Source organism: Sarcophilus harrisii, chromosome 3 (genome assembly GCF_902635505.1).
Source record: "Sarcophilus harrisii chromosome 3, mSarHar1.11, whole genome shotgun sequence".
Taxonomy (NCBI): Eukaryota; Metazoa; Chordata; class Mammalia; order Dasyuromorphia; family Dasyuridae; genus Sarcophilus; species Sarcophilus harrisii.
Genome location: NC_045428.1, coordinates 602,857,289 through 602,988,483, shown reverse-complemented (window position 1 = coordinate 602,988,483; position 131,195 = coordinate 602,857,289). Strand labels below are relative to the sequence as shown.

General features: G+C 34.8%; 1 protein-coding gene and 7 pseudogenes across 1 annotated transcript; 2 read left to right on the top strand and 6 right to left on the bottom strand.

Annotated features, from left to right (window-relative positions):
- Nucleotides 1–11,440: 11,440 nt before the first annotated feature.
- On the bottom strand, nt 11,441–12,281 carry LOC100922049 (annotated as a pseudogene).
- A 10,464-nt stretch (nt 12,282–22,745) lies between these two features.
- LOC100925181 lies at nt 22,746–23,776 on the bottom strand (annotated as a pseudogene).
- Nucleotides 23,777–48,181: 24,405 nt separating this feature from the next.
- On the top strand, nt 48,182–49,089 carry LOC116422708 (annotated as a pseudogene).
- A 16,726-nt stretch (nt 49,090–65,815) lies between these two features.
- LOC116422707 lies at nt 65,816–66,748 on the bottom strand (annotated as a pseudogene).
- Nucleotides 66,749–81,962: 15,214 nt separating this feature from the next.
- LOC116422151 (olfactory receptor 14C36-like) lies at nt 81,963–82,880 on the top strand (the record flags this gene model as incomplete). Its single annotated transcript, XM_031957307.1, has 1 exon — nt 81,963–82,880. A coding segment is annotated over exon 1 (918 nt), but the record flags the coding sequence as incomplete, so codon positions are not given.
- Nucleotides 82,881–97,508: 14,628 nt separating this feature from the next.
- Nucleotides 97,509–98,456, bottom strand: LOC100919251 (annotated as a pseudogene).
- A 12,172-nt stretch (nt 98,457–110,628) lies between these two features.
- LOC116422150 lies at nt 110,629–111,561 on the bottom strand (annotated as a pseudogene).
- A 10,992-nt stretch (nt 111,562–122,553) lies between these two features.
- Nucleotides 122,554–123,500, bottom strand: LOC116422706 (annotated as a pseudogene).
- Nucleotides 123,501–131,195: the final 7,695 nt, after the last annotated feature.

Genomic DNA, 131,195 nt, shown 5'->3' with positions numbered 1-131,195 from the left:
ATCAAATGGATCTTTAAGGAGAACTGTTTGTTTTTAAAATATGCAAATATGACAGATGTAGGAGCAAAAAATTTCCTAAGTCAAGCAAGATTGTTTTGTTTATATCATTAATTTCATTATTTATTAAAATTCATTTTATTTTTAACTTTTGGAATAAAGCAAACATTTTCATAGTTTAGTATAATAAAAAACAAGAATGTACATGAAACTACAAATCAATTAAATATGACTCGCTAGGCCTTTTAAATTTATATTAAAGTTATTATGTAAATTTCTTCCTTTTTAATTTTTTGCTTCCCTCTGTCCAGACCCATATAAAATGGTTACTATTAGATATAATACATTATACATATACAAAAATTATTCTTACATATCTCATACATGCTGCTATTTATTATTAATTTTCTTTGAATTTTTAATGCAGATAACTTCATATGTTCTTGATTTTCAGTTTTTCTTTTCTAACAGTTAAAATGCCATTCTTAAAACAATAGTGCTATCACTGTATACAGAGTTTTCTTGGGTTTTCTCATTTTGCTTATCATTTTAAAAAGATCTTTTTAGCTCATTACTTCATATAATACATAGTGTCTATTACAACTATATGTCACAACTTATTCAGCCATTCCCAATTCATTAGAATCCCTTGTGTTTTCAGTTTTGCGGGTTATGTGTGAATGGCAGGTTTGGTTTGTACTGTATTATATTTATTATTTATTTTTTTCTTGGTTTTATTGGCTTTTTATTTTTTTGTTTTTCATTTTATTTATTCCAAATTTGGCTGTGTTTACTTTTGAAATTTTTTAATGGAATGCAGTTTTTTTTGGGGTGTTTTTCTTTGCTGTAAATATTGTTAGGATGTTTAATATGGTTTGTTTCTTGGCTAGAGAAATAGTTGTGTTTGGTGAGTAAAGTAAAGCTGAAGATTGGGGAAAATGTGAGATGAGTAAAGAGGGAATGTGTGTGAGTTTGTTTGTGTTTTTATTTGTGGTAGTACGTGTTTGCATAAGTGTGTGTTTGATACATTAATGGATGGGCTATGTAATGTTGTTTTGGTTTCAAGAGTATTAGATGTTTTTTTTCTAATGTAATTTGCATACTTTTGGGGCTTTCATTTTTTGTATTTTTTTTCTTGTATGTTTAGAAATTTTGGTATGTAAGGCTATTTTTCATTTTAGAAAGAATGGTGTGTTATTATTGTTTTGCCATGGCTTTTTGGTTTGGTTTTGGAAGTTTTTCATATAGCTACTTTTTTGCTTTTTTGTGTTGTTTAAATATTATTAAAATATATGCAAAGAGTATTTTTAATATTTTACTTTGCAAAATTTTATGTTTCACTTTTTCTTCTTTTCTCATATATTTTAGATACAAGTAATATATATAACTATGTATATTGTTTTATAGCTTTTGTTGTTTATTATGCTGCACAGGAAAATTAGACAAAAAGAAAAGTGAAAAAGTGAAAATAAATAAAAGTAAAATTATTGGGTATTCTTGCTTTTGTTTATAAATGATGGTTTACTAGCTTTTTTTTTTTTTTTTTGGCTTGTGTTTTAAAATACTATTCTGGCTATGGCTTAAATTTTTCAAAGTAGTAAGCGATGAGAGTGGTAATATATGTTGAGAAGGGGTAAATAAAGTTTGATGTAATGAGTGCTTTTGTACTAATTTTTTAATATTTTTGCTTTTTCAAAGATGAAGTTTTCTAAGCTTTTGCTTTTTTTTTAATTTTTGCTTGGTTTTGGCTAGTGTTGTTTCTGTGTTAAGTGTTTTATATGTTAAATTTAATGGTTTTTTCATTTTTCTTGATTTTGCTAAGTAGAGCTTTTTGAGAACAGTGATGTTTTTCTATGATGGTTTTTATTTTTGTGTTTTTGTGTACATTTAAATTTTTCTTTACTTGTTTTTTCTTACTTGTTTTGACTTTTCATTTTTTTTTGCTGAAGGCTTTTCAGATTATGTTTTTTAAATTTATGTGTTAGCTTTTTGTTTCTGCTTTTTATTTTCTATGTTATTTTGCGGTTTGCTGGGGGTTGCTGTTGCTGATGTAATTATTATTATGTTGGAGTGATTTTTAAATGCATTTTTCTTTGCTTGTGTTTCTTTTTTGACTTAATGGGGCATTTGGCTGTTTTTTAGATATTTTAAAGTGTATATATTTTAAATTTACATTTTAAAGTGAAATGGCTTTTTTTTTGGGGCTATTTTTACATGCATGGGCTAAGCATGAATTTTATTAGTTTTGTGTTTTGGCAATGCTTTGCTTTTTGCTTGGTTTTAAATTTTTGCTTTTGCTGGTTTTTACAAGCAGGCTTTTTTACAAATAGCTGTGGATTTTGCCATTTTGGGGTGTTTGGTAGGGGTGCATGTGTGTGTTTGGTTGTTTGTTTTTTGGGGCTTTTTCTTGTTGAAATTTATTTTTGTTTTGGCAAGCAAGTGGGATGTGTTTAAAGGTAGTGTTGTTATTAGGAGTAAAGTGAAGAAGTGTTTTGTTGTTATTTTTGTTTTTATAGATGAGGGAAATAAACCAAAAGTTGTGTGGCTGTTGTAGAGTTGGTAGAGTTATATGTGGTTTGTGTTAGATGTATTGTGTTTTTTACTGTAGTTTGGTGGCCATTTGCTGTATTTTACTGTTCTTGGTTTGCGATTGCATTGGGGCTTAAAAGTGAGCTATGTTGAGATTTAAAATAGGGTGTTTTGCTATGTGTTGTTGGGCTCATTGACAATTTTTCTAGGTTTGCTTTTGATGTTGTTGCTTATGGGATATTTTTTTTTGTATTTGGCCTTTTTCACAAGCAGGATTAATTGTTGTAGATGTTTGCTTGGAAATGGTTCTTGGCTTTTGAGTTGGGGTACCACGGATTGCTTACTGTGGGCTTGTTTTGTTTGTTGTGATTTTGTTTATATCATTTGGTTTCATGTTTGCTAATTTACTTTTCATTGTTTGTATGGTGTTTTGGACAAGTAATAAATTTTCTAATTTTTTATGTTTTTATTTAGAGAAATCAATATAAAGTGCTTTTCTGTTAGTTTATTTTTATACTGGAATGGGATGAGTATTAAAGTATGGCTTTTAGTTTGTTTAAAGTTGTTGAGTGTTTTTATAAATAGTGAAACTAGTAATTTTGGCTAAAATTACTTGATTTATTTCATAATATTTTTGGATAGTTTTATTTACTACATGGAGTGATTATTACTTAGTGTTTGCCTATGACACTGGCCAATTAGTTGTTTCTTTTCTTAAATTTTTTTTTAAATTTTGTGCTAATGTTTACTAGTTGTAAAATTCTTGTCAAATACTTAAAGATTTTTAAATTGGTATTATAGATTGTTTTGTATGAAGTAATTTTTTATTAAATACTTATTAAATAGAATTTTACTTTTTTAGATATTGGCTGTTTTGCTTTTACGTGGAGTAGTTAAGGGTTTATGCTGTTCTGTTGTTGTTTTCAAATTAGACATTTTTCTGGTATTCTGGGTACTTGTACTATCTTGTCAAGTTTATTGTATTGCTTTTATTAGATTAGATTCAGAGAATTTCTAAATGAATAGTGTTTACCTATAGGAGATTGGAAATAAATAGTCACTTGTTTCTAATGATTGTTTAGCAAATTAAAACCCTGTGATTCTCATTGATAATATATTTAAGGCCCTTTAACAATTTTTGGTTGTACTTGTCTATAAAGTTCCTTTTATGGTGCTTCTCCTTCTCTGGTTTTCTATATTGTGATGTAGTTTAATAATTAGGTATATGACTGTAATATGTAATGGATTAGCCTTGTAAATTGGACCAGTTTTTGTGTTGTGTTGTTTACAGAAACTGGTTCAAAAAGCATTTTATACTGAATAATAAAATTTCATATATGGATTAAAGGCACATTCTGGATGATGCTAGATGCTCAAAGATTGTGAGAGTTTCTCAAGGGAAGACTGTCATTTGTTTTTTTTTAGATACCCCATCCTTGGGACATTGCCTGACATATAGAAGGTACTTAATAAATCTTATTGATTGACTATGTTTGTAAACATTATAATTGTATTACAAAACATACATAAAATCTCGCTCTATTCTCAAGCCTACCCTGAAATAATAAAGGACTTCTTTTCTCCATCCTGTGTTCAGAATCCCCAGACCATGCCATATGCCTGATGGAGATCTGGTGGAGATTCTTTTCTTCCTTAAGTCTCAACTCACTGATCAGTACTGCCATGGGATCTTTTCTTGTTTATGTGAATTATGAAGTGTTTCTTTTTATTTTCTTATGGCTTGAGAGCACCAACCTGGTTGTTGCTTTTAGTTCACTTCTGGTTATATTCTACATAGCTAACTGCTTGTTGTATCATCCCTTATTTAATCATAAGTTCTTTGTGGACAATTTGTACTTTTAAAATGTTTGTAAAACCTTATTGTCAATCAATAAGCATTTACTATGCCTGCTATGTATCAAGTATTGTGCTAAGTAATTGCATCTTAAAGAAAAGCAAATGACAATCTTCTCTCTTGAAAAATTTACACAGTGTAATTCATTATGAGTACTTAGTCTTATCTAGAATATCTACTTTTTAATAGAATTATTTATAAATTTATCATTCATTGTAAATGCTGTTTGTTCAGTTTTTCTGGGTCCAGTTGATCACTACCAGAAAGAATAATCTGTCTAGTTTCAAAACTAGAGAACTTTTTATTCTGAGACATTTTAAGTAATGAAAATTTCAGTCACAGACAAGTAGAATTTTATCTTCTTGGTTCCTTCAACAGAAATTAGTCAGGCAAGTGAAGGTTTTGGGATAAGGGGCGATATTTACTTACCACCAGCCTTACGTTTGTCACCAGATAGAGTTAGAGCTATTTCTGCATAGAGAAAGTTAATCTACTACCCCACCAATTCAGTCAATTCATTGAAAAGGAAATAGAAAAAAAAGAAACTCAGTCAAATTGGTGGAAAGTTTTGCTTAATGTCTGACAAAAGGAACATGTACTTTGTTGTTTCCTTGACACAAACAATGAGAGTATTACCTAAAATTGCTCTATTTTTTCTATTCTTATCTCATCTTTGATCTCTCTGTCTTTCTGCAAACTTACCTCTGATCATCACAGAAGCTAGAATCTCATTAGATTAGATTGCACTCTTGTTAGTGCAAACATATGTTTATGTAAAATATTACTTTCAGGGGCTTTATTGCTCTTTCAATGTATAATGTCCTTGAATTAGAGGTACCCTGGGGTAAAATTTGCTGGAAATGATACATAAACATGTTAGAGAAAAATTTTAGCGTCTATAATAAAGGAAGAAATGTCAAATAATGAGTCTTGTGGAATAATGGGCTTGATTTAGTAGGAATGAGGGCAAGGGCAGGTTGAGGAGAACATCTTAAAGTGACTTCTAAGATCCACCTCAACTTTAAATCAGTGATTTGGGATTCTATGGGAGACAACATGGTATATTGGAGAATCACAGACTGAGGTTCAAGTCAGATAGCAGACACTCACCAGTTGTGTTATCCAAGACATTTCCACTTATCCTATCTTCAGTGTTTCACCATCCGTAAATGGGGATAATAAACAGCTACCCTACATTTGCTGTTAAGATCAATTGAGATAAAAAATAAAAATAAAAAACAAAAAAAAAAAAAATTAAAAAATGAATTAAAAAAAGATCAATTGAGAGATAAGGATGTGAGCAATGAGTCAGCTAAACGACCAATTTTATAAAATATCATTACAATATATCTGGTATTGAAAGCATTATAAATTGCAAAGTCCTATCAAAATATTTCTTAATGTTGCTGCTGTGGTTATTCTACCCTGTGATCTGATTTTTAGAAAATGCAAGAATGAAATCCTGAAATCAATTAATTCAGTATCCTAGATCCTGGGATCCCCTCATTCTTACCTGCATCCGTAGACATTACAACACTTTTAGGAGATTCTTTTGCCATCTACAGAAGACTTAAACCCTTAATAAGAAAATGTTGATACAATTAAAACTTTTATGTTTTCAATCTGTTCTTTTAGTAAGTTACCCAATCACTGTACTCAAGATGGTTTGGTGGAAAAACAGTCTGAAAATGGAGAAAATGAAGGGGGGTACTGCCTTTTATTGCTTTCCACTGGAAATATAAAGCCCAAAGATGCATGGGATATAAGGTACTGCTGCTGAAGGAAAGGCCAATTTGTTGATCCAAGAATTAGACATACATCCCCTTTGGGATTTATATTGTACTCTTCAGAGAACTTTTCTTTTAAATAATCATCCTTCTTGTTTTGCTAGAGTTATCGTGAATGTTTCCTGTAGAGTTATGGTGATTCTTCTAAGAGCATTGTGGGGAGTGACTGGGAGAGGTCAAAAGGGATGGCAAATTGCAGGGTACCCTAAAGTTCATTCTAGATTTAACAATAGCATTTAGATATAGATATAAATAATCTCATTCAATACTCCCAATCATTCTTTTGGTTGTAATTTGTTCTGTTGTTTCTGTCCACTTTAGATTTTCGCATTCACTGAGAGCTTTCTTTACAAGGACATTCTGGAGTGGTTTGCTGCTCTCCTTCTGCAGCTCATTTTACAGCTGGAGGAAGAAAAACAGCATTAAGTTACTTGCCTAGAGTCATGGAAGTTAATAAGTGTCTGCAAAATCTCTTTGCTGGTTTTGAAATCATGCAGATGAATCTTCCTGATTCCAAGGCCAGTGCTCTATCCACTGTGCTATTTAGATAGCAAATACTTATATTGATCACTGGTCCACAAAGCACTGTGCCTGCCATATAGAGTTTGAGTTCCACACCAACCTAGCAGTAAAACATGCAAATGGTACTTTTATGAGATAAGTGATGAACTAAAGTTTGAAAGTGACAATTGTGTTATTGGGGACCTGGAATATCCAGTGTGGATTGTTTGATTGAATTAACCTTCTTTTTCTTCTCTATAAACAAATTCATATACACAAATATTATCAAATGACATAGCATCAAATTTAAAGAAGAAATGTTAAATGAGTATTAGGGCAAAATCACTAGTAAAAATTATAATAGTAGAATGGAACCAATTTTACTCTTCCAGACTTTTAAATATCCAAACAAAAATAAAGAAAAATCACATAAGGGTATAAATTGTTGCTATAGTTCTCCCTTAAACTATCTCCAATTTGGTTTCCTGTAAGGAGTTTCCCTTTATCTCAGTCTCCCTAACTATTCCCCTTAGTCGTAAAAACCCCCTTCTGGTCCATTAAGTTATACTGGGAACTGTTTACTTCTGTGGTGTTATAAATTGCTAGCAAGATAAACAAGAAGAGTAGATTCTCCTGTCTTCTCAGAATTTGCTAATATCCCTCAAAATATCTCCAAAGATACCCCTCTACTGACATTTTGGTCTCTGCACTGTATCCTGTCTCTGGCCTTGTGGATTTATGGTCTCCCCAACCTGACAGGTATTTTCCTGCCCTTCTGGTTCTTTACTCTAGAGGTGTTTAAGAAGCTGGTTGTCTCCTGCATTGATTGCTGGATTCCTTTGAGATGACAGTCTCCCAGCCCTGGGACCACATATGGATTCCTTGGTCCAAGTATATCTTTATCCTGTCTGACTGATAATTTGAGATGAGAGAGTCCTGTCTAGTCAATTATACTCTCCAATTAATAAACTATTGAAAACTCTCTAATCTCTCTGCTGCCTCAGTTTCTCCAGCATTACAAAATAAAATTTTGGTAGTTGAATGAAGAATGGATTGGAGAAATTAGCTATTAGAAATCATTTGTAAGATTAGTACTATAGCCTAAAAAATGGGTGATGAGAATCTGAAGTTGTATAGTGGTCATATTAGTGAGAAAAAAAAGGAGAATGATTTGATAACTGGGGACAAGACTTTGTAACTGATTGGATATGGTGGGTGAAAGCAAGTGAGTGCTATGATGATTCTGTGTGTGATAATTCAATAGTGCCATTCTAACAGGGTTGTGAAATTTAGAAGAAATTTGAGATGTGGAGGAAAAAATCATGAGCACTGCCATGTAATAAGCTTACTTGAAATTTTGCATATCTATGGATATCCATTTGAAATGTCCAAAAAAGAAATGTTTCAGTTGGATTTGAGAATGGAAATCTGTAGAAGTATTCATATATACATAAGTGTATCTAACATATATATATAGAATGTACATATAAATATGGATATATGTTTATGTACTTTTGCATTGTTTAAAATACTTTATTTATTAGTATGGGGAACACAAGTTGAAACCCCCAAGAAATTGTAAATTAATTAAAAGTTTGAACCATTTAATTTTTGTATTTGTATCTAAGGAAAAGTAATACAGTTAAAACATAGAAGGAAATTAAATAAAATTGGTTGGATCGCCCTTGGTTGAAAAGAACAAATGAATGGATTCACATTTCAAGAATAAGAAACTATCTCTTAATTGATAAATGATAAAAGATGATTAGGAAGAAAGGTAAAAGGAAATTGTGAAAGAAAACTTGACACCCTACTGTTTCAGCATATGAAGATAGTTTGACTGCTTTAAAGAACTTAACTTATACTGTTTTTCTTGGTTACATCCTGGTCTCTCAATGAGACAATGTTGGTTTGCAGATGTTCTATGTAGTCACAAATGCATCAGACCATTGTAGTGTAGGGGCTTGCCCAAAATAAAATTTTCTAGAGAATGTTGGCTAACTTTCTGTTTTCCTTATCCTGATTTTGCAACCCTCTTTTGTAAGTCAACATGATTATGAAAAATGTAAATCCACCCTGTACTTTCACTACTCCTTTTACAATAGATAAATCACAATTCTAGTTTAAAATCACTTTAACCTTATGTGACCAAATGTTTAAAAGTTTGCTCTGTTTCCAAGGTGTCTTTGATCCCTGAGGGGTCATTAAACTTTTATTGCTGGCAAATTTAACTTTGCAATAATAGGATTATACTTAAAGCTTCTTTTTGTGATAATTTCTTTATCACAGATTTTTATGATGATAGAATAATACCTAGGGAAAACCAAGCTATCAGTAGATAATAATAAGGGAAAAATGCCTGAACTATTAATAACTAGAGAAATGAAAATGAACAGTTAAAATCTATTATAAAATTTAACAGACTGCCAAATATGGAAATGACAAATATTATAGGGCTGGGCAGAAAGTAGGCACATTAATGTGTTATTGGTTTAGTTGTGAAATCAGCGGAACTACATAAGCAACCTTATGAAATGGTGCATATTCTAATTACAGGTCCTATACCTATAAAAAGATCAAAGGAAGAGGAGAAGTACTTATATATAAAATCATTTCTAGCAGATCTTTTTGGGAGATAAAGAACTGGAAACTATGTGATTTCCCAAAAATGGAGAACAAATGATGGTATGTGAGTGTAATATTTTATGACTGAGCTTTAACAACATAGGAGACAGTTTCAAAGAAATTGAAGATGTGTAAAACGATGAAGAGGAAAGTAAAGAAATGTGGAAGAATGATTCCTTTTTCTTTTCTTTTTCTAATTTTATACTTTTCTATAATTGTACTATAGAGATACCTCACAACATCATGGTAGGGAAATACAAATATGTGCCTGTATTCAATATACATAAATTCATTTTCCTGAAAACCAATCCTAAAGGGACTAGAAACCAGAATCAGAGTATCTTAAATTTCATTTAGGTCATTTCGTGTAGAATAATTTCCAAAATAACAATAACACTGCTAATACATTTAATTGAAACCATTAAGAATTCTGATCATCTGCAGAAAAAGCATTTGATAAAATGCAACATCCATTCCTATTAAAACACTTGAGAGAATAGGAATAAATGGACTTTTCCTTAAAATAATCAGTAGCATCTATTTAAAACCAGCAGTAAGCATCATATGTATTAGGACAAACTGCTACCATTCCCACACAAGATCAGGGAGGAAACAAGGTTAATTATCACTGTTACTATTTAATATTGTATTAGAAATGCTAGCTATGGCAATAAGAGCTGAGAAAGAGATTAAAGGAATAAGAATAGGCAATGAGGAACTCAATTATCAATCTTTGCTGATGATATGATGGTATACTTAGAGAACCCTAGAGACTTACTAAAAGTTATTAGAAATAATCCACAATTTTAGCAAAGTTGCTGGTTATAAATAAACCTACATAAGTCATTGAAGTATTCTACATACTAACAAAATCCAACAGTCAGAGTTACAAAGAGAAATTCCATTTAAAGTAACTACTGATAGTATAAAATATTTAGAATCTATCTGCCAAGGGAAAACTGAAACTTTATGAGCAAAACTACAAAACACTTTCCACACAAATTAAGTCTGACCTAACTAACTGAAAAATATTTAAATGCTCTTGGATTATGAGCAAACATAATAAAGATGACAATACTACCTAAACTAATCTATTTATTTAGCACTATACCAATCAGACTTCCCAAAAACTATTTTGATGACCTAGAAAATAACAACAAAGTTCATATGGAAAACAAAGGTCAAGAATTTCATAATTAATGAAAAAAAAATCAAATGAAGGTGGCTTAGCTTTACTAGATCTAAAATTATATTATAAGGCACCCGGTTACTAAAAACTATCTGGCATTGGCTAAGAAATAGATTAGTTGATCAATGGAATAGAAGAGGTTCAAAAGGACAAAACAGCCAATAACTTTAATTATCTAGTGTTTGACAAATGCAAAGACCCAAGTTTTGGGGATAAGAATACTATTTGACAAAATTGCTGGAAAAATTGGAAATTAGTATGGCAGAAAACTAGGCAATGACCCACACTTAACACTGTGTACACCAAGATATGTCAAAATGGGTTCAAGTGATCTGGGGTATACAAAGAATGAGATCATAAATAAATTGAAGAGCAGATAGTTTACCTCAGACCTGTGGAAGAGGAAGGAATTTATGACCAAAGAAGAACTTAGAGATCACTATTGACTATAAAACTGAAAAATTTTGATTATATCAAATGAAAAGTTTTTGTACAAAACAAAGAATTTGATCATCAAAAGACCAGCCACGATTTTAGAAAATACTGGTGATAATGAATTTTCATTCACCTGTCAACAAAAATATTGATTAACTAATGACACAGAATGTGAAACACATTATTGGCTTTTAGCCACTTGATTTATTTTTATTTATTTTTGCAAGTTGGCAAGATTTGAATAATTGCTTTTATTTGTTTCTGGAGAACATAGCAGAGAGAGAAAAATTACATATTAATTTCAGAAAGATAATTTTGTTAAAATAATGTTAAGCAGAAGTTTCATGGAGGTGGATGTTGAAAGCTACCATGCATATTTTTGGAAATAAAAGCATTATAAAAGCAAAAAGATAGAAAGAAAAACATAAAATAAATAATGGTTAATCAGGGATTGATGGATGAACACAGTCAGTGATCTAATCTATTATATAAAGTAGTTGGGCTAGTGCGTAACTGGTAAGATTATTTATGGTTCTTTTTCTGTGACTTTATGTCCCCAGCTATGCTTTTTGAGAGCAAGCAGATTTTCCAAAGATTCCTCTGGAGAGCTCCAACACCCTCCTTATTTCTCGCTAGATGCATGGGGTTAAGCATAGGGAGTGAGGATGGTGTAGAAGACGGGCCATGTTCTTGTCCTCTCTCTGGGGAGCTGCAGAGATGGGGGCCTTAGATATGTGTGTTATTAAATGGACCATAGTAGAAGGTGACCAAGGTCAGGGTGGGAACAAGTCGAAAGCTTTCTTCCTTCCCTGTGTTGTGCGCATGTGGTAGACAGCATACAGAGAACTCCGGCCAGGGAAGCCATAATACCAATGAAAGGGACCAAAAGAAATAAGCTGAAAGCAAGAGTACCATGTACCATATAAGTCCAGGTATTTATACAGGCCAGAGGCACCATGGCAGGGATATCACAGAAAAAATGTATTAATGATTCTGACTTGCAAATAGGGCATACAGAGTATATATGTTGTATGAAAATGGAATTGATGGATGCAGAGACCCAGGACCCAGCAATCATCAGCAAACACATTCTCTTGCTCATGAATAGGATAATGAGGGACGGCAAATGGCTACATAACGGTCATAGGCCATGGATGCCAGGGAGTAACCCTTCAGCACCTGCCATGGTTAGAAGCTGCCACTTTGGAAAACCACAACCTACTAAAGAGATAGAATTGTTCAGACAGGAAAAGTTGATGGCCATCTTGGGAACTTCTGCAAATGTACATGAGGTCCATGAGGAGAGTTGACTGAGTAGGAAATACATGGGCGTGTGCAGATGGCGATCCATCCAGATGAGGAAAAATCATGGCTGAATTACTCCCAAAAAGGCAATCACTAGGGAAGATGACGTGATAACCAAGAGGAAGAGGAAAGAGGCTAGGTTTTTGTTGGTGGAAACAGCAGCCCATTAAAAAAGAAACCAGTGTGTGGTTTGATTCCATTCCTCCATAAAGAACTTTCTAAATTATTTTCCTGAAAGATAAAAGAAATGAATAAGAAGTGAAATGCCCAGATGAGAGAAAATACAGAACAGCCAAAATAATGAAAGTTTAACAGTCTTTTTATTGATTACTGGCTAGACTGAGCCCCCTATCATACCTAGGATCAGTGCCAAGTGGTTTCAGAGACATATATTTATAGAAAACTAAGTAAGGGTGTTCTTTTTTGAGCATTATCTACTTTTGCTTAATAATTCCTTTTCCCCTAGACAGGGAGGTGGAAGGCTACTGCTGTGTTAAGAATCCTTTCCCAGACAGCAAATAAGACAATATTTATTTATGTTTATCAAGTTGTCAAGGTTCTAGGTAGTGGATAAGGTTTTTAGGTAGTGTGTGTCTCTTGGGGTGTAAAATAGTAAATACTTTTATCTGCATGGGCATGAAAAGCTAGCAAATATAGTTCTCGACTGCCAGATAGGAATTTCAAACAAAGAGCAATGTTTCATGGTCTCAGTAGTGACCTTCCACTTCAGAAGCTACTTATGCCACAAAGATTTTCTTTGATTTCTGTTGGAAGTTTTGGTCTTTAACATCTCCCCATACCAAAGAAATTTCATATGTGTGTTTGTGTATCTTGAAATGGGTTTTTCCTGCCTAGATTTTTGATTTCCATTCTTCTAGCGAATCCTCAGGTGACAATTCCTCTCTGAATGTGCTTCAAGACCTGTTCTGTAATTTTAGAGAGCTGAGAGGTGTCCAAGCTGCCCAGGTCACCCAACAGAATGTGTCGGGGAAGTTAGGAGTAAAAAGCTAGGTCTTTCCTGATTCTGTGGTTACATGTTAACCCCAATATCATGGACAAATTTTAGGTTTTTTGGTTCTTATTCAAATATTATTTGCTTGGTGTGAAAGGGGAAATTGGAGAAGTAAGATTATACATAGAGTAATATACACACAAATATATGCATACATAAATACATGCATTTTTGTTCAGTGATTTAGTTGTATCCAAATCCTTGTGACTCTATTAACCATTAACTCTTTTGCTTTTCTCTGTTATTTTCTTCTTCAGTGGATTTAGTCAAACAGACATGTATGCACGTGTGTGTTTGTATATGAAATTAATCTTTTAAAGTATTTATTAAGTGCATTCTATGTGCCAGGCATTGGAATACATTTTAAAAATCCATATTCTCTAGGAGCTTGCATTTGGATGCAGAAGTCAATACATGCAAGCATGTGATGGTGAGGTTTGGCTTTGAAAGTGACTTGAATGGTGAATATATCCATACGGCAATTCATTGACATGAACTTTCCAGATCTGGAGCATGGGTGTGACTTAAGACCAAACACTGGTGGGCTCAGTCGGGCTAGTGATCAAAAATGTTCTGGAATTAGGAGAGCAGGAATCCTGAGGAGGAGCCTCTAGAGCTGGGTCTGAAGCAGGCAGCAGAGGATGAATGTGGTCAGAGACATCCATCTGCTCCCCCAGGACCCACATCCACATAGATGGCTGCCACACATGCACCTACCCACCTCCACTCTTGGTTCTGCATTTCTCTCTCACTCTACCCCTTTTATTATTTTTATCATGAAATAATATTATGTTCTTCTACCTTAATATATAGAACAGATCTGATTTAGATAAATGGATAGGCAATACTAACACTGGCACGAGAAATAACAAATAGCAGATATTATTTTCAATGTATAAGTGGTGAGATAGATTGTATCCAATTACTTATATCCATCATACATTTGTTCATAAGTGCGAACTTCCCAACTCTGAAATCATGGTCTCATTGTACAGTCTTCTTGGAACACACACATACACACACACACTCACACAAGAAAAAGGGGTGAGCTAGATAAGCTGAAAAAACGTATTTGCCTAGTTTATTTTACAAATATTTTCTTAATTATACACATGTATCTATTCTAAAATTTATCTTGAAACTAAAATTAAGATCATAATCCTCTGTGTTATAGATTCTATTCTCTTCCATTGTTTTGAAAATTTGCCCAACATTTGTCTTCCTCCATTCCTTTGGTACTTATCCAATTCACCACAATATTTCAAATGTCATTGTCATTTGCTTAGCAATCACATCTCCCAGTTCTTTACGAAACTGAAGAGATAGGTAACTGGAAAGAACACAGTGGAAATACTGTGTCAAGTACTATAATTGTAATTTTCTAGATATGTGACACTGATTAAAGCACTTGGCTTTTCGAAGATTCCATTTTCTCTCTATGCATTGCAGAAAATAGAAAAGAAAATAAGAAAAACACTTTGTAATATTTAAAGAATGATATCAATAATTTGATGTTGTTATTGTTCATTATATGTTTGAGTCTTGGTAACTCCATAGACCATAGCACACCAAGGCCTTCTATCCTGTACTAGCTCTAAATGTCTTTCTAAGCTTATGTTCATTATTTCCATGATACTATCTATCTCATCTTCTGCTCTCTTTTTTTCCCTTTTGCCTAAAATCTTTCTCAAATCAGTCTTTTCCAATCAGTACCATCTTCTCATTGTAGCCATAGAATTTAAGCTTCAGCTTTCAATATATGACCTTCACTGAATAGTCAGAATTAATTTCATTAATTATTGACTCGTTTGATATCCTTTCTGTGTTGAGATCTCTCAAACGTTTTCTGTAACACCACGATTCAAAAGCATCAGTTCTCTGACTCTCAGCTTTCCCTTTAGTCCAACTCTCATAGCCATTCATTGCTATTGAAAAAAACACAGCTTTGGTCATATGGATCTCTGCTACTGGAAAATAAAACAGGAAGCCACTCCAGCATCTTTGCCAAGAAAACCCCATGGACAATGTTAAAATGATATCATTATTACCTATGATTATACAAGTTAGCTTAACTGAATCCAAAAAGGGTTATCTTACTATACTATCTCCTCCCTAATTCTCATTAATAACTCCAATAGTTGCTTTTCTTATTTTCTTTCCAGTATAACAGTCATCTTCCTTGGCAAAAAAGAAAGCCAAATATAAACTGAGAAGCTCTCACTTCTCTCTTTTGTTAGCTTTTATCATTCCAACCACATTGAGCTGTGGTCTTTCCCTTTTTTTGATCTTCCTCTTTCACCCAGTATAGCTAAAAGAAAACTTGTATTTTTTTTCCTCATCAGCCTCATCTTATTGTTTTCTTTAGATACAAAATAAATTCATTGTCCTAACTTACACTCATCTCACAAAATACTTTGGAGAGTAATTTTCAATATATAGCACTGTGGTACAAAAAAATTAAGAAAATTCTGATTTTAAAGGTTTCTATTTCATTGTCAACTTTTAAAACTGAAAATCAGTCATGTTTACTTTTAGGATAAACAGCCTCTTCATGTTGCACTATTTTTTCACTTTGGTTCCCTTCTGATGCCACCTTCTCAGCCATCTGATCTCTTAAAATCCATCATTCTTAATTGTTTTCAAGGGAGCACCTCTAAATCATTGATGAAAAAGCACATATGGCCATTAGTTGAAATGTCACTCAAGGTTAGCACTTCTATACGAAATGATGAGAAGGTAAAGAATGCATTCCACTGGAGGATTCAGCCCATATTTTTGATTTTCTAGAATGTATGATTCTAAAAGATGTTAAAATGAAAATGATTTTTTGTGAAATTAAAAAGTGTTATAGGTTCTGGAGGGAAGCATTGTGGGATAGTTGAAAGGTTACTGCTGTTGGAGTCAGGAAAAGCTCAGTTCAAATACCCCATCAAATTCTCATTAGTTTTATGACTGGAAAAAACATTTCACTTTGCTACCTCACAGTTGTAAAACTAACTTTTAAATCTTAGATGTAAAATTAGCAAGAATAATTAAAATCAGAAAAATGGACACATTATATTCACTTGTTTCTAAAGTCTTTCCAATTCTAGGACTATGGTCTTATTTTAACAGACTTAGAGAATCCAGCCAAATAAATAATAGGGGTATATTTGAAGTTAGCAAAGTAACTGTTGTTTGACTTAATTGGTCACATAAAGAGGTTATTTAAGTATTGTTTTAAATCTTCTGAGGAGATGGTTCTACAATAGATCCAGTCTGATTCAAAATCGGATACCCTACTACCAAGATTGCCAAATATTCCTGGGTTCTAAACATTATGTAGATATGAGCTCTTTTGCCCTTAGGTTGAGCCAGACTAATTTTGATTAGAATCTTTACTTCCTCAGGCCACTTGGGTTATTGACTTAGCAATATCTTGTGCTTTTTTAACCTGTCAAGTCTATTTGTGCTTGTTTCCATATTAGATTAGATCTAGAGAATTCTAAAATGAACAGTGGCTTCAATTCATAGATTGAAATAAATAGTCACTTGTTTCTAGAATGATTGTTTCAGCAAATTCAAACCCTGTGATTCCCCACTACTCATAATACATTTAAGGCCCCTAATAACTTCATTGTAATTTGTCTATAAAGTCCCTTTTCATGGTGCTCTCCCTCTCTAGCCCCTACATTGTGATGCAGTTCAAATAACTAGGCATATTGACTGCAATATGTAATGGACTGCACTTTGCAACTGGACCCAGTCTGTGCTGTGCTGCCTACAGAAACTGGTTCAAAAAGCATTTACACTGAATAATAAAATTCCACATATATGGATTAAAGGCACATTCTGGATGATGCTAGATGCTCAAAGTCATTAGATTGTGAGAGTTTTTCAAGGGAAGACTGTCATGTGTTTTTTTTTAGATACCCCATCCTTGGGACATTGCCTGACATATAGAAGGTACTTAATAAATCTTATTGATTGACTATGTTTGTAAACATTATAATTGCATTACAAAACATACATAAAATCCTGCCCATTCTCAAGCCCACCTGGAACAATAAGGGACTTCCCTTTTCTCCATCCTGTGTCTGTGAACTCCCAGACCATGCCATATGCCTGGGATGGAGATCTGCAGGTGGAGATCTTTTTTTCCGTCAAGTCTCAACTCACCGATCAACACTGCCATGGGATCTTTCTTGTTTATAAGATGACCATGAAGTGTTCTTCTTCTATTTTCTTATGGCTTTCTGGGAGCACCAGCTCCAGTTAGCTTGTCTGCTCTGGTTACATTCAGCTTGTTGCTTACTGCTTGTTGTATCAGCCCTATTTAATCATAAGATCCTTGTGGACAATTTCCAATTTTTAAAATGTTTGTAAACCTTATTGTCAATCAATAATCATTTACTAAGTGCCTGCCATGTATCAAGCATTGTGCCAAGCACTTGGTATCTGAAGAAAAGCAAATGACAATCTCTCCTTGAAGAATTCATACAGTGTAATCATTGTGAGTACCTAGTCTCATTCAGAACATTCACTTAATATAATTATTTTTTAAATTTATTATTCATTGTAAATGCTGTTTGAGTCAGGTTTTCTAAGTAACACGAACTCAGTCTGGGTCCAGTTGATCACCACCAGAGAAAATAACTGTCCACTTTCTGAAACCAATCACCACCCCTTTTTCTTATCTGAAACATCTTAAGCAATGAAAATTTCACTTCACAGACAAGCAGAATTCTTATCTTCATGCCTTCAACAGAAATTAGTCAGGCAAGTAAAGGTTTCTGGGATAAAAGGGGGAATATTTACTACCACTCACCCTTACATTTGTCACCAGGTAGAGTTAGATCTATTTTCTTGCATAGAGAAAGCAATCTACTACCCCACCAATTCAGTCAATTCATTGAAAGGAAATAGAAAAAAAAAGAAACTCAGTCAAATTGGTGGAAAGTTTTGCTTAATGTCTGACAAAAGGAACGTGTACTTTGTTGTTTCCTGACACAAACAATGAGAAAATATTACCCAAAAATTGCTCTATTTTTCTATTCTTATCTCATCTTTTGATCTCTCTGTAAACTTACTTCTGACCATCACAGAAGCTAGAATCTCATTAGATTAGATTGCACTTGTTAGTGCAAACATATAAGCCATGTAAAATATTACTTTCAGGGGCTTTATGAAGCTCCTTTCAATGTCTAATGTCCTTGAATGTACCCTAGGGTAAAATTTGCTGGAATGATAGACAAACATGTTAGAGAAAAATTTTAGTTTATACGAAGGAAGAAATGTCAAATAATGAGTCTTGTGGAATAATGGACTTGATTTAGTAGAATGAGGGCAAGGGCAGGTTGAGGGGAACATCTAAAGTGACTTCTAAGATCCAGCTCAACTTTAAATCAGTGATTTGGGATTCTATGGGAGACAACATGGTATGTTGGAATAAGAATCATGAAGACTGAGGTTCAAGTCAGGTAGCAGACACTCACCAGTTGTGTTATACAAGACATTTCACTTATCCTATCTTTCAGTGTTTTCATCATCTGTAAAATGGGGATAATAAAACAGCTACCTCACATTTGCTGTTAAGATCAATTGAGATAAGAATGTGAGCAATGAGTCAGTCAAACGACCAATTTTTTAAAATATCATTACAATATATCTGGTATTGAAAGCATTATAAATTGCAAAGTAAAACGAAAATATCTCTTAATGTTGCTGCTGTGGTTATTCTTACCATTTGATCTGATTTTTATGAAAATACAAGAATGAAATCCTGAAATCAATTGATTCAGTATCCTAGATCCTGGGGTCCCCACATTCTTACCTGCATCTGTAGACATTACAACACTTTTAGGAGATTCTTTTGCCATCTACAAAAGACTGAAACACTAAATAAGAAAATGTTGATACAATTAAAACTTTTATGTTTTCAATCTGTTCTTTTAGTAAGTTACCCAATCACTGTACTCAAGATGGTTTGGTGGAAAAACAGTCTGAAAATGGAGAAAATGAAGGGAGGTAATGCCACTTTATTGCTTTCCACTGGAAATATAAAGCCCAAAGATACATGTGATATAAGGTACTGCTGCTGAAGGAAAGGCCAATTTGTTGATCTAAATTAAACACAACATCCCGTTTGGGATTCATTGTAGCTCTTCAGAGAATCCTTTTGCCCAACTATCCCTTCTTGTTTTACAGAGTTATCGAATGTTTTCTGTAGAGTTATGGGTGATTCTTCTAAAAGCATTGTGGGGAGTGACTGGGAGAGGTCAAATGGGATGGCCATTCATGTCAAGGGGGGACTAGAATTGCAGGGCAACCCCCAAAGTTCATTGTATTTAACAATAGCATTTAGATATAGATATAGATATAGATAATCTGATTCAATACTCCCAATCGTTCTTGGTTGTATTTGTTCTGTTTGTTTCAGTCCACTTAGATTTTTTGTGACCCCATTGAGGGTTTTCTTGGCAAGGACACTGGAGTGGTTTGCTATTTCCTTCTCCAGCTCATTTTACAGCTGAGGAAGCAGACAAACAGCATTAAGTTACTTGCCCAGAGTCATGTAATTAATAAGTGTCTGGCAAAACTTTGCCAGTTTTGAAATCATGCAGATGAATCTTCCTGATTCCAAGGCCAGCGCTCTATCCACTGTGCTACTTAGATAGCAAATACTTATATTGATCACTGGTCCACAAAGCACTGTGCCTGCCATATAGAGTTTGAGTTCCACACCAACCTGGCAATAAATATTGCAACAATCAGAGACTTTATGAGACAAGTGATGAATCCAAAGCCCAGTGGCAATTGTGTTATTGGGAGCTGGAATATCCAAAGGATTGCTTGAATGAATTAACCTTTCTTTTTTCTTCATAAACAAATTCATATATACAACACATCAAATGATATAGCATCTAACTTCTTAAAGTAATGTTAAATGAGTATTAGGCAAAAATAGTCAGTAAAATTATAATAGTGGGGGAATGGAACTAATTTTACTCCTTCCAGACTTTTAAATATCCAAACAAAAATAAAGAAAAAGCACATAAGGGCATCAATAAAATTTTGGTAGTTGAATAAAGAATGTATTGGAGAAACTAACTATTAGAAATCATTTGTAAGATTAGTTCTATAGCCTAAAAAATGGGTGATGAGAATCTGAAGTTGTGTAGTAGTCATATTAGTGAGAAAAAAATAAGGAGAATGATTTGATAACTGGGGACAAGACTTTGTAACTGATTGGATATGGTGGGTGAAAGCAAGTGAGGTGCTAAGGGTGACTTTCTGTGTGATGATACCAAGAGTGCCATCTTCAACAGGAATAGGGAAGTTTAGAAGAAATTTGAGAGGGCAGGGAAAAATCATGAGTACTGCCATGGACAAGCTAAATATTGCACATCTAGGGGACATCCATTTGAAATGTCCAAAAAAGAAATTGTTTCATTTGGATTTGAGAATGGAAATCTGGTAGAAGTATTCATATATACATAAGTGTATCTAAGTATACATATAGGAATGCATGCATATAAATATGGACATAGTTTTTATGTACTTTGCATTAAGTTTGCAAAATACTTTATTTATTAGAATGTGAACATGTTGTAACCCCCAGGAAATTGTAAATTAATTAAAAGTTTGAATTATTTAATTTTTGTATTTGTATCTCATGAAAGTAATACAGTGTTAGAAACACAGAAGGAATTAAATAAAAATTGGTTGATTGCCTCAAGGAAAAAGAACAATGAGCTGATTCACATTTTTAAGAAAAAGAGTCATTCCTTAATTGATAAATGATAAAAGACTTGATTAGGAAGAGAAAAGAAAAAAGGGAATTGTGAAAATGAAAATAGGCACCCTGTGTCATTCTGTACTGTTTCCATTAGCATATAGAAGATTTTGACTGCTTTACAAGAAGTTAACTATCCCATTTTTCTTGGCTAAATCCCAGTCTCAATGAGACAACGTGGTCATAAGATGTTCTGCGTGGTCACAGATGTAGCATCAGACCATTGTAGTGTAGGGGGTTGCCCAAAATAAGACTTTCTAGAGAATGTTGGCTAACTTTCTGTTTTCCTTATCCTGGACTTTGCAACCCCCTTTTGTAAGTCAGCATGATTATGAAAAATGTAAATCCACCCTGTACCTTCACTCCTCCTTTACTATAGATAAATCACAATTCTAGTTTAAAATTACTTAACCTTATGTGACCAAATGTTGAAAAGGTTGCTCTCTCTGCTCTAAGGGTCTTGGATCCCTGAGGGGTCATTAACCTTTATTGCTGGCAACTTTTAGCCTTGCAAATAAATAGATTATACTTAAAGCTTTTGTGGGATAATTTCTCTTTATCACAGATTTTTATGATGATAGAATTTTTCTCTAGGGAAAAATCCAAGCTATCAGTAGATAGTAATATGAAAAAATGCTCTGAACCACTAATAAGTAGAGAAATGAAAATTAGAGAATTTAAAATTCCACATAATATTTAATAGACTGGCAAATATGGAAATGACAAATATTATAGGGCTGAGCAGAAAGTAGGCACATTCGTGTTATTGGTTTAGTTGTGAAATTGTATGGAACTATGTTGCCAAAGTTATGAAATGGTGCATATTCTAATTATAGGCCCTATACCTACAAAAAGATCAAAGGAAGAGGAGAAGTACTTATATATAAAATCATTTCCAGCAGATCTTTTTGGGAGACAAAGAACTGGAAACTAAGTGATTTCCCATAAAATGGAGAACAAATGATGGTATATGAGTGTAATACTATATGACTGAGCTTTAACAACATAGGAGACAGTTTCAAAGAAATTGAAGATGTGTAAAACGATGAAGAGGAAAGTAAACAAATGTGGCAGAACAATTTCTTTTTCTCTTATGTTTCTAATTTTATACTTTTCTATAATTGTACTATAGAGATACCTCACAATATCATGGTAGGGAAATACAAATATGTGCCTGTATTCAATATACACATAAATTCATTTTCCTGAAAACCAATCCTAAAGGGACTAGAAAGGAGAATCAGACTATCTTAAATTTCATTTAGGTCATTTAGTGTAGAATAATTTCCAAAATAACAATAACACTGCTAACACATTTAATTGAAACCATTAAGAATTCTGATCATCAAAAAAACCAGTCATGATTTAAAAATACAGGTCATAATGAATTTCATTCACCTGTCAACAAAATATTGATTAACCAATTACACAGAATGAAAAACACATTATTGGATTTGGCCAATTTTCTGATTTATTTTTATTAATTTTTCCAAGTTGCTACAAAGGTTTGAATACTTGATTATTTGTTTCTGGGAGAACATAGCAGAGAGAGAAAAATTACATATTAATTGAGAAAAATAATCTTTAAAATAATGTTAAGCAATTTCACCAGGTGGATGTTGAAAGCTATCTATGCATATGTTTTGAAAATAAAAAGCATTATAAAAAGAAAAAAAAGATAGAAAGAAAAAATATAAAAATAAAATAATGGTTAATCAGGCTTGATGGATGAATACAGTCAGTGCCCTAATCTGTCATATAAAGTAGTTAAGCTATGTAACTGGTAAGATTGTTTATGGTTCTGTTTCTGTGACTTAATGTCCCTAGCTATGCTTTTTGAGATAAGGATTTTCCAAAGACTCTCTGGAGAGCTCCCAATACCTCCTTATTTCTCAAGCTATAGATGATGGGGTTAAGCATAGGGGTGAGGATGGTGTAGGAGACAGCCATGTTCTTGTCCTCTTCTGGGGACCGCAGAGATGGGGGCCTTAGATATGTGTACACAAATGGGCCATAGTAGAAGGTGACCACAGTCAGGTGGGTGGAACAAGTCGTGAAAGCTTTCTTCCTTCCCTGTGTGGAGCGCATGTGGTAGACAGCATAGAGAACCCGGCCATAGGAAGTCATGATACCAATGAAAGGGATCAAAAGAAACAAGCTGGTGCTGAAGAACACCGTGTACTCATAGGTCCAGGTATCTATACAGGCCAGAGGCATCATGGCAGGGATATCACAGAAAAAATGGTTAATGATTCTGGACTTGCAATAGGGCATACTGGAGTGCATACACTGTATGGAAAATGGAATTGATGGATGCAGAGACCCAGGACCCAACAGTCATCAGCAAACACATTCTCTTGTTCATGAGAATAGGATAATGGAGGGGACGGCAAATGGCTACATAACGGTCATAGGCCATGGATGCCAGGAGTAATGCTTCAACACCTGCAGTAGTTAAGAAGCAGATACTTTGAAAAGCACAACCTACTAAAGAGATAGAATTGTTCCCAGACAGGAAGTTGATGGCCATCTTGGGAACTGTACTGCAAATGTACGTGAGGTCCATGAGGGAGAGCTGACTGAGTAGGAAATACATGGGGGTGTGGAGATGGCGATCCATCCAGATGAGGAAAATCATGGTTGAGTTTCCCAAAAAGGCAATTAGGAAGATGACGATAACCAAGAGGAAGAGAAGCAGGCTAGTCTTTGTTGGTGGAAACAGCCCCATTAAAAAGAAACCAGTGGTGGTTTGATTCCATTCCTCCATAAAGAACTTTCTAAATTATTTTCCTGAAAGATAAAAGAAATGAATAAGAAGTGAAGTGCCCAGATGAGAGAAAATACAGGACAGCCAAAATAATGAAAGTTTAAGAGCATTTTATTGATCACTGGCCAGGACTGAGCCCCATCATACCCAGGGATCAGTGCCAAGTGGTTTCAGAGACACATATTTATAGAAAAATCTACAAAGGGGTTCTTTGGAGCATTCACTATAATAATAGAATTCCTTTCCCAGACAGGAGGTAAAGGTTATCAAAGTTAAGAATCCCATTCCCAGACAGGCAATAAGACAATATTTATTTATGTTTATCAAGTTGTCAAGGTCTTAGGTAGTGGATAAGGTTTTTAGGTAGTGTGTCTTGGGGTGTAAAACAGTAAATACCATCTGCATTAGGGCATGAAAAGCTAGCAACATAGTTCTGACTACAGATAGAATTTCAAACAAAGATAATGTTTCTCATGGTCTCAGGAGTGACCTTCCACTTCAGAAGCTACTTTGGGCCAAAAAAGATTTTCTTTGATTTCTATTGGAGTTTTCTATTCTTTAATATCTCCCCACACTAAAAAGAAATTTTATGTGTGTGTATGTGTTTGTATCTGCAATGGGTTTTTTCCTGCCTAGACTTGTGATTTCCATTCTCTAGAGAACTTTAGGTGATGAATTCTCTCTCTGAATGTGCTTCAGGACCTGTTCTGTAATTTAGAGAGCTGAGAGGTGTCCAGCTGCCCAGACTCACCCAACAGAATGTGTCAGAAGCAGGAGTAAAAGCCAGGTCTTCCTGATTCTGTGGTTACATGTTAGCCCCAATATCATGGACACATTTCAGGTTTTTTGGTTCTTCTTCAAATATGATTTGCTTCGTGTGAAAGGGGAAATAAGATTATGCATAGAGTAATAAACACAGAAATATATGCATACATATACATGCATTATTGTTCAGTGATTTAGTTGTATCCAAATCTTTGTGACTCTATTAACCATTAACTCTTTTGCTTTTCTCTGTTATTTTCTTCTTCAGTGGATTAAGTCAAACAGACATGTATGCACGTGTGTGTTTGTATATGAAATTAATCTTTTAAAGTATTTATTAAGTGCATTCTATGTGCCAGGCACTGGAATATGTTTTAAAATTCCCTATTCTCTAGGAGCTTGCATTTGAATGTGGAAGTCAATACATGTAAGCATGTGATGGTGAGGTTTGACTTTGAAAGTGACTTGAATGGTGAATATATCCATAGGGCAATTCATTGACATGAACTTTCCAGATCTGGAGCATGGGTGTGACTTAAGACCAAACACTGGTGGACTTAGTCAGGCTAGTGATCAAAAATGTTCTGGAATTAGGAGAGCAGGAATCCTGAGGAGGAGCTGGAGAGCTGGGTCAGAAGCAGGCAGCAGAGGATGAAGGTGGCCAGTGACATCCATCTGCTCCCCCAGGACCCACATCCACATAGACACACATACATGCACCCACCCACCCAGCCCTGCACACAAAGGCAGGCAAGCCATTATTTGTAAGAATTGAGCTTGTGCTTTCCTTAGTACAAGGAACTCATAGTTGAGAAGAATCCCTCTACCGAGGCAGGTCAGCCTTTCTTTGCAATTTATTCACTTAAAAGCAGTTTAGAGGACTTAGAGGTTAAGTGGTTTGGCAGGAGTCAGTGACTAGTATGTATTATTGTCAGATTTCCATATTCAGGTCTTCCATAAGATCAACTTTATTCAGCACATGACACTGACTCTCAAACATATAAATTCACTTATTATGCATAAGAGCCAGTATGCATATGGAAACATATGTCTATGTTCTATGAAAAAGCTTCTTGAAAATGTAATTTTCATGTTGTAATGGAAGACTCTGGGGCTCAGGGCAGATGAGCCATACTGTCTGCTTCAAGCTCATATGCTTAAAAAAGAGAAAGAAAATATGAAAGATTTGTATCAAAAGCACTTGATTCATGAGTAACTCAGTGAAGAGTAATTCATTTAGAAAGAAAACCTTTTCAAATAAAAGATATGGAGATGAATTGGGTTTGCTAGAGTGTTTTTTAGAGTAATTTTTTAAGACTAATTTTTGTTAGATTTGTTGAAGATTCAATCTACTCATTCTTTCCAGTGATTCTCATTTGGATGAAGGGAAAGAGAATGTCAATGAAAAACAACCTTGGCATTTGAACAAAGGAGATAATCCTGTCTACCTGGTCCCTAGTTCATTTTCCAGCAGTGAAAATGTTCCCAGTGGAAATCCCCCAAAGCCAACACTCTTAGAGTTGGACGAGCTGGGCTGACATCCTGGCTCTCCCCACTCCTTGCTTGGCTCATGGCAGGAAAACTTTTTCATCTTTTCATCATGAAAGATTTTTATTCTTCATTTATGGGGCTTTGGGGAAGCATCATTGAAATAAAGCACCTGAAAATTCTTTAAATAAAATGATAATAATGGGTTATTGTTAGTAGTATAAGGACATCTAGGTGATACAATAGATAGATGACCTGGCCTGAAGTCACTGATGGTCATGATGGAGTGTCAAGGTGAGGCAGAAAGAGCATCAGAACCGAGAGGGGAGAAGCAAGAGAGAGTTCCTGGCAACATATAAAAAGACTATCCTATGGTGGTTGTTGTTCAATCATGAATGACTCTTTAGGATCCCAAGTGGGGTTTCTTTGGCAAAGATACTGGAGTGGTTTGCCATTCCCTTCTGCAGTTTATTTTACAGATGAGAAACTGAGATATTAAGGGTTATGTGAGATGCCCAGGCTCACACAGTGTTTAAGGTTGGATTTTAGCTCAGGTCTTCCTGTCTCCAATCTTGTCCCTCTATCCACCATGACACCTGGTTGCTCCTTAGCCAATCAACATTTATAGATTGTTGTTCCATTACTATTATCAAGACAATTGTTTTGATTAGTCTTAGTGAACTTATTTTTTTTCTTTTGTATTTAGATTCTTTGTTGTAAGGTATAGTGCTTTGGAAGGGAGGGGATGTAAGCCTAGTATAAAGAAAAGATAGCAATACAATCTGTCCCCTTTTTAAAAGACAGTATTAAGCAGTGGAATGGCCAGAATTGGGATCAGTATTCAAGTTTCACCTCTGACTAAATGACAGCAACAAGTAGCAAGTTACAACTTCTCAGTGCTCCCCCCAAAACTCACCAAAGCTCAGTATTATGAAGGATTTGTTGATCCACATTGGTGAAGGGATTTCCCACATTTGTGAAAGAAGAGGTCTGAACAGCAAAATAAATAATCAAAGCTACAAGCATTATTAGTTTAAATCTAATGTCAAAAGATCTGAGTTGATATCCTTTTTCTGCTATTTCTTTTCTATGTATACTTTGGAAATACTCACTCACTCTCAATGAAACTGTGTCCAGAGTTGTGAAATTGATTTTCCCAGGCCCTTTCTTCTCTAAATACTCTAATCCTACTGATTCTAGACTAAGTTTTTCTTGTCTAAATGAGACCTTTACACATATATATATATATGTATATATAATGGTAAAATACATAATTAGCTTGAATATTCAGACTCTGGCAGCTAAGGGTACCATTTGGACTGATCTAACCAATTGAGCTGCTTACAATGAGGATGAGATGTGATCTCAGGATAAATGATTTTTATCATCATAATAATATCCCTCAATCCAGTAGATGAGCTAAATTCGACAAACAATTCAGGAAAGTTTCCTATGTGACAACCAGTTTTTCTCCCCCCACACATACACAAAGCATAATCAGACCAAAAAGCATCCTCAGCAGTTTCCAGGGGAAAAAATATCCCCCTTGCCTTGCTCTTCATTCCTGTTCCCTGTCACCTCATGTAGATCAGTCACTATAAGAAATTAGTCAATTTAACTCTCATGCTTTCCTTATCTTAGAATAACCATAACCATTCCCAGCCCTGGAGGCCTCCAATAGTTGTTCTACTGAGCTCAAAGATCATTTTTCTTTTTCAGTATAATCATGGAAAGGACCTCAAAGACAAGGCAGGTTTCTTATCTGTAGATAAGGGTTTGGAGATCTGATGATATGGAGTGCCCAGGAACAGTACAAGTGACAGGAGCCCTCAGATGATGAACATTTCTCTGAGCTTACTTCATGAGAATCCTAAGATGCTACACACACACACACACACACACACACACACACCTGAGTTCTTCCTCTCATTTCTCTTATATCCAATCCTTCAACTATGTAGTCCTTTGAAAGCAGGTGCAGGCAAGGAAATCTATATACTTAAACTTCTCTCAGTTCTCTAATTTGGGACAAAACCTCAACTTTTCTTGATGATGACTTGAATTCCTGATGCTATACATGAGCTGCTTAAGGTGCCATCCTCCCATATAGTCCCACATGCACATTATACATGACTACCAAGAGTCTCTCTCAAAAATCCTAGACTCCTGGGCTGGGAAGGGGCTTCTAGAGGAAAAGGCTTCCTCCTTGCTTTTAAGTATTTCATGCATCTACTTTCCCTGATGGAGGAAATGCTGTTTTTCCTTCCAGAAGGAAATTTTGCAGATTCCTATGGTTCCATGTTCTCTCACATCCATAGCTAGAATTTCATCCTTTTTTAAATTTAAATCTCATCATATGAAACATAATATAAAACCTGAGCTTTCTGACCATATTTGCCAATTATTAATTATTGTCTTGTACACATCATTTCTCTCTATTTCTATTCCCTCATTGATAAATGAGTAGCAATATTAGATTGCTCACACCAAAAGATTGTGGAGAGAAAAGCCCTCTGTACATGAAAAATTCTAACTACTAAACTAAAGTGTATATGAAAACTTCTAACTAATAAACTACTATTATTATTCTCCCACTTTCCAGCCCACAGTAGGAAAGGATTTTCCCAGTCATTCTTCAAAAGTCCCCTGCTTGCACAAAGAACATAATTCTGATATCCTCTCACCTGTATAAGTGATGGTGCTCATCATATCCTTAGGATGCCATTTCTCAGCCCTGACAATTTCCTCAAAGCTAATGGATGTGATGAAAGATGGAGTGTAATACTATACACAGTCTCTTACAAACTCTTTTGTGCTGGCGTTTCCTCTTTCTGAAGTCACTGTCCCTGCTGTCCAAGTCCTTGGGGAGACCCCTTTGCCCTACAACTAACACTTAATCTGAGCTTTGTCTCTTTGGAGAGTAGCCTGGCTCTAGACACATAAAAATATGTCCTTTCCTCCTGAGATCACTGTTGGCTTGTATATCTACCAATGAAAGGCCACGAGGGACTAGCATGGCATGGCCCCACTGACCAAGAGTTTAATGATAGCATGTCAGAGGAGATTACTATGTGAAAAAGCATCTTCTTCACCCCCCTCATCTTACAGTCACAGCCACTAATTTCTTGGGAGAAGTGACTAGTTGGCTTAACACATTAGGTTTCTGATGGATTCTAAATTACAAGCACAGTGCCTTCCAGGCAGTCCAGTTTCATGTTTTTCTCTGGACTGGGAAGGCTGGAACTTTAAAATTGAAAGTTACTTCCAGGATCATTTAAAAAAGATGCAATGATCCACAGGACTATAGGTAACAACCCCCATATGTGGACCAAGTATGGAATCTGCTGCTCCACAAATCTACCAGGGCTGTTGGGGGTCTTGACATTTGGGGCTTTCTTCTTCACATAATAGTGAAAAATGAAGCCACAAAAGAGTGCCATTGCTATGCTTTTGAACAAGGGGAGTTTTCCTTTTTGTGTGTCTTAAATCCTTTTGGCTGTTAATCTGGGGAAGATTGTGCAGGAAGATTCTTGCTCAGAATCACATGTTTAAGTGCATAAAGCGAGATACAGAACACTATAAAAGATATCAGTGATAGTGCAATAGAACAAAACAAACCAGAGCAAACACATTGTTGTACTGAGAATTCTTGAGAGAGAGAAGATTGTAATGGGGATATTAGAGGCAGTCTTCACTTTTTAATGAATATGACAATCCAAGAAGGAATAATAAACATGGATCATAAAGATAAATGAACAACAGACAGATATGTCAATAATGAATGGTATATAACCAAATTGAAATCCTAGTCAACAATCATAAAAATTTGAAATGTACAAATATTCGTATAAAGAAGATGATACTGGATTGAGAAGGTGCCAGAGTGAAGGGAAGTGAGGTAGTGAAGGTGAGTGGGTGGAGAGAGTTGATAGAGAGAAAGAAAGAGACAGAGAGATACAGAGAGAAAGAGAGGTAGAGACAGACAAAGAAAGACACACAAAGAGACAGAGAGATAGAGAGAGAGACAGAAAGAAACACACAGAAAGTGACAGAGACAGAGAGACATAGCAGAGAAACAGAGGTAGAGATGTAAAGAGAGAAAGACAGACAGACATATTCTTCCCTCCCCCCTAAATGTTAGCTAATTTCTTCTTAAAAGATAGAGAATCTGTTTTCAAGTCTTGGTTCAAAGGTCTAAAGGATCAGGCTGTTATCATCACTTCCAGGTCAGCTAGGTATAAAGCACAGGGGAGCTTTATCATGACAAATCATTCAAGCAAGGATACTTTTCTCAATTAAATAAACTCAAGATTATTTTAATGCTTGTCCTAGGTGAATACCCTTCTCCCATAATAATCTAAGTATATCCTTTTTGGTTAATCATTGAATGTCCTATGATATTCTGTCTTTTGAATGCTTTATTAACTTATGAATGTCTCATTTTGTTCTAATATCAAACTAACAAGACCAATCTGAGTAAAGCCCAAACTGGATCAGTAAAGAAGCCAATACCAAAACCTTTGGTCTCCAGTGTCTATAAACAATCCCACCAGTTTAGTAAATAAGCAAGATTAAGCAGAGGCCACAAGAGGAGGCAAATTTGACCTCAAATATTGCTGACATTTAGGGGAGATACAATGGAATGGATGGAATGAAAGTTTTCAAAATGTTATCTGGGAGATTTTCTACTCTCTGATTTCACAATAAGACTATATTTTCACAATAATACTAAGATCTTTCAATCACTGATATGGCCAATGTCAATAGTTATAACACACAAAAACAAAAGATCTTTGGGGATGGCGTTCCTCAATGGTTTTTTAATAGTGTAAAAGGATTTCAAGGTCAAGGTATGTAACATTTCTTGTTTCAAAGGACCAGACTAAATAAAGGATGGTGATAGAGTTCCATTGTAGAATCAAATAAAGAAATTCAGTCCACAGAATAGAAAAACGTAGTAGAGACCATTTGGTAGAAGATTCCTGAAATATACTACTGCCTCTCTGGAAAGAAAGGAGACTTAAAAAAGGACTTTGGGAAAGAGATTTCAAACCTATCAAGGATGCAATATTGATGAAAATATTGATGATATGATTCAATCATATTGATGATATAACATTGATGAAAAACTTCATTTTTTCAGTAATCTATTTGTGTCCTCTCAGCAAAAAGCACAACTACTAAAATTTTTTGACTTGTCTCAATTAACATTATGTGATCCTTCAAAAATTGGAGGAATAAAAGAAGAAACCTCCTCTAGAAGTCTAGTCCTAAGAAAATATGGCAACATTATGAAAAGTATTTGAGTTAAGATCAAAGGAAAGAGAAATGCAAAGTTTTAATTGTTGTCTTTGTCCTTAGAAATATGTGAACCTTTCTACACTAACAGATTCGGCTATAAAAGGAGTATATACTCAAAAGATGATCCATATGGAATTTGCAATCTGTGCAATTTAAGAAAGCTTTACTTCTAGTTTATTGTCTCTTTAAATTATGACCCAAGAGGAAAATGAACTAACCCCAAATATCCGTTTTTGTATAATGGCTATAACCTCTATCCCCAGAAAATTGCTAGGAAAAGATGAACTCAACAAAAGATTCATATTGGCATCTCATAAGAAAAATAGCCTTTATATGGAATAAGTGTTTCTTCTATCAATGAGGTGAAAGCTTTTAACAGAGCTAAAATAAATATATTGGTGGTTTTGTCCACTTTCAATCTCTCTATTCCTGCTTTGCTTTCAAATGCAACAGTTCTGAAATGGATAGGTTAATATTTATAATATCAAACAGAAATCAAAGTTGACCAAATTAATATTTATTCAGGAATCCAAACTTACAAATCCAAAGTTACATATAGTTATTGCCCCTAAATATCATGATCAACTATGTGATAGTACTGGGCCAAAACAAAAGTAACCCCTGGCATCTAGGCTTGAAGAGCAAAGATATATCCAATAAATTGCCTAAGTTTCAAAGCCAAAAATTATTTTGGATAAATCTTCACATCTTTCAAGGTCATTTGGTAAAAAAAAGGAAGTCAGGGTCAGTAAATATAAAACATAATAACCATTTGCTAGCCTTCATATTGAATTTAAAAATAGATCTACTTCCTTTGGTAAAACCAAGATAAGAAAAGTAGATTTCAAAAAATGATTTAGCTACATAAATTCTACATTGGCATGTTGAGATCTCTCAAGCATTTTCTGTAACACCACGATTCAAAGCATCAGTTCTCCTGACTATCAGCTTTCCCTTTAATTATCTCCACTGGCCATTCTTGCTATTGAAAAAACACAGCTTTGGTCATATGGATCTCTGCTACTGGAAAATAAAACAGGGAAGCCACTCCAGCATCTTTGCCAAAAGAAAACCCCATGGACAATGTTAAATGATATCATTATTACCTATGATTATACAAGTTAAACAACTGAATCAAAGGGTTATCTTACTGCTATCTCCTCTAATTCCTCGTATGCTCAATAGTTGCTTTTTCTTATTTTTCTTTCCAGTATAACAGTCATCTTCCTTGGCAAAAAGCCAAATATATAAACTGAAGAGCTCTCACTTCTCTCTTTTATTAGCTTTTATCATTCAACACATTGAGCTGTGGTCTTTCCTTTTTGATCTTCCTCTTTCACCAGTATAGCTAAAGAAACTTGTATTTTTTCCTCATCAGCCTCATCTTATTGTTTCTTTAGATACAAAATAATTCATTGTCTAACACACTCATCTCACAAAATACTTTTGGAGAGTAATTTTTCAATATATAGCACTGTAGTACAAAAAATTAAGAAAATTCTGATTTTAAAGGTTTCTATTTCATTATCCTTTTAAAACTGAAAATCAGTCATGTTACTTTTAGGATGACAGCCTCTTCATGTTTATATTTTCACTTTGGTTTCCCTTCTGGTGCCTTACCTTCTCAGCCATCTAGTCTCTAAAATCCATCATTCTTAATTGTTTTCAAGGAGCACCTCTAAATCATTGATGAAAAGCACATATGGCCATTAGTTGAAATGTCACTCAAGGTTAGCACTTCTATACGAAATGATGAGAAGGTAAAGAATGCATTCACTGGAGATTCAGCCCATATTTTGATTTTCTGAATGTATGATTCTAAAAGATTTAAAATGAAAATGATTTTTTGTAAGAAATTAAAAAGTGTTATAGGTTCTGGAGGGAAGCATTGTGGGATAGTTGAAAGGTTACTGCTGTTGGAGTCAGGAAAAGCTCAGTTCAATACCCCATCAAATTCTCATTAGTTTTATGACTGGAAAAAACTTGTTCCTTTGCTACCTCACAGTTGTAAAACTAACTTTTTAAATCTTAGATATAAAAATGGCAAGAATAATTAAAATCAGAAAAATGGACACATTATATTCACTTGTTTTTCTAAGTCTTTCCAATTCTGGACTATGGTCTTATTTTAACGAACAGAGAATCCAACAAATAAATAATAGGGGTATATTTGAAGTTAGCAAAGTAACTGTTGTTTGACTTAATTGAATTCACATAAAGAGGTTATTTAAGTGTTTTAAAATCTTCTGAGGAGATGGTTCTACAATAGATCAGTCTGATTCAAAATCGGATGCCCTACTGCAAGATTGCAAATATTCCTGGGTTCTAAACATTATGTAGATATGAGCTCTTTTGCTTGTAGGTTGAGCGAACTAATTTTGATTAGAATCTTTGCTACCTCCAGGCCACTTGGGTTTTTGACTTAGCAATATCTTGTGCTTTTTTAACCTAACAAGTCTATTTGTGCTTGTTTCCATATTAGATTAGATCTAGAGAATTCTAAAATGAACAGTGGCTTCAATTCATAGATTGAAATAAATAGTCACTTGTTTCTAGAATGATTGTTTCAGCAAATTCAAACCCTGTGATTTCCCTACTCCTGTACATTTAAGACCCCTCATGCTTAACATAATTTGTCTATAAAGTCCCTTTTCATGGTGCTCTCCCTCTCTAGCCCTACATTGTGATGCAGTTCAAATAACTAGGCATATTGACTGCAATATGTAATGGACTGCACTTTGCAACTGGACCCAGTCTGTGCTGTGCTGCCTACAGAAACTGGTTTCAAAAAGCATTTACACTGAATAATAAATTCCACATATATGGATTAAAGGCACGATCTGGATGATGCTAGATGTAAAGTCATTAGATTGGCGAAGAGTTTTCAAGGAAGACTGTCATGTGTTTTTAGATACCCCATCCTTGGGACATTTGCCCACATATAGAGGTACTTAATAAATCTTATTGATTGACTATGTTTGTAAACATTATAATTGCATTACAAAACATACATAAAATCCTGCCCATTCTCAAGCCCCTGGAACAATAGGGACTTCCTTTTCTCATCCTGTGTCTGTGAACTCCCAGACCCTTCCATATGCCTGGGATGAAGTCTGCAGGTGGAGATCTTTTTTCCGTCAAGAAGTCTCAACTCACCGATCAACACTGCGGGATCTTTCTTGTTTATAAGATGACCATGAAGTGTTCTTCTTCTATTTTCTTATGGCTGCAGACTTGGCTCAGTTAGCTTATCTGCTCTGGTTACATTCAGCTTGTTTGCTTACTGCTTGTTGTATCAGCCTATTTAATCCTAGATCCTTGTGGACGTTCCAATTTTTAAAATGTTTGTAAACCTTATTGTCAATCAATAATCATTTACTAAGTGCCTGCCATGTATCAAGCATTGTGCCAAGCACTTGGTATCTGAAGAAAAGCAAATGACAATCTCTCCTTGAAGAAATTCATACAGTGTAATGTTGTAGTGCCTAGTCTCATTCAGAACATTCATAATATAATTATTTTTAAATTTATTATTCATTATAAATGCTGTTGGAATTGGGTTTTCTAAGTAACACGAACTCAGTCTGGGTCCAGTTGATCACCACCAGAGAAAATAACTATCCCTTTCTGAAACCAATCACCACCTTTTTCTTATCTGAAACATCTTAAGCAATAGAAATTCCTTCACAGACAGCAAATTCTTATCTTCATACCTTCAACAGAAATTAGTCAGGCAAGTAGGGTTCTGGGATAAAGGGGAATATTTACTACCACTCACCCTTACATTTGTCACCAGGTGAGTTAGATCATTTTCTTGCATAGAAAGCAATCTACTACCCCACCAATTCAGTCAATTCATTGAAAATAGAAAAAAAGAAACTCAGTCAAATTGGTGATTTTGTAATGTCTGACAAAGGAACAGTAGCACTTTGTTGTTTCCTGACACAAACAATGAGAAAATATTACCCAAAATTGCTCTATTTTCTATTGCTTATCATCTTTTGATCTCTCTGTAAACTACTTCTGACCATCACAGAGCTAGAATCTCATTAGATTAGATTACTTGTTAATTGCAACATATAAGCCATGTAAATATTACTTTCAGGGGCTTTATAGGCTCCTTTCAATATCTATTGAATATGCCCTAGGGTAAATTTGCTGGAATGATGAACAAAACATGTTAGAAAAATTTTAGTTTATACGAAGGAAGAAATGTCAAATAATAGGTCTTGTGGAATGGACTTGATTTAGTAGAATGAGGCAAGGAGCAGGTTGAGGGAACATCTAAAGTGACTTCTAAGATCCAGCTCTTTAAATCAGTGATTTGGGATTCTGGGAGACAACATGGTATGTTGGAATAAGAATCATAAGACTGAGGTTCAAGTCAGGTAGCAGACACTCCACCAGTTTATGTACCACAGACATTTCACTTATCCTATCTTTCAGTGTTTTTCATCATCTGTAAAATGGGGATAATAAAACAGCTACCTCACATTTGCTGTTAAGATCAATTGAGATAGGGCGCGAGCAGCCAAGGTCAGTCAAACGACCAATTTTTAAAATATCATTACAATATATCTATTATTGAAAGCATTATAATTGCAAAATAAAACTGAAAATATCTCTTAATGTTGCTGCTGGTTATTCTTCATTTGATCTGATTTTATGAAAATACAGAATGAAATCACAATCAATTAAAGTATCCTAGATCCTAGAGATCTACATTCTTACCTGCATCTGTAATTTACAACACTTTTAGGAATTCTTTTGCCATCTACAAAAGACTGAAACACTAAATAAAATATTGATACAATTAAAAAACTTTTATGTTTTCAATCTGTTCTTTTAGTAAGTTACCCAATACTGTACTCCAAGATGGTTTGGTGGAAAACAGTCTGAAAATGGAAAATGAAGGGAGGTAATGCCCTTTATTGCTCACTGGAAATATAAAGCCCAAAGACCCATATGATATAAGGTACTGCTGCTGAAGGAAGAGGCCAATTTGTTGGTCGATTAAGCACAGCAACATCCGTTTGGGATTCATTGTAGCTCTTCAGAAGTCTTTTGCCCAACTATCCCTTCTTGTTTTACAGGTTATCGAATGTTTCTGTAGAGTTATGGGTGATTCTTCTAAAAGCATTGTGGGGAGTGACTGGGAGGTCAAATGGGATGGCCATTCATGCTCCAAAAGGGGACTAGAATTGCGAGGCAAGCCCAAAGTTCATTGTATTTAATAATAGCATTTAGATATAGATATAGATATAGATAATCTGATTCAATACTCCCAATCATTCTTGGTTGTACTTGTTCTGTTGTTTCTGTCCACTTAGATTTTTTGTGACCCCATTGAGGGTTTTCTTGGCAAGGACACTGGAGTGGTTTGCTATTTCCTTCTCCAGCTCATTTTACAGCTGAGGAAGCAGACAAACAGCATTAAGTTACTTGCCCAGTCATGTTCGAATAATAAGTGTCTGGCAAAACTTTGCCAGTTTTGAAATCATGCAGATGAATCTTCCTGATTCCAAGCCAGTGCTCTATCCACTGTGCTACTTAGATAGCAAATACTTATATTGATCACTGGTCCACAAAGCACTGTGCCTGCCATATAGAGTTTGAGTTCGACACCAACCTGGATAAATATTGCAACAATCAGAGACTTTATGAGACAAGTGATGAATCAAGCCCAGTGGCAATTGTGTTATTGGGAGCTGGAATATCCAAAGGATTGCTTGAATGAATTAACCTTTCTTTTTTCTTCATAAACAAATTCATATATACAACACATCAAATGATATAGCATCTAACTTTTTAAAGTAATGTTAAATGAGTATTAGGCAAAAATAGTCAGTAAAATTATAATAGTGGGGGAATGGAACTATTTTTACTCCTTCCAGACTTTTAAATATCCAAACAAAAATAAAGAAAAAGCACATAAGGGCATCAATAAAATTTTGGTAGTTGAATGAAGAATGGATTGGAGAAACTAACTATTAGAAATCATTTGTAAGATTAGTTCTATAGCCTAAAACATGGGTGATGAGAATCTGAAGTTGTGTAGTAGTCATATTAGTGAGAAAAAAAAAGGAGAATTATTTGATAACTGGGGACAAGACTTTGTAACTGATTGGACATGGTGAGTGAAAGCAAGTGAGGTGCTAAGGGTGACTGTCTGTGTGATGATACCAAGAGTGCCATCTTCAATAGGAATAGGGAAGTTTAGAAGAAATTTGAGAGGGCAGGGAAAAATCATGAGTACTTCCATGGACAAGCTAAATATTGCACATCTAGGGGACATCCACTTGAAATGTCCAAAAAATTGTTTCATTGGTTGAGAATGGAAATCTGGTAGAAGTATTCATATATACATAAGTGTATCTAAGTATACATATAGGAATGCATGCATATAAATATGGACATACATTTTTATGTACTTTGCATTAAGTTTGCAAAATACTTTATTTATTAGAATGTGAACATGTTGTAACCCCCAGGAAATTGTAAATTAATTAAAAGTTTGAATTATTTAATTTTTGTATTTGTATCTCATGAAAGTAATACAGTGTTAGAAACACAGAAGGAATTAAATAAAAATTGGTTGATTGCCCTCGGAAAAAGAACAATGAGCTGATTCACATTTTTAAGAAAAAGAGTCATTCCTTAATTGATAAATGATAAAAGACTTGATTAGGAAGAGAAAAGAAAAAAGGGAATTGTGAAAATGAAAATAGGCACCCTGTGTCCTTCTGTACTGTTTCCATTAGCATATAGAAGATTTTGACTGCTTTACAAAGTTAACTATCCCTTTTTCTTGGCTAAATCCCAGTCTCAATGAGATTAACGGTCTATCAGATGTTCTGCCTGTTCTGAATGTAGCATCAGACCATTGTAGTGAGGGTTAAAATAAGACTTTCAGAATATTTGGCTAACTTTCTGTTTTCCTTATCCTGGACTTTGCAACACCCTTTTGTAAGTCAGCATGATTATGAAAAATGTAAATCCACCCCTGTTACCTTCCTCCTCCTTTACTAGATCGTCACAATTCTAGTTTAAAATTACTTAATCTTATGGTGATCAAATGTTGAAAAGGTTGCTCTCTCTGCTCTAAGGGTCTTGGATCCTGAGGTCATTAACCTTTATTGTTGGCACCAGCCTTGCAAATAAATAGATTATACTTAAAGCTTTGTGGAGATAGTTCTCTTTATCACAGATTTTTATGATGATAGAATTTTTCTCTAGGGAAAAATCCAAGCTATCAGTAGATAGTAATATGAAAAACTGCTCTGAACCACTAATAAGTAGAGAAATGAAAATTAGAGAATTTAAAATTCCACATAATATTTAATAGATTATAAATATGAAATGTTGAAATATTATGGGCTGAGCAGAAGTAGGCACATTCATGGTAATGGTTTAGTTGTGAGGTGTATGGACATGTTGCCAAAGTTATGGAGATGGTGCGCCTTCTAGTATAGGCCCTATACTAAAATCAAAGGAAGAGAGGAGAATGCCCCATATATAAATCATTCTAGCAGATCTTTTTTGGGAGACAAAGAACTGGAAACTAAGTGATTTCCCATAAAATGGAGAACAAATGATGGTATATGGGTGTAATACTATATGACTGAGCTTTACTACATGAGGAGAGTTTCAAAGAAATTGAAGATGTGTAAAACGATGAGGAAAGTAAACAAATGTGGCAGAACAATTTCTTTTTCTCTTATGTTTCTAATTTTATACTTTTCTATAATTGTACTATAGAGATACCTCACAATATCATGGTAGGGAAATACAAATATGTGCCTGTATTCAATATACACATAAATTCATTTTCCTGAAAACCAATCCTAAAGGGACTAGAAAGCAGAATCAGACTATCTTAAATTTCATTTAGGTCATTTAGTGTAGAATAATTTCCAAAATAACAATAACACTGCTAATACATTTAATTGAAACCATTAAGAATTCTGATCATCATAAAAAACAGTCATGATTTAAAAATACAGGTCATAATGAATTTCATTCACCTGTCAACAAGATATTGATTAACCAGTTACACAGAATGAAAAACACATTGTTGGATTTGGCCAATTTTCTGATTTATTTTTATTAATTTTTCCAAGTTGCTACAAAGGTTTGAATACATGCTTATTTGTTTCTGGGAGAACATAGCAGAGAGAGAAAAATTACATATTAATTGAGAAAAATAATCTTTAAAATAATGTTAAGCAACTTCACCAGGTGTATGTTGAAAGCTATCTATGCATATGTTTTGAAAATAAAAAGCATTATAAAAAGAAAAAAAGATAGAAAGAAAAAAGAAAAATGTAAAAATAAAATAACTGTTAATCAGGCTTGATGGATGAATACAGTCAGTGCCCTAATCTGTCATATAAAGTAGTTAAGCTATGTAACTGGTAAGAATGTTTATGGTTCTGTTTCTGTGACTTAATGTCCTTAGCTATGCTTTTTGGATAAGTTCCAGGCTCTCTGGAAGCTCCAGATACTCCTTTCTCAGCTATAGATGATGGGTTAAGCATAGGGGTGAGGATGGTGTAAGGAGACAGCCAAAATTTCTTGCCTCTTCTGGGACGCAGATGATGGGGGCCTTAGATATGTACAAATGGGCCATAGTGAAGGTGACCATTACAGTCAGGTGGAACAGGTCGTGAAAGCTTTCTTCCTCCCTGTGTGGAGCGCATGTGGTGAACCAGCACTTAGAGAACCCGGCCGCCAAGTCATGAGTACCAATGAAAGGATCAGAAACAAGCTGGTGCTGAAGAGCACCGTGTATATAGGCCCAGGTATCCTGCAGGCCAGGCATCATGGCAGGGGATATCACAGAAAAATAGTTGTGATTCTGGACTTGCAATAGGGCATACTGAATTGCCACTGTGGAAAATAGATTGATGGATGTAGAGACCAGGACCCAACAGTCAGCAAACACATTCTCTTGTTCATGAGAATAGGATAATGGAGGACGGCAAATGGCTACATGGTCATAGGCCATACCCAGGCCAGGTAATGGCAACACCTGCAGTAGTTAAGTAGATGCTGACAACCTACTAAGAGATAGAATTGTTCCCAGACAGGAGTTGATGGTATCTTGGAACTGTGCTGCCAAATGCGTGAGGTCCATGAGGAGAGCTGACTGAGTAGGAAATACATGGGGGTGTGGAATGGCGATCCATCCAGATGAGGAAAATCATGGTTGATTGCCCAAAAGGCAATTAGGAAGATGACGATAACCAAGAGGAGAAACAGGCTAGTCTTTGTGGGTGGAAACAGCCCCATTAAAAAGAAACCAGTGGTGGTTTGATTCCATTCCTCCATAAAGAACTTTCTAAATTATTTTCCTGAAAGATAAAAAAGAAATAGATAAAGTGAAGTGCCCAGATGAGAGAAAATACAGAACAGCCAAAATAATGAAAGTTTAACGGTCTTTTATTGATCACTGGCCAGGACTGAGCCCCATCATACACGGGGATCAGTGCCAAGTGGTTTCAGAGACACATATTTATAGAAAAATCTACAAAGGGTTCTTTGGATCATTCACTATAATAATAAATTCCTTTCCCAGACGGAAAGAGTTTAATACGTTCAGAATCCCACATTCCCAGACAGGCAATAAGATAATATTTATGTTTATCAAGTTGTCAGGTTTGGGCTGGGTGATGGATAAGGTTTTAGGCCATGTGTCTTGGGGTGTAAAACAGTAAATAACATCTGCATTAGGGCATGAAAAGCTAGCAACATAGTTCTGACTACAGATAGAATTTCAAACAAAGATAATGTTTCTCATGGTCTCAGCGGTGACCTTCCACTTCAGAAGCCACTTTGGAGCCAAAAATGATTTTCTTTGATTTCTATTGGAGTTTATATTTTTAATATCTCTACACTAAAGAGGCACATGTGTTTTGTATCTGCAATGGGTTTTCCTGCTACTTGTAGTTTCCATTCTAGAGAACTTTGGGTGATGAATTCTCTCTCTAGATATTAGCCCCAGGACCCTGTTCTGTAATTTAGAGAGCTGAGGTGTCCAGCTGCCAAGACTCACCCAACAGAATGTGTCCAGAAGCAGGGTAGAGGCAGTTTCTATCTGTGTGGTTACATATTGGCTTCCAATATCCTTGGACATTTCAGGTTTTGGTTCTTCTTCAGATATAGTTGCTTCGTGTGAAGAGGTGGAAATAGATTATGCATGATAATAAACACAAATATATGCATACATATACATGCATTATTGTTCAGTGATTTAGTTGTATCCAAATCTTTGTGACTCTATTAACCATTAACTCTCGCTTTTCTCTGTTATTTTCTTCTTCAGTGGATTAAGTCAAACAGACATGCATGCACGTGTGTGTTTGTATATGAAATTAATCTTTTAAAGTGTTTATTAAGTGCATTCTATTGAGCACTGGGAATATTTTTTAAAGTCCCTACTCTCTGGACCTTGCATTTGAATGTGGAAGTCAATACATGTAAGCATGTGATGGTGAGTTTGCCTTTAAGTGACAGATGGTGAATATATCCATAAGGTAATTCCTTGGCGTTTCAGATCCTGGGCATAGGTGTGACTTAAGACCAAACACTGTAGTGGACCCAGGTCAGGCTAGAGATCAAAATGTTTACAAATTAGAGCAGGAGATCCTGAGGAGGGCTAGAGCTGGGTCAGAAGCAGGCGAGAGACAGAAGGTGGCCAGTGACATCCATCTGCTCCCCCAGGACCCACATCCACATAGACACACATACATGCACCCATCCACCAGCCTGCACACAAAGGCAGGCAAGCCATTATTTGTAAGAATTGAGCTTGTGTTTTCCTTAGTACAAGGAACTCATAGTTGAGAAGAATCCCTCTACCGAGGCAGGTCAGCCTTTCTTTGCATTTATGCACTTAAAAGCAGTTCAGAGGACTTAGAGGTTAAGTGGTTTGGCAGGAGTCAGTGACTAGTATGTATTATTGCCAGATTTCCATATTCAGGTCTTCCATAAGACAACCTTTTTCAGTACATGACACTGACTCTCAACATATAAATTCACTTATTATGCATAAGAGCCAGTATGCATATGGAAACACATATGGAAGACTCTGAGGCTCAGGGCAGATGAGCCATACTGTCTGCTTCAAGTTCTATGCTTGAAAAAGAGAAATAAAATATAAGAGATTTGTATCAAAAGCACTTAATTCATGAGTAACTCAGTTAAGAGTAATTCATTAGAAAACCTTTGCAAATAAAAGATATGGAGATGAATTGGGTTTGCTAGAGTGTTTTAAGTATTTTAGAATAATTTTTTATTCTTAGATTTGTTAATTCATCTACTCATTTTCCAGTGATTCTCAGCATGGATGAAGGAAGAGATGTCAATGAAAACAACCTTAGCATTTGAACAAAGGAGATAATTTTGTCTACCTGGTCCCTAGTTCATTTTCCAGCAGTGAAAATGTTCCCAGTGGAAATCCCCCAAAGCCAACACTCTTAGAGTTGGACGAGCTGGGCTGACATCCTGGCTCTCCCCACTCCTAGCTTGATTCATGGAAGGAAAACTTTTTCACTTTTTTCAACATGAAAGATTTTTATTCTTCCTTTATGGGGCTTTGGGGAAGCATCAAATAAAGCACCTGAAAATTCTTTAAATAAAATGAAAATAATGGATTATTGTTAGTAGTATAAGGGCATCTAGATGATACAGTGGATAGATGACCTGGCCTGAAGTCAGTGATGGTCATGATGAAGTGCCGAGGTGAGGCAGAAAGAGCATCAGAACTGAGAGGGGAGAAGCAAGAGAGAGTTCCTGGCAACATATAAAACACTATCCAATGGTTGTTGTTGTTATTCAGTCATGAGTGACTCTTCAGGACCCCAAGTGGGGTTTCTTTGGCAAAGATATTTGGAGTGGTTTGCAACCCTTCTGCTGTTTATTTTACAGATGAGGAAACTGAGATATTAAGGGTTAAATAAGATGCCCAGGCAAACAGTGTTTAAGGTTGGATTTTAGCTCAAGTCTTCCTGTCTCCAATCTTGTCCCTCTATCCACATGACACCTGGTTGCTCCTTAGCCAATCAACATTTATAGATTGTTTTTCCATTACTACTATTAAGACAAATGTCTTGATTAGTCTTAGGGAACTTAATTTTTTTTCTTTTGTTTTTAGATTCTTTATTGTAAGGTATAGTGCTTTGGAAAGGAGGGGATGGAAGCCTAGTATAAAGAAAAGATAGTAATACAATCTATCCCCTTTTTAAAAGACAGTATTAAGCAGTGGAATGGCCAGAATTGGGATCAGTATTCAAGTTTCACCTCTGACTAAATGACAGCAACAAGTAGCAAGTTACAACTTCTCAGTGCTCCCCAAAACTCCCAAAGCTCAGTATTATGAAGGATTTGTTGATCCACATTGGTGAAGGGATTTCCCACATTTGTGAAAGAAGAGGTCTGAACAGCAAATAATAATCCGGCTTCAAAACATTATCAGTTTAAATCTAATGTCAAATGATCAGAAGATCTGAGTTGATATCCTTTTTCTGCTATTTCTTATATGCTTTGAAATACTCCTCCTCTCAATGAAACTGTCCAGGTTGTGAATTTGTTTCCCAATTGCCCTAGCCTCTAAATACTCTAATCCTACTGATTCTAGACAAAGTTTTTCTTGTCTAAATGAGACCTTTACATATATATATATATATATATATATATATATAAAATATATGTGTTAAATACATAGGTAGCTTGATATTTCAGACTCTGGCGTTAAATTTGCCATTTGGACTGATCTAACCAATTGAGCTGCTTACAATGAGGATGAGATGTGATCTCAGGATAAATGATTTTTATCATCATAATAATATCCCTCAATCCAGTAGATGAGCTAAATTCGACAAACAATTCAGGAAAGTTTCCTATGTGACTGTCAGTTTTTCTCCCCCAACACACATACACAAAAACTGTAATCGGTTAAAAAGCATCCTCAGCGTTTCAGGGGAAAAAATATCCCCCTTGTACTCTTGTTCCTGTTCCTATCACCTCCTTAGATCAGTCCTTTCTTCAAGATTGGTCAATTTAACTCTCCTGCTTTCCTTATCTTAGAATAACCATAACCATTCCCAGCCCTGGAAGCCTCCAATAGTTGTTCTACTGAGCTCAAAGATCATTTTCTTTTTCAGTATAATCGTGAGCCCTCAAAGACAAACAGTTTCTGCATATCATAGATAAGAGTTTGGAGATCTGATATGGAATGCGAGAACAGTGACAAGGCCCTCAGATGATGAACATTTCTCTGAACTTATGACATCTCAGATGCACACACACACACACACACACACACACACACACACACACACACACACACACACACACCTGAGTTCTTCCTCTCATTTCTCTTATATCCAATGCTTCAACTATGTAGTCCTTTGAAGGCAGGTGCAGGCAAGGAAATATATATACTTAAACTTCACTGGATATAAATTGGGACAAAACCTCCAACTTGATGATGACGTTCTGATGCTGTACATGGAATACTTAGGTGCCATCCTCCCTTATAGTCCCACATGCATTATACATGACTACCAAGAGTCTCTCTCAAAAATCCTAGACTCCTGGGCTGGGAAGGGGCTTCTAGAGGAAAAGGCACCTCCTTGTAAAAAGTATTTCATCTACTTTTTCCAGGATGGAGAAATGTATTTTCCCTTCAGAAGGAAATTTTGCAGATTCCTATGGTTCCATGTTCTAGCCAGAGCCAGAGCCAGAGCCAGAGCCTAGCCAGAATTTCATCCTTTTTAAAATTTAAATCTCATCATATGAAACATAATATAAAACCTGAGCTTTCTGACCATATTTGGCAATTATTAATTATTGTCTGTACACATCATTTCTCTCTATTTCTATTCCCTCATTGATAAATGAGTAGCAATATTAGATTGCTCACACCAAAAGATTGTGGAGAGAAAAGCCCTCTGTACATGAAAAATTCTAACTTCTGAACTAAAGTGTATATGAAAACTTCTAACTAATAAACTACTATTATTATTCTCACTTTCCAGCCCACAGTAGGAAAGTTTTCCAATCATTCTTCAAAGTCCCTGCTTACAAACTTAATTCTGATATCTCACCTGTATAAGTGATGGTGCTCATGCTTATCCTTAGGATGCCATTTCATCTGACAATTCCTCAAAGCTAATGGATGCAGTGAAATTGGACTGTAATACTATAGGTCTCTTAAAACTCTGTTTCAGTGTTTCTCTTTCTGAAGTCACTGTCCCTTCTGTCAGAATCCTTGGGAGACCCTTTACCCTACAACTAACACTTAATCTGAGCTTTGTCTCTTTGGTACCTGACTCTAGACACATAAAATGTCCTTTCCTCCTGAGATCACTGTTGGCTTGTATATCTACCAATGAAAGGCCACGAGGGACTAGCATGGCATGGCCCACTGACCAGAGTTTAATGATGGCATGTCAGGAGATTTTTATGTGAAAAGCATCTTCACCCCTGTCTTACAGTCACAGCCACTAATTTCTTGGGAAGTGACTAGTTGGCTTAACATTAGGTTTCTGATGGATTCTAGGAGTACAAAACTGGTGCCTTCCATTTGATCATTCTCTACTATTCTGCCTTTTGAAGAATGTAAGAAGGGGACTTATTCCAATCTCTTGAGGGATGTTGAGAGGTGGTGAATCATACTATAATACATATCCACTCTCATGAACATTAATTAACATTTCTTGAACTCCAACCCAGAGCACCTGAAAGGACTTTTGGCACCTTCTCCTTTCTACCTAGAGAAAAATTACCTCAGGGCACTGATCTCTGCCTGTCCATATTTGGCTGAAGAGCAGAGATACTGTCCCAAGGAGATGTAAGGAATGTCCAACAAAGGTGAAATTGGCCTTATGGGGCCATTTTATCAAAAATTCTGTCTTAACTATAACTACAAATACAATGGGGAAAATTGAGGGAAAGCCTGCTTCCCAGACACAAAAAAAAGAACAGAAATATTACAACTGGAAAAGAATGGAAACTTTATAATTTTCTGCCAATCCAGCCTGTGCTGAGGGGAATTCTGGAAGTCTTTTTGTGGCAGAGGCATTCAGTAATATCATCTCCGAGCAACTCACGTTGCAGAAGCTAACAGCAAGGAGGCTTGTTTTTTATTAAGGTTAGTTACAGTGGTTTTGAATGGAATGCTTCCCCCCCCCCCTTCCATTTTTCTTTTATTTTTTCCTCCCTTTCTCTTTTCCTGCATCCCTCATTCCTGTCTTCATTCTTTCATTCCTGCCTTTGTTCCTTCCTTCCTTTCTTTCTCCTTTCCTTCCTTCATCTCTACATTCATCCTTCCCTACCCCTTCTTTCTTTTTCTACCACTGTATACATCCCTTCTTTTTAAACATTTCTCTACTTTCAATCCTTTCTGGTAAAGGGATTGAATATACAAATGTATAGTATATTTTGTGCCAGATGGGGAAGGATGAAGAAAAAATGGACAAAATTCAGAACAAAAAGAACAAAGGAAATAGAAATACATTTGTGATTACAAATGAAAGTATTCAACAAAACCCAAAAAACATAGCTCCCATGTCAGAATCTGATTGGTACTCCTCTCAAAGTTATATTTTGAATGATTAGCAGATGCTCTCAGAAAAACCTGGAAAGGCTTCTAAGAATTAATACAAAATGGCATGTACTGTGTAAAGTAACAGCAATATTGTAAGATAATTATCTGTGAATATCATAACTTTTCTCACTATTAGAACAATCCAAGACAACTCTAAAGGACTTATGATGAAAATGCTCTTTTCCCCCAAACAATGAACTGACAGTGTCAGAATGCAGATTGAAGCATATATTTTTTTACCTTTCATTTTTGGGCTATGTTTTCTTTTACAACCTGATTATTATAGAAATATTTTGCATGACTATGCATTTCTTCAGAGAAGTTGTGGACAGAGAGATGGAGTATCAGAACAGTACACTCCCTTGGATACTATTTCATGTGAAACAAGAGTAGAGCTGAATTTAGTTTGGTTTTCTTGCCTGATGCATCTGAATGGCAGAAAATTGAAGTGACCAGCCCATGACCAGCTATGGCAAAAACTAGATAAAATGAGACAATTCACAGGAGCAGAAAGTATGACAGACCAAATCAGTAGATTTGGTCCTTGAACAAAGAAAATATATTGTTGCATGTTTCTCATTTACTTGCAATTCCTTCTTTCAGTCAGTGGAAGACTGTATAGCCCATTGATAGGATGAGAGATAATGATCCCTTTCTTCCCTGCCAGCAAAAGCAACCAGTATTTTTGAAGCTGTCTTTTTAAACTTCTGACATTCTCTTTTAAATTCTTCACAGCTATTAATGAAAGTGAGATGACCATGGAAAAGGAATATAAAGAGAGGCTAAGACAACATTTCAGAGAAGTTAAAAATTAAAGATCACCAATTCCATTCTTGGCTTCTAACCGAAGTCAGATTACCTGTACTGATGTGGTCACTCACAGATAATCATTAAAGACAATAGGAAGAAAATATAGGGTCTTTGGTAGGATTTTTTCCTTCCATAGGTATGAAATTTTTAATAGATGGAATTCCTAGGGGAAGAAATTTCGTTTACCATTGAAGATCTTCATCTCCCACAAAAATCTTAGTAAGTTTCTTTCAAAGGGAACCTGTTCAGGGTCACATAGTCACTACATACCATGGGTCACACTGCCTGTTTAGGTCTTATGTAGTAAGGATAAAAATGAAATAATTTTTTCTAGCCTTTGCAAATATTTTGCCCCTAATAACTGCTGATTAATGGCCTGTTTGCTTTCTTTTTGCCTCTCTAGGTCACTCAGTGGGTGAAAGAATCAGAAGATGTTTAACCTGAACAACTCAATAACTGAATTTCTCCTTATGGAGTTTTCTGACAACAGAGAGCTGCAGATCTTATATTCTTTGCTTTTCTTTCTCATTTACTCAGCAGGACTTATGGGAAATCTCCTCATTGTCATCATCACCACCATTGACAGGAGACTCAATACCCCTATGTACTTTTTCATTAGGAATCTTTCCATTGTGGATATCTGCTTCATATCAGTAACTGTTCCCCCAGCATCCATTAACTCCCTGGTGAACAACAGGGTTATTTCAGTTACTGGATGTGCAATTCAGATATTTCTGCTAGTCTGGATGGCTCTATGTTGAGTACATTGCTTACTGTCATGGCCCTGTGATCGCTATGTTGCTATCTGCCATCCACTTCTTTATCCAGTGATCATGAACCCTCGTGCCTGACATGCAGATGACCTTAACTTGCTTGTTCACTGGGGTTTTGTATGCAGGTCTTCATACTGGTTTAACATTTCAATTGTCTTTCTGTCAATCCAATGTGATCCACGAATTCTTTCTGTAATATCCCCTCTCTACTCAAGATCTCTTGTTCGAGATATTCTTCAATTTGATATCTTTATTTGTCTCTGCTCTAGCTCTTGTTGGCTGCTTTGTCTTCATCGTTGTATCATATATTAGAATATTTTCCACTGTGCTTAGATTTCCAGTGAAAGAAGACCAAAGAAAAGCCTTTCTACTTGCATCCCTCACATCATTGTGGTTTCTTTGTTCCTTATTTCAACTCTCTTACATGCACCTACAACCACCTTCAGATTCTGAGTCTGTTAAAGATATAATTATTTCAGTATTCTATTCTCATAGTTCCTCCCTTTTCTGAACCTATTTTATACAGTCTAAGGAATGAGCAGATAAAAGAGGGTATAAGATTATAATGAAGAAAAAAACTTTTTTAAATAAAACATAAATTATATTTCTTTCCTAATGTTATTGATCTTACTTTATTTGTAAATTAAAAATCCCATAAAAATCTTTTTTTTTTGTTTCTCTCTGTCTCTGTCTTTCTGTGTGTCTTTTTGTGTATCCCTCTGTCTCTGTCTCTATCTCTGTTTCTCTCTCTCTCTCTCTCTGTCTCCATCTCTCTCTCTCTCTCTTTCTCTGCCTGTCTCTTTTTCTCCCTCCCTCCCTTTTCTTCCCTGCCTTCCTCCCTCCCCTCCTTTCTCTCACTCTGGGTGTGTGTAGCATTCTGTTAGTTTATTAGTTGCTATTTATCTGTAGATGGGTAAAGATAAATCCCTGGTCTATATGAAAAAAAAAGTCACTAGAATTGACTAGATATTATAAATTTCAGTATTATTAATGGGACATATTCACAAATTCCAAATAAGATATATTTTTTTAGCTCTTCGGTGGCGTTTGGCAATTCTGCTTATGATATATTCATGAGGAATATATAACACATGAGTCAGACGTTGTTTTTCTCCCATGTCAAATTCACATAGATAGTTCTGTTCCCTCAGACCAGGAAGATTTCATCTCAACATAAGGATACTGGAAGTACACCTGGAGATTAATACTATGTCCTTTTTTTAAGTGACATGAATTTTTGGTATGTGATTGTGATGGAATATAATATACTGTGCTATAAGAAATGATGAGCTCACTAATCTTAGAAAAACATGAAAAAACTTGCATGCACATCTATTTGTGTATAATGGTAGTCATCTCTAGGGGAGGGAGGAGGGAAGAAAAAAGACAAATAAGAAAGAGAATTTACTAGATAATTTTATTAAATATTTAAAGGATAACAAGTTAGACGTAATGGATTTCAATTTCATGTGTGATCATCTTTTTATTATACTATGCTATGGAAATGCTTGTTTTATTCCAAAAATTAAAATTAGAATAAATTTTTAAAATAGTTTCATTTTGAATTTGTTATTATAAATATTTATGGCAAGCTTCATGAAATAGAGATTTACAATTAGATAGAACCTTTATATTTTTCTTCGTATATAAAAATATACTTTTTTTCTTTTTAATTGTCTCTCCATTCAATAGCCATACACCTAGTTTACATTCTCTCCAATACTTATGGAATATTTTAATGCTCTCCTAATTGGTTTTTAGGACTAGGACTTTAAAAATGGACCTGTCATTCTTCACACAGTTGTTGAATTACTTTATGTAAGGTATTTGTGTAATCATGTCACTCTCCTATTCAGAAAGCTTTAATAGCTCCATGTAGCCTCAGGGATCAAATACAAAGTAGACTATGTACACCTTAATGTCTCTCACAATCTAATTGTAATCTTCATTGAAGATGGGAAGTAAAATAGCAAGTGGGGGAATCTCAGAATGGCCAGAAGAGCAATAAAATAATTAAAAGTCTAAAAAGAAATAAAGATGGATGTTAGGATAATAAATGGTTGAATTAGAAAAAAATAGGTGAACAATAGAATATTTTAAACAATATTAGTAGTTTTTTTTTGAAAAAGGCAGTAACTGATTTGGAACACAAGAGGTAAAATATAGAAGAAAAATGTTAAAATAAAAAAAAAAAGAAATGTCAGTATTGATTGAATAAAAAAAATTTTCTTTTAAAAATTACTTAAGAAATATTTCTTAAATTTCTTTAATTTTCTCAGATTATTTCTTAGAGTAATACAAAACTGGTCCAAACTCTTAGAAGATAAATATAACAATTTAACCTTTGTTAATTTATGTATTTAATGTCATACATTTAGATTGTTAAAAATAATTTTGCTGAATTATAATAGTAATTTGGAAGAACAAAAAATCAAGAATATCAAAGGAAATAATGAAAAAATGTAACACAAAAAGTTTTAGCTGTACTAGATCTTAAAGTGTATCATAAGGAACAATTTTTAAAATCATCTGGTATTGGTCAAAAAATAGAAAGGTAAATAATGGAACAAAGTAGACTGGATTTGAAGTAGCAAATAAATATAGGAACATATTTAGCATGTATAAAAATTTAAGTTTTGGGCATAAGAATTCATTATTTGATAAAAAAAATTGTTAAGAATATGAAAAGCAGTAAGGTAGAAATTGAGTATGGACTAAAGCCTTTCATCATCTATTGTTAGGGTTAAAATTGTTTTAAGACCTAGAAATAAAGGGAGAGAGTAAGAAAAAATCTGAACTATGTTACTTACAAGGCTTCGGGACATGCAAATGATTTGTGAATTCATAAGAGAGAGAGAGCAGAATGAGGTGAAATTTTGTACACAGAAAAATATAGCCAAGATTATAAGGAAAGCAAAAAATTGGAGAAATTTTTATTTTAATTTTTCATTAAAGCTTTTTATTTTCAAAACATATGCATAGATAATTTTTAATGTTCACTCTTGCAAAATCTTGTGGTCCAATTTTTTCCTCTCTTTCTCCCACCTCTTTTCCTAGGCAGTAAGTAATTCAATATATGTCAAACATTTCCAATTCTTCTGTACATATTTGGAGGAAAACTTTATAAGTTACTCAGATAAAATATATAGAGATTTTTTTTTTTCAAATCTATAATTATGTAAGTCTTTCCTCAGTTGATAAATGGTCAAAAGATATAAACAGGAAGTTTTTCAGTGAAGACATCAAGATAATTTATGCTCACATGAACATGCTTCAATTCATTATTGATCAGAGATATGCAAAGTAAATGATTTTGACATGCCATTTTACATCTAATAGATTGGCTAAGATGATAAAAGCAGAAAGTTATAAATGTTGGAGTGGATAAGGAATTTTCTTTTCAAATAATAGCTTATTATTTTCATAATACATGCAAAAATAGTTTTCATTGTTTACTCTTGCAAAAACTTGTATTCCAAACTTTTCTGCCTCCCTTTCCCCTGCTCTCTCCCCCAGGCAGTTGGTAATCCAATATATGTAAAACATGATCACTTTTTCTATGATATGGATAAAATTGAAAAATGAATTCATTTTTGGAATTATGAACTGATCCACCAATTTTGGAGATCCATCGGGAATTGTGACCAATGAGTTATTATATTATCTACAGCTTTGGACTATTAATACCACTACCCACTCTATTTCCAAAGATGAGTACTTATAGCATTTCTCTTTGTGTTAGCAAATATTTGGAAAATATTTGGGAATGGTTGAAAAATTGTGGTATTTGATTCTCATGAAATCTTTCTGTGCTGTAAGAAATGATGAATTATTGCTTTTAGAAAAAAACAGATTTACATGAAATATTGGAGAGTAAAATGAGCAGAATTGAGAAAATACAATATAGAATAATAGCATTTCAGTTTTAAGAACAACTTTGAGTGGCTAAATCATCTTAACAATGACAAATAACCCAAATTAACTACACATGTTATGTGAAGGAATGCACACAGAGAAAGATAGAAAAATACAAGTGTATATTGAATAGCTTTACACATATACACATATGTGTCTAATGATAGCCTTTGCTTGCACCAAAAGTTAGAAAAAAGAAATGATCATAACTTTATTATATAATAAAATGGAATAGTAAGTTTAACATAATAAATTTGTAGTTTCATGTCCAATGAATGAAAAATTCTACTCTGTGCATAAAAATTCTTGTTTTATACCATAGATTACAAATAAAGGAGTATTTTCAAAAAGAAAACCATTCATTCCCTTGAGGCATTTAAACTCTAAGTGGAGGGGGAAGTTAAACAACTGCATGGTTTTAAAGGTTTGGAAATTTTAAAGCATTCATAAAAACCATCCCAAAGGTTATTTAGTCCAACAATGCCTTGTGTTTTTAAAGTTCCCAATGGTTTTGGCCCTTTTTATTTCTTTTGAGTTTCAAAATTTCTAATTTGGTATTTTAATTGGAGGTTTTAATTTGTCATTTTTCTAGCTTTTTTAGTTGTATGAATAATTCATTGATGTCCTCTTTTCTCTTTTTTTTATTTTATGTAGCTTTTGAGATACAAATTTCCCAGAACTGTTTCCCCAGCAGATCCCACAAGAAGAAATAGGACAGACAAAACTATTCTAGTGGGAGACCCCACCCTCCCTCCCAGTTGGGCACCCATCTGATTCCTTTTATCCACTTGTGGGGATACAAGCAAACCCTCTCCCCAAGCAGTTAGCCTATCTGGTCCCCACACCACTTTCTGGTCTCTCCACATCACCTGGGGTGATTATCTAAAGATAGCGGTTGCCACACTGGACACCTCCTTTCTTCCAGTGGGTTATACAACCCATTGCCAAAGCCAGTGCATCTTTTGTCAAAAATCAAAAAAGTTAATAGTATAAAGGTTAGATTTAAAAAGTTTCTCTTTGTTACCTGTGGCTCCTTTTCTTTTTTTTGAGGGAAAGGCTTAATGTCTCTGTTTCCCCTCACCTTGCCGTCCTTGAGGATTAAAAAAGTAAAAAATTCATAATTGTGCACAAAAGTGTGCAAAATGTTTAAGTATAGGCAGGACCATTTCTGTTTTTACCGGGCACACCCATAATGGGCAAATGCTTGGTGAGGAATTGGTGACCACTTCAGGGGCTGTCCCTTTGCTGCTGGGTATTGCAAAGGAATCCCGGAAAAGGGTTCACCAAAACATGGATAAAAGACAGAAAACCAAAAGATTTATAATGGGTCACATCCATTTGCCAGATTTCATTGGGTCTCAAACCATGAGGGTTCTTCCCTGAGGTGGTGTAGGAGGTGGAAAGGAAAAGGCCTACAGGCTTTATTCGAGTTGATGCACTGAGGTCCCAAGCATGGAGGTTAAATAGTAATTGACCCCTCTCTATTAATAATAAGATGCTTGGAGAAAGAATGACCCCTCCCACTTTTCAAAAGTCCTGATGTGTTGTATAGGAAAAACGATTTTGGTGGGTGGAGGCAGAGGGGCAGAAAGGAGAGAAGGCTGGCTTTCTTTGTCTGGCTGGCTTTTGATGCAGCTGCACAATTGTTAACACGATCCCTTCACCTCCGATCCTTCTTCACCTCTACTGAGAATAATGATTGAAGATTTTCCCTTAACCTGAAATTCCTGACCCGGCCGGATTTTTAAAAATAAACGCCGGTCATCACAGTTCATCACATAGGAAAAACAGAATTAGGATAAGTTAAAGGATAAATTGTTAATATCAATATATATACAAATATGTGAATATATATTATATAAAAAGGCTTTAGAACATTGGATAGATTATCAAATATTTATGATTTAGCATGCTGAAAAAACCTCATAGGATATAAAGTTAGAGAAGGGTTATGCTATATATCAGTAGAGAGAGAAGGTCACATGTCAACCAATAATTCTGAAAGCTAGATAATTGTATTCAAAGGTTCAAAGGGAAAATGTAAGATCATCTGCAATCACACCATCACAATCATATATCCTATATATTCAGGATAAAATTATTTCTTTTGTCAGTAAGATGAAGAGAGAGAGAGAGAGAGAGAGAGAGAGAGAGAGAGAGAGAGAAAGAGAGAGAGAGAAAGTGTGTGTGTGTGTGTGTGCGCACTTTTGCTTTCTGAGAGTACACAATGAGATCATTGTGTAATGGAAACACTGAAACATGAATCAATAATATAATTCTTAGTCTAAATTGAAGTAAAATTCATGTGACAAATTTAACAAAGAATGGCCAACAGAATTTCCTTGGAGAGGCAAATATGTAGTTGTTTGAATTGATTTCATTGTATATTTAAAAGTAGCAAAACTAATCATTTGTTGTGTCAAATCCCAAAATGCATGAATACTATTTAGGATAATTTCCACACATTTCTAATAGGTCATCAATGGACATAAAATCTGATTTTAAATAAATATTAATTTCTGTGCACCAGTGCCTTTCCTAAAACCTTCTTCAGGGCACATAAGACATCTTTATTTCTGAGACTATAGATGATAGGGTTGAGCATAGGAGTAAGAATGGTATATAAGATGGCTAAGATCTTATCCTGACCTGGCGTATGATATGATCTTGGTCTCATGTATGTAAAAATACCTGGCCCATAGTACAATAACCACAGCCAGATGGGAGGAACAAGTGGAGAAGGCTTTTTTCTGGGCCTCCATAGATTTAATGTGAAGCACAGTAGGGAGAATCTGATAATAAGAGGCAAGAATGATGGAAAAGGGAAGTAGGAGGAAACTACACCACTCACATTGATTCCTCCTTCATAGTGCGATTGTCAATAACAGGAGAGTTTCAACATGGCTGGGACTTCCAAGAAGGTGGTCAATGGCTCTTGTGCCACAAAAAGGGAGGGTTCAGTTACAAAGTTTGTGAATTGTAGAGTTGATGGTTCCCACAAGCCAGCATCCCCGCCAGCCAGAAGGCACTGATCTGATGGTTCGGGATAGGATAATGTAGGGGCGGCAGATAGCCACATAGCGAATCATAGGGACATGGCTGAGAGAAGAAGGATTCAGAACTCAAAAATGAGGGAGAAGAAGATCTGCACTCCAACAACCTGCAAAATGAGATGGACTTCCCTGCCTGATGTGAAGTTGGCTGGCCATCTTGGGAACAATGCTACAGATGTTAATATCTAAAGGAGAAGTTGAGAAGGAAATACATTGGGTGTGGAGCCGGGATCTCAAAGGAACGAAGAATCAGAACTGTGTTTCCTGTAATTGCTACCATAAAAAATGATGAGAATAAGTGTTAAGGAATAGGAATCCATACTGGTTTCGATGCAAGAACCTAAAAGAATGAAATCTTTAGGAAAAGTTTATTCTTTTCTTCCCCAATCAAACATTTCCAATTTATTCTACCTAAAGTCCAAAAAAGTTTTAGAAAAAAGAAGAATAACTACAAAACCAAGACTGAGTCTGTGGCTAAAAATCATTAAATCACAAAGTTTTTCCATTTTTAGGGCCAATAAATTTCCAATTCAAAGAAATAAATCAAAATGAATAACTTAAATTAACTGAGTTTGAGATGACCAACCAATTGAGGTGCTGAAAAAAAAAATGGCTCATCTTCATTCATGATCCTTTCCTAGATGATTTCTTGTCTTGATAGGTCAACAGGAAACTGATGCCAGCCTCTCAAAGCCTGCTATTTCCTCCTAATTGAAGAGCAAGAAACACATTCCAATGCAATGAAGAGATCAGAAATTAATGGATCTTTGGGGGGAGAACGGTTTGTTTGCAAAATAACTGTCCTTTTCATAAAAGCAAGGATTGAAATTTTCTTCAAGTGATATATTTTCTTCCAAATATCTTAAAATTGAGCCTTTTTTTTTTTTTTTTTACAAAATAAAATGTGATTCCTATGGCTAATATGGTCTTTTGAATGAAGTATATGATTTCAACCAATATTTACATAATGCTTATGATGTTCCAGGCATTTAATTAACTGATTTATAGTTATTGTGTCTTTTTACCTTCACAACAATTCTGAGAGCAAGATGAAATTTTATGTTACTTTTACAGATGATGAAACTAGGGGAAAGAGAAGTTAAAAAATTGAATTGCTCCAGATCACACAACTAGTAAGTATCTGAGGCTAAATTTTAACTGAGGTCTTCTTGACTCTAGGCCTAGCACTATTTACTCTATCAATTACCAACGCTATTCAAGGGACCACAATTGTGTAAAAGGAAATCATGTTGGAAATTTCTACACTAGGATTAAGTGCTTTCATAACAGGGTTGCTTCCAACATGTGTTATTGATCTAGTTTTGGCCTCTCTTCCCATATTTACCTTCTTGATTGTCATTTACAATGTACATTTCTGGTCATGTAAATTGTTTCTTCTAATAAATTATAGGATTGGTTATTGTAGGTTTTTTATTATCAGTCACTTTACATTAATTAAATGGTAGTTATTTTTATTTTATTTTGGTGATTCTCTTTGGTATCTACCATATCTCACATCTACCAATTATCTTTTCAATTATTAATGACATTTTGACATAATGTTTTCACAAAATCAATAGTCTTTGATCTTTTTATTCTTTATTCATAAAGCACATTTCCCCAACATATGCCCATTAATCTCCTTTTGCACTGAATTGGATAAGTATTAAAACTTATGTTAGCTTATTTAAGATTGTTGACATCCATCCTTCCAAAGCAGTGTCACCCTTTCAACCAACCATATCAATCTCTTACCCAAACTATTAAATTTTACCTTAATAACATCTTTGCATATGTTCCCTTCTCATTTCGACACGCATCCACAGGAAGACTTATTATCTTATGCTTGGACTATTATAATCACCTTCCAGTTTTCTGTGTCTCAAAGCTATTTCTAAACTTCAAACTCATTTTTTACTCAGTTGCTAAAGTGCTGATGCTAAAGTACAGTAATTAATTTGTCACCAATAAATTATAGTAGCTCCTTATCATTTCGAGACACAATTGTAAACCCAGTCTGCTGAACATTCCAAAAGTTTTTTGTAATCCGCCCCTTACTTTAATTCTCAATTGTGTTGCATGAAGGCCAGAAATGTATTGCTTTTTTTTTCTCAAACATGTAGACGCTTCTTGGTACAAAAGTAGGTTTTAAATAAATGCTTATTGAGTTTAATAACATTTTTATACAGCACTTCCCCACAGTGTGTTAATGTGTTCCAGGGATCTTGACATCTACCACTGTTTTCTCAAACCAGACACCCCATCTGCCAACTTGAGTCATTCATTTCCTAATTGAAACTGTTACAGCTTTGGGGCCTAAGGTTGTCTCTAAGCCCAAATGTTAATTTCCCTGGGCCAAACCCTTTAACTTTAAGGTGCTTCCCCTTGGAATTTCAAAACTTCGTGGTTGTTTCCTTCCACTTCAATCATCTGTTCCCTTTTATAATTTTTATATTCAAATTTTAAAGGGCCAGGTCAACCACCAAATTGTTTTCAGGCCAAAACCTTCTCTTTTCACCTTTATTTCCCATTATCCCTTTAAGGCATTTAGCAAAAGTCCCTCACAAATCCGATTTTAATAAATTTTTCATTTTATTTCCAATTAATTTAAACCCTGGGAAATCAAAAATGTTTCTTTTTAAGTTTTCAAAAGTTTTTCTTTTTCCTTTACAATGAATTTATTGTATCACCCTGTTCTCCTGTGTAGACTCACCCTGTCTTTCAGTTTTTGGCATATCTTTCCCACATTTCTCTGAATGCACACCTTCACTGTTTTATGATGAATTAATATTGTTATGTTCTTCGCCTTACTATATATGACAGGTCTGAGATAGATAGGTAGATGGAAGATAAATACAACCTTTACCCCTAAACTGCTTAAAGTTAAAAAAAAAAATGGAAATTACTGATGTTAAAACCTATCAGGTGGTTAAAAAATCAGGCAGATATAAATTATTATATTCAATATATAAATGATAAAGTATATTGGATATATCCATCATCTATATATCTACAACTGCTAACCTCCCAATTTGGAAATATGGTCTCACTGCAAATTTTCTTAGAATGGCCACCAGGATTCACATTTTCCTTTCTCCCAATTTTCTGTGTGTCCCGCCCCGGTCTCACACCCTCACACTCACACAAAGAAAAATAGGTGAGATATGAGAGAAAAATAGATTCATCTAGGTTTATTTTTATATTTTATAAACTAGGTTGAGACCTCAGGGTTTTATTTGTTAATTAATGGAGTAACATTTCACTCAAAATGATTTATGAGGAGATATTATACATTCTTTATTCACCTTAGAACCAGGGAATAATAAATAATAAAATACCGGAGAAGGAAAACTTGGGTGTCCATGGATGGTATTAACAAATGTCACCATATTCATATGATCCTATCAGTTTTGGGAACCCCGTCAAAAATAACTAAGATAATCCTAGTGTAATTTACCCTTTATAGTGTCATTTTGATTCTTTGTGACACTTTATTTCTTTTTCTAAAAAATCTCATTGAATAATACATATATTTCAATAATTCCTTTATTGAGATCAAAATATTTTACATATACATAAAAATAGAAAATGAGATATGTGTATATGTAATATTACAACCCAAATTGTATTGTATATATGAAATATACATTTATACATGCATACATAAATATATATTTTAAAATGTCTTCTGGAACCGAAGGTAAGGTCATACTTTCATAAGTTATAGATCATATTCCTATTTTATTGTATTGAAAAATTTGGTTTAACATTTTCCTTCCTCCAACTTTTGGTACTTATTCAATTCATCGAATTCTTTCAAATGTCAATGGCAGGTATTCAACAATTAACATCTGCCAGTTCTTTATGCAGCTGATGATATTGGTCATTGGAGAGGCACCCAGTGCATAGTGGAAAATATAACTTCAAAATTCCCCCTTCCATGACATTATTATCCATCTCATCCTGTGTTGACTTCTTTCTGTTTGTCTTCAATTATTTTTCCAAAACAGCATTCTCCTCATTATGTGGTGAAAAAATTTAAACTTCATGGTTCTCTCCTTAAAAGCCCTCTACATTGTCAAGCATTTCAAACCATCAGACAGATCTTAGGGTTGCTCAAAAGTCATTAGGTTGTGTAGTTCCTCAAGGACAGACTATCATTTCCTTTTCTTTCAGATAAATGTTACCCTAATGCCTAACACATAGCAGGCACTTAATAAATGCTTATTGATTGACTATTGTATTTATATATATTGTAATAACATTATAAACCACACAAATGAGTAACTACCCACTCCCCCAGCACACCTATTTAATTATATGCTCTTTGCATTCAGTGAAAAATATAATGACTTTGAGCACCTAAACTCATCCAGAACATTCACTCAATACAAGTATTTTGTAATTTTATCATTCAGTGAATATGATCTTTGAGTTAGGTTTTGTAGGTAATCATAGCTTAGTCTGAGTTGAGCTGAATAATTCAGAGAATAATAACCATCCACTTTCCTAAACCACATATTTTATCACCTTCCCTTACCTGGAACATCTTATAATATTAAAATTTTAGTCAACAGATAAACAAAATTCTTATCTTTATGCCTTCAACAGAGATTAGTTGATCAAATAATGTTTTCTAGTCTAATAGGGAAGATATTCATTAGCAATCAGCCTAACATTTATCACTAGACAGAGTTAGATCTATGCTCTTCTATAGAGAAAACAATTCTCCATCTCTTCCACAAATATATTCATTAAAAGGAAATAGAAAAAAAAAAAAGAATCAAACTGGTCAAAGGGCTTCCTTAATGTCTGACAAAAGAAGCACGTACTTTGCTTATCTCCTGACCAAAAAACAATGAGAAAGTATTACCTAAATATTCCTCCATTTTTCTATTCTTATCTCCTCTTCTGATCTATCTGATCTTTTGCTCACTCATCTCTGACCATTCCAGAAGATAGAATCTAATGAATATAAATATATAATCCATGTAAAATATGACTTTTGGGGGCTCTATGTAGCTCCTCGCAATACCTGCAGAGCTGGAATTAGAGATACTCCAGGCTAAAATTTCCTAAAGTGATGCATAATCATGTTAAGGAAAGCATTTTAGTTTAAAAGAAGAAAAAAATATCAAATAATGAATATTGTGGAATAATGGGCAGAACTTATATTAATGAGAGCAAGGACAGAGGAGGATTTCTAAGATGACTTCTAAGATCCACCCCAAATCTAAATCAATGATTTTAGGATTCTGTGGGAGACAATGGTATATTGGAATAAGAATCATGAAGAATGAGGTTCAAGTCAGGCAACAGGCACTCAACACTATTCATTTATCCTCTCTGTATTTCAGTGTTTTCACCTATAACATGGTGATAATTAAAACAACTACCTCACATTTGCTGTTAAGATCAAGTGAGATAAGAATGTGAGGAGTCAGTTAACAATTAATTTTTAAAAACTCATTACAAGGTATCTGGTATTGAAAGCATTATAAATTTTGAAATAATTAAAATAATTTTTGTTGTCTTTGCTATGGTTATTCTTACCTTATATTCTGATTTTTGTGAAAATGCAGGAATGGAATCCAGAAATCAATGTACTCAGTATCCTAGGAATGGCCTCATTCTTACTTGCATCTGTAGACATTACAACATGTTTAGGAGATTCTTTGTCATCTACAAAAGACACAATCATTCAATCCTAAAAAGCAATAAGAAAATGCTGATACAAATAAAAATTTATCTTTCCAACCTACTTGTTTACTAACTTGCTTGGTCACTGTACTCAAAATGATCAGGTGGAAAACTACCCTGAGAATCGAGAAAGTGAAGAGTGATGCTGTCTCTTTATTACTTTCCACTATAATGTCCAAGGATGCATGGAATATAAGATGCTGCTGCTGAAGTAAATACTTGTAGCCCTTAAGAGAATCCCTTTGCACAGTTATCCCATTTAGGTTTTACAGAATAATTAAATGTTTTCTGTAGAATTATGGGTGATTCACCCAAGAGAATTGTGGGGATTGATTGGAAGGGGTCAAATGGGAGGACCAAAGACCTTCTGTTCATGATAAGTAAGGACTGGCTTGCAGGGAGAGCCTCAAAGTTCATTCCATTTAACAAGACTTCGAGATTTATAAATATAATCTGATTCAGTTCTCACAATCACTCTGAGTTGTTATTATTGCTCTGTTGTTTCAGTCCAGTTAAGATTTTTGTGTCCCATTTAGATTTTCTTGGCAAAGATACTGGAGTGGTTTGCCATTTCCTTTTCGAGCTCATTTTATAGCTGAGGAAGAAGGCAAACAGCATTAAATTATTTTCTCACGGTCATGTAGCTAGTAAGTGTCTGGAAAATTTTGCCAGTTTTAAGTTGTGCAGATAGATCTTCCTTAGTTCAAGGCCTGTGCTCTATCCACTGTGCCATGTAAATAACAAATACTTATATCTATCACTGGTCCACAAAGTCCTATGCCTGCCATATAGATTTTGATTTCACATCAACCCTGGCAGTAAATATTTCAACAATCAGAGACTTTATGGGATACATGATGAATCCAAAGCCCAGTGGTAATTGTGTTATTGGGTGCTGGCACATTGCTTGAATGAATTAACCTTTCTTTTTCTTTATAAGCAAATTTATTCACAATAAGGTAAAATTTGTAATTAGAAATGAAAGTGAGGTCTGGTGCCAGGGAACAAGCTCTATTGTTCATTATTCCTGTAATCACCATTGAATATGGGTCTAAAAAATCTTTTACAAACATATATTTACTGAGAAGATATAATAAGGATAGAAATACAAAGGTTTCCCTTCAAAAGCTTGGAGACCTCCTTGCCCCAAGACAACTTTGGTCCCTGGAGAGAGTGACTAAAACTTTAGACAGTTACTGCATAGTATTTGGTTAATAACAACCTTCATGAGATAGAATATGTCTCGAGACTTACTGAAATTATAGATTTCAACTTAAGTTGTCATGTATTTACTGTTTTCTGTGTGCCAAGTATTACGGTAGGCATAGCACACAACTAAAACTGTGAAATAGTGCCTTCCTCAAGGAAATTTACAAAGTGGGGAGAGAATATACAGCTGTGCCATGTAACAATATACAAATAATATACCAAGTGATATATGGGGGTTTCTAGAGGGAGAGAATGTGAACAAATTGAAACCCTTAGAACATATCTTATGTAGGGTGGAGCACAGAACCGTGGATTGAAGGAAGCAAGGAACCCTATGAGTAAGATTGAAGGAGATCATGCATCCAAAGTCAAAATTATTAACTTCATACATCACACCAATATTTTCTTTGGTTTAAACTTGCTGCTCAGCTATTTTTCAATTGTCTGACTTTTTTCATGCCCATAGGAGATTTCTTGGCAAAGATACTGGAATCCTTCTCATTGTCTTCTGTATCCCATTTTACATATAGGGAAACTGAGGCAAATAGGATAAAGTGACTTGCCCAGAATCATAGAGCTAGCAAGTGTTTGAGGCCTTTTTAAATGAAAAACTATGAGTCTTTCCAGTTCCAAACCCAGTGCTCTAACCATGTTCCATCAATCTGCCCAGTTTAAGGTTAGAGTCAGTATTATGGCTCTTAAACTCCATGTTGTTCACATCTCTTTAGGTATAAGAAGTTTATTTTAAAAGAAAAATAATGAGTAAAATTTACGTTATTCAAAACTCCCACTAAGAATATACTTATGATTTAGGCAAAAGGTTTGAAAAGTGCTTAATAACAATTTGTTGATTGATTTCATCCTCATTTCCATGAATATACATGAGCTTCCTTTTTATCATATCACTCTTTATTTCTAATTCTCAGTTCTTATTCTCTCTTCTCTCCCAACCTGAACAGCCATGATCTTGATCACTTTTGGGGGGAAGTATCTCAGTCTCTAGAACTGTTAGAAGACCTTCATATGAAGTGGAGTAATATAGAATGAAAAGAGAAAAGGGTTGAGTCAGTTATGAAATTTTCAAAATGAAATGGAAGAATTCACATCTTATCCAAGAGGTACCAGGGAACCTTTTGAATTTCTTGAATAAGACTACCATAATCTCAATTTTGTGTACAAAAAATCACTTTGGTAGCTAAATGGTGGATGGATTGGAGAGGATACACTAGCTATCAGGAGACCATTTGTGACATTACTTTTATAGCATTGACAAGAGTAGATAAGAATATGAATTTGGGTGGTGGTCGTATTAATAAGAAAAAAAAGGACAATGATTTGAAAATGGTGGGCAAGACTTTGCAACTGATTCGATATAGGTGGGTGAAAGCAAGTGAGGTATCAAAGATGACTCTAAGTGTAATCATAACAATGATGCTATTTTCAAAGGAATATGGAAGTTTAGGAGAAATTTGGGATGGGAGGAAAAATCACAATACCAATTAAATTTCAGTGTCTGAAATTTAAATACCTTTGAGAAAGCAGTTTAAAATGTCCAAAAAGAAATTGTTTCAGTTAGATTTGAAATGGAAACTTAGTAGATATAAGAACATATACATATATCTATCTAAGCTCTGTACATATAATGCCTGTATGTAATTATATACATATGTTCCTAAGTACTTTGCATTATTTGCACAAATATTATATTTACTAATTTGTGATCTTGTTAAATCCCCAGCAAACTAAATTGATTAAAGTATTTTTATTTGTATCCCAAGAAACTTACATAATATCAGAAATATAGGAATCACTTAATAAAATTTGTTGATTGCTTCTAAAACAAAAGAATAAACAACTGATAAACACTAATAAAAATAAGAGCCATTCCCTAATAGATAAATGGTAAAAGACATAACTAGGAAGAGAAAGGAAAAGAGATTTGTGAAATTGAAATTTGGTACCCCACTTTATTCTGTATAGTTAGCATTAGGTATATATATATATATATATATATATATATATATATAGCTTGACTTTTATAAAAGGTTAACTTTCCCATTTTTCTTGGGTAAATCCCAGTCTCATTGAATCAATGTGGTGATAAGATGTTCTGCTTGTCACAAATGTAGAACTAGGCCATTATGATATAGGAGGTTGCCCAAAAATTATTTTCTAGAGAACATTGACTAAATCAATTTTACTAATTGACCTGGACTTTGGAAACCTTTTCCAAATCAGCATGTTTATTAAAATGTAAGTCCATGCTATACTTCCACTCCTCCTCTACTATAGACAAATCCTAATCTCAGTTTAACATCACAGAATCTTATGTGACCAAGTGTTTAGAAGATGGCTTTCTCTACTCTAAAGGGTCTTTGAACACTGAGGGACCATGACCTTTATTGCTGGTCATTTACATTCAAAGCTTTTGTGTCTTAGTTTCTTTTGTCATAGATTTTTATAATGATGGAATTTTTCTACAGGAAAAATCCAAGCTATCAATAGTTATATGAAAAAAATGCATTGGTGGTTTAAACAATAATTAGAAAAATGAAAATTAGATCAATTAAAAAATTCACATAGCATTTAACAGATTGGCAAATTGGGTAATGGTAAACACGATAGGGTCCATGGGAAAATAGGTTCATTAATGTGCTGTTGGCTTAATTATGGAATTGTATGATTACTTTGGAAAGGAATTTAGAATTATAATGTCAAAGTTATAAAATTGTACATATTCTTTGGTTACAGGGCCCATAACCAGAAAGAGATCAAGAAAAAGGAAAACTATTTGTATATAAAATTTTCTCTGGCAGATTTTTCTGGGAGACAAGTGGAAAATAACTGGGTTCACATAAAATGGAAAGCAAATGAGAGTATGTGAGTGTAATAAAATATGACCATACAGGAAGTATATAGGAGACAGTTTCAAAGAAATTGAAGATACCTGTAAACTGATGAAGAGGAATATAAGCAAAATTTGCAGAATAACCACTAAAATAAAATAACACTGATAATAAAATCAATTGAAATAATTAAGAACTCTGATTAGCAAAAAGAGCAATCAACTTATTTGATAATACTGGTAATAAAGACTTTTAATAGAATATTGATTAACCAGTTATACAGATTGTGACATATATTTTTGGAGATGGCCTATTTTGATATTTATTTCTATTGATTTTTCCAAAGGTGCTGCAAAGGTTTGAATATTTGTTTTTGGTGGAACATGGCAGAGAGAAAGAAAAATTACATGTTAATGGAGAAAGATAAAATTTAATTTAAAATAATGATTATTTAGGATTGATAGATGAGTACAGTTTGTGCCCTAGTCTGTCAAATAAAGTAGTTCAGAAATGTAATTGGTAAGATTGTTTCTGGTTTTATTTTTGTGACTTTATGTCCCTAGTTATTCTTATTGAGATAAGGATGTCCCAAAGACTCTCTGAAGAGCCCCCAACACCTCCTTATTTCTCAAGCTATAGATGATGGGATTAAGCATAGGGGTGAGGTTGGTGTAGAAGATGGCCAAGTTCTTGTCCTCTTTTAGGGAACACAGAGATGGGGGCCTTAGATATGTGTACACAAATGGGCCATAATAGAAGATGACCACAGTCAGGTGGGTGGAACAAGTTGTGAAAGCTTTCTTCTTCCCCTATGTTGAGCGCATGTGGTAGACAGCATAGAGAACTTGGCCATAGGAAGCCATGATACCAATGAAAGGGACCAAAAGAAATAAGCTGGTGCTGAAGAGTACCATGTACTCATAAGTCCAGGTATCTATACAGGCCAGAGGCACCATGGCAGGGATATCACAGAAAAAATGGTTAATGATTCTGGACTTGCAATAGGGCATACGGAGTGCATACACTGTATGGAAAATGGAATTGATGGATGCAGAGACCCAGGACACAGCAATCATCAGCAAACACATTCTCTTCTTCATGAGAATAGGATAATGGAGGGGATGGCAAATGGCTACATAACGGTCATAGGCCATAGATGCCAGGAGTAAGCCTTCAGCACCTGCCATGGTTAGGAAGCTGCCACTTTGGAAACCACAACCTACTAAAGAGATAGAATTGTTCCCAGACAGGAAGTTGATGGCCATCTTGGGAACTATAGTGCAAATGTACATGAGGTCCATGAGGGAGAGCTGACTGAGTAGGAAATACATGGGGATATAGAGATGGCAATCCATTCAGATGAGGAAAATCATAGTTGAGTCATCCAAGAAGGCAATTAGGGAAATGAGGACAACCAAGAGGAAGAGGAGCAGGCTAGTTTTTGTTGAGGGAAATAGCCCCAGTAAGAAGAAACCAATGGTGGTTTGATTCCATTCCTCCATAAAGAACTTTCTTAGTTATTTTCCTGGAAGATAAAGAAATGAACAAAAATTACTTTGGAGCCAACGAATTTTCTTTGACTTCTCTTGAGTCCTCTATTCTTTAGCATCTCATTGCCCTGAAAAGAAGTTATATATAAATGTGTGTGTGTATGTGTATCTGAAATGGGTTTTATGGTTTTTTTTTTTTTGTTTGTTTTTTTTTTGTTTTTGCTGCCTAGACTTGTGATTTCCATTCTCTAAAGAACTCTAGGTGATGAATTCCCTCTCTGAATGTGCTTCAGGACCTGTTCTGTAATTTAGAGAGCTGAGAGGTGTCCAGCCTCACAGACTCAACCAGCAGGATGCGTCAGAAGCAGGAGTGGAAGGCAGGTTCCACTGATTCTGTGGTTACCTTTAGCCCCAATATCATGGACACCTTTCAGCTTTTTGGTTCTTCTTCAAATATGATTTGCTTGGCATGAAAGGGGAAATAGGAGAAGTAAGATTATAAACAGAGAGATACACCCATTAAAATATATGCATGCATACATACATGCATGGTGCATTATTGTTCAATGATTTAGTTATGTCCAAATCTTTGTCATTCTACTAACCATACTGTTTTGCTTTTCTTGGCAAGACTAAGCTTGGTTATTTTCTTCTTCAGTGGATTAAGTCAACTAACATGCATGCACATGTGCATGTATATGAAATTAATCTTTTAAAGTATTTTATTAAAATATTTATTATGTGTACTATTAAAGTATTTATTAAGTGTATATTATATACCCCCATATAGTCCATCCCCATGTATGGACCAGCTGTGGAATCTGCTGCTCCACAAATCTATCAGGGGTGTTGGGGCCTTGACATTTGGGGCTTTCTTCTCCACATAACAGTGAAGCTGAACCCACAAAAGAGTGCCATTGCTCTGCTTTTGAACAAGGGACCTTTCCTTTTGTGTGTCTTGCATCCCTTTAGCTGTTAATCTGGGGAAGACTGTACTCCTGCTCAGAATCACATATTTAAATACATAAAGTGAGATACATTGTATTAAAAAGGTATCAGTGAGAGTGAAATAAAACAATAGACACCAGAGTAAAGAAGTTGATGGACTAATAATTCTTGAGAGAGAAAAGACTGTAAAGGGACAATCAGAATAAAGACAATAGGAGCAGTCTTTGCTTCTCAATGAATATGACAATCTAAGGCCAACTAATAAGCATAGATTATGGAAAGAAAAGGCAACATATATGTCAATGAGTTGTATGTAACCAAATTTGAATTCTAGACAACAATCACCAATATTTGAGATGTATAAATTTTGCTATAAAAAGAATGAGACAATATTGAGAAGGAGTCAGGGGTAAGGAAGATGAGGGAGTGAAGGGGGAGATTGACCAACAGAGAGAACAAGAATGAGAGAGAGAGAGACAGAGAGAGACAGAGTGAGAGAGAGAGAGACAGAGAGACAGAGAGAGAGAGAGAGAGAGAGAGAGAGACACTAGAGGGAGAAGGGGAGAAGAAGAGAAGGAAAGGGAGAAAAGAGGGAGAGAGAAAAGGAGAAGGAGACAGAGAGGAACAGAAACGCAGAGACATAGACAAAGACACAGAGAGACAGACATGTAGACAGAGAGAGACAGAGGCAGAGAGAAAGAAAAAAGAGACAGACAGACAGAGGGAGACAGAGATAGAGAAAGAGTGAAAGATAGATAGATTCCCAAATTCAACATTCCTTTAACTGACAGAATAAATTATCCCTACATCTAAATAAAGGTCAACTTCTAATTAATTTGAACATAATTCAGGTTTCTGAGCTGTGGCTTAAATATGAAATGATATGTGCCTGAGGTGGGTGATTCCCTTTAAGCAGTCTTAGCAAGAAAGTATTTATTTAGATTCTTCCTACTAGATTCGAAGGGATGTTAAACTTGAAGGAAATGAGGAAGATATGTTCTTCCATATGTCCACAAACCTTGATACCCAAGGAAGTGGATATAATGCAAGAATTAGGAGCTGTAGAGATACTTAGAGGCTCCCAAGCATTGCAGAAGTGACGTACTCTTCCTTCCTGTAAAGAGCTGAAACTCTGAACAGATGCAGTTGAATCAGACAACTGAGCATTTAAGGCTAATTACCTATTGGACAATAACTCTATTAGCATGTTTGGAATTCTCTCCTCACAGTTAATGCTAGCTCAATGGGGTTAAGAGAATTGTAGGTAAGGTTTAGGGATGGAGTGAGAGAGGTGAGAGAACTTCACTTGGCCTCTGGAGGAGGAGGAGAAAAGTGTGAAGATAACTCTAGATCCTTGGCAAAACTCCTGGCAGTTTTGTCCATCTGCTTCATTCCTCCCCTAAAGACCTGGATTTTGCTTATCCTGACTCCACCTGTTCTTGAGGCCTCCAGGGAGCTAGCCTGGACTTTCACCTCTCCCTGAAATTTAGGCTAATTTCTTCTTAAAAGATAGAGTCTATTGTCAAGTTTGGTTCAGAAGTCTAAAGGCTCAGGCTGCTTTCATCACTTCCTTTCATACACTTCAGCTGAGTGTAAAGCATGTCTGAGGAGCTTTAGGCATTCTGATGATTATCTACTGGATCATGATAAGTTATTCAGGCCAGGATGTTTTCTAAATTAAATAAACTCAGGGTGGTTTCAATGCTTGTCCTTGGGGAATATCCTTCTCCTATAATACACTAAGTATATCCTTTTTGATAAACTGTTGAATGACCAATGAGTGTCTCATTTTGTTCCCATATCAAACTACCAAGAGTACTCTGAGTAAGGCATGACACAGAAATAAAGAAGTCAATAACAAAGCTTTTGGTCTCCAGTGTTTATAAACAATTCCACCACTTTACAGAATAAGCAAGATTAAACAGAGGCCACAATTAGGGGCTGACATTTGGGAAGGTTCAATGGAATGGATGAGATAAAAGTTCTGAAAGTATGATCTGGGAGATGTTCTACTCTAATTTCACAAGATTCTATATTTTCACAATAATACTAAGATCTTTTAATTACTGATATGGCAAATGTCAATACTTATAACCCACCTAAACAAAAGATCTTTTGGGATGTTCAATTGTTTTTTTAACAGTATAAAGGGATTTCAAGATCAAAATATGTAACATTCCTTGTTTCAAAGGAACACACTAAGTAAAGGATGGTGATAGAGTTGCATTGTAGATTCACATGAAGAAATTCAGTCCTCAGAATTGGGAAGCATAGTAGAGAGCATTTAGCAGAAGATTCCTGAAATTTATCACAGTATATCTGGAAAGAAAGAAGACTTAATGATGAACTTTGAGAAAGAAGTATCAAACCTGTCAAGGATAAATGCCATAATATTGATGAAAAACTTCTCTTATTCAAATATCTGTTCGAGTCCTCTCATAAAAAAGCAGAGCCACTAAAAATTTTTGACTTGTCTTAACTTTTTGTGATCCTTCAAAAGTTTAAGGAACAAAAGAAGAACCTCCTCTGGAAATCTAGTCCTGAGAAAATATGGCAGCATTATGAAAAGTGTTTGTGTGAAGATCAAAGGAAGGAAGAACACAAAGTTTCAGTAGATAGTTGTTGTATTTGTTTTAGCAATATGTGAATCCTTCCACACTAACAGATTCTACTATTAATAGTATTTATTCAAAAGATGATCCATAAGGAACCCCTCTGTGAAGTTTAAGAAGGCTTTATATCTAGTTAACTGTCTCTTTAAATTATGGCCCAAGAGGACTTTAAGGACTTTAAGGATTGAAGGGCCTGGGAATCAGACATTCTGAAAAACAAAGGAACTTGGATTACAGCCAAGAATATACTATCCAGCTAAACTGAGATTATCTTTCAGGGAAGATGAACATTCAATGATACAGGTGAAATTAAAGAAAATACATTTCATTTATTTCTGATGAAAAACCAGAGCTGAACTAAAATTTGATCTCCAAATATCAAACTCAAGAGAAGCACAGAAAGATAAAAAGGAAAGAATTCTTGAGAACTATATTTCTGTTATGAGTATATTTAGAGAGTGTGGGTATAATTTGACTTTATTATGATAATATGAAAAGAAACTAAAGGTGGAAAGGAAATTGACTAAAAAAGGAGGAAAAATGAGTTAAAATGAGGGAAATTACATCTCATGAAGAGACAAAGAAGATCTATTAAAACTGAGAGGAAGAAGGGAGGAGGATGAACATTGTGTGAATTTTACTGTCTTCAGATTTGGCTCAAAGAGAGAATATCAGACATATTTGGTTTTACAGAGAAACTCATCTCACTTTATATGGAAGTGGAAGGAGAGGGAAAGAAAGGGAAGGCTAATAGAAGGGAAAACAGAAGTAGTAGGGGAAAGATGTAAGAAAGCGGGAGAGGCTCTAAAGGAGAGGGCTGTGTGAGGGAGGTGGTGGTCAGAAACAAAATACTGGGGAGGTGGGAAGGGGAAAAGAAAGAGAAAAGCATAATTTTTGGCTAAATAGGATAGCAGGAAATACAGAATTTGTTATTCTTGTTATATATTTGTTATATTTGTTATATAGAATGTGAATGGGATGAGGTCTCCCATAAAACAAAAGCAGATAATAGACTGGATTAAAAGCCAGAATTCTACAATAAGCTGTTTACAACAAACACATTTAAAGTGGAGTGATACATATAGAGTAAAGGTAAAAGGCTGGATCATAGTTTATTATCCTTCAGATGAAGTAAAAAAAAGCAGGGTAGCCATCCTGATCTCAGATCAAGCAAAAGCAAAAATAAATCTAATTGAAAGAGATAAGGAAGGAAACTATATCTTGCTAAAGGGTACCATAGATAATGAAGTAATATCAGTATTAAACATAATGCACCAAATGGTGTAGCATCTAAATTCCTATAGGAGAAGTTAAAAGAGCTATAGAAGAAATAGACAGCAAAACTCTACTAGTGGGGGATCTCAACCTTGCTCTCTCAAAACTAGGTAAATCAAACTATAAAATAAGAAAGAAGTTAAGGAGGTAAAAAGAATTTTAGAAAAGTTAGATATGATAGATCACTGGAGAAAACTGAATAAAGTCAGAAAGGAATATACTTTTTTCTCAGTTGTTCATGGAACATATACAAAAATTGACCAGGTATTAGGCCATAAAAATCTCAAAATCAAATACAGAAAGAAATAGTAAATTTTTTCTCAGGTTATGATGCAATAAAAATCACATGCAGTAAAAGTACCCAGGCAAAATTAGAGGAAATTAGAGCAATAATTAGCAATTATTTTGCACAACTTTATGCCAACACATTTGATAACCTAAGTGAAATGGAGGAATATCTACAAAAATGTAGATTGTCCAGGTTAATGGAAGAAGAAATAAATTATTTAAATAGTCCCATTAAAAAAAAGAGGAGCGGCTAGGTGGCATAGGTGGATAAAGCACAAGCCCTGATGTCAGGAGGACCTGAGTTCAAATCTGTTTTGGATATTTAATACTTCCTAGCTGTGTGACCCAGGACAAGTCACTTAACCCCAATTGCCTCTGAAAAAAAACAAAAACAAAAACAAAACAAAAAAAAAACAAACAAAAAAAAAACAAAAACCTGTTCTTTTGAACAAGCTATTAATCAGCTACCTTAGAAAAAATCTCAAGGGGCAGATGGATTTACAAGTGAAATCTACCAAATATTTAATGAACAATTAACTTCAACTATAAACTATTTGAAAAAATAAGGAAAGAAGAATTCCTATCAAATTACTTTTATGACACAGATAAGGTGCTAGTGAAAACAGAGAAAAACATTATAGAACAATTTCCCTAGTGAATATTGATGCAAAAATCTTAAATAAAATATTAGCAAAGAGATTACAGAAAGGCATCCCCTAGATAATACACTATGACCAAGGTGGATTTGTAACAGGAATACAGGGCTGATTCAATATTAGGAAAACTATTAGCATAATTGACTATATAAATAACCAAATTAAAAAAAATCAAATGATTATTTCAATAGATGCAGAAAAAGCATTTGAAAAAATTCAATACCCATTCTGATTAAAAACACTAGAGAATATAGGAATAAATGGACTTTTTCTTAAAATGATCAGTGACAATTATTTTAAAACTATCAACATGTACATATGGAATGGGGATAAATGAGAAACAAGAAGATCAAGGGTAAAACAAGGTTGCTCACTATCACCATTACTATTCAATATTGTATTAGAAATGTTAGCTTTCACAATAAGAAAAGAAAAAGAGATTAAAGGAATTAGAGTAGATAATGAGGAAACCACTCTTTGCAGATCATATAATAGCATTACCCTAGAGAATCAATTAAAAAGCCACTAGAAACAATTCACAGCTTTAGCAAAGTTTCAGAATACAAAATAAATCCACATAAATCATCAGAATTTTTATATATTACCAACAATATCCAACAGCAAGAGAAACAAAGACAAAATTCATTCAAAATAACTTTCAATGGCATCAAACATTTGGGAATCTATCTGCCAAGGGAAAGTCAGGAACTATATGAAAACAACTACAAAACACTTTCCACACAAATAAAGTAAGATCTAATCATTTGGGAAAATATCAAAGTGCTCAAGGATAGGCTGAGCTAAAATTATAAAAATGACAATATTAACTAAATTAAGCTACTTATTTAGTGCCATACCAATCAAACTTCCAAGAAATTATTTTACAGATCTAGAAAAAAAATAGCAAAGTTCATCTGGAAGAATAAAAGGTCAAGAATTTTAAGAGAATTAATGAAAAGAAAATGTCAATGAAGGTGTCCTAGATGTGCCAGATATAAAACTATATTACAAAGCGGTGATCATTAAAAACTTTTGATATTGGCTAAGAAATAGAATAATTGGTCAGTGGAATAGGATGGGTTCACAGGACAAAATAATCAATAACTATAGCATTTTAGTTTTTGACAAACCCAAAGACCCCAGCTTTTGGGATAAGAATTTACTATTTGATAAAAACTGCTGGGAAAATTGGAAATTAGTATGGCAGACACTAGGCATTGAGCCACACCTAACATTATATGTCAAGATAAGCTTGAAATGGCCTCATCATTTAGAAATAAAGAGCTATAGCATAAGCAAATTAGAAGGACAAAGGATAGTTTACTACTCAGTTCTGTGGAGAATGAAGGAATTTTTTTACCAAAGTAGAACTGGAGAACTTTATTAATCCCCAAATAAATGATTTTGATTATATTATTTTTGAAAGTTTTTGTACAAACAGAACTAATGCAGAACAAGATTATAAGGGAAGCAATAAACTGGGAAAACATTTTTACATCCAAAGGATCTGATAAAGGCCTCACTTCTAAAATATATAGAGAATTGACTCAAATTTATAAGAATTCAAGCCATTCTCCAAACAATAAATGGTCAAAAGATATAAACAGACATTTTTCAGATGAAGAAATTAAAACCATTTCTAGTCATATGAAAAGGTTCTCTAAATCACTATTGATCAAACAAATGCAAATTAAGACAACTCTGAGATACCACTACATACCTCTCAGATTGGCTAAGATGACAGGAAAAGATAATGAGGAATGGTGGAGGGAATGTGGGAAAACTAGGATACTAATACATTTTTGTTGAATTGTGAATGGATCCAGCCATTCTGGAGAGCAATTTGGAAGTATGCCCAAATGGCTATAAAACTGCATATCTTTGATATTATTGCATTTCTACTATGTGTTTCTACTGGTATTACATCCTAAAGAGATCTCAGAGGAAGGCAAGGGACCCACATGTGAAAAAATGTTTGTGCAGCCCTTTTTGTAGTGGCAAGAAAGTGAAAAGTTGAGTGGAGGCCCATAGGTTGGAGAATGGTTGAATAAATTATGATATGAATGTTATGGAATATTTTTGTTCTATAGGAAACAATTTTTCCTATAGCAGGATGATTTTAGAGAATCCTGAAGAGAATTATATAAACTGATGCTAAGTGAAGTGAGAAGAACAAGGAGGAACAAGGAGAACAATGAACATGGCAACAAGAAGATTAGACAATGACTAATTCTGATGGACGGGAAATGATTGAGGCCAGTTCCAGTTATCTGTGATGAAGAGAGTTGTCTACACTCAGAGAACTGTAAGAATTGAGTATGAACCATAACATTTCTCTGTCTCAAAGCTATTTCTAAACTTCAAACTCATTTTTTACTCAGTTGCTAAAGTGCTGATCCTAAAGTACAGGAATTAATTTGTCACCAATATATTATAGTAGCTCCTTGTCATTTCTAGACACAATTGTAAACCAGTCTGTTGAACATTCAAAGTCTTTTGTAACCCGTCCCTCACTTTTCAATCTTCTCTCAATTGTAAGCTGCATGAAGGCCAGAAATGTATTGCTTCTTTTTGACTCTCAAACATGTAGACTGCTTCTTGGTACAAAGTAGGTTTTAAATAAATGCTTATTGAGTTTAATAACATTCTTATACATCACTTCCCCAGTGTGCTATGTGTTCCAGGGATCTTGACATCTACCACTGTTCTTCAAACCGGACACTCCATCTGCCAACTTGAGTCACTTACACTGTCCTCCATATCTGGAGATCACTGCTTCTCAGCTTCTGGTTTACTCAGTTGTCTTCAAGTCCCAAATGAATTCCCATTTTCCTGGAAAAACATCTTTATTCTTCAATTGTAAAGTCTTCCCCTGGTTTATTATTTCTTAAATATTCTGTCTATAAGTTGTTTCTTTTATCTATCTATCTATCTATCTATCATCTATTGATTGATTACTGAGGCATTTGGGACTAAGTGACTTGCCTAGAGTCACACAGTTAGGAAGTGTTAAGTGTCTAAGGCCAGATTTGAACTCAGGTCCTCCTGATTTCAGGGCTGGTGCTCTATTCACTGCACCATCTAGCTGCCCCTATAAGTTGTTTCTATATAGTCATTTGTATATTTATGTCACTCACTAAATTGCAACTTCTTTTATGATCACAACTGTCTTTCACTCTATTTCATATCTCTAGCATTTAGCAAAGTCCCTGGGACAAAGTCAGAGCTTAATAAATGTTTCTTGGTTGATTCATTATTGTATTGATCATGATTCTTAAGTTTTTCAAAGTTATTCTTCTTTACAATGAATTTATTGTATCAATTGTTCTCCTGTGTAGACTCACTCCTATCTTTTTCAGTTTATGCATATCTTCCCACATTTCTCTGAATGGCACCTTCCACTGTTTTATGATGAATTAATATTGTTATGTTCTTCTGCCTTACTATATATGACAGGTCTGAGATAGATAGGTAGATGGACAGATAAATAGAAATCCCACCCTCTAAACTGCTTAGGTTAAAGAAACTGGAAATTACTGATGCTAAAATTGATCAATGGTTAAAAAAATCAGGCAGATATAAATTATTATATTCAATGTATAAATGGTAAAAATAGATTGGATATATCCATCATCTATACATCTACAATTGCTAACCTCCCAATTCTGGAAATGTGGTCTCACTGCATAATTTTCTTAGAATGGCTGCCAGGGTGCAGACATTTTCCTTTCTCCCATATCTCTCTCTGTGTCCCTGTCTGTCTGTCTCACACTCTCACATACAGAAAAATAGGTGAGATATGATGAGAAAATAGATTCATCTAGTTTATTTTATATTTTATAAACTGGGTTAAGACCTCAGGTTTTATTTGTTAATTAATGAGAAATATTTCCCTCTAAATGATTTATGAGGAGATATACATTCTTAAGTCATCTTAGAACCAGGAATGATAATAAATAATAAAATGAGCCAATAGAAGGAACGTGGGTGTCCATGGATGGTATTAACAAAATGCTCACCATATTCATATGATCTATCAGTTTTGGAACCCTGTCAAAAATGAGACTAAGGTAATCCTAGTATAATTTACTCTTTATAGTGTCATTTTGATTCTTTGTGATCCTTTATTTCTTTTTCTAGACTCTCATAGCATAATACATATATCTCAATAATTCTCATTGAGATCCAAAATATTTACATATATACATATATATGTAAATAGAAAATGATATATGTGTATATGCAATATATACAGACCTAACATTGCATGTGTATATATGTAATATATACATTTATACATGCATACATACACATATATTTTTAAATGTCTTCTGGAACTGAAGTTAAGGTCATACTTTCATAGGTTATAGATCATATTCTATTTCATTGTTTTGAAAATTTGTTTAACATTTGCCTTCCTCCAATCCTTTGGTACTTATTCAATTCATTGCAATCTTTCAAATGTCACTGGCAGGTATTCAACAATTAACATCTGCCAGTTCTTCATGCAGCTGATGATGTTGGTCATTGGAGAGGCACCAGTGCATAATGGAAATATAATGCCAAATACTATCTCTTCCATGACACTATCTATCAATCATATCCCCTGTTGACTTCTTTTCCATTTGTCTTCAATATTTTTTCAAAAGAGCATTCTCTCATTATGTGGTCAAAAAATTTAAACTTCATGGTACTCTCCTTAAAAGCCCTCTACATTGTCAAGCAGTTCAAATCATCAGACAGATCTTAGGGGGCTACTCAAAGTTATTAGGTTGTGTGAGTTCCTCAAAGATAGACTATCATTTCCTTTTCTTCAGATAGCCAGTGCTTACCCCAGTGCCTAACACATAGTAGACACTTAATAAATGCTTATTGATTGACTATTGGTATTGAAAATTGGTAAAGAGATTACAGCAACTTATCCCCAGAATAATACACTATGACCAAGAAGAATTTATACCAGGAGTATGGGACTGATTTAATATCCAGAAAAGTTTTACCACAATTGGTTATATCAATAAGCAAACTAACAAAATATACATGCAGAAAAAACTATTTTACAAAGTACAACACCCATTCCTATTAGAAACACTGAATATCTTAAAAATGAATGCCATTTTCCTTTAAATAATAAGTAGCATCTATCTTAAACCATCGGCAAGCATTATATATAATGAATAAACTAGAAGTATATTCCCAATGAGATCAAAGATGAAACAAATTTGCCCACTATCATCATTCCTATTCAATATTATTTTAGAAATATTAGCTTTAGCAATAAGAGAAGAAAAAGAAATTGGAGTACATAATGTGGAAACAGTATTATCACTCTTTGTAGATACAAGGATATCATACTTAAATATTTCTAAAGAATCAACTAAAAAACTACTAAAAACAATTAACAACTTTCAAAATTTGCAAGATACAAAATAAATCCACATAAATCATTATCATTTGTATATGTTATCAACAAAGTCCAGCAGGAAGAGATAGAGTAATTCTGTTTAAAATAACTGTAGACAATATAAAATATTTGGGAGTGTACCTGACAAGCCAAAGCCAGGAAACATATGAAAACAAATATGAAAAACTTTCCAGAAAAATAAAATTAGATCTAAACAACTGGAAGACTGTCAAGTGCTCATGGGTAGGCAGGGTGAGTATAATAAAAAATGATAACTCTTTAAATTTATATGCTTATTGAATGCTACATCAATCAAGCTTTTAGCAAATTGTTTAATAGAGCTAGGAAAATCATAACAAAACTAATCTGAAATGACAAAAAGTGATGAATTCCAATAGAATTCATGGGAAAAAATTCAAACAAAGGTGGCCTAGCTGTACCAGACCTAAAAGTATAATATAAAGTAGTGGCCATCAAAACTATTTGGTACAGGCTGAGAAATAAAGTGGTGGATCAGTGGAATAGGTGTAGTTTACAAGACACAATTGTCAATGACTGTAGTAATCTAGTGTTTGATAAATTCTCTGACTCCAGCTTCTGGGATAAGAATTTACTACTTGGCAAAAATTGCTGGGAAAACTGGGAAATAGTATTGCAGAAACTAGACATTGACCAATATCTAACACTCTTCATCAAGATAAAATATAAATTTGTTCACGTTTTGGACATAGTCATACCACAAGCAAATTTTGAGAACAAGGAATACTTTATGTCTCAGATCTCTATCATTTATACTTTTAAAGAGCTTCCCAGAGCAATAAGAATTGACAGATTTATCCATGGTAATGCATACCACTTGATGGATTATAGACAGAACAGGAAATCAGTTTAGGTTAATAGAAGCTGACAAAAGTCAATATAGAAAATATTAGGGAGTAGATACACACATTGTTCCATATTTGGTGGGGCTACAAATTTAACCAACTCTTTGGAAATCAATTTAGAATTTATAAGAAAGATCACTAGAAAGTCTGCAATATATAATACTGACAGACATTAATGGATATATCCCAAAGGCATCAATTATAAAAGTAAAAGTACTCTGGATATGGAAGATTCATAGCAATATCTGTTTGTCCTAACAGGGACAGCTTTTTGATTAGTTTTATTAATGTTAAACTAGACCTTAAGATCAAATGAGAAATATAAAAGAAGATGAGTGCTTAACAGAGCAGAGAACACAAGAAGAACAAGGTAAAGCACACCATTTTCCTCTTGGTAGAAGGTTGTTGAATTATGGGTTTCAAATGTTTTCTCATCTGCCAGATGTCATCATTTTATAGGTCCATTTCCTTAACTTAATTTCCTATGAAAAGAAATATTTTAAAAAAATATTTTACCCAAAATTTGTCAAGTTTTTTTTTTTTTTTTTTTTTTTTTTTTTTTTGCCTATATGTCAATCAAAGCCATAACCATAGTCACAGTATATCTATATCAATTGTGCTAACAAGATAAATAGTCCTCAGGACATTTGATTCTCTGTTATTCTACCTTTCGAAGAATGGAGGAAGGGGACTTATTCCAATCTCTTGAGGGATATTAAGAGATGATAAATCATACAACTATAATACATATCCCCTCCCATGAACATTAATTAACATTTCTGGGAACTCCAACCCAGTGCACCTGAGAGAACCTTTTTGGCACCTTCTCTTTTCTACCCAGAGAATAATTACCTCAGGGCACTGATCTCTGCCTGTCCGTATTTGGCTGAAGAGCAGAGATACTGTCCCAAGGGAGATGTAAGGAATGTCCAACAAAGGTCAAATTGGCCTTATGGGGCCATTTTGTCAAAAATACTATCTAACTATAACTACAAATACAGTGGGGAAAATTGAGGGAAAACCTGCTTCCCAAACAGGAAAAAGAACAGAAATATCACAACTAGAAAAGAATGGAAATTTTATAATTTTCTGCCAATCCAGCCTGTGCTGAGGGGAATGGAATTCTGGAAATCTTTCTGTGGCAGAGAAATTCGTTAATATCATCTCTGAGCAGCTCACATTGCAGAAGCTAACAGCAAGGAGACTTGTTTTTTATTAAGGTTAGTTACAGTGGTTTTGAATTGAATGCTTCCCCCCTTCCATTTTCTTTTATTTTTTCCTCCCTTTCTCTTTCCCTGCATCCCTCCTTCCTTTCTCCATTCTTTTGTTCCTGCCTTTGTTCCTTCCTTCTTTTCTTCCTCCCTTCCTTTCTTCATCTCTACATTCATCCTCCCCTACCCCTTCTTTCTTTTTCTACTACTGTATATATCATTTCTTTTTGAACATTTCTCTACTTTCTGGTAAAGGGATTGAATATACAAATGTTTAGTATATTTTGTACTAGCTTTTCAATGGATGGGAAAGGGTGAGAAAAGTGGGACAAAATTCAGAACAAAAAGAAAAAAGGACATAGACATGCATTTGTGATTACAAATGTAAGTATTCAACATAACCAAAAAATGTAGCTCCCATGTCAGAATCTGATTGGTACTCCTCTCAAAGTTATATTTTGAATGATTAGCAGATGCTCTCAGAAAAACCTGGAAAGACTTCTATGAGCTGATACAAAATGACATGTACTGTGTAAAGTAACAGAAATATTATAAGATAATCATCTGTGAATGACATAACTTTTCTCACTATTAGAACAAGACAACTCTAAAGGACTTATGATTAAAATGATCTTTTCCCCCAGAGAATGAACTGATAGTGTTCAGAATTTATATATATATTTTACCTTTCATTTTTGGGCTATGTTTTCTTTCACAACATGATTACTATAGAAATATTTTGCATGACTATAGACGTGTAATATATTTTTAATTTCTTGTTTTATCAGTGGAGTAATGGTAGTGCAAAGTGAAGAACAAAGAGAATCTGGAACTTCGAATTTTTAAAAAGAATGTTAAACATTGTATTTACATCTCACTCGAGAAAGATAAAATAATAAATAAGAAAAAAAATTAAAAAGTTATCATAGAAAACTAATGACCAAGAAATATCTGCCTACCAGTTTTTTCAAAGAGCTAGATCTTTGATCTTGAAATATTTCTTCAGAGAAATTGTGGACAGAAGTGAAAGAGAGATGGAGTATCAGAACAGTACACTCCCTTGGATACTATTTCATGTGAAACAAGGGTAGAGCTTAATAAACCAGTTGGTTTTCTTGCCTGATGCATCTGAATGGTAGAAAGTTGAAATGACCAGCCCATGACCAGCTATGGTGAAAATTAGATAAAATGAGAAAATTCACAGGAGCAGAAAGTATGAAAGACCAAATCAGCAGATTTGGTTCTTAAACAAAGAAAATATGTCATTGCATATGTTTCTCATTCATTTGCAATACCTTCTTTCAGTCAGTGGAAGACTGTGTATAAGGACTTGGTAGGACGAGAGATTATGGTCCCTTTCTTCACTGCCAGCAAAAGCAACTAGTATTTTTGAAGCTGTCTTTTTAAACTTCTGACTTTCTATTTTAAATTCTTCACAGCTATTAATGAAAGTGAGATGACCATGGAAAAGCAATATAAAGAGAGGCTAAGACAACATTTCAGATCATTTAAAAATTAAAGATCACCAATTCCATTCTTGACTTCTAACCTAGGTCAGATACTTGTACTGATGTAGTCACTCACAGATAATCATTAAAGACAATAGGAAGAAAATATAGGGTCTTTGGTAGGATTTTTTTCCTTCCATAAGTATGAAATTTTTTAATAGATGAAATTCCTAAGGGAAGAAATTTACTTTACCATCGAAGATCTTCATCTCCCACAAAAATCTTAATAAAGTTTCTTCCAAAGGGATCCTATTCTGGGTCACATAGTCACTACATACCATGGGTCATGCTGCCTATTTAGATCTTATGTGGTAAGGATAAAAAATGAAATAATTTCTTCTAGCCTTTGCACATATTTTGCCCTTAATAATTGCCGATTAATGGCCTGTTTGACTTCTTTTTGCCTCTCTAGGTCACTCACTGGGTGAAAGAATCAGAAAATGTCTAACTTGAACAGCTCAATAACTGAATTTCTCCTTATGGAGTTTTCTGACAACAGAGAGCTGCAGATCTTATATTCTTTGCTTTTCTTTCTCGTTTACTCAGCAGGCCTGATAGGAAATCTCCTCATTGTCATCATCACCACCATTGACAGGAGACTCCACACCCCTATGTACTTTTTCATTAGGAATCTTTCCATTGTGGATATCTGCTTCATATCAGTAACTGTTCCCCCAGCATCCATTAACTTCCTGGTGAACAACAGGGTTATTTCAGTTACTGGATGTGCAATTCAGATATTTCTGCTAGTCTGGATGGCCTATGTTGAGTACACTTTGCTTACTGTCATGGCCCGTGATCGCTATGTTGCTATCTGCCATCCACTTCTTTATCCAGTGATCATGAACCCTCGTGCCTGCATGCAGATGACCTTAACCTGCTTGTTCACTGGGGTTTTGTATGCAGGTCTCCATACTGGTTTAACATTTCAATTGTCTTTCTGCAATTCCAATGTGATCCACCAGTTCTTCTGTGATATTCCCTCTCTACTCAAGATCTCATGTTCAGAGATATTCTTCAATTTGATATCTTTATTTGCCTCTGCTCTAGCGCTTGTTGGCTGCTTTGTCTTCATCATTGTATCATATATTAGAATATTTTCCACTGTGCTTAGATTTCCAGTGAAAGAAGACCAAAGAAAAGCCTTCTCTACTTGCATCCCTCACATCATTGTGGTTTCTTTGTTCCTTATTTCAACCTCTTACGTGCACCTACAACCACCTTCAGATTCTGGGTCTATTAAAGATATAATCATTTCAATATTCTATTCCATAATTCCTCCCTTTCTGAACCCTATTTTATACAGTCTAAGGAATCAGCAGATAAAAGAGGCTTTAAGATTAGTAATGAGGAAAAAAAACTTTTTTTAATTAAAGCATAAATTATATTTCTTTCTTAATGTTATTGATCTTACTTTTTTTGTAAATTAAAAATCCCATAAAATTTTTCTTTCTCTTTGTCTCTGTCTTTGTCTGTCTTTCTGTGTGTCTCTCTGTGTCTCTATCTCTGTTTCTCTCTCTCTCTCTCTTTCTCCCTCTCTCCCTTTTCCTCCCTCCCTTCCTCTCTCTCACTCTGTATGTATATGTGTGTGTGTGTATGCCATTCTGTTAGTTTATTTTGCTATTTATCTGTAGGTGGGTAAAGATGAATCCCTGGTCTATGTGAAAAAACGTCACTAGAATTGATGTATATGTTATAAATTTCAGTATCATTAATGAGAAATATTCACAAATTGCAAATAATGTAAGTTTTTTAGCCCTTTGGTGGCACTTGGCAATTCTGCTTATGATATATAAATAAGGAATATATAACACATGTGGTTCAGAAGTTATTTTTTCCCCCATGTCAAATTCACATGGATAATTTTGTTCCCGCAGACTAGGAAGGTTTCATCTCAACATGAGGACACTAGGAGTATGCCTGGAGATTAATACTGTGTCCTTTTTTTAAGTGACATGAATTTTTGGCATGTGATTGTGATGGAACATAATATACTGTGCTACAAGAAATGATGAACTCAATAATCTTAGAAAAACATGAAAAAATATTCATGCATACCTATTTGTGTATAATGGTAGTCATCTCTAGGGAAGGGAGGAGGGAAAAAAAATAAGAAAGAGAATTTACTAGATAATTTTATTAAATATTTAAAGGATAACAAGTTATACATAATGGATTTCTAGTTTCATGTGTGATCATCTTTTTATTATACTATGCTATGGAAATGCTTGTTTTATTCCAAAAATTAAAATTAGAATAAATTTTAAAATAGTTTCATTTTGAATTTATTATTATAAGTATTTATGGCAAACTTCATGAAATAGAGATTTACAATTAGATAGAACCTTTATATTCTTCTTTGTATATGGAAATATACTTTGTTTCTTTTTAACTGTCTCTCCATTCAATAGCCATACCCCTAGTTTACATTCTCTCTAATACTTGTGGAATATTTTAATGCTCTCCTAATTGGTTTTAAGGACTCAGAAATACCATCTTTAAAAATGGACTTGTCATTCTTCAAACAGTTGTTGAATTACTTTATATAAGGAATTTGTGTGAATCATGTCACTCTCTTATTTGGAAAGCTTTAATAGCTCCATGTAGCCTTAGGGATCAAATACAAATTAGAATATATACACCTTAATGTCTCTCACAATCTAATTGTAATCTTCACTGAAGATGGGAAGTAAAATAGCAAGCAAGTGGGGGAATCTCAGAATGGTCAGAAGAGCAATAAAATAATTAAAAGTCTAAAAAGAAATAAAGATGGATGTAGGATAATAAATGGTTGAATTAGAGAGAAAAAATAGAAGGTAAACAATAGAGTATTTTAGACAATATTAGTAGTTTTTTTGGAAAAGTCAGTAACTGATTTGGAACACAAGAAGCAAAATACAGAAGAAAAATGTTTAAAAATATGATATGTCAGTAGTGATTGAATGAATAAAAAATAATTTTCTTTCAAAAAAAATTGCTTAAGAAATATTTCTTAAATTTCTTTGATTTTTTTCAAATTATTTCTTAGAGTAATACAAACACTGGTCCAGACTCTGAGAAGAAAAATGATAAATACAACAATTTAACCTTTGTTAATTTATATATTCAATGTCACACAATGAGATTGTTAAAAGTAATTTTATTGAATTAGCATAATAATTTGGAAGAGCAAAAAATCAAGAATATCAAAGGAAATAATGAAAAAATGTAAGATAAGTTTTAGCTGTACTAGATCTTAAACTGTATCATAAGGCAATAATTATTAAAATCATCTGATATTGGTTAAAAAATAGAAAGGTAAAATAATGGAACAAAGTAGACAGGATCTGAAGCAGCAAATAAATATAGTAACATTGTATGTAACATATATAAAAATTTAAGTTGTGGGCATAAGAATTCATTATTTGATAAAAATTGTTAAGAATATGAAAAGCAGTAAGGTAGAAATTTAATATTGATTAAAGCCTTTCACCATTTATTGTTAGGGTTAAAATTGTTTTAAGACCTAGAAATAAAGGGAGATAGTAAGAAAAAATCTAAAGAATATGAACTATATTACTTAAGAGACTTCTGGACATGCAAATGATTTGTGAATTCATAAGAGGTAGAGAGCAGAATGCGATGAAATTTTGTACAAAGAAAAATATAGCCAAGATTAGAAGGAAAGCAAAAAATTGGAGAAAATTTTGTTAATTTTTTATTAAAGCTTTTTATTTTCAAAACATATGCATAGATCATTTTTAATGTTCATTCTTGCAAAACCTTGTGGTCCAATTTTTTCCTCCTTTTCCCCCACCTCTTTTCCTAGACAGTAAGTAATTCAATATATGTCAAACATTTCCAATTCTTCTGTACATATTTGGAGGAAAACTATAAGTTACTCAGATAAAGGTCTCATGTCTTAAATATATACAGATTTTTTTTCAAATCTATAATTATGCAAATCTTTCCTCAGTTGATAAATGGTCAAAAGATATAAACAGGAAGTTTTTCAGTGAAGACATCAAAGCAATTTATGCTCATATGAACATGCTTCAATTCATTATTGATTAGAGTCATGCAAAGTAAATTATTTTGACATGCCATTTTACATCTACTAGATTGGCTAAGATGACAAAAGCAGAAAGCTATAAATGTTGGAGTGGATAAGGAATTTTTTTCAAATAATAGCTTATTATTTTCATAATACATGCAAAAATAGTTTTCATTGTTCATTCTTATAAAAACTTGTATTCCAAATTTTTCTGCCTCCCTTTCCCCTGCTCTCTCCCCCAGGCAGCAGGTAATCCAATATAAGTAAAACATGATCACTTTTTCTATGATATGGAAAAAATTGAAAAATGAATTCATTGTTGGAATTGTGAACTGAGACAACAATTTTGGAGATCCATCAGGAACTGTGACCAATGAGTTTTTCCTCAGTTGATAAATGGTCAAAATATATAAACAGGCTTCTAGCTTATATATCCTCTCTTAAAAGTGTGAATATCGTGGAACTCTTAATAAGTACTAAGTACATTTAGAGAACTGTTAAGCACCCTGCTGAACAACCATTGTCTATATCAATTCCACTGACTTAGCACCTTGTAAGAATCATGCTTGATTTGAGATCAGGATAGCTACCCCTGCTTTTTTGACTTCACCTGAAGCATAGTAGGTTCTGCTTCAACCTTTTACTTTTACTCTGTATTAATTGCCCTGCTTCAAGTGTGTTTCCTATAAACAACATATTGTAGGATTCTGTCTTTTAATCCAGTCTGCTAACCGCTTCCTCTTTATGGGGGAGTTTACCCCATTTATGGTTAAAATTACCAATTCTGTATTACTTGCCATTTCGTTAAGCCCTGCTTATGCTTTTCTCATTTCCTTCTCCCTTACCCCTCTCCCCTGTAGCCCTCCCTTTTTAGTATCCCCCCCCCAACCTTAGAGTCCCTTCCCCCATCTTACCCCTTTTCCTCACAATTTCTGTATTCCCTTCCACTTAGCTTACTCCTTCCCTTTTCACTTTTCCCCTCCCACTTTTCAATGAGGTGGGAGAAGTTTCACCATAAATTGAATATGTCTAAAATTTTTCTCTTTAAGCCAATTCTGATGGCATCCCCCTCCATTCTTTCTCTCAGATATACTAGATTTCCTTTGCCTCTTTGTGAGATGTAGTACCTCCACTTTACACTTTTTCTGGTACAATTTCCTTTTCACCTCTAGTTTCTAGAACAAATTATACATGTGTTCTTTATATATCTTTATAGCAGAAATCTTTATAATTCCCAAGATTTCTTTTTATCTTTTTAGGTTTCTCTTGAGTTCTATATTTGTAGATCAAACTTTTTGTTTAGTTCCAGTTTTTTCATCAAAAATAGATGAAATTCACTTAATTTTCTTAAATAGCCATCTTCTTCCCTGGAAAAAGATGCTCATTTTGACTAGGAAAGTTATTTTTGGCTACATACCAAGTTCCTTAACTTTTCAGAATATCAGATTTCAGGCCTTCAATCTTTTAATGTGGATGCTGCTAGATCCTGAGTAATCCTTATTGTGGCTCCTCTATATTTGCCTTGATTTTTTCTAGCAGCTTGCAGTATTTTTTTCCTTCACCTCATAGTTCTGGAATTTGGGCACTATATGTCTTGCTGTTTTGATTTTAGGGTCCCTTTCAGTAGGTGATTGATGAATTCTTTCAATGTCTATTTGACCCTCTATTTCTATACCATCTGGGTGGTTCATTTTGATAATTTCCTGGAAAATAGTGTACAGGCTCTTTTTTCCATCATATTTTTCAGGAAGTCCAATAATTCTCAGATTATCTCTCCTAGATCTATTTTCCAGATCTGTTGTTTTCCCAAGAAGGTATATGACATTTTTCCTATTGTTTCATTTTTTTGGTTTTGTTTGATTCTTGGGGTCTCCTCAAGTCATTCATTTCCATTTGTTCAATTCTGATTTTTAATGAGTTATTTTCTTCACTCACTTTTTATATCTTTTTCTAATTGTCCAATTGAGTTTTTAAGTGAGCTGTTTTGTTCTATGGAATTTTTTTCCATTTCACCAATTTTATTTTTTTAGAGAGCTATTTTCTGTTTCCATTTCACTAATTCTATTTTTCAAGGACTTGATTTCTTTATCCACTCTGTCTTTAAATGAGTGGGATGACTTATCCAGACTCTCTTGCCAAGATTCCCTTTCCTTTTCCCATTTTTCTTCTAGCTATGTTTTGAGAGCCTTTTTAATTTCTTCTATGACAGTCTGGTGTGTTGAAAACCAGATCATATCCCCCGTGTTGCTGCCAACACTGTGGTTGCTCCAGTTTGGCTTCTCTTCCCATATTCACATTTTTGATTGTCATTTACAAGATATATCTCTTCTAATATGAATTTGTTCTTCTAACAAGTTATAAGACTGATTAGTGGTAAATTTTTGATTACCACTTTACTTCAATTAAACAGTAATTATTTTCTTTTTTTGGTGATTCAATGTGGTATCCACCATAACTCACATCTACCAATTCTCTTTTCAATGATTTATGACATTTTGACATGATGCTTTGTCAAAGTCAATAGTCTTTGGCCTTTTTATTCTTTACTCATAAAGCACATTTCCCCAACATATGCCCATTAGTCTCCTTTTGCACTGAATTGGATGAGTATTAAAACTTATGTTAGTTTATGTAAGATTGTTGACATCTAGGTTTACAAAGTAGGTATCCTCCTAACTCTCAAACAATCCCTTCAATCTCTCATCAAAAACACTCAATTTTTTTTCTGAATAGCATCTCTTGCACATGCTACCTTTTCAACTCTCACCCTAATACTACCATAGAGAAAGACATCACCTTATGCCTGATCTATTATAATCACCTGTTCTTTCTGTTTTCAAGGCTATTTCTAAGCTCCAAGCCATTTTTGTACTCAGTTGAAGAAGTGCTGATCCTAAAATACAGTAATTAATATGTCACTAATAAACTGCAGTGGCTCCTTGCCATTTCTAGAGACAAATGTAAATCTGCCTATTGAACATTCAAAATCTTTTGCAACCTGTCACTCACTTTTCAATCTTCTCTCAATTGTAAGCTCTGTCAGGGTCAGAATGTGTTGTCTTTTGTATTTCCAAATGAATTATTTTCTGTGTGAATTAGGTTTTTAATAAATCTTATTGAATGAAATAGAATTCTTATACATCACCTCCAATGTTCTGTGATCCAGGGATACTGACATCTCCATGTTCTTCAAAACAGACACTCCATCTGCCAGTTCTGGACACTTACATTGTCTTCCATATCTGAGATCACTCTTCTCTTTTGGTTTCCTCTGGTGTCTTCAAGTACCATATGAAATCTCATTTTCCATGGAAAACCATCCTCATTCTTTAATTGTACAATCTTCCATTGGTTTATTATTTCTTAAATATTCTATCTATATGTTGTATATTGTCATATGTTTATGAAACCCACTAAATTGCAAGTTCCTTGAGGGTTAGGATTCTCACCCTATTTCAAATCCCTAGCATTTAGCAAAGTCCCTGGGATATAGTCAGAGCTTAATGAATGTTTCTTGATTGATTCATTCATTATTGTACTGATCATGGTTAAGTTTTTAAAGGTTGTTTTATTTACAATGAAATCATCATATAAATTGTCCTACTAGGTAGACTCACTCCTCTTGGCTTCAATTCATGCAAATCTTCCCACATTTCTCTGATTACACACTTCCATTATTTTATGATAAAATAATACTGTTACATTTTTCTGCCTTATATATGACGGGTCTGAGATAGATAGAAATCCCAGCACTCCCTTAAATTGCTTGGGTTAAAGCAACTGGAGATCACTGATGCTACAATTGATCAATGCTTTAAAAAAAATCAAGCAGACATAAATTATTATATTCAAAGTCTAAATGGTAAAATAGATTGTAACCATTTTTTTCCACATAGTCCCACATTCACATTATACATGACCACCAAGAGCAACTCTCAAGAATCCTAGACTCCTGGGCTGGAAGGGGCTTCTAGAGGAAAAGGCTTCCTCCTTGCTTTTAAGTATTTCATGTATCTACTTTCCCTGATGGAGGAAATGCTGTTTTTCCTTCCAGAAGGAAATTTTGCAGATTCCTATGGTTCCATGTTCTCTCACATCCATAGCTAGAATTTTATCTTTTTAGAATATAAATTTCATCATATGATGCATAATAATAAAGTATTTAGCAACCTGAACTTTGAGCCCATATCCACCATTTACTAATTATTAAATCTTGTTCACATAATTTCTCTATATTTCTATTTCTTCATTGATAAATGAGTAGCAATACTTAGATTGTTCTCACCAAAAGTTTGTGGAAAGAAAAGCCCTCCAGATAATGGAAAATGCTACAAAATGTAAACTATTATTATTCTCCCACTTTCCAGCCCACAGTAGGAAAGGATTTTCCCAGTCATTCTTCAAAAGTCCCCTGCTTACAGAAACATAATTCTGATATCCTCTCACCTGTATAAGTGATGGTGCTCATCATATCCTTAGGATGCCATTTCTCAGCCCTGACAATTTCCTCAAAGCTAATGGATGTGATGAAAGATGGAGTGTAATACTATACACAGTCTCTTACAAACTCTTTTGTGCTGGCGTTTCCTCTTTCTGAAGTCACTGTCCCTGCTGTCCAAGTCCTTGGGGAGACCCCTTTGCCCTACAACTAACACTTAATCTGAGCTTTGTCTCTTTGGAGAGTAGCCTGGCTCTAGACCCACAAAAATATGTCCTTTCCTCCTGAGATCACTGTTGGCTTGTATATCTACCAATGAAAGGCCACGAGGGACTAGCATGGCATGGCCTCACTGACCAAGAGATTAATGATAGCATGTCAGAGGAGGACACCACGTGAGAAAACATCTTCTTCAACCCCCTCATCTTACAGTCACAGCCACTAATTTCTTGGGAGAAGTGACTAGTTGGCTTAACACATTAGGTCTCTGATAGATTCTAAATTACAAGCACAGTGCCTTCCAGGCAGTCCAGTTTCATGTTCTTCTCAGGACTGGGAAGGCTGGAACTTTAAAATTGAAAGTTACCTCCAGGATCATTTAAAGAAAGATGCAATGATCCACAGGACTATAGGTAACAACCCCCTTTGAAGTACCGCTGGAACTCTGACTCCACAAACTACAAGATGTTGGGCTTCTCCTTCTTGCTAATAATCAGTGAAACTGAAGCCAAAAGAGTGCAATTGGCCTCATGCATTATGAGCAATGGAGACACTTTGCCAAATTTTTCTTTGATCCCTCATCTTTGTCAGTACTAATTCTGGGAGAAGACTGTGTATTGCTTACTCAGAAGGTCCATGTTCTAAATGACATAAAGGCCTCCAGGACAGTTTCATTTTATAGAAGTGAATTTAAATTGATAGTTCGAGAATTAGTAAAAACACCAGAAGCAAAAGTTGATGGACTGTAAAATTCTTGGAGGAATAGTTGCTATGGAGACATCCATGCAATACTAGGAGTTTGCTTTCTTCAATAATAGGACGAACACTAAGGTGCTAATTGCTCTGCGATTATGAGCAAGAGATGGTCACATTGAATATGTCTTGACCCTATTGATGTGTATAATCTGGGAAGATCTGTGTAACCTGCTCAGATCAAGTTTAAATCATAGAAGTGAGATACAAAGTTCTTCTATAAAGACAGTTGAAATTGATAATGAAAGCTGCAGGAACAAGAAAGATGATGGATGAAGGAGTAGGGAAAACATTGTATGGAGACAACAGGAATGGGAAGTGGCAGTCTGCTCTCAAGGAATGATGAGATCTAAGGAGAGACTGAAAGACAGAGATCATGACAGCAAGATAACAGAGAACTATATGATCGACTAGAGCTAATCGGAAGAGAAATCTGAACCAGACAAGAAAATCAAGAATGAGAACAAGATTATAAAGAGAGGAACACTGATTGAAAGTGCAGGCAAGAAGACAGGAGAAACAGAATGAGTGGAAAATGACAGGAGGATAGAGAAGGAAAAGAGAGAGGACAGAGCAGATAGACAAAGAACAGACAGAGACAGAGATCAGGAAAGGAGAGATAGAGACAGAGTAAGAAAGAAGACAAATCGAAAGAGCAGACAAAGAACAAAGAGAAGAGACTGAGAAATACAGAGAAGTAAAGATTGAGAGGACAGCAGACAGAGAGGCAGAGAAGAGAGACATGGAGATAAAAGAATGAGAGATAAATGAGATAGAGGTAGAGAAGAAAGAGAGAGACAGAAGATGACAAACAGAGACAGAGACAGAGACAGAGAGAAGAACCAGGAGGCCAGACTAAGAGACAGAGATAAAAAATAGAAGGCAAAGACAAAGAAATCTAAATATAATGATGATAGACAACTACCAGAATCATACAGACAGATGAGAGAGAGAAGAGAGAAGAGAGAGAGAGAGAGCAGAAAGAGAGAGAGAAACAGAATAGCGAGACAGAGAGATGCACACAGAGAGAGAACGAGAGGAGACATAGAGCAGAGACAATAGAAGATCAAGAGATACTGAATAGTAAAAGAGGATGTCATACAACAGAGAGAGAGAGAGAGAGAGAGAGACTGCAGAGACAAGAGACAGAGGAAGAAAGAGGGTCACAGATCGAGAGAGAAGATTGAGACCATAGAGAACAGATAAAAGACAAACAGAAGAGCCAAGAGAATGAAAGAGTAAAGGCATAGCAAGAAGACAGAGCTATATATTGGCCTAGAGAACATGTGAACCATAGGCAGCAAACAGACTTCTGAAGGCCAAGAATTTTACACTGAATCTCAAGATCTTATTTTCTACTCCTTGAACTGGAGAACTTCAACTTGGAGCAAAGACTGCTGCTGAATTCTTGACTCCTTTCTCACGTGGTAGAAAAGCAATGAGAAGACGAATGGTCTCAGGAAAAAAAGGGACTCTTAGCTTCCATTCATTTACAGGGGCAAAGAAAGGGAGAATTGAGGCAGTGGCTCATTGATCAGGATCTTGGACCTTTCTGAGGACCTCCCTCAAAAATTATGGGAGCAAGAGTACTACCTTCCTCTAGCAAGAGGTGGAAGGTAAAGAGCCCACATCCTCAATGTCTGCCTACTTGATAAAGCCGGGTATCAGGTTCAAATTTTGTCTCCTCCCAACTCTACTTTCAAAGGGATTTAAGTCCCATTTTCGGGGGTACTCCATTACCATAGGGCCAGCCTGGGAGGGACTGCTAATAAGGGAAGAGTGATCTAGCTTCTTCTTCAGGTTGTGTATCATTGGATCAAGGGACTCCTGTGTTATACTTATGACAATTAGGTGTCCTCCTCATCTGTGACCAATAGGGAATTAGTCCTGCTTTGGTAGAAGCTAGGAGAAAAATGGGGGTAAAGAACTGGGCTCATCCCCATCTCCAAAGCCAGTAAGGACCAACTGTTTCCTGTCATATTGTGAAGGAGCTAGAGACCAACAGAAAGTGACCATCAAGGACATTGTCAATGAAAAGGGAAGCTAAGGACAGCTCACCAAACTCTCCAAGTTTGTGGGAATAAAAACACACAAACAAATTGACAGCAGCAGATAATAAAAATTGGGACTTTGTGAATTTTCATAAATTTGTGGATGATGCCAATGAGGGCCAAAGAATGGGAATGACATAACTAAGACACAATATCTTACTGAAAATAGACATGGATTGGAACTCAGAACCCCAATTTCCAAACTCAACTGACAGAATAAATTGTGCCTATATCTAAATAAAGGTCAACTTCTAGTTAATTTGAACATGATTCAGATTTCTGAGCTGTCGCTTAAATATAAAATGATAAATGCCTGAGATGGGTGGTACTATTTAAGCAGTCCTGGAAAGGAAGTATTTATCTAGATTCTTCTCATTGGATTCAAAGGGATGCTAAACTTTAAGGAAATGAAGGAGAAATGTTCTTCCATATGGCCACAAACCTTGATACCCCAGGAAGTAGATACAATGCAAGAAGTAGGAGCTGTAGAAATACTTAGAAGCTCCCAAGCATCAGGAGTGACATACTCTTCCTTTCCCCGGTAGGTTAGGGTTAATTTTTTCTCAAACGATAGGAGTCTATTGTCAAGTTTTGGTTCAGAGGTCTAAAGGCTCAGTCTGTTATCACTTTCAGATGATATATATATATAAAGCACATCTGGGGAGCTTTGTCATGACAAGTCATTCAGTCCAGGATACTTTTCTCAATTAAATAAACTCAAGATTATTTCAATGCTTGTCCTAGGTGAATACCCTTTTCTTAATAATTAAGTAACTTTTTGGTTAAGTATTGAATGTCTTTTGAGTGTCTCATTTTGTTCTCATATCAAACTAACAAGACCAATCTGAGTAAAGCCCAAACAGGAATAACAGTAAAGAAGCCAATACCAAAACCTTTGGTCTCCAGTTTCTATAAACAATCCCACTAGTTTAGTAAATAAACAAGATTAAGCAGAGGCCACAACAGGAGGCAAATTTGATCTCAAATATTGCTGACATTTCGGGAAGGTACAATGGAATGGATGGAATGAAAGTTCTCAAAATATGATCTGGGAGATGTTCTATTCTCTAATTTCACAATGAGACTCTATATTTTCACAATAATACTAAGATCTTTTAATTACTGATACAGCAAATGTCAATAGTTATAACCCACATAAACAAAAGATCTTTGGGGATGGCAGTACTCAATTTTTTTTTTTAAGAGTGTGAAGGGGTTTCAAGATCAAAATATTTAATATTTCATTTTAAAGGAACAGACTAAGTAAAGGATGATGATAGAGTTACATTGTAGATTCACATAAGAAAATTCAGGCCTGGGAATGGGAAAGCATAGTAGAGACCTTTTGGGAGATTTCTGAAATATACTACTGGCTATTTAGAAAGAAAGGAGACTTACGAAAAGGACTTTGGGAAAGAGATTTCAAACTTGTCAAGGATGCATGATATAGCATTGTTGAAAAACTTCATTTATTCAGATATCTATTCCAGTCCTCTCAGCAAAAAGCAGAGCCACTAAAAATTTTTGACAGGTCTTAATTAACATTATGTGATTCTTCAAAAGTTGGATGAACAAAAGAAGAAACCTCCTCTGGAAGTCTCATCCTGAGAAAATATGGCGGGATTATGAAAAGTGTTTGAGTGAAGATCAAAGGAAGGAGAAACATGAAGTTTCAGTAGATAGCCATTTCCTTTGCCATCAGCCATATGTGAATCTTTCCACACCAACAGATTCTGCTATAAGTGTAGTATTTATCCAACAGATGATCCATATGGAATTTGCAATCTGTTCAATTTAAGAAAGTTTTATGTCTAGTTTATTGTCTCTTTAAATTATGATCCAAGAGGAAAATGAATTAATCTGAAATAACTGTTTCTGTATGGCTATAACCACTTGTGCCAGAAAATTATTAGGGACATATGAGCTCATTGAAAGATTCAGTAAGAGAAGATCACAATTATAGTTTCTTTGCTCCTATTGGCATCTCATAAGAAAAATAGCCTTTATATGGAATAAATTTTTCTTCAATAAATGAGGTGAAAACTGATATGTTCTTTAACAAGGCTAAAATAAATATATCGGCAGTTTTGTCCACTTCAAATCTCTCTGTTCCTGTCTTGCTATATCAAGTCTTTCAAATGTAACAGTTCCATAATGGATAACTTTAAATTTCTAATATCAACCAAAAACAAAAGTGATCAAATTAATATTTATTCAGGAATCCAAACTTATAAAACCAAATTTACATATAGTTATTGCCCCAAAATGTCATGATAGATTATGTGATGTTGCTGGCTAAAACAAAAGTACCTCTTAGCCTCTAGACTTGAAGAACAAAGATATATCCAATTTGTGGCTCAACTTTCAAAACCAAAATTTTTTTGAACAATCTTCATATCTTTCAAAGTTATTTAGTAAGAAAAGTAAGTCATGGGCATTAAATGTAAAACACAATAACCATTTACTAACCCTTGTTAGATATATTACTTTTTAGTAAGACCAAGTTAAAAAATGTAGATTTTTAAAAAATGATATAATTGCCTAAATTCTACATTCAACATTACTTAAATCACTGGTCTTCTTGAATTTCGTCCTGTCATTAGACTTTTATGACTCTGGACAGATTGAGGCTGATGACTTTTTGCAACTCTGCCTTATTTAAATCCAATTCAAGCACAAGTCAAGACATTACACTGTAATGTAATTGGCCCTCTTTGAAAATAAAAGATAAACAACATTTGGGTAAATGAATTAAGAAAAAATATCAATATGGCAGGGAGCCCTAGTTGGACCAGTAGCTTCTATCTAGGTTTTGGTGGGATGATAAACCTAGAAGCCATATTTTAAGGAGTTAAGAACAAAGTGAGAGGAGAGTACAGCCATGTATTATAAATGGCTTCTTTAGGGAATTTAGCCACAAAAGGCAGATGAGATACATGCTCATTGGTAAGGATGCAAGGATCAAGTGAGGGATTTTTTGGGGGCAGCTGGATGGGGGAGAAATGGAACTAGTAGACAGGAAGAGACTGAAAATTAGGGATAGTGTAAAGATAACAGAGTGAGATAGTTTTTAGAGGACACAGTAAAGAACATACTTCCTGAGCAAGTAGAGGAATTAATCTTAGTAAAGATTAAAGCTAAAGTGAGATGGAGGAAGAAGTAGATAGTTGGAAAAGGCATAGAAGTGAAATATAATGAGGTTGAGGAGAGAAAATGAAGTTTCTTACCTTATTTTTTCTGCAAACGATGAGACAAAGCTCTCAGCTGAGATGGAGAGAATATGGAGAGCCATGTGAAACTTGGATGAATGAAAAAGTTTGAAAGAGCCCTTGGAGAGAATAGTATTGTATGTGAGTAGGCAGATGTAGTAGGATATTCTGGTAGCACTGGGGGTCCAGTTGAGATTGCAAGTCATTAACATGTTGTTACCCTATTCAGAATGGCCACTGGAGTTCCTTCATTTTTCTTCAGCAGAATATGTACAGGACTGAAGATAGTAAATGATGGGAATAAGTCACAATTGAATAAAAACAGTAAAACACAGAAGAGAATATGCACTGTGTACAATCCATGCTGTTAAGCACCATGAATGAATAGAGAAAGAATATAAAGCCCAGGCTCCCAAGGACTCCATGTTTTATTAGAGGCAAAAGAAAGAGGAGGTTGGTTCATAACATAAGGAAATGAGAAGCAGAATTTGGTTAAGTTGAATAATAAAGATACATACAAATATGTGTGTATACATTATATAAAAGGCTTTAGAACATTGGATAATTTATCAAATATTTGTTATGTAGCATGCAGAAAAATCTCATAGCATATAAAATTATAGAAAGATTATGTTATATTCATTAGAGAGATAAACCAATAATTCAGAAACCTAGATAATTGTATTCATTGGTTTGAAGGGAAAACCAAAGATCAACTGCAATTACACCATCACAACCATATTCAGGAGAAAATTATTTCCTTTGTCAGTAAAGATAAGGAGTGTGTGTGTGTGTGTGTGTGTGTGTGTGTGTGTCTGTCTGTCTAAGAGAGAGAACTGTATGCTGTCTGAGAATAAACCCTGGAAAAATTTGATTCCAGATAGCCAGTGAGGAATTCCCTGACATGGTCCACCTATGTTATCAAGAGAAATGCAGTTTGATAGTACCTGAGAAAGAAAGATTTTTGCTTTGAATTATGGAACTTTTAAACCAATCTTAAAATATAATTTTAACATTTGGTTGCTACCCTCTACATCTGAGATCATTGTATAATGGAAAGACTGGAACATGAATCAGTAATATCATTCTTAGTCTAAATTGAACTAAAATTCATGCAACAAATTTAACAAATTGACAGAACGTCCAATAGAGTTTCCTTGGACAGGCAAATATGTAATTATTTGAACTGATTTCATTATATATTTAGTGGTAGCAAGAAGTATCATTTTTGTTGTCAACCCAATAGATCACCAATGAACATAAAATCTGATTTAAAATAAATATTAATTTCTGTGCACAAATACCTTTCCTAACACCTTCTTCAGGGCATATAAGACATCTTTATTTCTGAGACTATAAATGATAGGGTTGAGCATAGGAGTAAGAAAGGTATATAAGATGGCTAAGACCTTGTCCTGACCTGGAGTGTGATATGACTTTGGTCTCATGTATGTAAAAATACATGGCCCATAGTACATGATAACCACAGCCAGATGGGAGGAACAAGTGAAGAAGGCTTTTTTCTGGGCCTCCATAGATTTAATGTAAAGCACAGTACGGAGAATCTGACAATAAGAGGCAAGAATGATGGAAAAGGGAGTGAGGAGGAAAACTACACCACTCACATTGATTCCTCCTTCATAGTGTGATGTGTCAACACAGGCAAGTTTCAGCATGGCTGGGACTTCACAGAAAAAGTGGTCGATGGCTCTTGTGCCACAAAAAGGGAGGTGCAGAACATAAGTTGTGTGAATTGTAGAGTTGATGGTTCCCACAAGCCAGCAGCCAGCAGCCATAAGAACACTGATCCGATGGTTCATGAGGATGGGATAACGCAGTGGGTGACAGATAGCTACATAGCGATCATAGGACATGGCTGAGAGAAGGAGGCATTCAGAACCTAAAAAGATGATGGAGAGGAAGATCTGGACCCCACAACCTGCAAATGTGATGGACTTCCTGCCAGATATGAAGTTACTGGCCATCTTGGGAACAATATTGGAAATGTTCAAGATATCCATGAAGGAGAGATGGCTAAGAAGGTAATACATTGGAGTGTGGAGCCGGATCTCAAAGCGAATCAGAAGAATCAAAACTGTGTTTCCTATAATTGCCACCATAAAAATGATGAAAATAAGTGTTAAGAATAGGAATCCATATTTGTTTGGATGCAATAATCCTAAAAGGATGAAATCTTTAACAAAAGTCTGATTCTTTTCTTCCTACATTAGCATTATTTCACTTTTTTCTACCTAAAGCCCAAAAGAAAAGCTTTAGAAAAAAAATGGATAAACACAAAGCCCAAGACTGAGTCTGTGGCTAAAATGATTGTCACAAAAAACATTTCATTTACGTAGGTCAATAAATTTCAATTCAAAGAAATCAATCAAATGAATCACTTGAATTAACTGAGATTTTGAGATGATCAGTTCATGGAGATGCTGAAAGAAAATTCGAAGTAGCTCATCTGGGTAGTTCTTCATTCATTATCTTTTCATAGTTCATTTCTTAGCTTGATAAGTCAACAGGAAGCTGATGAAACCTTTCAAGGCCTTGTCTTTTCTCCTAGTTAAAGAGCAAGAAATATATTCCAATGCAACAAGGAGATCAGACATTAATGTACCTTTGGTAGGTAACTGTTTGTGAAATAACTCTTCTTTTCATAATTGCAAGAACTGAAATTTTCTTCAAGGAAGTGATATCTTTTCTTACCTCAAATATCTAAAAATTTAGTGTCTTTTTTTTTCTTTTTTACAAAATAAAATTACATTCCTGTGGCTACAATGGCTCATTGAATGAAGTTTATGATGTCAACTAACATTTACATAATCCTTCCTATTTTCTAGGAACTGTATTACCTGATTTATAGTTATTATGTCTGTTGATCCTCACAACAATTCATAGGGTAAGATGTACTTTTATCCTAATTTTACAGATTATGAAACTAGGGGAAACCAAAATTAAATAAATAAATGAATAGTCCAAGGTCACACAGCTAGATTTTAATGAAGGTCATCTTGACTCTAAGCCTTGCACTATCTGCTCTATCATTTAACACCCTATTCAAGGGACCACAATTATTTCTAAAAAGAAATGTCCACACAAGGATTATAACTCTCAGTGCTTTTAAAACAGGGTCATTTCCAACATGTGTTGTCACTCCAGTTTGGCCTCTGTTCTCACATTCACCTTCTTGATTGTTATTTTTAATGTATATATTTTACCTAATGTGAATTCTTTTTCCAATAAGTTGTAGGACTGATTATTGGTAGACTTTTGACTACCAGTCACTTTAAATAATTAAATGGTAGTTATTGTCATTTGGTTTTGATGATTCTATTTGATATCCACCATAGCTCACATCTACCAATTCTCTTTTCAATTCATAACATTTTGACACAGTGTTTTGACAAAGTCAATAGTTTTTACCTTTTATTCTTTACTCCTAATCCACATTTCCCCAACATATGCTCATTCATTTCCTTTTGCATTAAAGTGGATGAATATTAAAGTTTATGTTAGTTTATTTAAGATTGTTGACATTTGGAATTACAAAGTAGGTGTCATCCTTACTCTCAACCAACTCCATCCATCTCTTGCCAAAACCATTCAATTTTACCTAAATATCATCTCTTGTACATGTTCCCTTCTCAAATCTGACTCTCCTACTACCATAGAGAAGGCCATTATCACCTTATGCCTGATCTATTATAATCATCTGCTAGATGTTCTCACTGTCTCGAGGTTATTTCTAAACTCCAGGCCAAGTTTTTACTCCATTGCTGAAGTGCTGAATCTAAAACACAATAATAAATATCTCACCAATAATCTACAGTAGCTCTTTGTCATTTCTAGAGACAAATGTAAATCCGCCTGTTGAACATTCAAAGTCTTTTGTAACCTATCCCTCACATTTCAATCTTCTCTCAATTTCATGCTGTGCGAGGGTCAGGAATGTGTTGCTTCTTTTTATCTTCAACGTGTAGATTATTTCCAGGTGCAAAGTAGGGTTTTAATAAATGCTTATTGAATGTAATTGAATTCTTATATATCACCTTCCCAGTGTGCTCTGTGATCCAAGGATATTGACATTTACTACTGTTCTTCAAACCAGAGACTCATCTGTCAACTATGGGCACTTATACTGTCCTCCATAACTGGAAGATCACTGTTCTCTGCTTCTGGTTTCCTCAGTTGTCTTCAAATCCCAAATGAAATTCCATTTTCCATGGAAAACCATCCTTATTCTTTAATTTTAAGATCTTCCTCTGGTTTATTATTTCTTAGATATTCTGTCTATAGATTGTATATAATCATTTGTATGTTTATGTCACTTATAAAATTCAAGTTCCTTGACGGTCAGGACTCTCACCCTACTGCATATCTTTAGCATTTAACAAAGTCCCAGGGACATAGTCAGAGCTTAATAAATGTTTCTTGATTGAATGATTTCATTATTGTATTGATCATGGTTTTAAGTTTTTCAAAGTTGTTTTTCTTTACAATGAACTCATTGTATAAATTATCCTGACTTTCTGTCTCTTTCTCACACACATACACATACAGAAAAATAGAAAAATAGGTGAGATATGATGAGAACAGAGATTTCTCTAGTTTATTTTATATTTTATAAACCAGATTGAGATCTCAGGGTTTGTTAATTAATTATTGAAAAATATTTCAATCTAAATAGTTTGCAAGGAGATATTATACATTCTTTAGCCACCTTAGAACTAGGAATGATAATAAATAATGAAACAAGCCAGTAGAAGGAAGGCAGATTTCTATTGATGGTACTGAGAAAATTCTCACAGTATTGATATGATCTGCCAGTTTTGTAATCCTGTCAAGAAAGAGATTAAGGTAATTCTGGTCTAACTTATCCTTTATAGAATCATTCCAGTTCTTTGTTGTGATGATCGCACTAGCACACTGGATATTTTAGAATCAACTGGAGTCAGGATCAGCAAAAGTCCTTGATCTTTATTCTTTGTGGGCATGAACAGAATGGCAATACGAAGTGAGAGCAATCGCTACACGAATCCAGCTAAGAGTGCCTCTGGCTCTCTCACTCTACCCTAAATCCTCCACCCAATCTCCTATACAACAGATAAAACTTGCACAGAGAGTGGGCTGGCCATTCTTTCTCCAAGCATATATTGAGTATTGTCCAATTGGTAATTAGCCATAAGTGCTCAGACTGGACCTCGTACATCAACTCAGCTTCAACCCATTGCACTTTGTGATCCTTGATTCCTTTTCTAGATTCTCATTTAGTTATATCTATGTATGTGTGTGTGTGTGTGTGTGTATGTATATATATTACTAAATAAGAATCATATATATACATATATAAATAGAAAACATTATGTGTGTATATGTAATATATACACATAACATATGTGTGCATATGTAATCTATACAAATATACATTTATGCATACATACATATACACAAGCATTTGAAAATGTTCCTTGAAGTTAAGGTCATACTCCGTAAGTTTTAGATTATATTCTATTTCACTGTTTTGAAAATTTGTTCAACATTTGCCTTCCTCCAATCCTTTGGTACTTATTCAATTCATCACAATATTTCATGTCACTGGCATGTACTCAGCAATCGACATCTGCCATTTCTTTATGTAGCTGATGATATTGGTCATTGAAGAGGCACCAGAATATAGTGGAAATATAGTCTCAAATACTATCTCTGTAATTTTCTAAATGTGTGACACTAATTAAATCACTTAACCTTTCTGAGACTCCATTTTCTTCTGTATACACTAAGGAAAATAGTATTTCACAGAGTTCTGATGGGTGAGCAGAACAATGTAAGGAAAGCACTTTGTAATCCTGAAAGAACAATATTGACATTTTATTGTTATTGTTCAGTTACTAGTCATTTTCAACTGTGTGATCCTATACTTCACTTCTATCTTCCATTATCTCTTAGTGTCTGTTTAAGCTTCCTTGACCCTATCTGTCCATCTCATCTTCTGCTAACTTCTTTTCCTTTTATCTTCAATTTTTCCCAAAATCATCAACCTCTCATGTGGCCAAATAATTTAAATTTTATCTTCAATATTTAACTTTTGAGCAAATAACCTGAATTGATTTCCTTAAGAATTGATTGATTTGATCTCCTTGGTTTCCTGGAGTCTCTCAAAAGTTTTCTCTAGCACCACAATTCAAAAGCATCAGTTCTCTAGCTCTCAACTATCCCCAATAGTCCAACACTCATGGTAATGAATTGTTATTGGAAAAACCACAACTTGGATCACATGAACTTTTGTCCACTGGAGAAGGGAAGAACAAACACTTCAGTACTTTTGCTAAGAAAATTCCCTAAACAGTATTAAAATGACTTCAGTATTACCTAGATTATCTAAATTACTTTAGTTGAATTCATTAAGGATTATATCTTATTATGTTATTTCTTCACTGACTAATAAAACACTAGTTGTAACTTTTCTTATATTCTTTTTAGCACCAAACTCATCATCCTTGGAAGAAACAAAGGAGCTAAATATACATTAAGCAGCTCTCACTTTTCTCCATTATCCTTGGTTATCATCTCAACCTTATTGAGCAGTTGTCTTTTCCTTTCTTTCATCTTGCTGTTCCACCTAGTACAGCTGAAAGAAAATTCACTTAATTGCTTTCCTCACCAGCATAACTTATTTTTTCATTTATAGACACAATGAACTTAGTGTACTATCTTACACACATTTCACAAAGTACCTTGGACAATGTCTCACAATAAGTATCACTAAGATTAAAAAAAAAAAAAAAAAAAAAGGAAATTCTGATTATTCTGATTTTAGAAACTTTTATTTCATTGTCAACTTTTAAAACTAAAATTCAGCCACTTTTACTTTTAAGGTAAAAAGCCCTCTCATGCAGCACTATTTTTCCACACGTTGGGCCCCTCTAATATCATCTTATTAGGCAATTGTACTATAAGATTTATTATTTTTATCCCTTATTAAAATCTGCTTTCAGGGAGAAATTTTTGCAAAAGTATATATAAGTATTAGTTGAAATGTCACCTTTGGGGTTATTTCAACACACCTTCAAAAATGATGTAGAAAGAAAGTAGAATTTTTATTCTACTGGATGATTAAGCCCACAGTTTTGATTTTCTAGATTATATTGTTCTGCGCAATATTTAAATGAAAAGTAATTTTTAAAAGCTGACTAGGTGTCCTAGGTTCTTGAGAGAAGTTTTGTGGGATAATTGAGAGGGCATTGAATTTATAGTCAGGAAAAGCTGGGTTCAAATGTTCTAGACAAAACTATATTACTTTTGTGATTCTGGGAAAACATTTCACTTTGCTATATCTCAGTGGCAAATTTAATTTGTAAAACTTAATTGTAAAATTAGCAAAATGAAGTAAAATCAGTAAAATTAAGGTTTTTAATTGTTTCTAAGTTCCTTCCATTTCTAAGTCTATGATTTTAACTTGAGCAAATTAATCAAAGAATCTATCCAAAAAAAAAAATATCACTGATACATTTGGACTTAGCAAAGCAACTGTTGTTTGACTTAACTGAGTATATTAGGAGGTTGTTTAAATACTATATTTTAAGTGTTCTCAGAAAATGACTATAATCCACCAGCCTGATTCCAAGCAGGGCATTCTAGTACCAAGAACTACCAAAAACATTCCTGGATTTTAAATATTCCTGTGGAGACCAGTGCTTCTGCTGTTAACTTGACCAGACTACATTTAATTAGAATGTCTATTTGCTCAATGCACTTGGGTGACTGACATTTCCAATATCTTGTACTTATTCAGTTAAGTTCTTTTCTGCTTATTGTCATAATCTTAGACTAGTTCTAGGGAGTTCTAAAATAAATACTGGCTTTAATTTATGGATTGTAATAAACAATATGTTGTTTCGAGAGTTATTATTTCAGCAAATTCAAATCCAGTGATTCCCTACTGCTGATAAAATATTTAGGGCCCTTGGTAATCTGGTTCTAATCTCTCTATCCAGTTCCACTTCATGGAACTCTTCTTCAAAGCCTTCTACATTGTTAAGCAGTTCAAATCATTTGACACTTCTTAGGCGCCTGCTCAGAGTCATTAGATTGTGTGAGTTCCTCAAGGACAGACCATCATTTGTTATTCTTCTGATGTCCAGTGCTTAGCACAGTGCCTGACCCGTAGGAGGCTTATTGATTGATTACTGGGTTTACAAATATGGTAATAACATAACAAATTACACAAAGGAATAACTATCCATTCCCAGCACACCTATTTAATCATAACCTCTTTATGGACTGTTTAAAATGACTGTGAGCACCTAAACTCATTCAGAATATTTACTTAAGACAGTATTTTATAATTTTATCATTCAATGAAAATGCTCTTTGAATTAGGTTTTGTAGACAACCCTAGCTCTGTCTGGGTTCAGCTGATCAACATCAGAGAAGAATAAACATCCACTTTCCAAAACTACAAATTTTACCACCTTCTCTTATCTGGAACATCTTAAGTTATGAAAATCTCAGTCAACATTCAAGCAGAATTCTTATCTTTATGCTTTCAACAGAGATTAGTTGACCAAGTGATGGTTCCTTAAGCTAAAAGAGAAGATGTTCATTAGCATTCAACCTTATATTTGTCACCAGAGTTGGATCTACCTTCTTCCATAGAGAAAACAATGCTCCTCTCTTCCATCAATTCAATCAATATATTGAAAGGAAATAGAAAAAAAAAAATCAAATTGGTGGAAGGGCTTGCTTAATGTCTGACAAAAGAAACATATACTTTGCTATCTTCTGACCAAAAAACAATGAGAAGGTATTACCTAAATGTTGCTCTATTTTTGTTTTCTTATCTCATTTTCTGACCTATCTGATCTTTTGCACACTCACTCCTGATCATTCCAAAAGATGGAATCTAATAAATACAAACATATAAGCCATGTAAAATATTACTTTCAGGGACTCTATAGACTGAGGTTCAAGTCAGGCAACAGGTACTCACCTATTGTGTTACCGAAGACTATTCTTTTATCCTCTTGTATTTCAGTATTTTCATCTATAAAATGGTGATAAGAAAATAACTACCTCACATTTTCTATTAATATCAAAGGACATAAAAATGTGAGGAGTCAGTTAACAAATTTTGTTTTAATAAATTCATTACAAGGTATCTGATATTGAAAGTACTATAAATTACAAACATTATTAAAATATTTTTATTGTTTTTGCTATGGTTATTCTTACCTTATATTCTGATTTTTTGTTAAAATGCAAGAATGAAACCTGGAAATTAATGTATTCACTATCCTAAATCCTGGAATGCCCTCATTCTTACTTGCATCTATAGACATTACAACATTTTTAGGAGATTCTTTGCCATCTATAAAAGAGACAATCACTTAATCCTAAAAGAAATAAGAAAATCTTGATACAAATCCAGTTTTATGTTTCCAACCTGCTTGTTTACTAGCCTGGTCACTGTACTCAAAATGATCTGGTGGAAAAAACAGCCTGAGATTCGAGAAAGTGAAGAGTGATGCTCTCTATCTCTTTATTACCTTCCACTATAAAGTCCAAAGATGCATGGAATATAAATTGCTGCTGCTGAAGTAAATACCTATTTGTTGATCTGAATCAGAGATAAAGTCCCTTTTGAATTTATTGTGGTCCTTCAGAGAATCCTTTGCCCAGTTATTCCCTTTAGGTTTTATAGAATAATTAAATGTTTTCTGTAGAATTGTAGATGATGCACTCATGAGAATTGTGGGGATTGACTTAAAGAGGTCAGATGGAAGGGCTAAAGACCTTTTGTTCATGCCAAGTGAGGACTGGGCTTGCAGGAAGACCCCTAAAGTTTGATCCATTTAATAATAGCGTTTAGATGGGGTTTTGAGATTTACAAATATAATCTGATTCAGTTTTCCCAATCACTCTGAGTTGTTAGTTTCAGTCCAGTTAGATTTGTTGTGACCCCATTGAGGGTTTTCTTGGCAAGGATAATGGAGTGATTTGCTATTTCCTTTTCCAGCTCATTTAACAGCTGAGGAAGCAAATTACTTGCCCAGGGTCATGTAGCTAGTGTCTGGCAAAACTTTACCAGATTTGAAGTTATGAAGACAAATCTTCCTGATTACAAGGGTGGTGTTCTATCCACTGTGACACTTAGATAGCAAATACTTATATTGATCACTGGTCCACAAAGCACTGTGCCTGCTGTATAGATTTTGAGTTCCACACCAACCCTGGCAGTAAATATTGCAACAATCAGAGACTTCATGGGACAGGTGATGAATCCAAAGCCCAATGACAAAATGGAAGTCTTTAAATATACGAATGTATACACATATCTGTCTAAGTATATACATATTGTCCCAGTTACTGGGAGCTGGTATAGTTAAAGGATTGTTTGAATAACACAAGTTTGTAATGGGCTGAAAACTGAGCAGATGCGCTGAGGTCAAAGCACTTAAGGCCAATTACCAATTGGACAATACTCTATCAGTATATGCTTGGAGAAAGAATGGCCCTGCCCACTATGCTGCAGGCTTGATCTGTTGTATAGGAGATTGGGTGGAGGAGTTGGTGGGTGGAATGAGAAAGCCAGAGTCATTCCAGGCAGATTTCTTTTGGGGTGGGGTTGGGAGTAGAGGGGCTGGGGTTGGGGAGAGTCTTTTCCCAATATCTGCCCCATTTCAGCCAGAAAAGGTTACTAGTTTATCCCTTAACAAAGTTCCCAATTTGTCTATTAAAATACTCACCTAAGGGCAGCTAGATGGTGCAGTGGATAGAGCACCAGTCCTGAAGAAGCAGGTCCTGAGTTCAAATCTGGTCTCAGACACTTAACACTTCCTAGTTATGTGACCCTGGGCAAGTCACTTAATCCCAATTGCCTCATCAAAAAAAAAAATACTCACCTAATTTCCTGGAGACTTCTTCAGTGAAAGTAGGGTCCTTAGTCCCATGTTTGGGAGCCAAATGTGATAACCAAGTTAGCACCTTGGGTACTTTAGAATCAGCCAGAGTCAGGATCAGCAAAAGTCCTTTATATTTATTCTTTGTGGAGGAGAACCAAAAGGTGAGACGAAGTGAGAGCAATCACAACACAAATCTGCCAGGAGTGACTCTGGTTTTGTCACTCCACCCACCAAATCCTCCACCCAATCTCCTATAGAACAGATCAAGCCTGCAGCATAGTGGGCAGGGGCCATTCTTTCTCAAGCATATACTGATAAAGTATTATCCAATTGGTAATTGACCTTAAGTGCTCTGACTTCAGCGCATTGGCTCAGTTTTCAGCCCATTACACAAGTTCATTTACAATAAGATCAAAGTTGGTAATCATCATTGAATACGAGTTTAAAAGTCATTTACAAAGGTGTATTTTCTGAGAAGATATAATAAGGATAGAAATACAGATTTCCCTCTAAAACTTGGAGACCCACTTGCCCTAAGACAACCTTGTTCTCTGGTGAGAGTGACTAAAACTTTAGACAGTTACTGCATAGTATTTGGCTAATAAAAACCTTCATAAGATAGAATATGTCTCAAGACTTACTGAAATTATTGATACTTAAATTCACCTGTATTTAATATACTTTCTTATCTCCTCTTCATCAACTCTCTCAGCTCATGCTCTTGGTTCCTAATGCCCTTGAACTTAAAGGGCACATATATAGTATACATCCATATACACATATGTAACTATATGCAAAGGTACATGCATTTCTATTATTGACTAGGTGCTGTTTATAGTTTCATATGTACTGTCCATATTCCATATTAGATTACAAATATATAAGAAATAGGCTGTTTTTTTCATTCTTTGTGCTTTCATGCTCAGCATCTCATATAGTTCCTGACACCTAGGGAGTGCTTATTAAACATTTGTTGATTGATTTCATCCTGGTCTCCATGGATACACACGAGCCTCCTTTTTATCATATCACTTTTCTGCTCTATTTTCGAATTCTCAGTTCTTATTCTTGCTCATCTCAAAACCTGAAGAGCCATGATCTTGATTCCATTCTCTTGGGGAATTATCTCAGTCTCTAGAAGCCTGTTAGAGGGCATTCATATGAAGTAGAGTAATATAGAATGAAAATAGATAGAATTGGGATGAAATGATTTTCAATGCAAAAATGGAAAAACTACATCTTATCCAGGAGATACCAGGAAGCCTTTGGAGTTTATTGAATAAGAGACTACCATAATCTGAATTTATGCTTAAAGATAATCATTTTGGTAGCTGAATGGTTGATGGACTCAAGAGAGGATATACTAGCTATCAGGAGATATTTGTGAGATTACTTTTGTAGCATAGACACGGTTGATGAGAATATGAATTTGGGTACTGGTCATGGTAATAAGAAAAAGGAGAATGATTTGAAAACAGTGGGCAAGACTTTGCAACTGATTGGATATGGTGAATTTAAAAAGTGAGGTGGTAGGGATGATTCTAAGTGTAATGATAACAATGTTGTTACCTTCCACAAGAATAAAGAAATTTAGAATAAATTTGCTTTTGTGGGGAAATCATAAATAACTACCACCACAGACACTGAATTTTAATACCTTTGGGACGTCCATTTGAAATATCCAAAAAGTAATTGTTTCAGTTGGATTTGAAAATGGAAGTCTTTAGATATATGAATGTATACACATATCTGTATAAGCATATACATATATGTCTGTATATAATTATCTACATATGTTTCTAAGTACTTTGTATTAAGTTTGCACAAATACTTTATTTACTAATATATGAACTTGTTATAATCCCCAGGAAACTTCAAATTGATTAAAAGTTTGGGTTATTTCACTTTTGTATTTGTATTTTATGAAACCCAATATCAAAAACATAGGAGGCACTTAATAAAATTGGTTGATTGCCTCAAAATGAAGAATAAACAACTGATTCACACTTATAAGAATAAGAGCCATTCCCTAATTGATAAATCATAAAAGACATAGGAAAATAAAAGGAAAAGGGAGTTGTGAAATTGAAAATTGATACTTCACTTTATTCTATATAGTTTTCATTAGGGCATATACGATAGTTTGACTTCTTTATAAGAGGTTAACTTTCCCATTTTTCTTGGTAAATCCAGTTTCATTGAATCAATGTGGTCATAAGATGTTCTGCCTGTTCACAGATATAGAACTAGACCATTGTGATGTGCAAGGTTGCCTAAAATATACTTTCTAAAGAACTTTGATTAACTTCCTATTTTACTCATTACCCTGAACTTTGGAAACCCCCTTTTCCAAATCAGTATTTTATTAAAAATGTAAGTCAATGCTATACTTTCACTCCTCCTCTACAAATCATTATCCCAGTTTAACAACACTGAATCTTATGTGAACAAGTGTTTGAAAGACTGGTCTCTCTGCTGAGGTGAATCTCTGATCACTGAGGGATCATTAACTTCTATTGCTGGTCATTTACATTCAAAGCTTTTGGTCTTAGTTTTCTTTATCACAGATTTTTGATGACAGAATTTTACCAAGGAAAACTGTAGCTATTACTAGTGATATTAATAAATGTATTAAATCACCAATAACTAGAGAAATGAAAATTAGAGAAATTTTAAAATTCACAAAGAATTTAATAGATTGGCAATTAGGAAAATGGCCAACTTTATAGAGCCAATGGGAAAATAGGTTCAATAATGTGCTGTTGGTTTAATTATGAATTTTTATGGATGTTTTGGAAAGGAATTTAGAACTATAATGCCAAGGTTATCAAATTGTGCATACTCTTTGGTTACAGGGCCTATAGCCACAAAAGATTAAGAAAAATATAAAATTATTTCTGGCAGATCTTTTGGGAGACAAGTGGAAAGTAACTGGATTCATATAAAATGGAGAACAAATGATTGTATATGAGTAAAATAAAATATGATCACACTACAAGTACATAGGAAACAGTTTCAAAGAAATTGAAGATATCTGTAAACTGATGAAGAGGAATGTAAGCAAAATTTACACTATAATTTCTAAAATAACAATAATACTGCTTAAAAATCAATTGGAATAATTAAAAATCTTATAATCAAAAGACAAATCAAGACTTGAAAGTACTGGTAATAAAGACTGTTATTCATCTTTTAACAGAATATTTATTGACCAATATACAGAATGTGACACACATTTTGGAGATGGCCAGTTTTCAGGTTTATTTTAATAAACTTTTCCACAGTTGCTGCAAAGGTTTGAATATTTGTTTCTGGGGAACATGTCAGAGAGAAGAAAAATACATCTTTATAGAGATAAATAACATTTAATTTAAAATAATCATTAATTAAGATTGATGGATAAGTAAAATTGTGTCTTAAATCTGTCAAATAAAGTAGTTTAGATATGTAATTGGTGAGATTTTTGTAGTTCTATTTCTGTGATTTTTGCCCCCAACTATTCTTTTTGAGATAAGGATTTCCCAAAGACTCTCTGGAGAGCCCCCAACACCTCCTTATTTCTCAAGCTATAGATGATGGGATTAAGCACAGGGGTGAGGATGGTGTAGAATACGGCCAAGTTCTTGTCCTCTTCTGAGGAGCGCAGAAATGGAGGCCTTAGATATGTGTACACAAATGGGGCGTAGTAGAAGCTCACCACAGTCAGGTGGGTGGAACAAGTCGTGAAAGCTTTCTTCCTCCCTGTGTTGAGCGCATGTGGTAAACAACATAGAGAACCCGGCCATAGGAAGCCATGATACCAATGAAAGGGACCAAAGAAACAAGTTGGTGCTGAAGAGCAGCAGTGTACTCATAGGCCCAGGTATCTATACAGGCCAGAGGCACCATGGCAGGGATATCACAAAAAATGGTTAATGACTCTGGACTTACAGTAGGGCATACAAAGTGCATACACTGTATGGAAAATGGAATTGATGGATGCAGAGACCCAGGACCCAGCAATCATCAGCAAACACATTCTCTTGTTCATGAGAATAGGATAATGGAGGGACGCAAATGGCTACATAACGGTCATAGGCCATGGATGCCAGGAGTAACCCCTCAGCACATGCCATGGTTAAGAAGCTGACACTTTGGAAAGCACAACCTACTAAAGAGATAGAATTGTTCCCGGACAGGAAGTTGATGGCCATCTTGGGAACTGTACTGCAAATGTACATGAGGTCCATGAGGGAGAGCTGACTGAGTAGGAAATACATGGGGGTGTGGAGATGGCGATCCATCCAGATGAGGAAAATCATGGTTGAGTTACCCAAAAGGCAATTAAGAAGATAAAGACAACCAAGAGGAAGAGGAGCAGGCCAGTTTTTGTTTGGGGAAATAGTCCCAGTAAGAAGAAACCACTGGTAGTTTGATTCCATTCCTCCATAAAGAACTTCCTTAGTTATTTTCCTGAAAGATAAAAAAGTGAATAGAAAACTATTTTTGGAGCAAAAATCTCTTTGACTTCTAGATTCTTTAATATCTGACTGTACCAAGCATAAGATATATATATATATATATATATATATATATATATATATATATACATACATACATACATCATATATATATATATATATATATATGTGTGTATGTAAAATGTGCATCTTCAATGGGTTTTATATTGTTTTCATGGCCTAGACTTGTGATTTCCATTCTCTAGGGAACTCTATGTGATGAATTCCCTCTCTGAATGTGCCTCTGGAACTGCTTTGTAATTTAGAGACTTAAGAGAGGTGTCCAGCTGCCCAGACTCACCCAGCAGGATGTGTCAGAAGCAGGAGTAGAAGCCAAGTATTTCTGATTCTGTGCATACTTCTGTAGCCCCAATGTCATGGACATATCTCAGGGTTTTTTTGTTCTTCTTCAAATGTAATTATAGTGGTTGGTGTGAAAGGGAAAATAGGAAAATTAAGATTATGCACACAGAGATGTAAATATATAAACATATGTATACATACACATAGACATTATTGCTCAGTCATTTAGTTATGTCCAAAACTTTGTGACTGCAAACCACACTGTTTTGGTTTTCTTGTCAAGGCTACTAGAAGGTTTTGACATTTTCTTCTCCAGCAGATTAAGGCAAATAGGCACACATGTATATGTACATTAAAACAATTTTAAAAATATTTATTAAATTCATACTATGTGCCAGACACTGAGATACACATGTAAAAAGAAAATTCCTTCTCTCTGTTATCCTAAATTTAAATAAAGAAGGTAATACACTGGAAGGTGACTTGAACCATGAATATATCCATAGGCCAATTTATTGACATGATGTTTCCAGCACTGGAACATGTGAGTGACTTAAGAACACTGAACACTAAACAGCTGGTGGGTTCAGGTTAGGCTAGTGATGGAGAATTTTCCCTTTTTAGAAAACTAGAGACCCTGAAGAAGAACTGGAAATCTGGGTATGAAGTTGGTGGCAGAGTAAGAAAGTGGCAAATGACATCTCCCTCCAGTACAAACACACCCACACATACCCACACACATTCAAAACACAAACAAACACTCACAGACACACAGACACACAGACAGACAGACAGACAGACACACACACACACACACACACAAAGGCATAAATGCAATTATTCTTCAGGGGCCATGTGAATTCTGTAATATAAGGAATTCAAAGTTGAGGTGAATCCCTCTACCAAGGCAAGTCAACATTTCTTTCTAGTTTGTGTACTTAAAGGGAGTGTGGAGGAGCATGTGTCACAGCAGTTTTATATTCAGGTCTTCCTGAAGACACTTCTATTCATTACATGGCACTAACTCACATAGATATAAATTCACTTGTTGTGTACGAGAGCCATTGTGTATGAAGAAACATATTGTATGTTCTATGAAAAGCTATTTGGAAATGTAATTCCCAGTTGAAATGGAAGACTGGGGCTCAGGGTGGATGATCCATGTTTGCCTCAAGCTCGTATGCTTTTAACATCAGGTTCTTTAAAAACTAAAATAAAATAGGAAAATTTTGAAGCAAAAGCACTCTTTTCATGAGTAACTGAGTAAATCTAAACTCATTTAGAAAGAAAGACTTTTCAAAAAATTAAAAATAAATAATTCTTTTAAAAAGATGAATTGGGTTTGCTAGAGTGTTTTTAGAGTAATTTTTTTAAGATTAATTTTTGTTAGATTTGTTGAAGATTCAATCCACTCATTCTTTCCAGTGATTCTCATTTGGATGAAGGGAAAGAGAATGTCAATGAAAAACAACCTTGGCATTGGAACAAAGAAGATAATCCTGTCCACATGGTCCCTAATTCATTCTCCAGCAATGAAATGTTCCCAGTGGAAATCTCCCCAAACCACCAATCTTAGAGGTGGAAGAGCTGGGCTGGAATTCTGGCTCTGCCACAATTTTCTTGGCTCATGGCAGGAAAACCCTTTCATCTCTTTCATCATGAAAGATTTTTATTCTTCCTTTATGGGGCTTTGGGGAAGCATCATTGAAATAAAGCACCTGAAAATTCTTTAAATAAAATCATAATAATGGGTTATTATTAGTAGTATAAGGACATCTAGGTGATACAATAGATAGATGACCTGGCCTGAAGTCACTGATGGTCATGGTGGAGTGCTGAGGTGAGGCAGAGAGAATCGGAACTGAGGGAGAGAAGCAAGAGGAGTGCCTACCAACATATAAAACACTGTCCTATGGTTGTGGTTGTTCAGTCATGTGTGACTCTTCAGGACCCTATGTAGGATTTTCTTAACAATGATAGTAGAGTGGTTTTCCATTTCCTTCTCCAGATCATTTTACAGTTGAGGAAATTGAGGTATTAAGGGTTAGGTGGCTTACTCAGGCTCACACAGTAAATGTCTAGGGCCAGGTTTGAGTTCAGTTCCTACCAACTCCAAGCCTGACACTCTATCCACCATGACACTCCTTAACTTATAAACATTTATAAAATCTTGTTCCATTATTATTATTAAGACAATTGTGTTGATCAGTATTAGAGAATTTATTCTTTTTGTTTGTTTGTTATTAGATTCTTGTTGTAAGGGATGGCTCTTTGGAAGGACTGGGATATGGAGGGATGTAGGCCAAGTATAAAGGAAGATTGCAATACAATATGTTTCTTTTTTAACAACAATATTAAGCAGCAGAAAAGCCAGCACTGGGGTCAGAGTTCTAATTTTGTCTCTGATCAACTAAAAGACAGTGATAAATTTCAACTACCTAGTACTCCCAAACTCTCCATAGCTCAGCATTATGAAGGAGTTGCTGATCTACGTTGGTGGAGGGCTTTCCACATTTGTGAAAGAACGGGTCTGAAGACCAAAAAATAAATAATCACTATTAGCATTATTACTTTAAATCTAATGTCAAAAATCTGAATTTATATCCTTTCTCTGCTATTTTCTCTCTATATATACATTGGAAAGGTTCACCCTCAATGAAACTTTGTGTATATGTATAAACTTAATTTCCATGGGCTCTTTCTTTCCTAAATTATTATCATACTGATATTTAACTAAGTTTTTCCTGTCAAAATGAGATCTTGATATATGTAATGCCAAAATACTAATTAGTCTGACTATTCAAATTCTGGCAGCTAGGTGGTATTGAAGACAGAAAGGCTCTCTCAAACACTAGCTGGGTAACACTGAACAAACCACTTCCCTCTGTTGCCTCAGTTTCCTCATCTGTAAGAATGATCTGGAGAAGGCAAAGTCAAGCCACTTCAGTATCTTTGACAAGAAAATCCCAAATGAAGTCAAAAGAGATAGATAGAACTAAAATGATAACAATAAAATAATAATAACTCAGACTCTACTTATCAAAGAATATCAAGCAGGACATTTTAACTGAATATTCTTATTGAAGTATAATCCAGCCACACTGCTCCATAGATGTGCCATTGGATTGACTCAACCAATCCACCTGGGTACAGTAAGGATGAAATGTGATCTCAGGATAAATAATTTTATCATCATCATAATATTATTCAGTTCAATAAATGGGCTAAATACCACAAATTCAGGAAAATCTCCTTTGTGACACAGCCAGTTCCCTTCCCTCCACACATACAAAGCCATGATCAGACCCTATAACCTCTTCAGCAGCTTGCAGGGAAAAATCCCCTTACCTTGTTCCTCATCCCTATTCCCTGTTGTCTCATGTAGATCATTCACTATAAGAAATTAGTCAATTTAAATCTCATGTTTTCCTTACCTCAGAATAACTACAACCATTCCCAGCCCTGAAGGCACCCAACAGTTGTTCTACTGAGTTCAAAAATTATCTTTGTTTTTCAATATAATGTTGGAAAGGATCTCAAAGATAAGGCAGTTTTCTTATGCTACAGATAAGGGTTTGGAGATCTAGTGAGATAGAATGTCCAGGAACCAGTGCAAGTGATAGGAGACCTCAGATGGTGATGAACATTGCTCTGACCTCACTTCAAGAGCACCTTAAGCTGCCATATCCTGATGACAGTGACTACTTCTTCTCATTTCTCCTACATTTAGTCCTTCAACTACTATACATTTGTTTGAAAGCAGGTGCAGGCTGGGAGATCCCCAGACTTAAACCTCTCTCCATCATCTAATTTGGGGCATAATCCAAATTTTGTTTGATGACTTGAATTCCTGATGCTGTACATGGAATTGCCTAAAGTGATGTCTTCCCACATTATCCCACATGCACGTTATACATGACTACCAAGAGTCTCTCTCAAGAAAATATGGAATACTGGGCTGGGAAGGGGCTTCCAGAGGAAAGGGTTTCCTCCATGTATTTAAGGATGCTCATGCATATATTTACCCTGGTAGAGAAAACTGTTCTTCCTTTTAACAAGGAAATTTCACAGTCCTTGTGGTTCTAAGTTCTCTCATATACAAAGCTAGAAATTATTTTTTTCTGATTTAAATCCCATCATATCATGTATAATAAGACAATATTTACAAACTTGAGCTTTGAGCTCATATCTACAATTACTAATTATTAATTCTTTGTTTTTTAAAATGTCTTTATATTTCTCTTCTTTTATTCAGAAATGAGTAGCAATGTTTAGATTGCCTGCAGAAAAAGTTGTGGAGAGAAAAGCCCTCTGCATATTGGAAAATGCTATAAAATATAAGCTGCTATTGTAATTTAGCAGAGCTTCTCCCACTTTCCAGCCTTCATTAGGAAAGGATTTGCCCAACCATTCTTCAAAGGCCCCCTACTTACACACACAGTATAATTCTGATGTCCTCTCACCTCTATAAGTGATGGTGCTTATCATATCCTTAGGCTGCCACTTCTCAGCTCTGACAATTTGTTCAAAGTTAATGAATGTAATAAAAGATAGATTGTAATACTATACATAGTCTCTTACAAGCTTCTTTGTGTTAGTGGTTCCTCTTTCTGAAGTCACTGTCCCTGCTGTCCAAGTCCTTGGGGAGACCCCTTGCCCTATAACTAACACTTAATCTGTGCTTTGTTTATTTGGAGAGTAACCTGGCTCTAGACCCACAAAAATATGGTCTTCTCTCTTGAGATCACTGTTGGCTTGTATATCTACCAATGAAAGGCCACAAGGGACTAACATGGCAAGGCCTCACTTACCAAGAGATTAATGATAGAATATCAGTGGAGGACACCACGTGAGAAATCATCTTCAACTCCTTCATCCATCATCATGGACACTAATTTCTGGGGAGACGTGACTAGCTTAACACATTTGATCTTTGATAGATTCTAAATTACAGTGTTTTCCATTGAGTCAGATTTCATGTTCTTCTCAGTACTGGAAAGACTGGAATTTTAAAATTGAAAATTGCCTTTAGTATCATTTAATGAAAGATGCAATGATCCACAGGACTATAATTTAACAACCCTCATATGTGGAATAGTTATTGAAACTGCTGCCCCACAAATCTACCAGGAGTGTTGGGGCCCTTGACATTTAGGGTTTTCTTCTTCACAGAATAGTGAAGCTGAATTTACAAAAGAGTGCTGCTATTCTCTGTTTGAGCAAGGGTATTTTCTTTTTTGTGTGTCTTGGATCTCTTTGGCTGTTAATCTGGGGAAGACTGTACTCCTGCTCAGAATCACATGTTTTAATGCATAAAATGAGATACAATGTATTATAAAAGAAACAAGTTGTAGTGCAATAAAGTAATAAAAACCAGATATAAGTTGATGGACTGAAAATTCTTGAGAGAAGAGACTGTAATGGGGACAATCGGAATAAAGACAACTGAAACAGTCTTTGCTTCTTAATGAATATGACAATTCATGGTGAACTTATAAACATGGATCATGGAAAGAAAAAAGTAACAGACAAATATGTCAATAATGAGTTGTATATAATCAAATTTGAATCCTAGACAATGATCACAGAAATCTGAGATGTGCAAATATTCCCATAAAGAGAATGAGACTAGATTGAGAAGGTCAAGGGTAAGGAAGATGAGGGAATGAAGGGAGGGAGGAAGGGAGACAGACAGACCAAGAGAGAGAGAAAGAAACAGATAGATAGAGACAGACAGAAAGACAGATACAGGGAGAGATAGAGTAAAACAAAGACAGACAGACAGACAAGAATACAAAGAGACATAGAGACAGAGAAATAGAGAAAGATATATATAGAGAGAGACATAAAGAGAAAGCAGAGAAACAGAGACACATACAAAGAGATAGAGAGCTATAGATTGATATAGAGACTAAGAGAGATGCAGAGATAGAGTCACATAGAGAGATATTCAAAGCAATAGAGATAGTGACAGAAAAAAGAAAAATTGGCAAAGACCAATAGAAATATACATACACATATACACATTGATATACAACACAGAAATACACACATACATAATGCACACACAAGAACAAAAATACAAACATACATACATAAATACACACAGATTCACACAGATACACTCACATACACTGAGACTGGCAGAGACATAGAGAGACAGAGAAGCAGAGGCGAGAGATGGCCACAGATAAGAGAAGACACACGGAGACAATAAAGTCAGAAATAGACAGACAGAAGCAGGCAAAGAATTGTAAGAAAGGAAGAGTTGCAAAAAATAAGCCACTGCTTCTTGGCCCAGAGAACATACACCCTAGACACAAACATGGCTGCCATACATTGCTCTTCATATAACATCATATTTTGGAATCAGAAGACTTGGGTTTGAATTTTGCCAGCCTTACTTCAACTCTGTGTATGTCACGAGAAGATTCTTCTCTTGCCTACTATTCTGTTTTTTTTTTTTTTTAAGTGTAAAATGAAGAAATTGGGCCAGATGGTCTCTGAGGTCCTATTATCTTTTAAATGATAAATTGTTGTTTTTTTTTTTTTTTTCTCATTTGAATGTGATGTTGGAGGGTGATGCTGAAACATCTGGTCACTTTGGTCATTTAGACTTCAGATGTAGATAAATAAAGGACAGATCATTTTGGCAAAATACTAGAAATGGAATAATGGTGGCATCTAATTTATTCTACCAACTTATGAAAACCCAGGTTGAAGTGTTAAAGGAGAACTTGTTCTTTTCAGTGCTGTCTCAGGAGTGAGAAAAGGTCCATTTGTTCAAAATAATGTTAGCAAATAAAACAGATTCACTGAATTAAGTAATTAAATCAGGAAACTGTATATGTCACTGTTGGAATCCTAGTGTCAACTCAATTTGAAACGAGGTGAAAACTCAAGGGTGATGTCAGAATCCTGGTGTTAACTCAATAGAACTGATACAGTGCTTATTGGTTCACACCTTAGAGCGAATCCTTACAAGGTGGTAAGTTGCTAATACTGATGGAAACAATGCTTGTGTTCATATCTTTAGAGAGCTCATAAGTATCTAAGTACTCAATGGAGTTCACACGTTTGGGAGAGTTCAGGGTTTAGAAAGAAACACCAAATTCACACCTCCCTTAGGGCCAGAGAGCACTCTGGGAGATGACCCAGAATCCCTCTCCCTCCAGAATCCCTCCCTCCATGTTTGCGGAGTTAACCTTTGGGAGATCACATATATAGGGAGTTCTTGGAGCTTGAGTTAGTTTTCTTGTGGGAGTTACTGGAGTTAGTGACTTGAGGAGTTACTAGAAACTCTGGGAGCTTGACTTTTGCTTGGAGTCGGAGAGAGCTCTGGAACCCACAAGCCCCATCTTCGAGGCAAGAGATTCATTGCATCTTCCAACTTGGTGCTGGCTGGAGGCTGAAGAAAGCAGAGTCAGAAGCCAAGGACAAAGCTGCAAGATCTCTTGGAACCAAGCAGAGAGATAGGCCTCAACTAACTGGGCTAATTTGGAAGGAGAAAATAAACGTTTGCATTTTTATCAACTGGCTGCATTTTGGAGTAATTTTTGATTGTAACTGAAACTAAGGCTGCCTCCCAAAAACCTTCACATGTCACCCCTCCCCATCACATACATGTTTGTGGGCAAAACACAAATATATACACATATACACAGAGAAGGCATACCCAGATCCCAGTATCTTTTCCAACTCAGCAGTTTTGAAAAATAAGACCTTTTGATATTATCTTGCCCTTTGCTTTCATCAATTTGATCCCAAAATTTTGTCTGTCTTGAAGCACAGTAATTGTTCCTAGCTGTGTGTTCCCAATAGTCAGGGGTTCAGAGCTTGAGGATCATGTACAGAATATCTGCCTTTGAAGTATGAAGCTGGAAGTTGGAAGGCTGGTGTTAGGAATTAAATATCTGGTCTCAGTGTCAGAGGCAGGATGATTAGAAGATGGTAAACTGGGTGATTCTCAGGCCACCCTAGGAGGCTGCCACCCTCTGTCATCACTTCTTCTGTTTTCATGTCTTTCCCTCACAACGTATTTTCACATACTGCAGAGCTGCCTAAACCTTTCTACTGCCCTTGCTTTTCACAGTCTTTGCACATGTGTGGTGTTCCACTACATGTTTCCTCAAGCAATCACAGATTTCTTATATTGGAAGGATCTTGCAAAGATGACTTTCCTGCCTTATTAGTTCTTCTTGTCCTGTTCTTCACAAGAGAATCTGCTTTTTATAATGATTCTCAGAAAAAGGATTTCATAGACTCATTTAGTTATTTCTCTATATCTCCTTTTATGCAACTGAAATTTCAGGGAAGGAAGCATTGTATGATGGAAATTGTTGATATGAAATAATAATAAAACATATAAAAATGGGGTTTTCTCAGACTTTGGTGACTTCCTTCATTTCTCTGATCCTCAGTTTTCTCATCTTTGCATTGGATACAAATATTGGACTTTATATATTAAAGAACTTTGGTGAAAAAACATTTTGTAAAAGGAAAGTTATTAGTATTTAGCTGTTGGAGTCTGTTTTACCATCTAGTCCTCAATGGAAAATGGCCATGACTTTGTACAAATCTTCCCCACACTTGCTTGCCATAGAGCCTGGAGCAGTTGACTTTGAGTGAGAATGATGTGAGTATTAATTATGTCTTAGACAGCTTCTGATCATAAGAAGTCGGGCAAGCACTTTAATCTCACTTGACCTCAACTTCCTCAACTATAAGATGACAACATTGGACTTGATCTCAAAGTGTCTCTCCAACTCTAAATATGTGATCCCTGTGAGAAACAGGAAGGAAAAAGAGAAGAGATTCCGGATAGAACCCTTTGGTACGTGAATGGTTAAAAGGAAGATTGTCTAGAAGAGAACCTAGCAAAGGAAACAGAGACAGAATGGTCAGATAGGTAGGAGAAGAACCAGGGGAGAGGGAAACCCTGAAAATTGAGAAAAAAAGAAACTATTAAGAATGAGAATCAACACTGTCAAAGGCTGCAGAGAGGTCATGGTGAATGAACTCTGAAAAAAGTGACATTGGCTTTAAAATATAAGACATCATTAATAACTTTGATGAGAGCACTTTTAGCGGAATGATAAGGTTGGATGTAAGGGTTCAAATGGAGTGAGAGGAGAGCGTAGCCATTTATTGTATTTAGCCTTTTCTGGAATTTTAGCCACAAAAGACAGAGGAGATATATACTCATTGGCAAGGATGCAAGGATCCAGTGAAGGTTTTTTTTTTTTTTTTTTTTTTGGCAGCTGGATTGGGAAGACATGGGCATGTTTATAGACAATAAGAAATGAACAAGTAGAGAGAGATATTAAAAATTAATGATAGGTTAGGGATGACAGGGAGACAATCAGAGGACACAGGAAGGAATATATTTCTTGAGCAGATAGAGGGGGTTAGCCTTAATAAAGATTAAAACAACTTCATCATGTGAAATAGAGTGAAGGAGATAGAAAAGGCATTGATATGCAATGAGGTTGAGGAGAGAAAACAAAGATTCTTACCTCATTTTTTTTCCTGCAAAAAAATGAGATACAACTCTTAGCTATGAGGGAAAGAGTATAGACGGCCATGTGAAGCTTAAGGATGATGAAAAAAGTTTGAAAGAGCCATTGTGGAAAGTAGGATAGTGTGTAAGTAGACAGATGTAGTAAGCTATTCTGGTAGCACTGAGAGTCCAATTTAGGTTGTGAATCGTTAATACGTTGTTGTCCTATTCAGAATGGGTACAGGAGTGCCTTCATTTTTGTTCAGCAGAATATGTGCAGAAGTGAAGTAGGAGTGAATGATTCATGGCTGAAATCAAACAGTAAAACAAGGGAGAGAAGAGAATAGTATACACTGTGTACAATCCATATTATTATGCACTAAGAATGGATTTAGAAAGGGTGGCAAGGCCAGGCTTTTCTATTAGATATTATTCTATTCTATTAAATAAGCAAGAGAGAGGAGGTAGGTTTGTAATATAGGAAAAATGAGAAGCAGAAGTTGTATAAGTTGAAAGATAAATTCATAGCATCAAAATTCAGACAAATATGTGTATACATTATAAAAAAGGCTTTATGAAATATTTATGATGTAGCATGCATAAAACTCATAGGATAAAGAAGGTTTTATATTTTATATCAGTGGAGATATAAAGTCACATATCAAGCAATAATCCAGAATCCTAGATAATTGTATTCATTGATTCAAAGGGAAATCTCAGATTTTGCAACCACAAAATCACAAGTGACCTTTCTATATATTCAGGATAAAACTATTTTCTTTTCTCAGTAAAGAAGAAAATTTTAAATCATCTTAAAGTATTATTTTATCATTTGGTTGCTACACTCTATCAGAATATTGTGTAATGGAAAGACTGGGACATGAGTTTCATTCTTTGTCTAAACTGATCCAAAATTGATGCAGTAAATTAAAGAAATAAATGGAATGGTCAATAGATTTTCTTTGTACAGGAAAATATCTAGTTTATTTAGATGATTTTGTTGTATATCTAAAGATAGCAAGAAGGATCATTTTTGGTGTCAACTCCCAAAATGCAGGAATACTATTTGGGATATTTTCTACACATTTCTAATAGGTCATCAATGGACATAAAATCTGATTTAAAATAAATATCTATTTCTGTGTATAAGAGCCTTTCCTAAAACCTTCTTCAGGGCACATAAGACATCTTTATTTCTGAGACTATAGATGATAGGATTGAGCATGGGAGTGAGAATGGTATATAAGATGGCTAAGACCTTGTCCTGACCTGGAGTGTGATATGACTTTCGTCTCATGTAAAAATACATCGTCCATAGTACATGACAACCCCAGCCAGATGGGAGGAACAAATAAAGAAGGCTTTTCTTTGGGCATCCATAGATTTAATGTGAAGTGCAGTATAGAGAATCTGATCATAAGAGGCAAGAATGATGGGAAAGGGAATGAGGAAGAAGAATAAAGCACTCACATTCATTCTTCCTTCATAATGTGTCAATGCAGGAGAGTTAAAAATGGCTGGAACTTCAAAGAAAAAGTGGTCAATGTTCCTCTGCCACAAAAAAGAGAGGTGCAATATATAAGTTGTGTGAATTGTACAATTGATAGTTGACACAAGCCAGCATCCAGCAGGCATAAGGACACTGATCTGATGGTTCATGAGGATGGAATAATGTAGTGAGTGGCAAATGGCTACAAAGTGATCATAAGGCATGGCTGAAAGAAGAAGGCATTTAGAACCCAAAAAGATGAGGGAGAGGAAGATCTGAACCCCACAACCTGCAAATGTGATGGACTTCCTGCCAGATATGAAATTATCAGCCATCTTGGGAACAATGTTGAAGGTGTGCAAGATCTCTATGAAGGAGAGATGGCTGAGAAAGTAATACATAGGAGTATGGAGCCGGATTTTGAGGCAAATCAGAAGAATCAAGATTGTCTTCCTCATAACTGCCACCATAAAAATGATAAGAATAAGTGTTAAGAATATGAATTCATTTGGGTTTGAATTCAATAATCCTAAAAGGTTAAAATTCTTAGTAAAAGTTTTATTCTTTCCTTCCCACATCAGTATTATTATACTTTTCCCACCTAATACCCGAAAGCACAAGTTTTAGAAAAAAGATTGGATAAATATAAAGCCTAAGACTGGATTTGTAGTTAAAAATGATGACTATTCTAAAAGTCATTTCATTTATTTAGGCCAATAAGTTACAATTCAAAGAAATCAATAAAATGAGTCACTTGAATTTACTGAGTCCTTGAGATGATTAATTCACTGACTGAAGTGCTGAAAAAAACTCAAAGTGCCTCATCTGGATAGTTCTACCTTCATGTTCCTTTCCTAGTTGATTTCTTAACTTGATAGGTCAACATGAAGCTGATTCATTCTCTCAAGAACTGATCTTTCCTCATAGTTGAAGGGCAAGAAACATTTTCCAAAGCAATGAAGAGATCAGAAATGAATAGAAAAGTTTGAGGGAGAAAGAAATCAATTTGCAAAATATGTAAATGTACCAGATTCAGGAGAAAAAAGTTCCCTTAGCCAACCAAAGATTGTATCATCAAAGACAGTATCATCATCATGATTTTTAGAACTTATTTTATTTTTAATTTTTGGAATAAAACAAGCATTCACATAGTTAGGAAAATTAAAAAAAATTATTGTACATGAAACTACAAATCAATTATATACAACTTGTTAGTTCTTTTAAATATATAGTAAAGTTATATGTATTTCTTTTTTTCCCTTTTTTTCTTCCCTCTTCCCCAGTCTATCCTATGGATGGCTACCATTAGACACAAACAGGTATATATATAGATGTAAAATTATTCTGCACATATTTCTTTTTAACAATTCTTTACTTGGATGAAGATGACATCTTCATATATCTTTGTATTTCTAATAGTCAAAATGACAGTAATTCAAAGTCTTTCTTAAAGCAATATATTATTAAAACAATCATCATATACAATGTTTTCTTGGCTCTGCTCACTCTGGTCTTCACCATTTTGCGCAAGTCTTTCTAAGATCATTGAGCTTCTTCTTATTATAGGACATTAATAGTCTATCACAATCATACAATGCAACTTGCTGAACTATTCCCCAACTGATGGGGATCCCTGCAATTTCTACTTTGTCTATATAAAGAGAACATTTATAAACATCTCATTCACATTCAAAGTTATAGCTACAATTTTTGAATTTCCTTCATCTTATTTTTACTCACTTTTCTTTCTTAGCTTCTTTTTACCCTATTCTGGTCACTTTATCTTCCTCCCTATTCTCCATCTCCCATTCATCCCAACAAGAGTCCAACTCTTTCCCTCTTCCTTACCCTCCCAAGTCCAATCCACAATCCCTCCCTCATTCTGTCCCCCTCCTTACCCAAATCCCAATTTACAAACCCCTCTAAAAGTCCCTCCTCACCTTGTCCCACCCAGTTTTTTCACTTCTCTTACAAGTTCAGAAGATTTCTACACCCTTTCAGATGTAGGTATTGATTCCTCAATCCTTCAACCCAGAAAATAAGGTTCCAACATTATTAGCCCTCTACCCCATCTGCTTCTTCTGTATCAGTTCTTCCTTTCACAATCCACTTTTATAATATAATTGCTCCCTTTTGCCTATTTCTACCCAATTTTTTTTTTAGAATCACTCCACCATATACAACTCAGATCCAACTTTTTTTTTTAACTACCTTAGAAATGATTTAAGAATACTGGCAAAAATTTTCATATATAAATTGCTTTGGATGCCATAATTCTAAATAAATTCATAAACAGTGTGACTTTAATGAGTTCCCTATAATTAGTCTTTTACATTAAAGACTTTATATTTCTTCAATGTCTTGAGCTTTTCCTATGTTTCTACTTCTAATCTTTATCATTCCACTGAATCTGTTTTCTCTAAAATTATTAAAAATCATGTAGTTGCCAAAGTCAATGAATTTTTCTTTATCCTTTCTCTTTGACTTGACATTGTTAAGCACTCTCTCTTCCATGATACTCTTTTCTCTCTAAGTGTACAGTACACCCCTCTTTCCTGATTCTTTTTCTACCTACCTGACCCCTCTATATCTGTCTCCTTTGCTGGGAGCAAAGCATTCAAAGCTTTCAATAGCCTGCCCCCTTCTACTTTTCCATTCTTCTTACATTTTACTTCCAACATGTTCTCTTTGATCCCATGATCCTAGTTTCTGAGCTTTTCCATGAACAAGGCCCTCCCTGTCTCTGCTCTAGACATTCCCTCTGTTTCACTTCATTGTTGGAATACTCTCCTTCTTTTATTCCAAAGTACTGCTCTCTTGGCTTTCTTTGTTTCTAAACTAAATTCTACCTTCTACAGGAGACTTAACATAACCTCTCAATTCCAGTGCCTTCCCTTGGCTAATTAATTCTTATTCACTCTGATTAAAATTTGCTTTGTTTATATTTGTTTACATGTTGTCTCCCCCAGTAGATTGTAAATTCCTCATGAGCAGGACCTGTCTTTTGTCTCTTTTTGTATGCTAAGCACTTAGCATATGGCAGGCATAGAGCAGATACCTCATGAATATTCATTGAAATTCATTGATGGAAAAATACCATCAATTAAAAGGATTCTTGATGGAAACATGTCTGGGACACCAGTAAAAAAGTCTTTGTGCTGTAAAACTTTGAAACTTACAAAGCTATCTTTCAGGATCTCTGTTCAAGAGTGGATCTAGAAGGCAAGGCCCTCCTCTCTCCCCTTTGATTAACTCCATCGGAGACCCTTGACTCTCCATTCTCTAGCCTGCTAGATGCTTGAAAACTTAATTCCAAACTTGCTTTTATGCAAGCCCCCCAAAATACTGGAGCAGTTAGGTGCAGGGAGGAAGCTAGGTGACACAGTAGATAGATTATCAAGCCTGAAGTCAGGTAGACCCGAGAATAGGCCTCAGATAGTTGAGTGAAGCTGGGCAAGCCATTTAACTCTCTTTGCCTTAGTTTCTTCATCTAAAAAATGAGCTAGAGAAAGAAAAGACAAACCACTTAAGTGGTAGTTATTTTCATTTTGTTTTGATGACTCTATTCGGGGTCCACCATATCTCACAAATACCAATTCTCTTTTCAATTATTCATGACATTTTGAGAGAGTGTTTTTGAAGCAGGTTGTGGTCCTTTTAAGAAATTGTATTTCCTTTTCATCTGTGATCCTTTTCACATTCTCAGCCCCTCCTGGGGAAGGCATATCCTCCCCAGATATGTAATCCTTCCTGGATGCCAGGGCCTTTGATTCAATTAGAAATCCTGGTTAAAAAAAAAAAAAAAAAAAAAAAAAAAAAGCATCCCTTTGAAAGTAATGTTAATTCGAATAGGAGATCTGGGCTGTCCCAGCCCCCACTGAGTGTGACCAGCTTGGGCTGCCCCCGCCCCCATTGGGTGTGACCCTCTTTGGGCGTGCTGCCCCAGCCCCCACTGGGTGTGACCTGTTTGGGTTTCCCAGCCCCCACTGGGTCTGAAGTGCTTGGGCTGTCCCAGCCCCCACTGGGTGTGACCCGCTTGGGCTGTCCCAGCCCCCACTGGGTTTGAAGTACTTGGGCTGTCCCAGCCCCCACTGGGTCTAAAGTGCTTGGGCTGTCCCAACCCCCACTGGCTCTGACCTGCTTGGGCTGTCCCAACCTCCACTGGCTCTGACCTGCTTGGGCTGTCCCAGACCTCCCTAAGAACCAATAAAACAGCTTCTTTCAATGAAGGCTTTTTTTGCAGATGAACCCAGGTAGCTCACTCAGCTATCAGGATCCTTCTGAGAATTGCATTCTCTCAGTGCAAACTTCCATTTTCCAATAGATCTGAGACTCTAGAAGTCAATCTCTTGGTAAACTGATTTCTATCCAACAATAAAATTTCATTTTTCAACTAAAAATTCGGGAATGAGTGGATTCTTTCACTCCTAGAACCTGCGGGCCGATTGAAAGGGCAACTCTCATATTGCCAGTAACCATCAGGAATCTAGACCACTCAAACCTCATCATTTTGACAAAGCAAATAATTCTTTGATTCTTTTATTTTTTACTCTTAAAAAAACTTTTTTTTTTTTACTCTTTACTCTTAAACCACATTTCCCCAACATATGCCCATTACTTTCCTTTTTTTTTTTTTTTAAACAGGGAATTGGATGAGTATTAAAGCTTATTCTAGTTTATTTAAGATTGTTGACATTTGGGCTTACAAAGTACTAATCATGCTCGATCTCTTTCCACCAATCCCATCAATCTCTTAACAAAACTTCTCAATTTTACCTTCATAGCATCTCTTAGATGTGTTCCCTTTTCAACTATGACACTACTACCATGAGGAAGGCCATTATCACCTCATGCCTGGACTATTATAATCACCTAATAGTTGTTCTAGTTCTCTCAAGACTATTTCTTAACTCCAGGCCATTTTCTACTCTGTTGCTAAAGTACTGATCCTAAAGCACAGGAATTAACATGTCACCAATAAACTACAGTAGTTTGTCACTTCTAGGAACAAATGTAAATCTGTTTGTTGAACATTCAAAGCCTTTCCTAGCCTGTCCCTCGCTTTTCAATCTTTTCTCAATTGTAAGTTCCACAAGGGGCCAGGAATGTATTGCTTCTTTTTTTCTCTCAAACATATAGACTATTTCCTGGTACAAAGTAGATTTTTAATAAATGCTTATTGAATTTTATTCAATTCTTATATATTACCTCTCCCCGATGTGCTCTGTGATCCAGTGATACTGATATCTACCATTGTTCTTCAGACTAGACACTCCATCTACCAACTCTGGTCACTTGCACTGTTCTCCATATCTGGAAATCCCTCTTTTCTGCTTCTTGGTTTCCTCAGTTGCCATTAAGTCCCAAATGAAATTCCATTTTCCATGGAAAACAATTCTAATTCTTTAATTGTAAAGTCTTCCTCTGATTTATGATTTCTTATATATTCTGTCTGTAGATTTTTGTACATACTCATTTACATGTTTATATCACGCACTAAATTGTACAGTCCTTGAGGGTCAGGACCGGTTTTTGCTCTCCTTCATATTCCTAGCACTTAATCAACTCTTTAGTACATAGTCAGAATATGATTTAATAAATATTTAATGCTTGATTGATTTATAATGGCACTGATGATAATTCTTAAGTTTTTCAAAGTAGTTTTTCTTTACAATGTTGCAATTATTATATAAAGTGTTCTCACCCCTCTTTATTTAAATGCATGCAGATCTTCCCATATTTCTCTGAATCCACCCCTTCGATTATTTTTATAGTGAAACAATGTTGTTACATTCTTCTACTTTAATATATATGATAGATAGATGATAGATAGATAGATAGAAATCTCAGTCCCCTTAAATTATTTGATCTAAAGCTGCCCCAAATTACTGACACTACAATTGAGTTAAAAAAAGACATCAAGTAGACATAAATTACTATGTTTAATATATGTGATGAAATAGATTGAATCAATCATTACCTGTATCCATCATCTATGCATCTGTAACTGCTAACCTTTCAATTCTGGAAATTTGGTCTCACTGTATAATCTTCTTGAAATGGCCATCAGGGTTCTTATATTTCCTCCACACCCATCTCTGCCTCTCTCCCTCTCTGTCTCTTTCTCTCCTTTTCTTTCTGTTTCTCTTTCTCACTCACACATACAGAAAGAATGGGGGGAAGGGAGGAAAGATGAGATAGATATGATGAGAAGAGATTTCCCTAGCTTATTTTACATTTTATAAGCTGGGTTGGGAGCTCAGAATTTATTAATTAATGAGGAATATTTCAATATAAGTGATTTATGAGGAGATATTATACATTCTTTAGTCAACTTAGAAATAGTGATGATAATAAATTATAAAATGAGCCAGTAGAAGGAAGGTTCATTAGAGATATTGACAAGATGCTCACTTGTGTTGATAAATTATACTCAATATATTTATATGTCCAAACAGCTTTGTCACCTTGTCAACAAAGAGAATAACTTAACTTATTCCCTATAGAGTCATTGGTTCTCTGTGATCCTTCTTGTTTAGGGATATATATATTTGCATATATATGTATAGTATATAATATATACTATATATATATATATATATACACATATATCTATATATATTTTTTAATTTCTCCTGAAATTGAACTTAAGGTCATTTTATAGATTTTATTCTCTTCTGTGTTTTTGAAAATTTGTCCAACATTTGCGTCCCTTCGATCTTCTTTCTGGTACTTATCCAATTCATCACAATATTTCAAATGTCACTGATATTTATTCAACAGTCACATCTTCCTGTTCATTATGTAGTTGGGAATATTGGTCATTGAAAAGGCACCAATGCAGAGTAGAAATAGTGTCTCAAATATTATATTTGCAATTTTCTAGATATGTGACATTTAGCAAATCACTTCACTTTTCTGAGACTATTTTCTCCACTATACATGGGGAAAATATCTCACAGAGTTCTGGTGAATGATCAAAATAATGTAAGGAAAATTCTTTATAATCCTCAAAGAACAATATTAATATTTTGTTGTTATTGTTCACCTCATAGTGATCCCATGGACCATAACATGTCAGATCCTTTTATCCTTTACATATCAGTCCTCAGGGGGACTGAGATTTCTATCTATCTTCACACATAACTTTCCATAATACTATGTATACATCTCATTTTCTACTGTTTTCTTTTTCTTTTGCCTTTAATCTTCCCCAACAGGGTCTCTTTTTATGAGTCCCATCTTCTCATTATGTGGATAAATAATTTAAACTTTAGCTTCAGTATTTAATTTTCTAGTGAATACCCTGAATTATTTTCCTTAAGTGTTGACTGATTTGATCTCCTTGGTGTCCCAGAGTCTCTCAAAAGTCTTCGCTAGCACCATAATTCAAAAGCATCAGTTCTCTGCTTCTCAACTTTCCCTATAATCCAACTCTCCTTGTCATGTATTGCTATTAGAAAAACCAAAGCTTTGTTATATGGACTTTAGTCCACTGGAGAAGGGAATAACAAACCATTCCAAAACCTTTGTCAAAAAACAAACAAACAAACAAACAAACAAACAAAAAAAAACAACAAATCCCCCGGACAATGGTAAAATGACATCAATATAACTTATGATTATCTAATTAGTTTAATTGAAGAAACAAAGAAGCTACTTATAAATTGAGTAGCTTTCACTTTTCCGATCATCAGTGATTATCAGCTCAACCTTGTGGAGCAGTTGTCTTTCCCTTTCTTTGATCTTCCTCTTCCACCCAGTAGAGCTAAAAGAAAACCCTCTTAATTGCTTTCTTTACCAGCATAAGTTATTTTTTCTAGCACAATGAATTCAGTGTCCTATCTTACTACACAATTCCACAAAATACCTGGAAGAGTCTTTCAATAAATATCACTGAGATAAAAAGGAAATTCTGATTTTAGAAGCTTCTATTTCATTGTTAACTTTTCAAACTAAAAATTCAGCCACATTTACTTTTTCGGGTAAACAGCCTTCTCATGCTGCACTATTTTTCTGTGCTTGGTGCCCCTCTCATATCATCTTCTTAGGCAACTGCACTCTTAAGATCCATCATTTTTACCCCTTATTAAAATCTGCTTTCAAGGGAGCACTTCTGTAATTTGTGAAAAAGCATATATAACATGTAATCTCACTCCTAGGGTTATTTCAACACTCTTCCAAGAAATTATGTGGGCATAGAAAATTTATTTCACTGGAAGATTAAACCCATATTTTGATTTTCTAGAACATATTGATTTGAGAGATATTAA